This window comes from Diachasma alloeum, unplaced genomic scaffold (assembly GCF_001412515.2).
Source record: "Diachasma alloeum isolate Michigan unplaced genomic scaffold, Dall2.0 Dall_scaffold_00359, whole genome shotgun sequence".
Classification (NCBI taxonomy): domain Eukaryota; kingdom Metazoa; phylum Arthropoda; class Insecta; order Hymenoptera; family Braconidae; genus Diachasma; species Diachasma alloeum.
Window position 1 is genome coordinate 534088 of NW_021680498.1, and position 144179 is coordinate 678266.

Genomic DNA, 144179 nt, shown 5'->3' on the forward strand with positions numbered 1-144179 from the left:
ACACTCGTTGGGAAGTTCATTCTGATCTTGAAGACCCTCTGCGCCGCGGAAGCCGCCGTGCAAGCAGGATACACAATCGGTAAACTGGGATCCATCGTAGGCCTCCAGAACCCTTCAGCCCCACACGTATAGAACTTGGGTACCTCTTGCGAGAACCTCATCCCCGAATTACAGGAAATCTCACAGACCTTGAACTGTCCCCCAGATCCCCAGTCCTTACACAATTGGGACCCGCCAACGGGATCAGCCAGCTCCGGACAGAAGTCTGAGAGCACATAAACCTTGAAGTTACAACTAGCCGAGTTTCCTGCCTGATCATAAGCAACATAGCTGATGTCATAAGTTCCCCAGAGAAGTGTCTGTCCAGATCTGTGACCACTCTTCTCCTGGATCCTCACGACCCCCACGTTATCAGAGAAATGAGGCTCGTCCCAGGTGACAATGGACGATCCATTCTTGGCAATGACCCAAAGATCCCCAGGACAATGCTCAACCTTGGGTGGAATTTTATCTGCCTCAAGCTGCTGGCACTTGTTGCCCCCATACCCAGGTGGGCAGATCCTCTGTCCGCAGTGAGAAGGCACGACCCTTTCAACCCCCCCACCAATTTCGTCGTACCCAGCCCAAGTCAACACCAATCCCTGATACAAAACAGGCTCGGTCCTGCAGTCCCTCACCTGCTTCTGTATCTCATTGGTGACATGCAGCGCCCTGGACCAGACCTGAACCTTCGTCAAGTGCCCTTGGAAGCCAGATTCAGTGTACCCTTTGGGGGATTCACTCCTAGGTTTCCCAAGAACAGCCCAACCGTAGGACGGAAGAGTTCGTCCACTGCCGTAGCCCTCAGTCTTGCTGGCAATCAGCCCTTCAGTGATCAACGTCAACTCTCCGCTGTTCTCGCCATTCCAAACGATGGCCACGTGATGCCACTGTCCGTCGTTGATGGTAGCGTACTCTCGGAAAGGTAGATAAACATCCTGAAGATCGTGGAAGAGAGACACCTGGACTCCATTGCTGTGGGCTTGGATCATCGGTCTACGATTGGTGGGAACGTGAGGGGAGCTGACGCTGTACAGCGTGAAGAATATCCCTGCTTCGTCCTTCTGGGTGAATTGCACCCACATGGCGATGGTGAGGCTCTTCTGGGCTCCCGTGAAGAAGGGAATGATCTGGGCAGCACTGCTGCGTGATGGATCTGTAAAGTACAGATCGTAATCTACTTGAATGGACTTCCTACAGTCGTCTCCGGTGAGATTGAACGGACACTGGCAGAAGAACTTTCCAGTCAAATCGATGCAGGTGGCAGAGGGAGGACAGGAGTTCTCCTTGCAATCGACAATGTCCTCCTCACAGGTCTTGCCGGTGTAGCCAGGTGGGCAAGTACATGTGAATCCAGCTCCGTTATCCATGCAAGTGGCGCCATTCTTGCAGGCACCAGCCTGACATGCGTCGTACTCATACTGGCAGCCGATTCCAGTGTAATCGTCAGGACAAGTGCAGTTCAGACCGGATCCAAAGTCCTGACAGCGTCCGTTGTGCATGCAAGGGTTACCAATGCACCTCTCAGGAGCAGTCTCACACTGTTTGCCATCAGTACCTGATGGACAAACGCAGAAGAAATCTTGGAAGAGGTCGACACATGCAGCGTCGTTCTGGCAAGGATGGTTCATGCACATTCCTACGTCGGTCTCACATCTGGTACCGGTCCAGCCATCTCTGCAGAGACACTTGAACCCACCCACTTCGTCTCTGCACGTTGCTCCGTTGAAACAAGGGTCGGAAGCGCAGTCATCGGTGTTGATCTCACAAGTTGTTCCTGTGTAGCCTTCTCGGCAGTGGCACAGGAAGCTGTTGTGGAGATCTACGCAGCGATCGGTTCCCACAGGGTTGCAGGGATCACTGAGACACTCGTCGAGCTCAGCTTCACACTGAAGTCCGACGAATCCTGGTCGACATTTACAGACGAATCCCTCGAGTTGGTCGATGCAAGTGGCTCCATTCTGGCAAGGCTCAGCCCCGCAATCATCGATCGTGTGCTGACACTGTTGGCCAGTATATCCGGGTTCACAAGTGCAGGTGTACCCTCCTATCTGATCCAGACACTGTCCGTTATTCCTGCAAGGTTTGGAAGCGCATTCGTTGATGTTGGTCTCGCACGCTGGTCCTGTCCATCCCGGGTGGCAGATGCACTCGTGATCGAAGAGATTATCAACACAGATGCCGTTCAAGCAGGGATTCCCCGAGCAAAGATCGATCTTCTCGTGGCAGCGTTTGCCAGTGAAGCCTGGAGGACAATCACAGCTGAAATCAGCGACAAGATCCGTGCAGTTGGCTCCGAGAAGACAGGGCCTCTCTGCGCAGTCATCAGTGTTGATTTCGCAGCTCTGTCCCTCCCATCCGGGCAGGCAATCGCACTTGAATCGACCTTGCTGGAGAGCAATGCAGCTGGCCCCGTTCTGGCAGGGATTCCCCGTGGCAGTGCAGGGATTAATGGTGATGTCACAGTCGACTCCGGTGTAACCAGACCTGCAGAGACACGTGTAGTTACCGAACCCAGGCTCGTCTTTGCACATGGCTCGCTCAGGACAGGTGTCTTTACTACAGTCCGACTTCTCCTCCTGACAGTTGATTCCAGAGTATCCATTGGCGCATTGACACCTGTAGCCCTGAGGTAGATCGATACAAGTGGCACCATTGAAGCAAGGCTGTGAAGCGCATTCATCAATATCCACTTCACAACGACGACCAGAGAAGCCAGCGGGGCAGAAGCACTGGACTCCGTGGCCCATGGCGATGCAGAGACCACCGTGTTGGCAGACATTGTCCGTGCAAGCCACTACCTTACACGCTTCTCGACCCACTGCTCCAGCCGCATCCGTGTACATGTTTGTTGGGCACTCCATGCAGGTCGTTGCGCCGTGTTGAGCTTGGTAGAAGTTTTTGGGGCACTGGGCACACGGGGCTAACCCAGTGTCTGAGTAAGTACCAGGTGCACATTTAGCCCTGCAACGATCCCGTCCTGGTGCTGCCGGTTGATAAGTGAAGGTCCCTGCAGGACAGGTCTGGCAGTCTTTGTAGCCTCCCGTCGGGGGTTCCCCGGTGTAAGAATTTCTGGGACACTCAAGACAAGGGACTAGACCTGTTGGTGAGTAGGTTCCATACCCACAGACTGGAATGCAGTCATCGATGCTCTTGGATCCTTGCTCCTTGGTGTAAGTTCCGAATGGACAGCGGAGGCAGGCGCCCTGACGATCGCTGTTCTGGTAGAATCCTTTTGGACACGCTGTGCACTGCTTCTGCTTCTCCCCAGCGAATGTCCCTGCTGGACAGTGCAGACACCTTGGAACATCGTTTGTATCCATATTGAGGACTTCCCCGATGCTGCAGGTGAATCCTCTACTGATAGATGACCTCAGGGCACGTAGGGGCGGACATTGATTACCGATGGACGAGACATTCAACAGGGGCTCGATAACAGCGCTTGCGTGAGGTACGGACAGATCGAAGATGAGGCTCAAGGTGGAACCGCAGAGGTCGTACAGCTGGGTGGAACGAACTGCCGGAACGATAACGAGGATGAAGTCCATCTTGAGGACATTCTCCTCGACCAGAGTTGGTATCGACCGGATGAAGGAGACGTTCATATTGACGTTGACAGCGGAACATCTCTGAGTGAGAATGTTGTTGAGTCCCATGTAGTACTGGCCCATCAGGTCTTGGTACTGTGGTAGACAGCCCCTGGACACCGCCCCATTGGCCCTGTAAGTGACCGAGGCAATGACATTGTAGTCAGCCTGCTGAGTGTTCTCAGAAACGCAATCAGGGACCACTGACATGGGAGACCAGCGTCTCACTGGATCACAGGTGAATGACTTTGTTGGTGCGCCGTCGGTGAATCTGTAGCCAGATCGACAGGTGGCGATACACTGGAGGGATTTGGCCTTGTCTCCTGGTACACACTTCAGTCCACCATTCGCGGGGGGTTTGAGCTCCCAATCTACGCAAGGAGTCGCTTGGACGGACACCTGGAAGTGGCAGGAGGCTCGGTTTCCACTGGAGTCCGTAGCATACACTGTTACATTTTCAAATCCTCCAATGGGGATGACCGCACGTTCCGGAACGTACGTGATCTTCACTGGACCTGAGGCGTCTGTTGTGTTGATGTCCCTTCTTGTTTGGTTGAAGTTAACCGTATAGCTTTCCTGGCGATCTACCAATTCAATAACATAGCTCTGGGGGCAGCTAAGCTTTGGAGGTGTTACATCAGGAACTGTGATGTTGATCTCACAGATCGCGACGTTTCCATCGTAATCGAAGGCTACATATTTTACGACGGTATCCTCGAAGATTCTTATCGGAGTTTTGAAACTCTGGGGCTTGACTTCCAGACGTGCTATGCTTCCGCTGTTGTCCACAGCCGTTGGTTCTGTGAAGTTGACTGGTAGGAGTCCACCGTCTGGTCCCTTCTGCACCATTATTGGCTGTTGGGGACAATTCTGGAAGAGCGGGGGCTCATTATCGACGCAGGGTGAGTAGCCGTAGTCGTAACCCAGCAGTGGTTCCACAGCGGGTTCCTCACATCCCATCAATTCGAACTTCAGACAAGCGTTGTCCATGTAGCTGACGATTCCAATGATCACAAATCTTGCTTGAACGGATTTTGGCAGAGTGATCATGGCCAGTTCTCCGTAGTTGCCTGGGTCTCTCATAGTCAGGTTGAAATTAGGGAAGTAAACGATGTAGTTTTCGTTCTCGGACTGCTTGTAAAAGAATCTGATCTCCGTAGGACGACCCACAATATCATTCGTTACGACTCCCTTCACGAGGATTCCCTTGATCCTGAAGACCTGACCCAAATCGACACTCACGTAGGTGAATGCTTCTTGCTTACCACACCACCCAGTGACAGAGTTCAGCCTGACATTCTTGGCTTCGTAGTTGGGTCGTTCCGACGTTGCATTGATAGCGGAGTCCGGAATTTTGCCCGACGTGAGACCAAGGGGTTTAACCACCTTGCACTCGGGCTCCCTGCGACAGACGATGGGCTTCGGATTAATGAGGATGTAGCCAGGTCGGCTGCAGCCAAACTGCACCTCCGATCCTTGCTCATAAGATCTTGCTATCTGGAAGCCATCGCTGGGTCTTCCAGGATCCTCACAGACTGGTCCTTCACACCTCAAGTTTCCAAAGTCCCAGACACCGTTAGCCTGACAGCGGACGACGTTGTCGTGATTATTTGTCTGTCCAGCGAGTTTGAATGTGTCCTGACAACCAAAGAAAAACTGTGAGTGGTACTTGGTATCGGCGTATTGTCCGTACTCAGCTCCAGGGGTCGGCAGGGGCAGTCCGCAATCAGCTCTGGGGCAAGCGGGCTGAAATCCCGATAGCCAGTAGTCAGGTAGACCTGGCTTGGGATCGTAGACACACTGTCTGAAGCCCGAGGTGGCTGTATTCCTCAAGAACCTTCCAGTGTTGCCACATTTCAAGGTGACGTTCTGTCCAAAAGGCACTAGAACACTTGTCTCATCGGTTCTGACGACAGCCAGACCTTCGTTCTTATCGTCAGGAAGGGAAACGCACTTGGCAAATTGACATTCAGGTGTGGTTCCATTCCACACTCCACTGGAAGTGCAGATCACAGCCGAGGATCCTGCAAGGACGTAACCAAAGTTGCACTGGAACTTTATGAGATCTCCAAAGTGGAACTGATCCTTCGTGGAGAGGATCTTCCCGTTCTCCGGAGCTGGTAGTGTTGGACACATCACTGGAACACATGTCTTGTTCCTCTGATAAAGATCCCCATCTCGTTCTCCAGTTTCTGATCTTGCAATGCTGAATCCAGCAGTGCCATTTCCCTTGTAGAGTTCATACCCAGTGTTGCACATGCAGGCGTAGCTGCCAGGACTGTTGATGCATTTCTGGTGGCAGCCACCATTGTTGCTCGCACACTCGTTGACGTCAGTGCACTCTAGTCTAGTGCAACCGACGATTTCGAGTTTGGTGCAGGGTGCACTGACGTAATCCTGAATCCTGAATTTTATGTATCTCGCTTCGATCGGAACTGGAAGATTGAGGATAGAGAGAGCGGGCTCGACAGCTCTGAACTCCACAGGAGTTCCATCAGGATTCGTGTAATCCCGGAATACATCTCCCAGATCGTCAGTGTACTGTAGTCTTATTGCGGAGGCGAACGCAATGTTACCGTCGGTCCTGGCAACCACTTGGGTTCTGAATCCTCGAACTATCGTGGGAGCTTTCATGTCAATCATCACCCAGTTGGCTCCCGGTTCGATACTGTTCCCACACCAGCCGTCTCCACTGCTCAACCTCACTCCATTCTTCTTGTACCCAATTTCCGAACTAGAAACAGTGATGGACTCGTCTGGGATTCCCCCATTTATAAGCCCAATATCCCCGACCGGTCGGCAATCCAGTGTCGGCGCAAAGCCAGATTTACACTTGCAGGAGAAAGCTCCAGGCATGTTTATGCACTCAGTGGATGCGAGGTCACACTGACTCGAGGAGCACTCGTTGATATCCTCACAGGAAGGTACGTTCTCGAATCGTTGATCAGCACCACAGGAGATGATATTGTTACCCGTGAGTTTGTATCCCCGATTGCACTGCACTCTTGCCTCATCTCCGAAGAAGTAGTCCCTATTGTTATCAACGACGAAGCCATTCTTGATGATCGGTAGAACGGGACACCGAGCCCTGGAGCAAGTGGGGACGTTATCAGACCAGGTGCCATTGCTCATACAGAGGATGACTGGATGTCCAGTCCTGACGTATCCTGGCTCGCACTCGAACCTGACGATCGTTCCGTAGCTTCTGCCACCGCCATTCAAGATCGTGATGTTGGCATTTGGCGCCTCGGGGAGGGGCGCACACTGGGAAGCTAGGCACGAAGGTTTCTTCTCCCAGCGACCGTCAGCCATGCACGAGATCTTCTCCGTTGGCCTGCCCGATGGGAAAGCGAAACCCGCGTAGCATTGATAAGTGGCTAATCCTCGGTACGTGACGTTGGACGAACCGATGGAGAATCCATTATCGATTTGGGGGACTGGTCCACAGTAAACTTCCTGGCATTTCGGGATATACGTGACTGACCAATTTCCTCCTTGGAGGCATTCACTGGTGATCTTCAGCTTTCCTGTGGCAAACTCCTGGCCCATGGGGCACGAGAAGGTTACCACCGTACCGAATGCTGTGTCCCTATTGCTGGCGAGGGCGCCTTCTCCAGGAAGGAGGACAGGGCAGTCTGCGGAGAAGGTCGCCTGCCATCCGGAGGAGCTTCTCAGGGCGTCTGAGACGAATCTCACCAGCATCTCTCCACTCTCAGCTGTCAGGGTGATCTTTGGAATCGTGTTCGAGGTGAAGCCATCTCCAGAGTGCAGTCTGAGCCCATTGGTATTGCTACCATCGTAGACTTGGACGTAGTCGGTGGTGTGGACGTTAAAATTTGTGAACTTTAGGGAGAGGGCAGAATTCTTAGGGTTCCTTATGGTGTAGAGACACTCCTGGTTGTTCGGGTAGTCATTTAGACCGTACGAGGGGGACTGAACGGTGCCGTTCAGGGCGATTATTGTGGCTCTGCAACCTTGGGTGTACCTGATGCTGAAACCCCTTCGAGAGTCTCCTAGGGAGGTCTTCAGGTACAGGTAGAGGTTATTACTGGTGGACATGAGGACCGTTGGGTTGTCCTCGGATTTTCCAGTCAGTCTGGCCACTGGACGACTCATTGGGCTGTCGCCGTCTCGCACGAGGATGTAGTCTCGGTCTGTCTCCAGGTCCATGTCCTGGATTTCGAGGGAGATTATCTTGCCGGGCTGGGCTTGCAGGATGTACAAGCATTCCAGGCCTCCCGGGTAGTTCTGGGGGTACCCGGGGGAAGTCAGAACTTGTCCCTGGGGTGTGGCTCGTAGGATTCCTCCGCAGGTCTGGGGCTCTGTCTTCCACGAGGCCCGGAAACCCTTTCGCTCGACTGAGCCGTCGGTGCTGAATTTGATTATCATGAAGTTGGAGGCTGATACGAAGAGCTTGTTGGAGAGCTCTTGCTTTCCGGAGAGGGTGGCAAGGTTCACTGATTTCTCTTCGGTTCTACCGCCCACGAGAATCTGAACAATGTCGAAACTCTTTTCGGTTTCGAACTCTTGGAATTGGAGGAGAATGTTGTGCCCTTGGGGACCCTCCAGCGTCCATTTGCAGTTGCTCAGGGGTGTGTATTTGTGAGGGTAGTTCGGGGATTCAACCACGTCACCACTGCTTGCCATGTAGAACTGGCAATTGTTGGGACAGTCGATTTCGTCAGAGAAGTCGCCGCAGTCGTCCTGCTTGTCGCACTTGAAGGCGGAGTTGATGCATTTGCCATTGGAACAATGGAATGATCCTAGGATGGGAGAGCAAATTGAGGTGAGTGATGCAACATGTTTTGTTGGCGGTGTTGGGGGAGGGGGCGGGGGGTTTACCTGCCGGACAGGCGGAGGCTCGACACATGAATGGTAGGAGCGACTCGCAGGTTGTTAACTCCCAGGACTGCTGCTGGTCATCGGTCACGGCTACGTCCACGCACTCACCGGATGCTGGGTTCGGCTGCTTCGATGCCCAGAAACCTTGAGAGGGTATTTGGTAATTAGAGATTTTGCAGATTGTGGGGTAAGTTTTTATATATACTTTTTTAGAATTTTTTTGGCTTTCATACATGGACCTAGAGAGGTAGTGTATTTTGATTGAATAAATGAAAAAATTATTGTTTTTGTTCGAATCCTCTTCAAAAACAGAATTTCCTTTTTTTTGAAGGAAGGTAAAGGATTTCTTATAATGTTTTATATATTTTTTTATTATTTTCTTTTTTTTTTATTATTCATTTCTGTCAATCGATTCTGATTTTTCTATTGAAATTCTCGGGCTTAAGTTCTTGGGCTGCCATTTGCTCTTAGTTGAAATTTCGAGGAATATCTTCGAACCTAAGGGAGTCATCGAAATTTTCGTAGTAACTTTTTTGTCGAGCAAATTAAGGGTTACAAAAAAGGTCGTGACAAAAATTTTGCTATTCACCTTAGATTCTGAAATAAGTTACTCTTTGGACTCAATCGAATTGTAATATAACTCCAACATTTGAAAATCAATTACCTCATCCACCATTTCAAAAAATAATTTTTTCAACATTTTCCCTTTAACGTGAATCGCCGCGCGTAAGAATGCAACCCGTAAATAACCGTCTCTAATATTGAATTATGCAAATGGGAAAAATGGGAATTACCTCAATGCTCGCGTGAATCTCACAAGTGTGGGCATTGTCGTGCGAGGATATGGGAAAAGTGTGTCTTCGTGCCGACGAGTCTCACAGTTCCGCATTTCCGCGACCTCGATACGATCGCCGGAGCCTCTTTCGTGTGTACAATTGTGGTATTTTACGTCTACCTATTCGTATTATATACGTGTTGATGTTTGAATCGAGACCGTAAACGTTAGACGCGAGTCAACGATTTATTAATTGCTCCATTATGTCCCGTCAAGTGGCCATGACGCCTCCGTGAATAGACGAGGTAAATTGAGAATACGAAGAAAAAATCATTCTTTCCAATTAACTCGCGCAAAATTAACAAATAATGGATGGGTATTGCGTTTTAATAACTGCATAACTGTTGTTTCTTTCGCGTGGTATGACGATGGCTAATGTGTTACTCACCGGCATACTGGGACACGAGCATTCCCGCTGCAGACTCCAGGGTGTTTGTGCGAAGATCGTCCAGGGATGCTAGTCCCAACCAGTAACGATCCAAGTGCCTTCCGATCATCCCTGATGTTAAGTTGTTTTCCATGTAGGATTCTACCACCATGAGATCGCTTCCGTACCTAATTACAATGATTCGTTAACTCTAGATTGGTCGTTTTTCTTTAATCACAATTGACTGGCTAAAAATAGATAGAGAAGAAAAATGTAGTTTCAGCGATATTTACCAAAGACTCACTCCGAATACTACTTCACTCATCCCGTTTTACCACTTCACTGAGTTCTGAATTCATTTGCTATTCACTAGAATAACTTATCTCACTTTCCTAGAAATATATCTCATTGAGTATTTACCTCCTGCATAATTCCGCAGCTTTTTCCCACGAATGCCTGATATTGAAGAATTTGTAACAGTAAATTCCTTTCAGTTCCCATCCTGAAATAGATAACCACAATGATTTTTTAATTTAATGACACTCAGCAAGGGCGGAAAATTGAAGATAAATCAAAGCTTGCTAATGTGATTGGAAATACACCCAAAAAATAATATTTTATTTTACGATCTGAAATGTCTTACAATGAATTGGAATCTTTCATAGACTCAAGTTGGTACTTTTGCGTGCTTTAAGTTGAGACTTTCGGAACTTGACGTGAAATTTTTCTTCAAGTGGAGTTCTGAAAGTCTCAATTTGAGACGTTTGAAAGTTTCAACTTGAGACTTTTGAAAATCCCAACTTGAGACTATTGAAAGTGGCAATTTGAACCATTTGAAAATCTCAATTTAAGATCATATGAAACATTGAGACTTTCATAGACTCAAATTCGTATTTTTACAAGCTTCAAGTTAAACTTTCGGAACTCAACTTGAAACTTTCCTTCAACTAGAGTTCTGAAAGTCTCAATTTGAAACCTTTGAAAATATCAACTTGAAACTCTTGAAAGTCTCAACTTGAGACTTTTGAAAGTTTCAACTTGAGACTTTTGAAAGTTTCAACTCGAGGCTTTCATAGACTCAAATTTATACTTTTGCGAGCTTCAAGTTGAGCTTTCGAAACTCAACTTGAAATTTTCCTTCAACTGGAGTTCTGAAGGTCTCAATTTAAGACCTTTGACAGTATCAACTTGAAACTTTTGAAAGTTTCAACTTAAGACTTTCATAGACTCAAATTGACACTTTTGCAAGCTTCAAGTTAAACTTTTGGTACTCAACTTGAAATTTTCCTTCAACTAGAGTTCTGAAAGTCTCAAGACCTTTGAAAGTCTCAACTTGACACTATTAAAACTTTCAATTTGAAACACACGAAAATCTCAATTAGAGACCACATGTCTCAAATTAAAGCTTGTATTTTCGGGTGTAAGCTTGCAAGTTGAGTATTGACTATCAGCTGTGAAGAGCCAAACATCGGCTTGTCGGAAAGGCGGTTAATCGGTGACCTACAGGGGGGTATGACGATGTTCGAGTGCCAACGAGTCGACCTCGATCGTTTTTAGTGCGCCAACGATATACACTGATGCTGGCCAAGAGCCGGCATTGGCTTTTTGATGTGTATATCGAGACAAACCCGGAGAAAAGAGAATACGTGTGTGGCAAAGGAATCGAGGAACGTTGGAGAAACGCTCGATTTCGATTCTGGCTTCCTCTCTGTCCACGCAAACGGGTTATCGGTACAACGACCCAATAAATACCAGACTTGGACAATTCATTCATGTCAATTCTATTCTTTTTCTCTTTTTCTTTTATTCAACGCTGAGGGAAATCGTATGCATGATGCATTCTTTTGGCGCTGCGTTAATTGCGTGTGCACTGGAATTTTTCGATGAAATTGTTGAATTCCGGGCTACATACGATGGGAGGATGTCAACGGATGGGTTATCTGTGTCAATAGGAATCAAGGGGGAAAAGCACATTAGACAGTTCAAAAAATCGTTTTTTTGTTGCAAAATCGTTGAAATTCTTTAAATTTTCGATGAAAAATACTTGGAAAAATTCTGAGATGTAGCTTGAAATATGAATGAAATGACCTCGCAGTTTGAATTGATTCCAATCATTTCTTCCCCTTCAAAAAAATTCGTAAAAAATCCATACTATTTCAATCGAATTTTATTCGATTTCGTAATATTATAAAAGGATAAAAAATTGGGAATAAATTCCTAAAAATTATTCTACTAAAAATTTTTGGCTGAAATTCACGGGATTCTTTTCTGAAATTTTTCTCACATTTGAGTTCCATAGAAATTTCAGGAAATTTCGTAATTGAAAAGTCAGAATTTCATGGAAAAATCAACGAGACCTGTAAAGTTCAGTTCACGTTCTCCGAAAAGTAGCCGTATAATCAGGAAAATTTCAGTAAATATATTATTAAATTGGCTGAAGGCCCTCGGGCGATGGCCATTTGCAAGTCCCTTGGAACTGCAACAAATTCCGTTAAAAATAAAAAATAACATATTATTAAATTTTTTATTAATTAAAATTCATCGTCATTTGGCTCTGAATATTCACGATTTCATTAAAAATTCAAATAAGTTAAGAAATTCTCAACTCAATGCTATTCAAAAAAGTAGAATTTCCTTGAATTTTCTGTGAAATCTGAAATTTTATCATTTTTTCTCCCTTAAATCGCATTCAAGGTCACTCTCCTAAAAACTACTAGTCGACTGTCTATGAAACTTCAATTTCCTTTCAACAGCGTTCTGACAATCAAAACTTTTTTTCTCTATGAAACTTCAAACTTTTTCTCTACACAAAAATTTGTATTCTATTTTTCACGCATTCTTACAACTTAATTGACTTCGTACGACGCAATCCACAAATAACTGGCCATTGATTATTATAATTACAGCAGGTCTGACAATCCCAACGACAGTTAATAATTGCCTCCATAATGACCACCAAAACATCACACAATATTAATAACATGCAATCGTATTTATTTTTCATAAACTCCTGGTACTTCAACTTCAATCTGACGTTTGAAAAATCGGAATGTAACTGGCGATAATGTTCCCATGAATTTCTAACAGTAGAGGCAATCACGGTGAAAAGATAATATTGGGAAATTATGGAAATGTTTGGGTGTAAATTTTTAAAACCCAGTACGATTATGTAATTGAATTTTCTTGCTTTCGAACGATTAAATGGCTTGCTGAACATTCTCTCCTTCATTCCGCGACTCTTGGGGACTTTTACTTCATCTCGAAAGGTCAACGGGCCATGGGACGTGTTCAGAAACACCTTGATGATGCTTTATTCATTGTATGTGTATGTAAACATGCGTTCAAGGATAATGAGTGCATAGGAGGTACTCCTCGGCGAGTCTTATTGAGAGTTGATATAATGAGTGAACGCGGGAGACAAAATATGCTCAATTGGGGGATGGCTCTTTCAATTTGAAGATGATTGTTTTGTATCAGACCGGAGTGTAGCAAGCCCTCTTAAGTGTAATATAAGGGTCAGGCACTAAGTGTCAGAATATAAGGGTCAAAAAGTGGAGGTTAAAAAATGAGGGTCAGAATATTAGGGTCAAAACATCAGGGTCAGAATATAAAAGTAAAAAAAGTGAGTATCAGGCAATGAGGGTCTAAATACAAGTCATATATTATGCTTGATCACCGTTTTTAGCCCTTATATGACCCTCATTGCCTGACACCCACTTTTTTTACTTTTATATTCGGACCCTAATTTTTTTATCGTAATATTCTGACCCTCTTTTTTTAACCCTAACATTCTGACCCTCATTCCTTCACCTTTACATTCAGGCCCTCAGTTTTTGACTCTAATATTCCAACCCTCATTTTTTTAACCTCCACTTTTTGACCCTTATATTCTCACACTCAGTGTCTGACCCTTATATTACACTTGAGAGCGCTTGGTACAACCCGGGCTGATACGAAATAATCATCCGAGAATTGAAACACCCATCCCCCATTCGAGTATAAAATATACTTGAAGAATGCATTTTTTTTTAATTTCAAAAACTCAATTTAACGTGAATGGAAACGCAAATAAAAATCACATTTAGTTTTGAATAAAATCCTGATTATGAACTAATAACTATGATCACTATGCTACTTTTGAATCGAACAAAATTGAATAAGGATCGCATGCAATAGAATAAAAGTAATAAAAAAAACGTAAAGTACAAATACTGTTACTGGAGACTCGGGGTTATCTGAGATTATTTTTAGGCCGCGGATGATGACAGGGGAGTGTAGGAGACTACAGAGCGATATGCAGTACGATGAGGCCAGACTCACGACTGTGGAATGCCGTTCTTCCTCTTTCTCAATTTACCGCAGTGTCCTAAAGCATTATGTTCCTACAATTTTCGGCCTTGATCCCTTCGTTCACTCTTTCTAATGGGATTTGAAATATTTTTATTGGGGCATTATTTCGGGGATATTCCGAGGACAATTGACTTTTAGCGGCATGAACCGACGTGAAGGTGTCACGTGGTCTCGAATACTGCGCTCTGATTGGGCGAGCCGGGGAGGAAGGAAATTCTCGGTATAATTCTCTTCTGATTGGCCCACGAGACGTCCAATACTGCAATTCTATTGGTTGAACGGGAGATTTCGTGATTTTCCTCTCTCTCATAAATCAAATCCAATGTTTTAAAATAATATCGAGTTTATTAATAACATAAAAATTTTTATTCCAAAAAAATCTTCTGCGAAAAAAAAAAATTGCGCGGGGGCATCACGAGTTCGAGTGATACATCATCATTCACATGGCGAGTAATCGCATACATCATGCAGTGATTCGTGACAATGAGCGTGCAATTGCATCTGTTCTCTGGTACACGTGTTCAAACTCCGTTCCACTTTTCTCCTTTTACATTTAAAGTCTACACTGTGCTGGCAATTATGTAGGTCTCTTATCCCCATAATGCCTGGTTGCTTGGCGTCATCGCTGAGGATTAAACTTCTTCCTCAAGTTTTTCTCTCCTTCCTCGAATTTTTTTAGAATCCGTTAGACTCAGAGGAGCTAGTCGAGTGTGTCCATTTGGTTGGTGCACGTTTTGTGCAGTGGTGAGGCCTCGTTTAGCCGAGCCACTAGGTTCCACTCCGTTTCCTACTTTTTCCCAACTTCCATTGTAGGGTACATTCTTCAGTGGTTTCTTTATATTTACGGGACAATTATTTCATTCATAAATTGAGGGTTTGGTTATTCATGGAATTTAACTTTTTTTCTTTTTTCCTTCATTTTCAGGAAGAAATTATCTGTATTCTTTTTTTCTGAATGATTAAGAATGGAGAATTTACTGTGAATGGAAACTCGAGAATTTTTTTATTCAGAAAATTTGTTGGATGATCAATTATTTTTTATTTTAAATTTAGCTTTTTATCTTCTTCTTCATTTTTAGGGAGACATCAGCTGTATTATTCCGTTGTGAATATTTACGCATCAGCAATTTATTTTAAATGAAAAACAGAGAATTTTTCATTCGGAAAATTTCTTGGATTATCAACATTTTTTAATTTTGGATTTAGACTTTTCTCTTTTTCTTAAGAATAAAATCATTTACATTATTCCTTTGTGAATGATTGCGAATGGAAAATTATCCTCGGATGAAAGCAAAGAATTTTTTATTCACACAAAATTACTTGCATGATCAACAATTTTCTGTGTAAACACTCAAACGTCAAATTAGAATCAATTGCTCAATCATCATCAATCAGGAGTATTCGGAACAAAAAAGAAATTATAGATGTGAATCTAACGGGATAGATTATGGTATACATTTTATAACCGTAAATTTTCGACGTGAATCATTGTTAAAAAATGGTTTTATTTTTTCACAGTTGGATTGTTGCATGATAGTTTTCATTGAATACAATCTATACTTTTTGTTCTAAAAAATCATGACGTTGTGAGGATTTAGAGCCGATTGGGAAATTCGCCCACACCTCATTAATATTTCATTATTTAAATAAGGAGTTTTTAAAAAAAAATTTCCACGTCTTTCGAAGTTTGAATTGTTTAAGTTTTTTTCTCCAATTTTTTTTGTCATCAAGTTGTTTTGATGAATTTTTTTTCCGAAGTTTTTCTAATGGAAGGTTTTTAAACATATACCCTAAATTTAAAACGATTGATTTTATGGAAGGTCATGTGGAATACAAAAAAAAAATTGTTGAAAAATATTGAAAATTGAAGAAAAATTAAAATTTTCGACAGAAAAAATGAAAAAAAAATCGGATGCACATGTCTATCACAAAAGTCAATTATAACATGAATGAGAGATTTAAAATCTATCCCCCCTCCTCTTCCTACATCGGTCTATTACATTTTCCAATGCGGGACCAGCTTATGAATTCAGCCAATTCTGAATATGATTTTCCAGATTTATCCTAATTTGATTATTGGTTGAGCTTTTTGTGATAAAAATATCTATCGAATTTACTTTTCAACTTACTTATTGAAAAATTGCTTTTTTCGATTTTTTCGGTTCGTAAAAAACCTACTCTTACAATTTTCAATATTTTTAAACCAATTTTTTCGTTGTGTATTCGATACGATGTTCCGCACAATCAATCGTATGCAATTTGAAATGACTCAATTCCTTCTGTTGAATAAAAAATGAATGTTATTGAAAAATGAAAATTTCATGATTTGTTTCATACCTATACTTATTTCCACAAAGAAGAAATTGGAAAAAATTTACCAAAATTTCCCATCAAGTACTTGTGGTATTTAAAAAACGCAGTGAGACCCCCACCCCCTACATATAATCAATTTTCCATTCGTAATAACCATTAAAATAACAATAAAATATTATTTTATTATTATATTATTATAATATAATAATATAAAACCCAATAAGACATACATATACATTATATTTTTATAATATATGTTTTATTATATTATTATAATAATAAAATTATATTCTATTATATTAATATTAAATAATAAAATATGTTGATGGCAATTATAATCTTCAACATAGAGTTCCCCATCTGAAATGCACCCCTGAACCATTTTAACACATTGTTTTTCCACTTCTTATTATGAGCATGAACACGGAATGAATTAGAGTAGTCGTAGAACGACAAATAAGAACATGAGAGGATTCCGGGAATTTTGCTCAAAAGCCTGTGTTCGTTTTTCTGGTCTCATCTTGGAAAATTTTTCCGACCCCCTGAGAGAAATCTCCGCAGTGCACCTGCCGCTGGGTAAACGAGGGGAACCCAATCTACCTGGGAATGAGGATGCAGGGCTCAGATACCTGCTCACAATGCGGGAGATGAAGGTGGAATGTCAAAGGTGAATTATGACTTACCGTTTGGACATGTGAAGACGTTGTTGGAGACCTGAAAAAAAAAGAATTATTAATTTCTCTTCGGTGACTTCGATCACTAATTTCTTGTGTCAATTATCACGCTGATATAGGCAATAAGCAGCGTAAAATTTTATGAATAATTTTATGAATATTAGTGAATTCATTATGAATTTATTCTTCACGAATTTCATGAAGAAATTGAAATTCTGGACAATTAATTGGTAATTAAATTTAATCACAAAATTATCTAAAAAATGAGTATTTTTTTAAGAAAATAAACACTCACTTTCTAGACAATTCCAATAGCTCAGCTAATATAGCATCGAATGACAGATTTCCTAATTATAAAATTATCTTAGAAACGAGTGGATTTTAGGAGAAAGTGTTGGAAAGGAATTTTTCGTTTGTCGTCGACTGAAAATCTCAATATTTCTGATTATAAATAGATATCAAGATACAAATTGAAGCAAATTCAGTTGAAAAAATTTTGTGGGAAAAATTTTCTGACATTTCGTTAAAAAATCACAAAATAAGAAGAAATAACTCGGTAGCAAGAATCGACTTATGTCGTCATTTACACAAAATTGTTTTTTTATTTCGTTGGTTTTCTTTATTTTTTCCATTTTTACTCATTTTTATGGCATAATTTAACTGAAATTTACAGTATCAAATTTTTTCAATCAAATTATGAATTTTCAATTATGAAATTCCGCGAAATTTCAGTGAAACAGTCACTTCAGAAAAATTTTCAAGAAGTGAAGCGAGAATTTCAACCAAATATTTTTAACAGTGGAGTTAGCGGCAATGCACATGAACAACAATGACTGGTAATGAGAGTAGCCTGAAAATTGAAAAAATTCAATGTACGATGACATAACGGTGAACGAATTCCAACGAGATCGAGTGCATTCGCGTTGGAGAGTATCTCCAACGTCTGGACTGACTCTTGTCCCTGGAAACACGAGTAATCTCCCCTCAACAGTAAGTATTGCGTTCCTTCCTGGATTGAAAGGTGCAAGCGAATAAAAAATAAGATGAAAAAGAAAATGCGAATGGAAGAATGAGAATATAAAAGACGTAACAAATGTCAGACGTAAGAGGCATTTGCATGGAGTTCACTTTCAATCTTGTCAAAGCATAGTGCCGTACAATTTTGTTACAGTAATGCTTTTCAGCGAATTGGGTTGCATAAAAAAATGTGAGAAAAATACTTTGTCGCGGGTTTGAATGAAATGTGAGGGAAATGAAGCTGAACCATTGCGAAAAAATCGGTTACGCTGTTGGAAATTCTTTGAAATTTAAGGAACAGGTGCAGTTAAATTTTCAATAGTCTGAACTTGAATTCAATTTCAGACTAAATTGGAATTCCTGATTCATCTTGGAAATTCAATAAAATTAAGTTTTTGATTATGAATGATCATTGAATTTTCAACGGCAATTGTGATTTTGAAACCTGTCGCGAAAATTAAGGAACGGATTGAAAATTCCGAAGATGAGTTGCCTGAATTTTCAGGAACTTCAGTAACTTTCATTTTTTGGATGAAAAAAAAAAATTAAAAAATATTAAATTGGCTCAATTTATTAAAAAAATGAAATCTGTGTTTTACATGTATTTTTCAAATTTATAAAGAATATATAAAAAATACAACAAGATCAGAATCAAGGGCTGAATTAAGGTGAATGATCCTACCCCCATGAAAAAATTTATAAAAAATATATATAATCTGGGCCACTTCCACATATTTTTTTTTTCTTTATAAATTTGAAAAATATACGGAATTGGCCCACATTACATATTTTCTTAATAAATATTTTGATGGGGGTAGGATCATTCACCTTAATCCTGCACTTTTCATAATCTCCCGATTTTTTATTTCTCATTCCTCTCTCCAATCTATAATAGTGTTGAATTGAATTCTTCGTAAGACGTAAAACCCGTTGGTGGAATGCCCCGGTGTGTCTGTAGGTGCCCCTTTCGGGCCCAGAGAGGCGTGCGTGAATACTGAGTCTCGCTTTCACCGTTCGGGCATTACCGACACAACACACATCCTAGAGCTGTATGAAAATATGTTACTCAGCATCGAGTGAGTGTATGTCTCGATCGAGGAGCTACGTCAATTATTTCGCAGGCTGGGCCCACGGCTCGTCAGGTGTTTCTCAACCAGTAAAATGTGTATGTGGAGTCTGTAGGATTCAATGTGTTTTTTTTTCGATGGATTATCATGGGAATTGCGAGGTGGACACGAGTCCGCAGGGAGTTCGATTAATCTTGAAATTACGTAAGGGGGATTCTGGGGGATTACAGGGTGTCCCAAAATTCATCTGACATATCGTGGGGGTAGCTTGGGGGATTTATTTGGAGGTGAAAACTTTAACGAAATTTTTGTCTCCACCGCTTCGTTCAGAAATTATTCGTCAACAAAGTAGTTTAAAAATTTAAGAAATGGTTTCATCCAAGATGTGTGAACTCTCGGCCTTTTACGTTTTGCACGCCTCCCAAGAAAGTAGTGTTAGAAAAAATAATGAAATGGTGGTAATAACACATCTAGATAAGCCATTTTGGTATCTGAATCTTAACCCTTAAGTGGCCGCATAATGCGGGAATCCCCGACGGTTTTTGATTTTTTTTTTTACACAAAAACTTCGTGAATGAAAAATCCGTAAAAATTTGGAGTCCTACTTTCCAATGTATGGAACACACCAACATTTTTTTTCGGTCCAAACTTACGCCAGTGAATTATTAAAATCTTCTCAAAACTTGACTCGGTGACGATCCCCATGTTTAACCTCAAAATTTCATAATTTCGATTAATCTTGAAATTACGTAAGGGGAATTCTGGGAGATTACAGGGTGTCCCAAAATTCATCTGACATATCGTGGGGGTAGCTTGGGGGATTTATTTGGAGGTGAAAACTTTAACGAAATTTTTGTCTCCACCGCTTCGTTCAGGAATTATTCGTCAATAAAGTAGTTCAAAAATTTAAGAAATGGTTTCATCCAAGATGTGTGAACTCTCGGCCTTTTACGTTTTGCACGCCTCCCAAGAAAGTAGTGTTAGAAAAGATAATGAAATGGTGGTAATAACACATCTAGATAAGCCATTTTGGTATCTGAATCTTAACCCTTAAGTGGCCGCATAATGCGGGAATCCCCGACGGTTTTTGATTTTTTTTTTTACACAAAAACTTCGTGAATGAAAAATCCGTAAAAATTTGGAGTCCTACTTTCCAATGTATGGAACACACCAACATTTTTTTTCGGTCCAAACTTACGCCAGTGAATTATTAAAATCTTCTCAAAACTTGACTCGGTGACGATCCCCATGTTTAACCTCAAAATTTCATAATTTCGATTAATCTTGAAATTACGTAAGGGGAATTCTGGGAGATTACAGGGTGTCCCAAAATTCATCTGACATATCGTGGGGGTAGCTTGGGGGATTTATTTGGAGGTGAAAACTTTAACGAAATTTTTGTCTCCACCGCTTCGTTCAGGAATTATTCGTCAATAAAGTAGTTCAAAAATTTAAGAAATGGTTTCATCCAAGATGTGTGAACTCTCGGCCTTTTACGTTTTGCACGCCTCCCAAGAAAGTAGTGTTAGAAAAGATAATGAAATGGTGGTAATAACACATCTAGATAAGCCATTTTGGTATCTGAATCTTAACCCTTAAGTGGCCGCATAATGCGGGAATCCCCGACGGTTTTTGATTTTTTCTTTTCACACAAAAACTTCGTGAATGAAAAATCCATAAAAATTTGTATTCCTACTTTCCAATGTATGCAACACACCAACATTTTTTTTCCGTCCAAACTTACGCCAGTGAATTATTAAAATCTTCTGAAAACTTGACTCGGTGACGATCCCCATGTTTAACCTTAAAATTTCATAATTTTGCACGTTTTTAGATCGAGTTTTTAAATTATTTGACAACTATTTCGCTTCTATACCCTCATTTCTTATTTATTGAAAGGTCAAAATTACTTGTAAACGTGGAGAACATTTTTTTGTTCAACTTTTTTTTTCTCGAAATCGTAAAATATCGTGTGATCGTCTTCGGTGCACATCTACGGTCACTTAAGGGTTAAAGTTAATGGAAAATCTGAGTAGTACATCGAATAGTTTCAACAATGTAAAAATCCATTTATTGATAACTTGTAAACAAAGCGTCGGAGACGAAAATTTCATTAGAGTTTTCACTGTAAAAGTGGAGGAATAATCAACTCCTACCTGAGTATTCGCTAGATGAAGATGGCACAAGAAAACGGCGACCCAGCCGGCCGCCACAGCTCTTATCAACATTTTTCTGCAACAGAAGGAAAATCATTCATCAGAGATTTACAACTTTGGAACAAGTTTTTTTGCAATGCTCCTATTAAACATTAACTATACAAAAAAACACGCGGAACAGATGCAGAATTTTTCAATAAGTCAGAAAAAAATTAATAGAATTTTTGAAAGAAGCCCAACAAAATTTTCTGGTGAGTTCGCTAGACTTTTCTATAAATTCGTTTCGTGTAGTGCGGGTTGTTGTGCCTGGATTGATTGATGTAGGATTATTTTCCCCAGGATCACTCTTATCAGAACTGAATCACGGGAGGTTGAGAAGAATTTCCCGATAATTTCCCGTGACATGACACCGGAATTGCCTCGAACGAATTGATCTCGGCAATAACAATTTGACGACTCATCCCAATTGATGAGAAAACAAATACTAAATTACATTTCTGTTCGGTGGGATGAATCAAAACCAATCACCCACAAAACGACGGTGGTTTCGGGCGGATGATATATGGAACCTGTTCTATATTTCATTCTTGTTCTATTTTTTATTGTTATCCGAAAAAATTCGGAAAGGTAATCAATTTGAACATAATTATCCTCGGGTGCCTAAGGTTTTTGTCATGACCATTGGATTTAGTATAGTTTTTTTCATCGCCCTTTATTTTTCACTTTTATTTTTTTGCTTTCGAATGGAAGTGTTGTATTCGTCAGACCCGAAATTACCATTTTTTCTGACCGATTGTTTTTTAACACTAAGTAAAATGATTTAAATAATTTTTTATGGAAATGAATAAAAATAATATTTTAAATGAATCCAATTATAATTTAAAATCTGTTTCGAAAAAGCCATCTTGAGATCGATCGTGAGGTTGATTGAATCATCTATTGCTGAAAAATTTTCATTTGAAACCAATTTTCAGGGCAAAGTAAACAATTTTAATGTTGGGGCAGTGTTGGCGAATTCAATTAAAAATCACGTGTGAAAAAATTCAATAGAAACTTTCTAAAAAAATTCTATTGGAATTCTCTAGAAATTGTAGTGGGATTTTATTAAAATTCTAGGGAATTCTCGTTAAAGATATTTGTTTTTTGCATTGATTCTATGAAAAAAAAATTATCATTATATTTTACTGAAAAGAATTATTATTATTTTAAATAATAGATTTTTCAGTTCATAAAACGAAAAATAATTTGATATTTAGTAGAAAAAAGTCAATAGTTTTCGATTTTTTTATATGATAAATCTAAATTTTCTGTATCTGACGTGATACACCATCAAATAATATTTTTATCACCGTCTGACACAAAATATTTTATGTCACTGAGTCCGAAATTAAAATAGTCATAAGTTAATAATGTATATTTTGGCGCCTTGTTCTTGAAAAAATTAGAGGGCCACATTTTACGTTTTTGGGTGGACCGCATTAATTTCGAAGGGACTCGCACGGGATTGTCATGTATTTTTCTCTCGGTGCAGATAAAAATATCCAGTTCAGGGGCGATTTGGTCTGAGCGGATTGCTTCGAAAAAATAAAACAATACTCCGATCGAAATTCTTGAGCGGCCGCATGGTTCTATTCCGGTCATAACACGTAGGAGGTTGGTTTGCAGGGTCGGTCTCACCGCTATCCAGTCATCCCTCTCGTATAATAACCGGTCTTTTTCGATCCGTGGGTTCTTTTGTGTCCCTCCTCGCTCTTCGGATAATTCGTAGAGGACGTGCCTCTTCGCCCCCTACTCCATCCTCGGGGTATTATTGTCCGAGGAATATGAGCCTCGACGTGACTCAACCGTGGAGACTTGTCTCTTTTTTTTATTGTTTGATAGACAGCATCCAAGGGAAAATTTCATGGACAGAAAAAATAGCGTAAAAGTCAATCATGAGAAGGAGGAAATAAAAAGTGCCGTGTCCTTCGCGCGGTTTTATTTATGAAAGCCTGTCACTCGATTAGCAATTTATAATCCGGTTAGCATAAATTCCTAACGGTTTATCTCACTACTGACAGATGAAGGAATCGATTTTTGAACGATTAAACATCATCAACATTGTATTTAACTCGGGTTACGCCCAGTGGAATTTTTTTTAAATGAGTTTCAATCAAGTTCATAGATTTACTGTTGGAAATTTTTAGTCCTTTGGGGTGATATTTTCAATGAAATTTCAAGAAATTTTGTCACTGAAAATTGACAATTCGGAAATTTTGATTTAATTATTGCGTGGAAATTCATGAACCTGAAGAAATTCAGTAAATTAATTTTAAAAATTTGGATTTAAAATGCGAGACGAGAATTAGGGAATTCTCGTCTTCTTGCTGCTTCAAAAGTAGGAATTCCATTGAATTTTCAGGGAAATTTGAAATTCTATAATTATTTCCCCTAAATGAAATTTAATGCTGCACACCCAACAATTACTACTAAACTTTGAATGACTTTGGGAATTCAAATGACAGTTCAATTGCAATTTGAAAGAATTTCATAACTGAAAATTCACGATTTCATGAATGAATTAATGAAAACTGTAAATTTTACTTCAATTATTCCAGAAAACTTGACTTAAACATTCATGTTTCCATTGAAAATTCTAGTAAGTTGGAGGAATTCTCGTCTTCCTGCAGCTCGAAAATTTAGAATTCCATTGACTTTTCAGGGAAATTTAAAATTCTATAATTATTTCCCCTAAATGAAATTTAATGCTACACACCCAACAATTATTACTAAACTTTGAATGACTTTGGGACTTCACGTGACAGTTCAATTGCAATTTGAGGAATTTCATAACTGAAAATTCACGATTTCATGAATGAATTAATGAAAACTGTGAATTTTACTTCAATTATTCCAGAAAACTTGACTTAAACATTCATGTTTTCATTGAAAATTCTAGTAAGTTGGAGGAATTCTCGTCTTCCTGCAGCTCGAAAATTTAGAATTCCATTGAATTTTCAGGGAAATTTGAAATTCTATAATTATTTCCCCTAAATGAAATTTAATGCTGCACACCCAACAATTACTACTAAACTTTGAATGACTTTGGGAATTCAAATGACAATTCAATTGCAATTTGAAAGAATTTCATAATTGAAAATTCACAATTTCATGAATGAATTAATGAAAACTGAATTTCGGCGGAATTTGGCGTAAATGTTCATGTTTTGTTTGAAAATTCAAATAAATCGGACGAATTCTCTTCTTCTTGCAGCTCAAAAATTTAGAATTCCATTGACTTTTGAGTGAAATTCGAAATTTCATAATTTTCTCTCCCTAAGTGAAATTTTAGGTTGCCCAACAATTACTACTCAACTTTGAATGACTTTGGTAATCCAACTGACAATTCTACTGAAATTTGAAGGAATTCCGGCACTAAAAATTCACAAAAAAACTTAAAAATTAAATAAAAAATCAAAAATTAAATTTGATTAAAAAATCAATGAAAGCTAGAAGTTGCAGTTCAATTACTCGATAAGAATTAATCGAAATCAGTATTATATTCAAGAATGTGAACATATTCTAGTCAATATTCCCAAATAAGTTCAAATGAATTTCTGTTTTCCACCCAAAGGTGAACGGTTACATTAGAATTAATAAATTACTCTCCCACGTCGATGTGTAATATTCGAAACGACGTGTAGGAATGACCACTTACGAATGACGAAAAAAAGTATAAAAAATAAATCCAAGACGTATGGGCGTTACTTTATAAAACTCCATATGCGGTAACTAAACAGTACGCAACAATAGTGGCGCAAGTGTGTACAGTCATTGAGTTTAATGTTTTGTTGTTGTGCATACCCATCGCACTAAATTCCCGTGGGAAGCCTCAGCTACCATGTGAATTGTCGTCGATCGCGAAAGTTGCCCATCCGCGGCGATTACTCTGTCGCTCAGAATCTGAAATTACACCTGTTTTCGCAATCTCCTCGTATTGTTTGCTTCCATTTTCTCTTATTTTGCCACCCAGATATATATTTTAGAGGCAAATATTGCAGGTGAATATAACTGGAACGAATTGCGTGAGAGCTGCAATTAGAGGCTTGGAAGACCTAATGAACTAGTGAATAGAAAAATAGAGATGATTCGTGACTTATTTTTAACGCTACAATAATAATCTCAACTCAACAAAATTCTATATTTAGAAATTAATGACATTAATTTCCTCAGAAAAAAAAAATTTCGTTAAGAAATTTCAACATTAATTCTGGAAAAGAGTGAATTCATCTCCAAATGTTGGAAATATTTTGCGAATTAAAAACTTTCTAACAAAAATTTTTTTTCCTATTCATTAAAAAAAAGTTGAAAAAATTTTCTCGTTAATGCGACAGATTCCCACAAAAAAAAATCTCTCGATGATTGACTTTTCTGTTACTCATATGCAAGACACTTCGAAAATTACAATTCTTATTAAAATACAAGAATTTTTGTCGTAAATAAAAATGACGCATTTTCCAGAAGAAAACTGATGATGATCACGTACGTAGGATACGGATCAACCTCCACGGACATTCACTAAGATATAATTGGCTATGTAGAATAACGGTTAATATCTCCTGATGACTCTGCCTGGGCGTCATACAGTTGGTATACACGGCAAACGAGTGTCAGTATTCTTCTCACTCTCGCGTTCCGAGCCCTGCGCGCTCCGACCTCGACCGCTGACAAACCGGTTTGACTTACATCCAGATACGCGGTAGCGTATCGGCCAAGTAAGCGATTCAAATACTCTGTTCGGTTGAGAGTAGCCGGGTGTTTACTAAACATCTACGATCTCCACTGGTGCTCAATGAGAATTGTTTGATTAAGGGGAGACTACTATGCGTTTTAAACGTCGTGGGTTATTGGAGTGAGACTTTTCATACGTTGAAGATCGATTATATAAATCTGAAAACGAATAATTGGTCAAAAAAAAATTTTTTTATTGTTCGTTTGCCCGAAAACGCTCAAAATGCCCAAAATAGTCCAGGGCCTCCAATTTTTGAGCTACGAAAGATTTTTTTTTTTAATTTCCGGAAAAATATGTGGAATAACAATTACGAGCTATTTTTTTTAATTCGCCTTTTACATGGCTAAATTTGCTTTTTTAATTTTTTAATTTTTTAATTTTTACATAAATAGTGAATTTTTTTATAGGGGAGGATGGGGCAAAACGGTCCCCCTTCAATCGTCAATATTTTCCGATTCAATAATCCGATTGGGATGAGTTAGAGCTCGTTTTGAAGAATGAAAAATTATCTTCAAAATGAAGTTGAAACTGGGAATTTTCACAATGTCATTCACAAGTTATTGACAATTGAAGGGGGCCGTTTTGCCCCACCCTCCCCTATGAAAAAAAAAGAAATCAGCTGTGCAGGAGTCGAATTCCAAAAAACTGGCTCGTAATTGTTCCACGCATTTTTTCAAAAATTTTGAAAAAAAAATTTTTTTGTAGCTCAAAAATTGGAGGCCCTGGACTGTTTTTAGGATTTTAAGCGTTTTCGGACAAACAAACAATAAAAAAATTTTGTTTTACACTAATTAGTCATTTTCAGACCTATATAATCGATCTTCAACGTATGAAAAATCTCACTCCAATAACCCATGAGTTTTAAAACTCATAGTAGTCTCCTCTTAAATGAAACTGCGTGGAATTGTTCTGGAGATAATTCTTATGATAGTTACATTATTAGAAAAAACAATGTATCCACATTGTATCCACGTCAAAATGTTATGATTAATGTTAAAAATTGACAACTTCACATTTTAACGGTAATTATGATTGATGAATATGCCAATCACTGGAAATAAATAATTCCGTCATTCGAAACAAATTTATTTTCGGGGAACATCCGTTCATAATGCGTAAACTCCATTACCATCACGGGAGTAAACTCGTCCCAATCCACTATATAGTACTACAGATATCCCCCTGACCCTATAAACTACTCGATAAAATTTCATGACTGCATTTGCAAAAATGCAGGAGCCGGCTGATAACACGAATGCGGGAACACCTGTCCATTGAAACGAAGTGGGCAATTGTACTCCCCGCGGAGTGAACACTGCGCTGCCGACTGAATAAAATGCTGTGCAAAACGTATCGATGACTCTCCAAGCTAGAAAGTGGATTCGAATAAGTCCGTTAACCCGTGCTCGCACACCTCGAACTGCGGTAACGGATCGTATAAAAAAAGAAAAAAATCCAACAATGACTATCTTCCCAACACCATCCTGCGCCCGAAGGAGGAGTACAACCGCTCTCGGTTAATAGTGCCGAGTCTTGTAGACACAGTAAACGAAGCGCGAAAACCCGCAGAATACGATTCGGCGGGAAAGACAGATATACCCTTTTGTATACATGTACTGATATAGAAAACATTGGGACTCTCAGGCAGTAGGCCAACCAACGGTGATTACGCAGTCATGATAAATTCAACTGACTTCCGGATTCGTCACTTCGTGTTTTTGAAATTACGAAATCGACGCGGACACGAGGGGCTAGTACACTGTTAAAAAAAATTAACTGAATTTTCCAGAAAATGACATTGAATTCAATTTAACGGAAAAAAGTCTATGGAATTCCTGATTTTTCAGTGGAAGAACCATGAAGATTCCGAAATCTCCATAAATTTTCAATGTAAACATGATAATTCAATAAGAAATGGCTCTGAAATTTCAAAAATTGAAAATTCAAGGACATTTTGCTTGAATATTCGTAATTTCCATTAATTTTCATGGAATAATTTGACTGAAATTCAAAATTTTCATGAATTTCCCACGAAAACCACGAATTTTCAATGGTAAAGTGTCTTGAAATTTCAATGAAACCGTCACTTGTTTCATATTTCAAGACTAAAGCCTGGAAACTTGAGTGAACATTTTTTAACAGTGTAACTCCTGGAATCATGGTGTCACTTGCGGGTGAAATTAATTTGGAGTCACCCATGAAGTTAAAGAAACGGCTGACATCAGTGAAATCATAGAAATCTCGTGATTCCCATTCACGGAGTCATTTCTTGAAGTCACAATGAAATCATTTGCAGTTAATGAAATCCATGAAGTCACGAGGGAATCCCTCGACCGAAAATACACCACGCTCTACACTCGTTCTACAATTTTGGGTGATGATGAAAAACAATAATAGAAGAACAATTTGGAATGCCCAATCGATTGCCACCATTTCCAATTCTCCAGCTGAAGTGAGAAAGGAGATATGAATTTTCACAAACAGCGTGATTTACGGTGGATCTTTGCTTCGTTGACGAATTTCATTAAAGCGTTCACCTCACGATACGTCAGATTAATTTCGGCCCTCCCTGTAGACACCGCTCGATTAATTTAATCACCCCGAAGAATAAACAAACAATTTTATTCATTTTTGGAAATGCGACGGCTTGCGGGATTCTAATTACCGTATGCCCCCCGTACCCACTTTCAAGTCGTAAAACGACGAAAACGAAAAGGCGGAGGTGAACCGTTAACCGCACGGGATATATATCTACAAACATGCCAGGAAGGGGGCAAGTAATTCTGTGTCGATGGAATGCGTATGCGCGAGTTTACATCCCAGTAACGTCCCGGGTGTGCACTTCTATCTGGGTTAAAAATCCTTCAAATATTTTCTCTCTTTCCATTCGTGTGTAAAGTCCACTGGTTGTAAATCTCAAAGTCACTGTGGAACTGTGTGGCAACTCGACGAGTGTCCTGCGGCTGTAGGTCGACTCCATCCGGACAAAATTACTCCAATACAATCGTTTTTACGTTCGTCCATTTAGAATACTATCATATGTGCACCGGAATGCAACGGAATTTGTCAATTATTCCGTTGACAAATTATTTTTGGAATTTGTCAATTAAATTGGGATCGGTACGATTCGTCGAAAAACCACTGGTCGAATGACAATTTGTCGAACAACAATTGGTCGAATGGTTTTATTCGTCTAAAATCCATTCGTCGAAAAAAAATGAGAAAATAGATAATCTAATTAACAATTTTTTCGAATTCTCAAACATTACATTAACGCCATCATTGATAATTGAACAAATAAACGAATGAATACATAATAATTTAATGATTGATTCACTTCAATTTTCAAATTATTGTTTATAAAATTGCAATTGTCAAATTATTTCATCAATCTTCATCCAAAAGTAAACTCCCTAATTTTTTTTCAGTCTTCAAAAATGAAATAATTCTATGCGGAAGCCAATTAATGATTTATTAGCGAAAATGTATTGACTATGCTGTGATGAAAGTAATTGTCCGCTGGTTTTTCTCTCACTGTCACTGCACTAACGCCTCCTTGGCCCAGTTCACTACTGAACTAACGGATTATGACCATGAGTTGTCGAAATCACCTGTCAAAATCACTTGAACCTCCTCAATTGAAACTGTGTGTTTACCTATCGCAACAAGGAAGCGATAATGAGGCGACGGAAATTGTCCCTTCTCCAAGACTGAGGGCCCCGATGGTATCGAGTTTTCTCCCCTCGACTGTATGAGCGTGAGAGACCGCTCAAGTCACATACCTCGTCCGTCATACACATTAAACTTATCACATATGAGCATTCATCATAAAACTACCGAGTGCAGAGGTCGATGTCACGACGAATACGATGAAACGGTGAATCGATCGTTTGTGAGGAATATCACGGGCGGTGAAGTACCGCTTCAACCGTTGTCTAATTATGGCCAGACTTCCGAGAGGCCCTATTTGGGGTGGGGCACTTCCTGCTGCAGTCGATATCGTCTCAAGTGCGGTCCGAAAGGAGAATATTCTAAGGTTGCGATATCGAATGCGCACGGATGAAAAAATTTAATAGAAAAACCTATCGAATTCGTTAGAAAATTCTACTGAATTTCTATTGAACTGTTCTATTGAGATATTTTCTGTAGAATTTCCTCGGCTCAAATTTTTCAAGTTTTTTCGTTTGATTTTCCTGATGGGGAGGAAAGAAACATAGAATGAAAAAAAATTAGAAGATTCGAGTCGAGCAAATTCTATAGGAAATATGTGAGAAGAATAAGTTATACAGAAAAATCGAATTCTGTTAACTTTTTCTATTGAATGTTTTCTATTGAAAATGTCAATAGAATCAGCCAAAAACTAACAGAAAGTTTAATAGAAATTCAATAGAATTTTCTAACGAATTCGATAGGTTTTTCTATTAAATTTTTTTGTGCGTGCGAACTTGTAAAAAAATGGGAAATTGCTCTTGTGTTGTATACAGTATAGTTATTTTTTATAATAAATCAGCGATATGCTTACGAATTGTTATTTTGCACGTCGTTTCCTTCTGTCATGTATAATTCCTTGTTTATTTCCTTTTATTAAATTGAATAAGATTTCTTTTCAACTAATTTTGTCAGATTTTCAACTTCGTTGAATGTTATCATCATCATTATTCTTATTATCCATTTCTTCTATACAACCGATTGTCTTTTTTACGGTTCTATCTCTCCCCTTAGCCCTTCGATAAAATATTGATAGAAAAATTTTATTTGCACATGTTTGAATAAATTTAAAACATCACATTTGAAGAAAATTCATGAAAAATTTGAAATTTTCAACAATCATTGTAAAAATCAAATCAACCAATATGGCTATCGTAATCATCTTTTAACTTCGACTTGATGGCATTAAAACAAACATTTCAAGCTATGATTGAATTCATTTGAAGCAGGATATTCAAAGATATCCCCGGAATTATGATTTTCAAAAAAAAAATTTTCGCAAATTATCAAATAAATCAAAATAACGATTATTGCTATTGCCGTCATCTTCGAACTCGGTCAAAAGAACATCCAAGCAAGTTTTTTGAGCCATCATTCAATCAATTCAGAGCATTTTTTTAGTTATCGTGGGACAAACAATTTTCGAAAAAATTGGAAAATGAAATTTTTTTTTCAAATTCTCCGAAAAAATCGTGCCCCTTCTAGAATCGACATTAATCGAAAACCGCAACGACTCTCGATCATTCACACTCGGGAAGATATAATGTCACCCGACGAGTTTTCGAGATCGATGACCGCAGCAGGTTCTCTCCCATTCCACAAACCCGAAGGGATTTAAAAACAAATGCGTAGGCAGTTCTCAGACAATTACGTGAAAATAGTTTAAATTATTTTGAATCATTCATGATGAAAACTGGAGCGTTAATTGACTGCTTAACGGGTCTTCGTTCCCCCGAGGAGGAACGAAAATTGTCATTGATTGTATGCGTGAATCACAGGAAGGATGGGAATTTCGTAGACGTTTCGAGTAATTTTCAGGATGAATGACATTGAATTCGATTTAGGGGCAGAAAAAATTATGGAATTTCGATTTTTCCTGATGATGGCTAATGGTCGTAGATCTTCAGATTTTTGAGCAGCGGAATTCCCCAAATTACTTGAATTTACAATCAAAACTTAAATATTCAGTACCAAATTCCGCTGAATCCTCATTAAATTGGAAACTTAAGAAAAAATTTATGAGAATTTCCAATTTATAGTTATTGTTAGGTAATAATTCACCTAAAATTTTCATTTTCATTGACTTTTTTCATCAAATTGGGAATTTTAAATTATAAAATTCATTGAAATTTCAGTGAAACTATCATTTGATGAAAATCTTCAGGGAGTGCAACAGATTTTGCAGTTAACAATGCATTGCATGCAATTCAAATCTTTAAAACCGTAGGAAACCGTTGGAATTCCATAAAAAATAGTCAATTTCTCATGAGTGATACACGCTCAAATGTTAATATTCCCCAGAATGAACATTCAGTAACAAATTACGTCAAATTGTGGATTAATGGAAGATTTGAAGATATATTTACATGAATTTTCCAGTAGATTCCTGAAATTTCAATTTTCCATCGATATTTTCATCAAATTGAGAAATTACAATTATAAAATTCATTGAAATTTCAGTGGAATAATTATTTTATGAAAATTTTCAGTGCGTGTATCTGATATATTGCAGTTAACAGTGCATCGCATGCAATTAAAATTTTTCAAAACCCTAGGAAACCGTTGGAATTCCATAAAAAATAATTAATTTCTCATGATTCACACACGTGCAAATGTTGATATTCCCTGGAATGAACCTGACACTTGTTTTTACCAATTTTTCCCCCATTTGGTAACAGTCTTCCTAGACAAGACTGGACTTGGTTACTCCGCATTTCAACAAAACCGGGCGTTTTGCTGCCACGGAGAAAGCCACCGGAGTGAAATCCCCGGAGACTCAGAGACGGATATGATACCACTTGCCGCGATGGTCTTGAACAGATCGAACTTGAAATTAATTATTATTCACTTTTAACCGGTGAAAATGAGTAAAAAATCATTAGTGAAAGGTGAGTAATCGTAGGGTAATGTTTTTTCATTTCAAACACCACTTGTTTATCAAAATTTCCATTTAATTGAAATCATTCCGTAGTAATATGTAGAAAGTTTCTTGTTATAATTATGCACCACTGTATACGCATTTATAAGGAATTTAATTCACATGCCACGACACTGTGATATTTATATTCTTTGACGTAGGAAGACATTTGCCTGTCTCTCATAGCCGAGGAGTTTTCTCACGCCGTGTGAATATCAAGTGAGATCTTTGGTATGAAGAGGATTTTTTTGGAATGGAATTGAACTTTATCGTTGAGGTATGCACTGAGAGAAAAATGAACAGCTCTTGTTTGGGCCAACAAAATCGTTATTTTGCACATCACTTCCTTCTATCATGTATAATTCATTGTTTATTTTATTTTATTAAATTGAATAAGATTTATTTTCAACTAATTTTGTCAGATATTCAAATTTGTTGAAAGTTACCATCATCATTATTCTTATTATTCCTTTCTTCTATGAAACCGATTGTCTTTTTTACGGTTCTATCTCTCTCCTCAGCCCTTCGATAAAATGTTAATAGAGAAATTTTATTTATACATACTTGAATGAATTTGAAACATCAGGGAAATTCAGGGAAAATTCGAAATTTTCAACAATCATCGTAAAAATCAAATCAACCAATATAGCTATCGTAATCATCTTTTAACTTCGACTTGATGGCATTAAAACAAACATTTCAAGCTATGATTGAATTCATTTGAAGCATGATATTCAAAGATATCCCCGGAATTCTGATTTTCAAATAATACAAAATTTTTGCAAATTTTCAAATAAATCAAAATAACGATTAGTGCTATCGCCTTCATCTTCAAACTCGGTTGAAAGGACATCCAAACAAATTTTTTAAACCATCATTCAATCAACTTAGAACATTTTTTTAGTTATCGTGGAACAACCGATTTTCGAAAAAAATCGAAAATTACAAAAACTAATGGATGAATTAAATTTCAATTAATGGCGACCGACGGAGCTCAACAAGCCATTTATTAGCAAAAAATAATTGACGAAAATATTGTTGACATGAAGAAATATTAAATAGAAAATTTTATTTGACTCAAATGGAATTTCATTGACGGTTTAGCAATAGTTTTCAGGAGATCATATCAAGTTAATTTAAATAGTTTCCAGGGAAGACAGACGTAAATCTCCCAACTTTCTCAAATGTTCAATTAAACAGAAGTGTTTTTTTTAATTAGAAAAAGTTTTTTATTCATTCATGTATTTATTTATTTATTCGAACAGAAGTAATTACCAAATACTTCAGTCAATAGTATTTAGTAGCGAATTGAGCTGAATTTTTATAGTTTTCGTTAATGTTCAGAAAATAATTCACCGAATCGCCAATCTTAAATGACGAAACTCCTCATAAAATCCAGTGAATCAGTCACATGAATAAACTTTCCAAGAAATTCACCGGAAATTTTCAACAAAAATAATTGCAAAATAATGTAGGTCAATTTTTCTGAGTTTTCTGCTCTCAACACTCCGCTCCAGACTCTTGCATTAACGGGGGGGGGGGGGGGNCGCGTTCTGTTCTGTTTCTGTAGTGTGGTCGATCGTGCGTGCTTCGCTTTTACTCCGCTCACTGGAGAGTTCGTCGACCGAGACAGACGATGAAATACTCCAACCACGTGGATGCTGGTGACCAACTGATTAACATACAGCTTACATTTTTTTTCTCTGATTGAGGAAGATTTCTCGTATGATAATGAGAGGAGGAATCGTCTTGTTGCGGACTGACAGGAATTTTAGAACTTTCGGTAATTATTTATTTGCGGACTGAAAAAGTTGTTATTTAGATACACGCGGAATTTAAAAGAATTGCTGTTGTTGATCATTTACCTTCGGAGCTGATAATTCCGGTAGTAAATGTCAGACTATTTTTTTTTATGTCAGAAAATTCACTATCGAAAACGTGGGTTTCGCAAGGACAAATGACTGACTGGGAATTTCGTAATTATGCAGATGTGATATGTCAGTCCAGCCATATGAATTTTTACACCCAGCGAAATGATTTAATTGATTACACGGAGTAAAAATTACGTTTCGAAACGTAATCCGCGAGCGAAGTGAAATTTAATAAACTGTGTGAAAATAACTCACCAGCTTCATAAAAATTGTTGAACGTTCAAGAATTTTTTATTTTGGAGGCACAATAAGTCGGGAAGTTTCTGTAAGATTTTACTTCTTCGGGAAAAATTACGTGACAATTCGTACTTTGTTCGGTGATGAACCTGAAAATTCACTGAACGTTTCAGATTTCTTCTCTTCCATTCGTATAAAAATTGCCGGAAAACGATTCTCCATTGCGGATTACGTGAACTATTTCGTAATTTTTACTGAATATTTTTATAAGTCGCATGAGTATTTTTTGAAGTATAAAAATGTTCTCTTGGTTCAAGCAAAGACTATTAATTAGGGAGGAATCATTATTTAGATAACGAAAAAAATGAATTGATTAACGTATGATGCAATAAAATGAAAGAAAAATATCTGAATGATGTCTTATTTTTTTTCGCCATCAATACATTGATAAAATTCTCCATCACCGCTCCATAATGGAGATGCAAAAAAAAACCCTCTAAAATTGATGCCAGTACGCACTGGTATGCAACGAGTGGATTATGCCCTAGGGTGTGGCGAACTCCCGCCTCAGACAACAGCTCAACAATAAGCCAGACGATAATCCGCAGTTCGCCACCATAAAAAACCAAACTTTCACATTTCTACGACTGATCTATAAAAATAATTTTTTCCATAAAAAGTAAAATTCATCCAGGCGATTTCACTACTTTAATCTTTGCTTTGTTCGTATTTACTCGATTTTACTTTCATCCTTATTCCTAACTTTATTATTCCCCTTTATTCTCGAGGGTGGACGGTGTTTTGGCTTCTACCTCGTGGTCGTGCATCCGTTTTGTTCTCCCACGACAATGGTCCCCATAAAATACCCCATCTAACAGGTTTACACAAAAGAGTCCCCACTGATTTTAATTCTTGTACACAGCATTCACCACATTTCATGATATTTCTCCTCTTGCTCACTCACTTTACCGCTTTTACGGTGAAAAAATTCAACCTTCATGCGGACCTTTCGCTCATTCGATATCTACTTATTCAACCGGAGGCCTTGGATTCATTCGGTATATGTAGTAAGATAAAATTGAGCAGTTGGTGGTGGAGAAAATTCAGTCCTCCTATAAATATAAATTTTCATGCAGTAGTACGCTGATAGAAAAATAATTTTTATTGAGATGTTTCTTTCTTGGAACAAGTATTCGATACTTGAGGCAATTTCAAATAAATAAGATCTTACGGTGAACAGCAATTATTTCTTCTTGAGATACATTTACTTGAATCAAATAAAACAGTCCTTGGTGTCAAGTCACATGTATTCACCACAAAAATGGAAAAGTTCTATTTTTTTTAACCTAATATAATCTCCAGTCGAGAAATTTTCTACTTTCATGAATTGATCGAATATTCGGGCCCAGGAGATGATTACATTGAGGAATGAATTGAATGTTGTTTTCTCGAATGAAGCCGATGTTTAAATTGAGCTTTCCGTACATCACATTGAACGAAATTTGTGATATCCAAGTTTGTGTTGAATTGCCGTAATCTGTGATTCTGTTATTGTAAACTAATGCGATTTTTTTAGTCAAGAAATATAAACTTCTTTCAACTCAACGACGTCTTACTACAATCTCAAAGCTTTTTCCGCGTAACAATATTCATCCTGATTCGACATACGAAATGCTCACTTCAATTATAAATTACTTGGTACAACGTATGATCGTGATGATTGAGATAACAACGTATTTAGTCATGAGAATAATTTTGATTTTTGAGTAAACCAACGAATTTCTGGAGTTGGCAAACTTTTGGCTAGAAAGAAATCAAATACTCTCATTATTGCGTCAAATAAAAGGAACTTCAATTCTAGAGAAGTTTGATTTCTCCCAATCAAATGTATCTCAAGAAGAGATAACTGGTATTCACTATGAAATCATGTTTCTTTGAAAATTAACAACCAAATGATAGTCGGTTCAAAGAAAATTCTCTTGATAAAACTAATTTTTTCTACTATTTCTTCCTTCGTGCGTTCATCGTGACTGCGACAGGGTGAGGCCGACTATTAACGACTGAATCTTCTTTCAGACAAAAGATCGTTTGGAGAAACGAGAAAATTATGGTGCGAAAGCGAGTGAATTTAGGGAATAATATCGCGTATGAAAAAATTTCATAGAAAAAACTAGCAAATGCGCTAGATAACTATTGGATTTCTATTGAATTTTCTATTAGTTTTCGGCCGACTCTATCGGAATGTTTACTCCAAAATTTCGTGTAGAAAAAATCGATAGACTTCGAAGTTTTTTTGTGGAATTTTCTTGATGAAGAGAAAAGAAAAACAGAATTTAAAACAACTTGGACAATCAGCCAAGGAAATTCTATAGAAAATATCTCAATAGAATAAGTTGTATCAAGAAATCGAATTCTATTAACTTTTTCTATAGAATATTTTCCACTTCAATTGAGCAAAAACGTGCGGAATTTTGCAATAGAATCGGCCAAAAAATAATAGAAAGTTCAGTAGAAATCAACAGAATTTTCTCCCGAATTCGCTGAATTTTTCTGTGAAATTTCTTCTCCTCGTCTGCTAACGAATTTGGGTAAATATTACTCACATTTGCTGGTGCGTTCACCTCCTAGTTAAGAATTACTCCTTACGGGGCACATGAACACTGGAAGAGTCAGTCAACACACTAGAGTCGTTTCACTCTTCACCATAAAAAATCGAAAACAAAAGATTTTTTTGTTTCTTCACTCGATGAATATTAATTACTACGGAATCAACTGTACCACCGTCTGGATACGATGTAAAACGTAATTCAGGGTCACGGAGCTCTTTACCTCCGGCCCGACGACACGAAACTGAAGGGGGCCCCAGCAATGGCGGGGCTCGCATCGGTGGTTTTACCTGGGCTCGCGAAGACGATGGGCGGATAAAAGAGGGAAAAGAGGAGAGAGGTGAGAGCTGGGTACCTGCTGGAGGATCGGGGATAATCGGCAAGCTTCGGCATCGCCGGCGCCGTCTTGCAAGAAAAACGGGCGGTAACCTGAGGGTTGGTATGCGTTTAAAGATCAAGAAACAACACGGGATTTACTGGCTCTCAACGCACCTTCCACACGATGTTAAATCATGGGGCACTGGGTTTCAAGTTTTTTGGGGACTTGGGTGATTCCATATTTCGTTCTTCAATTAATTGTTTTTGAACGTTCTCATTGCAAAAAACAATGCGAACGGTGAGAATCGTTTTTACCAATTTATCAGCTTTTAAATTTTCATATATTATCTCTCTATATAATAAAAAAATAAGCCCAAAAATTCAGGCGACGCTTGACCCGACCCTGTGGCGACAAGCGGCCCTGGGGCGACACAGATGTGGTCCGAGTCGACCCGACGTGACCCCAACCGACCTGACGTGACCTGATGTGACTCAAGCCAACCCAATCATGACAGGTCACAGGGTGATTTTATATATATTTATATATAAGCGAAGCGAGCGAAGCGAGCGGGGGGGCGAAGCCCCCCCGGGGTTGGCGAGCGAAGCGAGCAGGGGGCGGAGCCTCCTAGTTATTAATGAATTGTTATTAATTGTTATTAATAAATCAGTCAATTTCCTTGAATATAACGATAGCAAAAAAAAATTTCCTCGAATATTCAATGAAATTTGATTCATTTGATTTAATTGAATGTATTGCTGAAATTTCACGATAGGTTTGAAAATCCAAATTCTTCTTCAAAATTCAATGATCATTCACCATGAAAACTAAATTTTATTGAATTTTTAAGATGCATCAGGAATTCCATGAGCAACTTAGTTTGAAATTGAATTCAAGTTCAGAATATTGAGAATTCAACTGCATCTGTTACTTAAATTTCAAAAAATTTCTAACAGTGTAATTGTTTTTGATCATTCTCATTGCAAAGAACAATACGAACAGTGAGAATCTTGTTTACCAATTTATCGGCTCCTATATTTTAATATTATAATTAATGATTTGCTCATGGTCTAATTCCTGTGCTCAGTGAATAAAATTTCAATCATAATTACAGTTTAATTCCTTCTACACTGGTAGAAAATTAGTCTTTAAATTTCAAGTAAGAAATCTTTAAATTGCTGACAACGAATAATTTACATGGAATTTCCATTGATCTTTTGTTATTAATAAATCAGTCAATTTTCTTGAATATTCAATGAAATTTGATTTCTCAGGTTCATACGACAATGAAAATTACTGAAGATTGTGAAAATTCAGGCAACTTTTCTCCTGAATTTCCAACCTGCTGAAAATTTAATTGAATGTGTTGCTTAATTTTCAGGATATATTTGAAAATCCAAATTGGCCCTTGCTCCCGGGAAATGCTCGTTTTATATGAAACGAGGGATAGCAGTTGGCCGATCCGGCCATTCAATAATCACAGACAAAAAAGTGATGAAAAAACGTTTTAGTGTTGAAATTTCTTTGTACTTTATTCAGTAAAAAGACTTGCTCACGAAACATCTACAGGATCATCGATCACATCAATTCCAACATTAAAAAACTGATTATGTACATGGGGAGTGCCGAGAGTATAAGAGACATCGATGCCGGATAGAAAGCATCGCCTCTCGTCATTCCGAAGATTCTTCGCTTTTCCCATCTATGAAAGATGAAAGTTTCGTGAAGTTATGCTACATCGAAATATGTCGGAACTGCCTGATCGTCCATCCTGAATTCTGACTGGTCAATGAGTTGCCTGAAGTTAGTCGCTCAAAATCACAGCGGAGAAAGGACTGAATCCACTTTTGAAATTACTTGTTATTAAATATTTTTCATCTCAACAACAGACAGATAATTTATTCAAATAAAACTTTGGGTATGCTACCCTTACAGAGTGGAGAAAGCGTCATATAGTTCTGTAAAATAACAAATAAGCAGTCGAGAACAGGTTGGGCCCCCCTAGGGGAGGGTGTGCCTGTACCGCTCAACGGGTAATACCGCTCACCCGATTTTCTCCACAACCATCAACTTGAAAATTTCTTCCTGTTCCTGATCATGAAGAATTTGATGGTAGGATGTGATTGTCGGAAAAATTTCACTTTATTTACCATTTTAAATATGAAAAAACACGTAACGAAGTTTTGAGGTCTTTACAGTGCAAAATTTGTGGACTTTTAATTAAGGTTTCTGATAGTTTCAAACGCTGAATTCTCATATTAAACTACGGTTATTCGATTCGTGGTACTTTCGTGCGTAATTTGAGACCAATTCGAACTCAAAACTCCACTCATGTCAATAATTATCAACAATTTTGTTGACGCCGAGCGCAGCCGGTAATACCGCTCATAGGATCGGCCACGTAGTTGCTCGACAGCACTCGAGTGCAGGTTAAGTTGCGGCGCGAGCGATACACGCAAAACCCTATGAGCGGCATTGGAATCGTGCCGAGCGGTATTACCCGACGGCGGGTAGTACCGCTCAATAGGCTCTCTCTTTTATTTTCAATCAATTTTGTGGATTCTGAGGAGAATTAGGCGTCTACACTTCGAGAATAACGAGTTCAATAGTTAAAGAAGTCTCACAAATACGTTTTCTATACTCAAGTTGAAATATAAAATATAAAACTGGCATTTCACCTTAGGTGGGCGGTACAGGCACACCAACCGTAACATGACCTCGTCCATCTAACACTCATCGCTATTTAAAAATTATCTAGTGTAAGAAAGCCCGAATACATCGAATACATTTGAAATTTAAATGAAGAAAAGGGAGCTCCTCACAACTAAATGAGGTGACAGATCAGCGCGCGTTCGTTCTAGTACTCTAAAAATGCACAAACAACTGGTGAGCGCAATGACCTTTCTTCATTTACTGCCATCGAGTCGAATACAATTTCCACGGGGATTATACTTTTTCATGCTCTCTCACCACAGCGTGATAATGCAATCGTTTGTCAATAGTCATTAGCCAGATCAATTCTCCTCCAGTCAACGGCGAAGTAAATGGGTGTGACTCATTTCCTCCATCTTCGAGGCAATTTTTTAAAATCATTTTTATTCATCCTGGTATTTTCACTATATGAAAATACAGGAGATGCAGCAAGTTGCATTCCGTTAGTGGTTATCGGGTCTGCTGCACTTTGAGGCGTTCAACCCGTCGACTCGTTGGTTCTCTGCATCACGCAAGTTGCGTTTATGAAATGTAATACTGGAGATTCAGAGTGAATGAGTCTACAGAATTGAGTTGAATTAAAAATAGAGAGGCTCTTTTTTCTTAATCAGTCTGTGGACTTCAGAGCCCCTCAGCTCGAGGTTGGAGACTCCACTGTTGGAAATTTTTTGAAATGTGCATTTGAATTTTCAATATTCTGAACTTGAATTCAATTTCAGACTCAATTGCTCGTGGAATTCCCGATTCATCTTGAAAATTCAATGAAATCAAGTTTTTCATTATGAGTGATCATTGAATTTTCAAACCTATCGTGAAAATTAAGCAACCGATTAAAAATTTACAAGATAATTTGCCTGAATTTTCATGATTTTCAGTAACTTTCATTGTTGTATGAACATGAGAAATCAAATGTCATTGAATATTCAATTCCACGTAAATTATTCGTTGTTAAAAATTTCAACATTTTTTAGTTGAAGTTTCAAGAGTAATTTTCTAACAGTGTAAATGAATGGGGCTTGAATGGATGCTGTGATGTTTCCATAGGAAGATGCATTAATTTCGGCGACAAGAGTTAATTTTTTGCGACGATTTCGATGCAAAAAAATTGTTTTTCTAGTAGAATATGATGTAATTTTTTAAAGCGGTTTTTAACTCTGAATCCAGAGTTCAAAACCAGTGGATCCACGATCAAATTTACCGTGGAACGTGCGCATAGACACTGCCATCCACATATGCTATTTATGTATGCATGTAGTGTCAAGTAGGCCGAATGGAGATTCCAAAAAACGTTACACTCGGGGGCTTTCTTACACTAGATAATTTTTAAATAGCGATGAGTGTTAGATGGACGAGGTCATGTTACGGTTGGTGACTAATAATGACTGTGGGCGTCTGGAGCTTGACCTTCACGGTGCCCATGTATGAATTGATTAGAGTCAAACATTTGGGGAGTCATCGACCCGACAACGACAGAAACCGTTGCTTTCGGTTTTGTAGATGATACCCACTTCTCGATGGGTCCCGGGCCCCAGCAGGTGGACACTTGGCAAATACCGACTCCCCACTACTGGAATGACTCTTCACACGTGTTGTTGAAATCTCGTCACTTGGGTAAACCTGTTTGACGTGATGGACACGTCAAGTGATAAGAAATCAAAGCACTGGAGGGTCGAATAATACTTTCGATAACGAGTCTGGAGCAAACGGATGAGCAGATTGTTCGATGAAGCAGAAACTAGCGAAAGATTCGACAGCAGAAGATTTATCTTAGGCGAATGTAGGGGTGCACAAATGTTTTCAAGTAATGTGCAAACCCTTTCGCTCTTGAAAAACATTCGTACATAATTATTTGCTACACTTAAGGATGTTTAGCCAAAACCCACACTATTCCCCATGATTTTGATATTGTCTCATATGCCAGGTTCATATTTGAGGCACACGTTAGTAATAATCTTAATTCTTCCATCGGAGGATCCTAGTGAGAAATTAATTTCTGAAAATCACTTCTTGTAACATTGCGCTTAGGGAAGAAACGTGACCGTGTGAACTTTGATCGAGATGTTGCATGGGTTAGACACTCAAGATATTGAAAAAAAACCACAAGCCATTTACTTTAGACTATGGAGAATCTATCGCCGGCGAGAACAAGTAGGGGACCGGGCCATATAGGCGTGATATCTTCGATTGATTTTCGAATTGCTCTAAAAAAAATTTGAACGCCATTACGAGTCGAGCAACGCGACAACACCGCACAACGGCTGATCGAGGTCGGTAAAGTCGGTGACGATTATTCAGTGCTGGAAGCATATGGACACGTATAACACACACAAACATTCATCTCACTGTTACAACCCCACTACTAGCCGAAGCGTGCGATGTTGCCCGATCAAAATTCGACTATTACCACTACAGTCACAAGTCCTCCATTATCTATGAACATTTTCTTTAATTATTACTTTCGAGATCGGAAAAGTATGCCATAACACTTTTAATTTGATGAGAAAAATAATTTGTAACATGAATGATTAATTTAGTCAATTTTATTTCTATTTTCAACTGAGTTAACCACTTGATAGGTTAAACGTCCTTAAAAATCCCCTAAATTGAATTTGCCGCTGACGAACATTCTGCTAGTTTCAGCTTCATGATTGTTCGACGAGTATCTGGGAAGAGGAGGGGGTTGGAGGAATTCTTCGGGAGACCTTTTTGTGGAGGATTTTATGGACTGGGAGATTATGTTATTATGTTTCCCTGTGGAACTAGTGGTTTTAGAGATATTTTCAGAATTAGCTGTATCATATTTTTATGATTATCTTGGTTTACCGCTTTTCTACAGCATTTTGCACTCATGCACTATAATATCACTTGGGCTTCTTTTGCATTGTTTGATGAACGCCAACTGGTAACAGTAAATTCGAATTTTTGTTTGCTTGATGATGAAGTTAAAAAATTTAATTTGATAAATTGAGGGAATGAACTTGAAAAAAATTGAAAGTAGTATTTTTTTAACGCGGACGACGAAGTGGTTTCTGACTTGTCGGAGAAATAGTTCATTCGAATTGAACGAATCGGTTTATTTAAACACATTGATGAAAATTTTTGACGAAATGTCCGGCAGATTTTCTAGAAATTTTCATCACTTTGCCGTTTCACTGAAATTTTAAGGAATTTCAACATTGAAAATTTCAAATTTTACGGAAAAATTCATTGAAACTGTTAATGTTTCACAGAATGGTATTCAATTATCTTTTGTTTGTTAGGCGGGCTTCATGAAAATTCGGCGCAAGACGATTGTGCTCATGAAAACCGCCTTACTCTTCCATTCTCTCATTTTCGATTCCAGACATTAATTTAAACATCTTCGTTAAATAACATCCGTCTGAAATAAAATAATAAAAGCGTAATATCGATTATTCAAATTCGAATAGTGTGCCTTCCGGAGTGATTCCCCTGCGTTGCTGCTTGAGTAGGTGTGATCATCGAGTCGATCGTCACTCGTTGACTTTAATGGCGCTGGATTCGTGTCATGAATTCTAGTGCCGGTCAAATTCCTTTTGGAATGTGTAGTGTAGAGGCGAAGGAGGGGAGGCAAAAGGTTTAGTATTATAAGTATGCAAGAAGGCTGACCATCGGGGGTGACGGGTGTATCGCCGGCAGGAAGCTGCCAAGCGTAACGGTACAGACTTGATGGTAAAACGTGCGGAATATAGTCGACAACTTTTCGCTTCGTTTGGACAATTTCTCGTCTTATTCACTCGCCTATTCACTCGATTTTCCTCGCAACCTAACGATATTCTGCGCACTCGAGCAAATGCGGTATTTCAATGAGATGCAATATTATTTGATTTTTTTTATTCTCGTTTTGTTAATTTCAATAATTGCTCTTGATGGAAATGAATACATTCGTACATTTGCTTTGATGAACATGTTAGTATATGAAATGAATGATGTATTCATTCCAAATGAATCTTCCATTAAAGCCAAATGAATAATTCAATTTCTAACTGCAGTATTAGAAAAAAAAGGAATTTCGTGGAGATTTTGGTGATGATTTTCAGGAGAACGACAGTAAAATCGATTTAGGGGAAATAATTGTGAAATTTCATATTTTTGAGCAGCAGGAAAAGGAGAATTTTGTCATTCACTTGAATTTTCAATCAGAATTGAAATATTCAGCACCGAACAATAGAATTCTGAATTCTATACACGGAGAATAAACAGATAACCTTCCGGAAAAATTATGTGAAATGTTCTTCCGGGAATTTTTACGTAAAATCACAAAAAACCGGAGCGAAAAATAAATTTTCCCTCTCGTTTTGGCAATTTTATGGATCGAAACGTAATTTTTATGCGTCGAAACGTAATTTTTACTTGACACTGCCATACAAATTTGCGCGGAGAATAATGATTTCTAGGAATCAGGAGCACAATAACGTCAAACAACGTAATTTTTACGTGATTTCAGTGGTACTTTTTCCGCAACTTTTTGCTCCGCGTAGTTCTAGAGATAGAAATAAAAATAGAATTTTAAAAATTCTCCGAATTCCATATGAGTGATAATAATAACAATAAAGAAAAAGAATTAAGACTTGAAATGGGGAAAATTGTCTGAAATTTACTGAAACTTTTTCTGATTTTTATAAAATAATCAAACTAAAATTTACGGTTACCATTGATTTTTTCAATAAATTGTAAATTTTAAATGACAAAATTCTTTGAAATCTAGTTGAAACTGTCACTTGATAAAAATTCCCGCGAAGGACATCAAAAAGAAAAGGGTGGAAATTTCAGTCATAAATCTTAAAGCTGTAATAAAGTGTTTAATTAATCAAGAACTATTTGAAGAAATAAATTTATTCCATTCAAATAAAGTTCATTCAATTGAAATGAGCCATTTATCTGTGTGTATTTCAAATCTATTCTAAAATGTTTTCTCAACGCCATTCACCGATTTTATAGACAGAAAATAGGGCTCTCAGATGAATTTAGCGGGAATTGAGAAGTGAAAAATCTCTATTTCAGGCTGAATCATTGCGCATTCCTGGGCCTATCCCAGGTGTAGTCGCCTTTGAGCGTTTCCTCAGTACATTCTGTGTTAAAAAGATTTCTCTTGGCGATAGGAGTGCGGCGTGCGCCCCACGCCGATAGCCACTGAAGCACGCAGCCAGGATCAACGGTACTTCGTGGAATGAAATTATACCATGAGGCTCATGCACCTCCCTGTCTCTTTACCACTCAACAGTGAGAATTGCATAATCGATGGATGACTGACCGTTAACAAAACTAGTGGTGATGAATTTTTATGTCTTCTGTTTGATGCAGTTTTGATATTGTGTCACTGGAAAAAATAACTCTAATTTTCACATGCTTTTACCACACTCAGGCACTTCAAATTCATTTTTCATTGGTATCGAATATGAATTGATGCGAATGTGCTATAATTTTCATGTACAAGTGCATGCTGTGGAAAAATTACTATCCTGTATCCCAACACGAACGGAAAAATTTAATAGAAAAACCTATCGAATTCGTTAGAAAATTCTACTGAATTTCTATTGAACTGTTCTATTAGTTTTTGGCCGATTATATTGAAATCTTCAGTAGAAAAAGTCAATAGAATTCAATTCTTCTATATAACTTATTCTATTCAGTTTAATATTTCGAATTTAAGTTTATTTTTTATCTTTTGTTGATGAGAGAACATAAAAACGGGCAATTATGACATCACTTCAGGAGGAAAGGATTTTAAGGCGGAATGACACGTGAGATTTTGTTGTAAAATCACTCGTTTAAGGATATCCAAGTACTTTAACCATTTTTTCTCCAGTGAAATGCTTTTCTACTTTTGTAGTCGAACATAAAAGCCATCATTTGACCCCATTTGACCCAGAGTTTCCTGACACTTTACAATGACTTCATTTAAACCCAAAACTCAATGCAATTGCACCACGAATTTGTCACCACAAAATATAACTAAAAATCTCTCACTACATACAAAAATCAGAACAGAAATAAAGTTCAAAATGCGAAGAGAAATGTTCGACGATTCATCAAACGAAATAATACAAGTCACTCCGCTTTCAAAATATCTTTCCCAATTTCAACGTCGAGAGGTTTTGAAGGAATGAAAGAAAATTTTAGGGAAACAACAGCGGAACGAAAGGAGACGGATGGAGAGAATGAGGGACTGGAGGCGTTTGCAAGGATGAGAGGAATGCAGGCGAATGGGGTCGCTACCGTTGAAGGTAAACCTGTACACCTTTTTTTTCACCGAAGTTGTAATGTGTGGGTAATGAAAAATTTTCATCCTCAATACTAATGCAAAACACCGTTCACATGTCTGAGGTGACTAATTCATGCTTACGTTGATGCACTCGACGGTAGATCTGGGGGTCGTTTGCACAGTTGCCGATTCATCCGTGACTATCATCGTGATAGGGATTGAATTTCTGGGATTTAATTGGATGTTAGATTAACCGGAGTTTTAAGGCCTCTAAGGTTCATCAGGAGTAACGTGGCTTAGCGTAATTATTTTATCGGTGTTTTTCATCTATTTTTCATCATCACTCTGTTAATTTTGGTTTTAATGCAGGGGAGAGAGGTTTAATGCTTGAGATATGTAATTACAAAATGCAGTTTCATTTATTTATTCATTTATTGTTCATCTCGAATAAAGATGAAGGGTTTTTAAGCATTTTGCACAGTTTTCAGTTATGATGAGAGTTTTGAGGTGAAGTGGGTAATTATGGTGTGATCATTACGTCGATTGTGAAATCATGTTAAGAGTGAGGAATTTAAAAACAAAATTACATCAGTTCAATGCATGATTTAATTATTTCATTAAAGGAATTTTATTATATTTGTTGTTGTTCATATTTTGTATCTAGTATTTATTATTTGTTTGGAGAATGAAATTATGAATTTAAGCAAAATAAAGATTTTTACAGCATTTGATTTTTCAGTGGTAATTATGTCGTGATATCATAACTAAATTGTATTATCAATTTTATGATTCATTTATAATAATATAATGGGTGCTTGAATAATTTTTTTGTAAGATTTTTTTAGTTTCAATGAGTTGATTCTTGTTATTCAGTGGACGCGCTAATAATTTTTTTTGGGAATAAATTGACTTTATTATTATTTATAATAGCAATAATCATTGATTAGAAGGATTTTTATTAGATTTTCGGTTTCTATCGCCAGGACGGAGTTTCATTCATAGTTGAAGAAATATTCTTAACGGTTCTCAGAGGTTCGAAAAATCATTGGATTGAACTTTCGAAGTGGATATCGCATTCTCTGATTCGTAGATACTGAATTTCTTGGAAAAATTTTTCATTTCGGAGAAAGTTATGGAAATTGTGAACATCGGAGTTCAATTTTCAAGAGATGAATGAATAAATAAACATAGAAATGTGGATAAATGGGCGAGGAAAAAATTAACACGTGAAATTTTTAAGGACACATTACCCCTCACTTAGGAATTTCGGAGGAGCATCTGACGAAGGCGCGATGACAGACGTTTTTCGCAGTTTGAAGGCTGACCAGTGGCCTATTTGCTCTCATGTGCACCGTCTTGTTACTGTTCAGAGTAACCATGAAGAAACCGTCGAAAGACGGGACTAATGCGTCACCGTACTTTGCGATCTCACTCCGTGACAAAATAGCGCCGTCGAGGTAATCCATACTGCGACAGATTTTGACCGCTTCCTCTGTGGATTCAATGGGAGAGGGGAAACACTCCGAGTGCCAGACCCCAGAAGAGCGTTTGAGTACCTGCCCCACGCCCTTCCTGTACAGAGACAATACTCCATTTAAAAAAAAAAAAAAAAAAAAAAAAAAAAAAAAGAAAAAAAAAAAAAAAAAAAAAAAAAAAAAAAAAAAAAAAAAAAAAAAAAAAAAAAAAAAAAAAAAAAAAAAAAAAAAAAAAAAAAAAAAAAAAAAAAAAAAAAAAAAAAAAAAAAAAAAAAAAAAAAAAAAAAAAAAAAAAAAAAAAAAAAAAAAAAAAAAAAAAAAAAAAAAAAAAAAAAAAAAAAAAAAAAAAAAAAAAAAAAAAAAAAAAAAAAAAAAAAAAAAAAAAAAAAAAAAAAAAAAAAAAAAAAAAAAAAAAAAAAAAAAAAAAAAAAAAAAAAAAAAAAAAAAAAAAAAAAAAAAAAAAAAAAAAAAAAAAAAAAAAAAAAAAAAAAAAAAAAAAAAAAAAAAAAAAAAAAAAAAAAAAAAAAAAAAAAAAAAAAAAAAAAAAAAAAAAAAAAAAAAAAAAAAAAAAAAAAAAAAAAAAANGACTAAAATTTATTCCTTCATAGTTGAAAAAGAGCAAAATCTGAACTCAAAATTGAAATTTCAAGAAATATTGAGATTTCTTTTTTTTGTATTTTTGTGATCGTTTATGTATTTCATGATTGCTAATGCTCTAAAGGTGGTGTAAGCGGTCCTTAACACTTTTAGGGCAGTTAAAATTAACTATTATATATTGCAGACAATCAACCCCTGAGCAAAAAAATTCTGTCCTCTTCAATTAAATATTTAGATCATATTTGAATTCTTCTACGGTTAAATAATTTTTTTCATCCCTTTCTGTTAGCCTTTCTCGATTTTTTCTAAAGATTCTCAAAATAACATTATACAACGCGATTGGTGGAGGGGGAGCAATCAATCAGGAATTGGATATCTATGCCGGTTATATTAAAATAGTTTTGGAGGATTACAACTACTCACGGATCGTCTCGATGTCCCTTGATTGTTCTGCAGTTCATCTCGTCTGCAGCATTCTCGCAGTCGTTGTAACCATCACAAACGAAATCGGGTGGTACGCAAGGGCCATTTTGTATTGTGCTACAGAAACGATAATTAATTGAATCAATGAACAGATCGACTGAATCAAAGAACAGATGGGCTACAGATGGGCGCATGTCCCGGGAATGTAACCGACTCGAAGACGCGTCTGAGTAACCAATGAGATCGCAAAATTTTCCCGCCAATTCCACTCGCTCCATTCTGATTGGCTACGCACAGGCGTCTGCATGCCGATAGAATGATACGTTCATTGTTAACAAGATTTGTTGACTACATGATGTTCCGAAAATGATCTGTCATATCGTAAGGGCAGCTCGGAGGGGTTAAGGGCTTTGTTAAGGAGTTATTCGTGAACAGACCAAAAATCCGCAAAATCCTCCTCTTTTTGAAAATTCATAATTCTTCTCTCACTTTGTCTGGATAAATGAAAATGATGGCAATCGATTGGCCATTGAATGCACAATGATCAAATAAGGGATTTTGACTCTATTGACCCTATTGTCCCTTGCAACCTTGCTGTACCCTGTGACCCTTATGGCCCTTATGACCCTAACGGTATTATCAAATAATTGACAACTATTATTGTAATCTTTCTATTGGAAATATGATCTTTCTATTGGAGAATAGCGTTCGATCGGCTTCCCTTTTCTTCTTTGAAGATAAAAAACTCATTAGAGTTTTCGCCTCCCAAGCTACCCTCACGATATTTCGGTATACCCTGTACCAACGAATAATCAACTCGAACATGACCAAATGACTAAGTCACAAATGATTAGTCGACGTCGCCCTAAACCAGTCCTTTCTGTTAAGAATGTGATGATAACCGGCATCTCTCAATTTCCACTTACTTATTATAACATTGGAAACTCGAATCCTTGCACAAGCACTCCTCATCAGTCTCATCCGTCTTATCCCAACAATGTCGAACATTATCGCAGACCTGCCTGGGCATCGTCAACTTGAGATACTCCCCGCAAGAGCAATTCTCTGGCTCATCACTTCCATCCAAGCAGTCACGAGTGCCATCACAGAATTTCTCCTTTCCCACACACTGTCCAGTCCTGCACCTCAACTCCGTCATTCCGCAAGTGCACCCAATGCCCCCCGATCTCTCACAGTTCACCCTCCTCAGCTCACACCTCCCGTGGGCCTCGTCCTCCCCATCCCTGCAGTCCTCAACACCATCGCAAATCTTCCCCCAAGGTACGCAATTGCCGATGTCACACCTCAACCCCTCACACTCTGGCGCCTGCACAGCATCAATCTTCCTATCCATTGCCTGAGTGATATACGAATTGTAGTAATCAATGCTGGTCAGAGTCTGAGGTGTCTTGAACCCGCACATCATGTCTTTATCCTGAAAGACAGCAGTTGGATACCACCCACCCTTCCCCCTGCAAACGACAACTCCGTCCCAACTCTGAGTCTCATTTTTCCTACAAAATTCGCTGGTGCCATTGACAAAGCACCTGTGACAATTAGCACAGCCCTCGGTAACCGGCTTGAAGAAAGTTTTCCTGCTTTCAAACTTGTCATCAGTCCCCAATGCAACGCACTCATCATCATCACTCGAAGGGAAGATCAGCTTATCGTAGAAGACTGGCTTGACGCCCCTTGTCATATTGACAGGAGTCTTCAAATGAAGCAGCGAAGCTTCCGATCGTTTGGGATCAACAGGCCTCACAGAGCTCACCTTCACCACCTGCTGGTGAGGTCCATCCGCGTACCGAAAGGTTGGCGACAGTCCCACAACCACAGTAGTATAATTGCTCCTCAGGTCGAGATTCTGCGTACATCTGGGACTCGTCAGCACCCAGGCGTGCTCCAACAGGACCCCCGGACAGTGATAACGACCGTCTACGAACACAGCTGCCTCCCAGGGAAGCAGATAACTCGTGTTCACAGGATTGTTACGAACATGCTCAACCCTGTGAGACTCCACCGAACTCGTCAAAGCTGTCTGACATTTCACGTATAATCCCTGACAGGTCTTGGAGTCGTTCTTTGGGGGCATCAACACCTCGGGATATTTGTAGGGGATCAAATTATTTGGTGTTGAGTGCACAAACGTCAGAGGTTCGTTCATAACTGTGACGTTCTTCACGGACTCGTAACCCTTCAGACCCAGGTAGAAACAAATGTTTGCGGCTATGTCGCGTGAACCTTCTGCATCGTAGGTGGAGCAAACTGGCCTCCAGACTCCATTAGTGATTCTGGTCACAACACCTTCTTGGTTCAGATACGTACGATTTTCAAGGTCGTAGACGATGCGGTCATTGTTGCTCAGGGTGAAGCAGTCGAATTCGTCTTCCTTCAGGGGGCATTGAGTTTCCGTGTCGCAGACTTGGAACTTCGGGATGCAGGCACCACTTCTACTGCAGACGAACTGATCATCCTGGCATAAGGTGCAGTTCTTCTCGTCGGTTCCGTCGTAGCAATCGAGGTGACCATCGCAGATCGCTGAGGGCATATTGATCAAGAGGATGTCTCGGCAGGTGCAGCTCTCCTCGTCGGTACCGTCCTCGCAGTCGATGGTTTTGTCGCAACGCTTGTGGAGGGGAATGGTTTGAGGCATTTTGGTGCATCTGAAGTGTGATGAACCGTCGAAGATTTCGGGACGGAAAGTAGGCGGGGGGCTAGTGACTCGTGTGGTAGGGAATGATGAAGGTGTTGGGAGTTTTGTTGTATTTTCGTTTGGTTCCATTCTAGGGGTCGTTTGCGGAGGAGTGGGAGTGGGGGATGGGAATGATGGCTGTGGTGGAGGGGCTCTAGGGGATGTGGAGGACGGCTGCGGCGGGGGGGTTGGAGGGGCGATTGACGAGGGTTCGGGGAATACTTCGATGACGGAGATTCTGGGGGAGGGATTATAGCTGTTGGTGTGGGAGTTGACGGGGGTTTGGGGAGAGTTCTGGGAATTTCGTAAGTGAAGGAAAGCGGATGGGTTAGGACAGTTGAGCTCGTCGTCTGCATCGAGGCAGTCGACGATGCCGTTGCATCGACGGTTAGCGGGGAGGCATTTACCGAGGCCTCCGTTGCAGACGAAACCGGGGCATGGGAATGTTTGCACTTCGGATGGGGGGATGAAGGAAGCTGAAAAATAATGAGGGGAACTGAAGAACTGAAGATGTGAAACGCTAGGGTCTTGAGGATGTAGAAGAGGGTCGAAATCTTGAACGTTAGGCTCAGGAAAAATCCTGGGGTAAAAGCGAAGACCGGTTGATTTCACGAATTAGCAATTTTGTGTTGTGGAGGAGAGAAGTTGATTCATCTTAACTCAGACCAATCTTCCGGTCAATTTTAGATTCTTTCACGTAACATAATTTCATAATCTATGTTTGAATGGTAATTGAGAAATTACCAGGAATTTTCAATCGTTTATGTCCAAAAATAATAAGGGATTGTATCACTTTATCAATCTTCTGCTTTTGTTTTCGTAACTCCCTTCAAATTATGCTTCATCGCCGCTATTTTTAACGTCAGCAAAATTATCAGGGACAAAATGATTACCTCTTTTCATGCAATATGGTCGATCATTAAGAGAAAATGATTGAAGTGTTTGGAAGAATAAATGAAGCATCATAAGTTTTAAACAAAAGATCCCCGAATAAGACACGACTTATATTTGGGGACACAAATACCTTAAGAAAGAGGACAAAAGTGTCTAAATTTCCAACTCTGGTGGATTAATTTCAAGCATGAGTTACTTTCAAAAAAGAAATTGGGAAAACTCTGAGTCGTAATTGAAGGAACTCGTACTGACAAAGATCTCAGTGACTGTATAATTCCTTAATTCCAGGAAAATGCAATTGTTGAATAAATAAGTTGTAATTTTGGGACTTACTCCTGACGTCATCGATCCACTTCTTGTGTTTGCTGACTCTGGTGTACACTCCGGGTTCATTTTCACGTCCACAACCTTCACCATGGCTTACAACACCAGCGGCGTACCATTGATTGTCGGATCTGGGATATTTGCACATGAGAGGACCGCCGCTATCACCTTGGCATGCATCCTTGCCTCCCTGGGATACTCCAGCGCAAATTTCGCCATCGGTTCTGTCCACGTCGTGTTTGCATTCAGGAAGAATTGGGACTTCAACTTCTCTCAAATCGTCAGCTGTGAACAATTAGCGATCTATGAATCAATCTATTATATGAATTAATCAAAGATTGATTAGTTCATTAATTTATGATGTGTCAATGCAGCAGTGGAATTGAATTAAATTCTTCGAAAATTTCACATTCGATATCAATGAATATAAAATATTCATGATTACGAATAAAATTGAACAAATTGTTTCGTGAATTCATTAATACCCCAACTATCCCGAAAATAATTAATCAGTTTTGGAATGATGACGACCACGAATGATGAATCATTAATTATTCTGAATAAATCAATTCACTGGTAAATTGATCATCTACATTTTCATCAATGGATTGCTGTTCATTTCGCTAGGAAATTAAATCTCGAAATTAGCAAAAAAATCACATTTGATATCAATGAATACAGAATATTCATGATTACATACAAGATTTGACTAATTGATTCGTGAATTAATTAATTTCCCAAGTATCCCTAAAACAATTAAACAGTTTTGGACTGTTGGATTCTGTTTTTTGTCTATTCACTCACGATCAGGTCCATGCTCCACCGTAGCACCCCATCCAATCGTAATGCAAGTAGTCTGAGGTGTTGGATCGAAATTCCACATATCTTGAGGCAGACAAGTCGGTCGGATCCAGCGATTGAAGCGTAAAGGTTCGTTCAATTTAATAAGTGCGATATCATTGGCCATAGTTGCTCTATTATAAGCCGGATGAGGGACGATGTAACGAGCCCGACGCGATTGAGCCATTGGAGAGTAGGAATATCGACGCAGTAAACCGGCCTGGATCTCATAATAATGTGTCTTGTATCTGGAATTCGTGGAGAGAAGCAGTGAGAGAAATAACTCGGGAGAATTGAACGTTGAAGCAATAATCAAGTCATTTTATCGAACATTAATTGTGGATGGGAGACGATTATCTTCTTCAAAATGGTTTGTATTGCCGTCTAAACGAAATTGATTGGAGCAGAAGAATAATTGTCAAGCCATTCTATCATAATATGAATATTGATTTCATATTATGATTAACTGAACTGTATTCGAATGAAATAGTTTACAAAAAAATGAATAAATGTTTTCTTAATTTCATTGTTTAGACGACCGGAAGAATAAATCCATTAAAATGTAAGAGAGCTTCATCAGCGCTATTAAACATTTTTAGATGAAATTTGTGGTACACTTATTGGAAATTTTTATCGCATTTTAGCTACACTGAAATTTCAAGAAATTTCGTCATTAAAAGTTCTAAATTTCATAGAAACATCAATTGGGTCTGTAAATTTTAATTGCATCATTAGAAATTGCTGTAAATCAGACTGAATTTTCAATAAATTGAGAGGTTAGCATAATTCGGTAGTGAATATTCATATTTTGGTTGAAAATTCAGAGAAGTTGTGCAATTCTCGCCTTCCTAATCCTCAAAAATTTGCAATTTTAATGAATTTCGATTAAAATCTGAAATGTCATAATTCTTCATCCCCTAAATCAAATCTATATCACTCCCAAAAATTACTAGTTTACTGTATACGAAACTCCCATATTTTTCCAACAGTCTGGTTCAAATAAATCATTCATTTAATTCCAAATGCCGATTTTTTCTAGTGAATGACTCAGTTATTGCGCGGAACCGAGACATTTTCACTGCAACAAACGTGTCAGTTTATTAACATCCAACAACAATATCACTGAAATGAAATCATGCAAAGCTTCCTCCCCCAAAAAGACTGTCCCCCAATACGAACCCATCAACACAATGTGCAGCAGTCATGATCCAATGTTCATCCAGGATAACGGCCCCACAGTGGAAGTATCCATCCTTGTACACAGCCACGAGGAACGGCCAGGCCTGAGGCTGACTGGTTCTTCCTCCAACGATCCTAAAGTCTGAAGGCAATCTATCAGTCATCGCATTACCCCTTTCGGTGGTCGGGTTCTCCTTGTTCAAAGTGCGAACACCCGCCTGGTATTCCTTCCCCAATCTGTCCAAAGGGCCCTGAGTAGTCACCAAATACTTCATCTTCTGTTCCTCGACCAAAGCATGGAGAGTCTCATTCAACTCCTGGATCACTTTGGCCCTGTACTCAGCCATATCCGTCGCATCAGGCAACGACTGTCTTAAATTGGAAACAGCTCTGAGATCTTCAAGTACTCCACGAGTAGTTCTACACTTTTCGGATTTCGAGTCCTCCTTGCCCAGAGCGTTCATAGCTTCCCTCAATTTCTGAATCATTGCGGTCGTGTAATCATCAGAAGTCGGCGCACTCCCGTTGATTCCAGATGCGACGAGTGAATCCTCGTACATTCCAAAAGGCCGGTAACGATCTTCAGACATAACTCGAGTACCACAGGGAATTGGTGGACACTCGACGAAGAGTGCTTGATTGTTACAGCTTGGTATAAGCTCCGCTTCGTTTGTCGGCGTCACTGCGAGGTAGGGGCCGTGGTTCATGCCCTGGGGAATTATCTTGGCCTCGATCTTCGGGAGTTCTCTGGAATTGATGGAAGTTGTCGATTGTTATCGGCTCGTTTTTGCTTCCGAATGGAACCTTTGTGTCTATCGGATTTTTGTATTTTAGGATTTTGATCGGGAGTGATGTGGAGTGTTAAGACGTGGAGAAATTACGTCTGGAATAATTTCACACATTTTTTTGGTTTTTGTGGTGGGATTGACTCTTACCTGATTAAGGTGCCTGTTTCAGCAGCACAAGCGTCAATGGCCCATTGCTGGGATGCCACGCAGACCGGGTACCATTTTCCTTTGTGATTTTTGTGGAGGAACCCGGTTAAGTAACCAGTGAGAAAGACCTACAAACAATTTTGATAGTGTCACACATAATTTGATGAAACAAATAGATGGAAACTGTAAATTTGAGTTCAATTATTCCGCATAATTTCATTAAAATGAGGGAAATTTAGGTAAATTCAATCATGAGTTGATAATTCATTGAAAGTTCAGCGTTATATCGTACCGAATATTCATTTTTTTTCATTACAAATTCGAGATAGTTGGAGAATTCGCATTTTTCTGCTCAAAAATATGGAATTCCATGGAATGTCCAGTAAAATTAGAAATTTTTCCAACAATATCTTGTATTGTTTGTATTTTAATAATACTTGATAAGTAATAATTACATCTTGATCATTGGCCATTGATTGAGTCAGCATGGTGCACTCAACTTCGTCCCTACTGTTCGGACATTGGGGAATCCCGTCGCATCTCTGTGTCATGGGAACACAGTTTTCCCGTCTGAAGCGTCTGCTCCAGTCCTGGCAACTGAACGAGTCCGGTGGACATCCTGGAATCACAGTTTATCGGCTCAAAAGGCTGATGATTTCGGTGGTAAAGCGGTCAAACGAGCGAGGTCGAACGTGAAATGTCTGTTAATTACGTAATTACTCAGGACGTCGGCGATTGGAGAGCGAAATATCCGGAAACTTTTTTGTGGCCAAACATTTGCAGAGGGCAGATGATTAAAGGTGACGATAGAGATTTTTCATTCGTTCATAATTTTTTTTCATTCCCGGGAATTTCTGCACATTTCCGCATCCGGTTGAGGATATGTTGACGGAAGAGTCGATACCATGCATTGACCACGACCCCTTACGTGAGGGGCTAGATAACAAAATAATTGTAAAATGTCAGAAAACTCAGAGTTCAATGAGACTCAAATGAAAGTCCGGAGCTACCCTCACGCTATGTCCGAACCATTTTGGGACACCCTGCATCGGTTGAAATGCTGAGAGAAAAAAAATTCAGTCAATTCAATGACCCACAAGATAATTCGTAATAACTCAAGTTCCGATGACTTGAGTATATTCGCGCGCTACATCTCGAACCAACAGTCGATAAGTAAATTCATGCGCAGCGACGTGAGTTTCAAAACCAGCGGTCGTGCAATTCAACTTCTGTTATTCCCCGGTTTTACTGGAGCCTCGCGCCACCTGGCGAGATGCGCACGAGCACTTTCAAAAACAAATCCTGAGATATTATTTCACTGCGCTTCACCAGCTCCCTCGGAGATGATCAATTTTAATTCGCGAGTTAATAAAGAAGGATAATTGGATAATTTCCTACGCGGGAGGTTCTTTGAATCGACGTAAATTGCAAGTTATTGCAATAGAGTGCTCACCGAAACAGCCGAGTTCATCTTCACCGCGGGGGCAGTCAAAGTACCCATCGCAGAGTTTATCTTTATTGATCCTATCCTGACAGGAACATCTCATCTCGTCACTGGCATCCGGACAGTTGATACGCCCGTCGCACCACTCCAGCTTTGAGATGCATATGCTACCGTCCATGCACAAATGCTGATCTTGTCTACATTGTTTAGGGTATCCTGGAATATGATAAATCTTTATGATTGCGGTTGAAATACATCTACGAAAAAATGAAGTTGAAGAACTCAACGCATTCTCTGCAAAATTCCATTGAATTTCTACTGAAAATTGTTCAGCATCAGCTTCGCCACGAGTTTTTTCCTCTCTAAAAAAATTGATGTCATCTTTTTTGTCAGCAATCTATTGCGCCAGGGATATCCTTAAGCTTAGGAACAAGGATAATCTTTGCAGAGGATCCTAGATTTTACACATCATTTCTTATTTCCTTTGGAGATGAATATTTAAAATCGTAGCGAAGTGGTAAAGCAGTTTAAGTCGACCTATCTCCCCGTTGAGATTTTGAAGAATATTTTGGAATCTAAGGGAGATTGCGAAATTTTCGTAATTACATTTATTGTAGCTCTCAGTCGGCTCTACAAAAAAGGTTCTAACAAAATTTTGCTACCTCCCTTAGATTCCGAGATATTCATTGAAAACTGGTCAATAGTCAAAATTGACTTATACCATTTTACAACTTCGCTACTGAAAAAAAATATTCAAAACCTGCTAACCAACAATCACCAACAGTTATTAATGAATGGATTTTGTTCTAGATACCTTATGGCAATTTGAATATCTCATGAGATGAAGCAATTATTTATTGTCCGAAATAATATGATTCTAGCTGCGATAGATCGTGATTAAAACTTTACCTTAATTTCCTTATTTAGTATTCATTTTATTATTATTCATTTATGAATTCAATGAAACACTAACTTGAGCATGCGCGCGCGATCCTTTTCTAGTTTATAGAAATGTTCAATGGAAAATATTGTTAAACAAATCAATTCCATTTGATTGTTTATTGATTAGATTCCTAATTTTTTTTTCTGTAAAATATTTACAATTCAAATGAATGGAATTGGCGAAAAACGAAAAGAAGTTGTAATTTAGAAGTCTGAGAGAATTTTCCAACGACTGCACTAGTTTTTTCTGTTGAATGATTCAGCAAGTATATCATTCGTAATTATCTGATAATGCAATGGGAGGAGAATCTCCACTTTTCTCTAATGTGATAACTTTTCTTTCATCAAACGTGATAAATTGATGCTGTTTTTATGGGCAGAAATTATACGTTTGCACTTTAGAAATCTCCATAATTCTCTCGAGGACTCTCAATACAGAAGTTTCTTCTCAGCAGTTTTCCGTTGTAAAAACATCTGAGACTGGAAAAGATTTGAAAACAACTTGAACTTTCGGGAAAGAAATACGTCGATAAATTATCTGGTAATTCCAAGATGCCCGTGTTCTTTTGCCTCCAAAGATTTTATGGAGTTTGAAGGAATTGTCAACTTCTAAAATAGTTATTTGATATGCAGATTCCTCAAGACGGTGCAATTTATCGACTTTCCAATGCTCTTAATTTCCTCAGAGGTGTGAAGTCATTCTTGGAATAGTTGAGTATTCCTTCTTCCGATTCCTCATTTACGAGAGATTTTGGAAGATCAATTTGATGGATAGTTTCTCATCGGAGGAAGGCATTTTCAATTTTTGATATCAATGTTTCATTTCTATTTGTAAATTGAGCTGACCATTTTTTATTTCCAAAAAAAATTATTCACCCATTTTTTTAAATTTCTATTTTCATTATTGATAGATAACGTGATGTTTAAAGATATAGTAAATAAGAAACAACTATGGAAAGCTGTCATTCAAAGCTGCCAATCAAAAGAGCCTCGCAAAAGGTATCGGGTCAAAACTTGAAGTTTCATTCAAAATTTTAAAAGTAATTTTCTAACAGTCTACGCACACTAAATCCTTTCGAAAAGTGCACTTATCAGGAAGCTATCACAAAAAAGTATTTTTCATTGAATTGACGTTTTGTCGTACCATTACCTGTCCGCACACTAAACTTGCGCGATTTTACAGATAATTTTCATCCAACTTATCCCTCCGTGCACTCTCGATATTCTAATGAATTTGTAACAGTTCCGAGAGCCGACTTCGAATTACCATCTGAATGTCATGAATATATTTCAGCAGTCTTGAGAAATTAACAAAGTTATGCATTCTATTACGGCATTCAATAATCTCACCTGAGTATACACTATTATCATACCACTCCTTCCCACCACGTCCCGCGTCGCCCACCAGATTCTCAGAATTGGCTCTACCAGCATCTGAATTTCTCTGAATGTTGGGGGCTCCAGGGAATTGAGCACCGGTTGGTGGCGTAAAGATGCAGTAATATGACTGCGCTTGGGGACCAGCCCGCGGAAACCCCTGCCCAGGGCCCGTGGGTGGCATCCAGATGCCGGGATGCCCTCCAGGATTAATTTGGGCGGCACCATACGGTCCATTTTGTACGGCTGCTGATTGAAAACTGGGGAATCCTTGTCCCGGTGAGGTGAAACCCCTCGGGGGATACTGAACAGGCCCTTGGTATTGACCGGCGCCAGACGGATATGGAACGGCTGAGGGCTGGAGAAAACCCAGGGGAACCTGCACTCCCGTAGGTACTTGGACCGGGGGATAACCGTAATAGCAGACGGTACCTTTGGTGAAGGGCATCTGAGGATTTATCTGAACTTGCTGACCCGTTTTGACAGTTTCCGCTGTTGGAATTACCGGGGGATTGGTCTCGTAATGTTCATTTGGCCGGAACTGTACCTGCATCGTCTTGGGAAAATTACCCATCAGTGCGGGTCCCTGGACTGACAGCACTTCGGGACGCTCTGCGGTGCGAACTTCGCTCGGGAAAGCGGACGGATAATCGCGGGATCTAGCGGTCGGCAGCAGCGGAAAATGGTACTTCACTGGGCCATCTGATTTCGCTGTTGGAGAGGAGAAAAGTAGTGGTGAATGCAGAGAACTGTTGGACATTTTTGGATGGATTTTCCGTGGCAAGTGCCGGGTATTTTCATCATGTTTAACCCCTCACGTACGGCGGCGATACCATCCATTGACCCTGGCCGATAGGACAATAAGTTTATGGGTCGATGCATGGTATCGACCCGTTTCGTCTGCAGTAAAAAATCATTTTCTCGAACTCTAAGAGACATATTGACAGTTGGAAAAGATATTTGGAAAGTCAATAGAATTCTCTCTACAGTGAACTATTTTATTTTATTTTTTTTTAATGCATTTATAATATTTTTTTCTATGAACAAAAGTTGTAGATGGAAATTTTACATCCAACCGATTCAATCATATTAAATCATCTCGTTTATCGACAAAATTTCCCCCAAAAATCTTGAAATTTTTACTGAAAATACTTCAATGATCCTTCTATCGAATGGCAGAAGTTAAATTTCGATTTGTTGAATAATTTGTTTGTTATAAATAAATTTAGCATGTTCGAAGATCTCGGCAACCAATTGTCGGCAAACGAAATTGGTGTCAAAAATTAGGAAATTCTCTAGGAGTCGAACAAAATTCGACTTTTCTATATAATTATTCTTCTTATATATTTTCTATAGAATTTGCTCGACTCAAATTTTCCAAGTTTTTTTCATTCTATTTTTCTTTTCTTCTCATCAAGAACAAATCAAACGAAAAAACTTGACAAATTTGAGCCGAGGAAATTCTATAGAAAATATCTCAATAGAATAAGTTATACAGAAAAATTGAATTCTATTGACTTTTTCTACTGAATATTTTCTATTGAACATTTCAATGGAATCGGCCGAAGACTAATAGAACAGTTCAATAGAAATTCAATAGAATTTTCTAACGAATTCGACAGATTTACATTTTTTCGTCCGTGCCCTCAGTGTATTTCATAAAAAAAATTCACCAATCATTTGAGATCGAACGCGAAATATTCCATCACCGCATTACCTTCTCGAACCACTTCCTCCGACGATTCCTGAACGATCGGTACCCCGTGAATTGTCGTGTCCTTCGCAGTCCCGGGGACCTCATCCGGGAGTTCCGTTAAATTAGTGGCGATCGTTCTGTTGACTCCCCCACTGAGATTCCCTCCAGCAGAATTTTGAACGATTTTAATATCGAGAGGTGGCTGGAACGGCCGACCGTCCGCCCTCTGGATCACCGAGCTCGAAGAATTCTGGGACGTCTCCAGCAAAGCAAGTGAATTATTATTAGAGACTCTCGATTTCTTCAGATTTTGGCACTCGATACATTGAAGAAACTCGGAGAGGGCACCGTTGGGCTTATTTATAGAGGACAAAAGACCCTTCAAGGTATCTATACTCTCACTTGCGGTCGATGTCAATGCCTGCATGTTATTGAGGATGGATTGACAGGCGTCGAAGCGTGCTTTACAGGTTGACTTCTGAGTGATGTATTCTGTCGGGCGATTCTCCGTGTCCCGCTCCCCGGATTCAATTTCATTCTCTTTTGCGTCCTCGGCGGATCGGCGACGCCGATTTTTTGGGTCATTTACGATCATGTTGTAGATGAGGTTCGGGTCGATTTTTCGGTAGACGACGCTGGTGAACACCTCGGGCAACTCAGAGAGGTCGTAATCGGAGTCGATGGTCGGCGGCGGGGGGTCTGGTGACGTGGGAATCACTTCTGGAAATTATTTTATATTTTTTCAATTATTGGGCTTTTATATTGGAATTTAATCATTTTGATATTGCAACAAATCGATTGAAAGTTAATTTAATTTATTATTGAGAATTATTAGTTGAGTTCAAGTTAATTATTAGTGAAATGATTATTGCGAATTATTAATATAATCAATAGAATTCGTGTTGTCATTCGCGAAATACAACATGAATGTTGGTATTCGATTTCGATTTTTATATTTTGGATTCAAATGAAAATTAAAAATTAATTTTTTTCATTTGATGAAAAAAATCGACGGTTTTTTGAGGAAATTCAATTATTCATCTCTGAAAAAAAAAAATTTTTAATGCTGTATTGTTTCTAAATCTGGATTTACTGATTGGTTATCAATTTTTGATGTTTCATCACATAATTTAGTTGGGGAAGTCGTAAACTGAGATGTTCAAATACATAGTCGTCTGGACGAAGGTGTTCTCGTACGAACAAAATTCCTAAGAAAACTCGCACAATCGCCAGCGAATTCTATAGAATTCCTACCAAACTTCTACGGAAAATTTGATTATTTTTTCGCCAATTCTATTAAAAAAATTTCCAGCTTTTCAATTCGCTTTTTTCTAACTGAAATATTTAATAAAAAAATTGTATTCGAGAAAATAAATTAAATTAGATCTTTCAATCCAATTCATTCCGTTAAATTTATTTCTGTAGTGATTCGCGAGTTCAAATTTCGCAAGTTTTTTTGCTTGCGTTTTTTAAATAGAAAATAAAAAATGCAGTGGAACAAACTTGGACAATTCATGTCGAGGAGTTTTTATGGAAAATTATTTTTTTTCCGTAAAATAAATTCTCTTTAGCATTTTCTATTCCAAAAATTTGTAAAAAAATAACAGAATTTTCAGAAGAAATCCGATAGAATTTCCTGCCGAATGCAAAACCGATTTCTATCAATTTCTTTCAACCGTTTTGACAGGAATTTTTATAGAATTCAGCAGCGAAGTGATAAAACGGTTTAAGTCTTGACTTTTTGTGGAATATTTCCGAATCTAAGAGAGATAGCGAAATTTTCCTACTTACATTTGTTGTAGCCCTCAATCAGCCCTCCAAAAAAGGTTACAACAAAAATTTTGCCATTGCCTTTAGATTCCGAGACATTCATTGAAAACTGGTCAATAGTCAAAATTGACTTGTACCTTTCACCATTTCGCTACTGAATTATATAAATACCCTGATTGAATCCAACGATGAAATTACCTGTTTGAAATGACGTGTAGATGACTGAGCCGACGAAAATCGAAGCCAGAATTACCGCAGTGAATCCGATTATTAACATGAATCTGTATCTCGCTACGGCCTGAGGATGTCCACTCATCATCTCGTATTTGATCTCCTGCAATTTCCGCCTGGTGCGACTATTCAAATGTCCCACATCATTGGCTTTGCCGGTTACTCCACAATTTTGCACAGCAGTATCCCCTGGCCCCGGTAAATTCGATTTCTCGGGATCCCCCATTTGAACCAACGAGATACTCAATATTCCGAAAAAGAATTTGGGGAACGACAAGAATCCTCTTCCTCTGGCCAACGCGAAAATCGAGAAATAAATATCACTGTCAACAAGGCACTACGCAGAATGCCGTTTCACAGAGGAATGAAACAATTTTTTCGAGGCAGGAGGGAATACGAGCGCTATCGTGGTATTATTTTTCATCGTCAGCTTTTTTGAAACGAATGAAGTAGCCCGTCCTCTTTACCATGCGGTATGTCGAAATTTTGTGGCCGTCGGTTGAATGACTTCTGCATACGCACAATTCAACTATTCTTTTTTACCTGCGAAATTTTGATTTTGCGTTTCAATCAAATTCCGGGGGTTTGTTCGCATTGCAATATCTCACATTTCTCCGAATGAGAATACTTCCTGAATGAACTGAGGAATTCCTTTGAAAATGGGATTCCAGTTGTGTGACGGAAAGAAAATGAAATCAATGTTATGATAAAATCATACATTTTATTATCAGAATGATTTTATTATTAATTTTTTTTTCATATGTTGTTCTTCAGATCTTGAATTTTCTTGGAAAGAAAGTCGACTTTCGGCAGAATCGAATTTTTTCATCAACTGAATGTTGATTCTGTATTTATTGGCCCCTCTGATACCAATGAAACCTCCAGAGGCGCGAGAAATGTCGAAATGAAATTTTTTTTTTCACCCGAGGTCAAAGTGTCAAATCTTTGATTTTTCCCCGGGGAAAGTCGACTTTCGGCAAAATCGAGTTTTTTCGTCAACTGAATGTTGATTCTGTATTTATTGGCCCCTCTGATACCAATGAAACCTCCGGAGGCGCGAGAAATGTCGAAATAAATTTTTTTTTTCTCACCCGAGGTCAAAGTGTCAAATCTTTGATTTTTCCCTGGGGAAAGTCGACTTTCGGCAAAATCGAATTTTTCCGTCAACTGAATGTTGATTCTATATTTATTGGCCCCTCTGATACCAATGAAACCTCCAGAGGCGCGAGAAATGTCGAAATGAATTTTTTTTTTTTCACCCGAGGCCAAAGTGTCAGAATCTTGGATTTTTCCCTGGGAAAAGTCGACTTTCGGCAAAATCGAATTTTTCCGTCAACTGCATGTTGATTCTGTATTTATTGGCCCCTCTGATACCAATGAAACCTCCAGAGGCGCGAGAAATGTCGAAATGAAAATTTTTTTTTTCACCCGAGGTCAAAGTGTCAAATCTTTGATTTTTCCCCGGGAAAAGTCGACTTTCGGCAAAATCGAATTTTTCCGTCAACTGCATGTTGATTCTGTATTTATTGGCCCCTCTGATACCAATGAAACCTCCAGAGACGCGAGAAATGTCGAAATAAATTTTTTTTTTCTCACCCGAGGCCAAAGTGTCAGAATCTTGGATTTTTCCCTGGGAAAAGTCGACTTTCGGCAAAATCGAATTTTTTCCAGCTGATTTTTCCCAGTCGGATTTCGACCAATCAGAGCGCAGTATTTGAGGCTACCCAACAGTTTTACTTCGGATATTTTCCCCTAGCTTTTGAATATTTCGCAGTAGTTCTTCATTTTTTTTACCTGAATATTTCGCAGTAACTCTTCATTTTTTCGGCTCATTCCAGATAGAATCTTATATTTGACAGCCTATGGAAATCGGGTTATTTTATTAACATAATTTGTTCAAATCTTTCCCAATTCACCTCCTGATGTTGTCCACTGCACTCTACTTGGTCAAAATCTGATTGGGAAAAATAATCCGACAAATCCCCCTCGAGATTCAAAATTAATCGAGTATTTCCCTCAAGCCCCCCTGCAAACAAACCATCGTGCCAAGTTTTGCAGAAAAATCCCTCACGCAAGCGCTCGGGATTTTTCAACCTGCAAAACTTGACACCCTCATTTGTTTGCAACGAAGCTATCGGGAAATGCCCAATAATTTTGAAGCTCTTGGGGTATCACTACTGAATATTCAAGTGGAAACGAATATTCAGTGCGAAATGCTCTTGAATTGTCATGGAATTCCTCTAAAATTCTCGGAATTGCAGGAATGGAGTCTGGAATTCAAGTAAAGATTTCTGAGAATTTCCCTGATTTTTCCGGAATAATTGAACGGTAATTTACAGTTCCCCCCAATTTTTCCATGAAATTATGAATTTATAATGACAAAATTCCTTAAGATTTCTGTAAATATAAATATGAATGGTACTCGTTAGAAATTTCCAAGCCTCATACCGAACATTTCAGTAGAAATTTTCTATCAGTGTATCACCTAATCAGCAATTTTGATAGTGCAATCACGCTAATCAAGTTTCATTCAAAATTCAGGGTTACTCATTACCCAACAAAAAATAGCGCAAAAAAACACTTTCATCCATGTGTATGACGTATTCACGTGACTATACGATTCTATAATCAGTGGACTCCAAGCGACCTCGTCGAATCGATTGGGAGGCAATTGTGCAAGATATTTCTTCCTCTTACTTTCTCCAACTGGTGGCACACGGAGCCCACTGGGACGGGTTTGCCGGCTGATCGAAAGTGACAGTGGTCGCAGGTGTGTTCAGTAACGCCGTGTATTTTCTAGTCGAGCTAGAACCGCAGTTTACAATGAATATCTCCCGGACATTACGCACGGTGAAGACATCTAAATTAATATAAGTGAAGTAGACAGCCATCTGCAATGACGATTGATTCGGAGTTACGATGAATATCACCAGAAGTGAATCAATCAACTCTGAGGAAGAGGAAGAGGAAAATGAGGGGAAGAAATAGCACTGAGATTAGGAGTAAAAGTGTTGTTTCTTCCTCAAACAGTTGGGATCCTTTGAAATTTGGTAACGACACCACTGGAGTCAAGCCAACGGTATTCACTTTTAGTTTTCTACGTCAATGTTTTTGCTTCCGAACGGACGCTTTGTAATCGATCAAATTTAAGTTTACAATGTTTTTTGTTTGGATAATTAAATATGGTGAACGGAAAAAAATATACTCAATTGGGGGATGGGTATTTCAATTTGAAGATGATTGTTTTGCGTCAGGCCGGGTCGTAGCAAGCCCTCTTAAGTGTAACATAAGGGTCAGGCACTAAGTGTCAGAATATAAGGGTCAAAAAGTGGAGGTTAAAAAATGAGGGTCAGAATATTAGGGTCCAAACATTAGGGTCAGAATATAAAAGTAAAAATAGTGGGTGTCAGGCAATGAGGGTCTAAATATAAGTCATATATTATGCTTGATCACCGTTTTTAGCCCTTATATGACCCTCATTGCCTGACACCCACTATTTTTACTTTTATATTCTGACCCTAATGTTTGGACCCTAATATTCTGACCCTCTTTTTTTAACCCTAACATTCTGACCCTCATTCCTTCACCTTTACATTCAGGCCCTCAGTTTTTGACTCTAATATTCCGACCCTCATTTTTTAACCTCCACTTTTTGACCCTTAATTCTCACACTCAGTGTCTGACCCTTATATTACACTTGAGAGCCCTTGGTACAACCCGGGCTGATACGAAGTATTCATCCGAGAATTGAAACACCCACTCCCCATTCGAGTATAAAATATACTTGAATGAAGTATATTTTATGCTCAATTCGAGTGAAAAGTCCGAATATGCGATTTTTTGATGGTTTAGATGGTATTTTCTTCATTATTTTTTTGACTAGATAAATTGAATGGATAAATTGAATTTCTTCATTATTTTGATGAATATACACTTTAATAAGCTCTATCCATTGACACCAATTAAAATTCAATTTTTTATAGAGATTCGAAACAAATTATATTTTTCTAAAAATCGAGTTGTCAACGATCACTTAAAAAATTATCATTAAAATGGAATTTGTTATGACTCAAAAAATTGATAACAATTCCCTCTTGATTCGAGGAAACATTTGTTTATTTATTTTTTGTTTGGGAAATGGGAAATATTATCAATGACAAATATTTTTTTTACTTCTTGAATTTATTTCTCCTGGGTACACTCAACGACTCAACTGGAGTGTATTCATACTACTCTAACACTCTAAATCGGCCGACTTCATACTTTTTGCTTGTCAATCTCATACAACACATGAGAAATTGACATTCCGTGAGGAACGCCTTCGAGATTTTTTCACGTCAAACTCTCGGAAAATGAATTAACTCACAAATTGATAATGTCAGCTCCACAAAAGAACAGTTTGGCTAACTAAAATGCCTTTTCGATCATGTTTTTTCGCTCTGAGCGGGCGCTCTCTCAACCAGTGTAGAAGAAAATGGCACAACATGCACTGAGAAAAAAAATGGTTCTGCTGCAAAATTATATGTTCCCCTGAAGCGATCTTTTCTCGTGTTGAACTAATTTACTTAGGGACAAACATGAAAGTTTCCAGCAGAACATCATAATTTCCGCAGTAAAAATTGTGGTCGTGAGACATTTGTATATCTTTCGTAAATACATTCGTTTTACGGTGAATTATATGAGGCTGCGGTTTTACCCAGGGAACGTCGTTGAGTAGTGTATGTCTCTGTCCAAGAAACACTTATAATTTCCATGGAACAAATGATAATTATATGATGAAATTACAATTTTATCGTCGGAAATGTTATTGACTAAACTAAATAATTTCGAGGGAACAATTTTTCTTGGGAAAAAAATATCTCTTTCTCGACATTATATTCTTTTTATGTAGTGATGCCGCAAGAGTTGAAGAGATAAAACGAGATATGGAATGAGAGAAAAACAATTATTAAAGAAATTCGTAAACTCTCAAGTCATCAATAATATAAAACCATTTTGTTAAATAACCCTTTATCTACCAATGGATATTGTGAAGAATTATGTATTTCTCGATTATGGTAATCTTTCTTCTCGAATGGCGCATCTTCCATTATTGGAGCTATTTCCGTTCCGTAAAATTTCTCAATCATTGGGGAAAAATTACGGAACGAATTGTTGTTCCCACAGCGGTGAGTCATCAGACGGGTGGTTAATTTTTACGGAACAAATCGTAGAATTTACGTGGCGATTCGAACAATTTCAGTCCCGACTCACGCTTTTTATTGAATTTTACTTCGCTCGCTTACGTTTCGAAACGTAATTTTTACGTTTTTTTCTGGTAATTTTTATTGAATGTTTCTCTCCGTATAATATTGAGCAATCATTCACGTTCACTGGGCTAATTTTCGATGGAATGCAGGGTAAATTTTCCAATTTCGCCTCAGCTAAAACTTTTCTCCTGATTCTCACAGAAAATTGTCTTACAATAAGTGAAAATTTTGCTAAAATCCAGAACGTTTTGCTCTCTGGCTGTGACCACAGCTCACCGAAATCTAGAAATTGTTACTGAAGACCAGAAACATTTTTTCTCTGTAACTGCATTCTTCCATTGATTTTTTTCAAATTATTATGATAATACCATTCAATGCAACCATCACGCCTTGAATGCATAAATCAGTCTTCATCACGATCATTACCAAACAGCCGCACCATCTGCTCGACTCTCCAAAAACTCCAACGCATTCAACCCCGAGGTAAACTCAATTGCGAAATTAAGGCGTTTGTGCATTTGAGCTCAAGGAAAACTTGAATCTTTCACTTTTTATTATTCTCTGAAAGAATAACCGACTCCCCGAGATAAGAAGATTTTTCTTAAACAGATTTACCACGACCAGGTGATATTCGCAGGTCTATTGTCCATCGGAAGCAGACGGAAGAGCTATGGATATACTACTAATCAGACATTTGAAAACGATAATGACCCCGAGTGGCGATATCCAAGTAAAGCATAAACGTGAAAATTTGGCGGTCGTTGTGTGAAGGGCGTACGTGAGCACGAGACGCGAATGGTTCCGGGGCTTGTCGACTATTGTGTCCCGTAAGAAATACAACCTGCACTGACAAAAACAAAGGTTTTTGAGAAATACGTCTTTACTTATGTCAAGAAACTTCTGACTTGAAAATTTTCAAGAGTAAAATATCTTGTAATAAGAAAATAAAAAATTTCGTCAAGTAATTTTGTACTTGTCCTGTAGACGAGGACAATTTCTTGATGACAAGAAAGCGATTTCTCAAACCAAGTAAAATTGAATGAATTCATTTTATAGTTTTTTAGCCTCAATTCTAAAATATTTTAATGCAAAAACCACTTTAATCGATTTGAGCACTCGTTTTCTTGATATGAAAAAATTGTCCTTATCATTCGGAGAAATACGTCTTTACTTATGTCAAGAAACTTCTGACTTGAAAATTTTCAAGAGTAAAATATCTTGTAATAAGAAAATAAAAAATTTCGTCAAGTAATTTTGTACTTGTCCTGTAGACGAGGACAATTTCTTGATGACAAGAAAGCGATTTCTCAAACCAAGTAAAATTGAATGAATTCATTTTATAGTTTTTTAGCCTCAATTCTAAAATATTTTAATGCAAAAACCACTTTAATCGATTTGAGCACTCGTTTTCTTGATATGAAAAAATTGTCCTTATCATTCGGACTAGTATAAAATTTCTTGGCATAAGAAAAATTGAATTCTATTGACATTTTCTACTGAATATTCTCTATTGAACATTTTAATAGAATCGACCAAAAACTAACAGAACAGTTCAATAGAAATTCAACAGAATTTTCTAACGAATTCGATAGGTTTTTCTATTAAATTTATCGTCCGTATTCACTGATAGAAAGGATTAGTTATTGTTAACAAGTGAGAAATACGTCTTTACTTATGTCAAGAAACTTCTGACTTGAAAATTTTCAAGAGTAAAATATCTTGTAATAAGAAAATAAAAAATTTCGTCAAGTAATTTTGTACTTGTCCTGTCGACGAGGACAATTTTTTGATGACAAGAAAGCGATTTCTCAAATCAAGTAAAATTGAATGAATTCATTTTATAGTTTTTTAGCCTCAATTCTAAAATATTTTAATGCAAAAACCACTTTAATCGATTTGAGCACTCGTTTTCTTGATATGAAAAAATTGTCCTTATCATTCGGACTAGTATAAAATTTCTTGGCATAAGAAAAATTGAATTCTATTGACATTTTCTACTGAATATTCTCTATTGAGCATTTTAATAGAATCGACCAAAAACTAACAGAACAGTTCAATAGAAATTCAACAGAATTTTCTAACGAATTCGATAGGTTTTTCTATTAAATTTATCGTCCGTATTCACTGATAGAAAGGATTAGTTATTGTTAACAAGTGAGAAATACGTCTTTACTTATGTCAAGAAACTTCTGACTTGAAAATTTTCAAGAGTAAAATATCTTGTAATAAGAAAATAAAAAATTTCGTCAAGTAATTTTGTACTTGTCCTGTAGACGAGGACAATTTCTTGATGACAAGAAAGCGATTTCTCAAACCAATTAAAATTGAATGAATTCATTTTATAGTTCTTTAGTCTCGATTCTAAAATATTTTAATTCAAAAACCACTTTAATTGATTTGAGCAATCGTTTTCTTGATATGAAAAAATTGTCCTTATCATTCGGACTAGTATAAAATTTCTTGGCATAAGAAAAATTGAATTCTATTGACATTTTCTACTGAATATTCTCTATTGAACATTTTAATAGAATCGGCCAAAAACTAACAGAACAGTTTAATAGAAATTCAATAGAATTTTCCAACGAATTCGATAGGTTTTTCTATTAAATTTATCGTCCATATTCACTGATAGAAAGGATTAGTTATTGTTAACAAGTGAGAAATACGTCTTTACTTATGTCAAGAAACTTCTGACTTGAAAATTTTCAAGAGTAAAATATCTTGTAATAAGAAAATAAAAACTTTCGTCAAGTAATTTTGTACTTGTCCTGTAGACGAGGACAATTTCTTGATGACAAGAAAGCGATTTCTCAAACCAAGTAAAATTGAATGAATTCATTTTATAGTTTTTTAGCCTCAATTCTAAAATATTTTAATGCAAAAACCACTTTAATCGATTTGAGCACTCGTTTTCTTGATATGAAAAAATTGTCCTTATCATTCGGACTAGTATAAAATTTCTTGGCATAAGAAAAATTGAATTCTATTGACATTTTCTACTGAATATTCTCTATTGAGCATTTTAATAGAATCGACCAAAAACTAACAGAACAGTTCAATAGAAATTCAACAGAATTTTCTAACGAATTCGATAGGTTTTTCTATTAAATTTATCGTCCGTATTCACTGATAGAAAGGATTAGTTATTGTTAACAAATGGATTTGGTTGGAGTCTAGGGTCCCTTCGGTTTCATCAAATGTTCACTCGTTAACAGTTAACAAATGCATATTTCAGGAGCTTTGTTTGACTCAACTTTCACCTTTCAAGTGAACCATTCGTTAACTATTATTTTATCGTTAACTATCGTCTGGAATAAATGAGTCATTCTATCAGTGTTGAAGAAGAAGGAACTGACTCGTAACGCAAATGCAAGCGAGTGAGGACGAGGAACAAACGAGACGAGAGGAGTCGCTTGGAAAAAAATCCAGAGGTGGGGGAGAACGAAAAAAGGAATTGAGATACGTCGATGAGACGGATCATCCAGTTCCCCCATTAGTCTCACGTCTCGCATCACCCATTCCCCATTTTCTGAGCGGCATCAAGTCATTTCTTTGGGACCAAAGAAACTGGAAGAAGAAAAGCGCGAGTGACTGAGGCGACTAAATGAGAGACGAGCTTCAGTGCTTTCGCGTTATATTTTTCTTCCATCCGCGGAAATCGCGCTGTCCTTTGTGTCGCCAAGTGATTTCATCAGTCACACACAATGGACTAGCGGATATGCTCTATTTTAGTTCCGTTTGTGGTTGTTGCTGTTGTTGTTGCGGTTGACTGGAGTGAGGAGGGAAATAGGTGAAATTATTCCGGTTGGTTATGAGAAACTCATGTCCGGCGGAGTGAGATCAAGGAATTGGGTAATATTATTATCGTCTCGGTGACTAATCGACGGCTCAAGTGGCCACGATGCTGCGATAAGCCGGACACTGTCGTTAGCTGACGGGTTGAGTGAAAAGCCGGGATATGGTGAGACTCGAGCCAGTGTGGTGAGGTAGCCGCTAAGAAGAACGCTTCATTGTGCAGTTGAGATACCATTTGTGGGAGTGGGATTTAGGATTTTCAAAAGCCGGTGAGTTTTTGGGTTTCGCGGAGAAACAAAATTAATGCATAATAAAAAATGAATGAGTTCTCGAAGAAGTCTTGTTCGGGACAGCAAAATTGTTTGTGGAAAATTACCGAAAAATTATTGTTTTGTTCGAATTTCAAAGTCTCAAATATGAATAATTATTCTGCTTTCAACAACAATGAAATTTTTGACTCAAGAGGCGAATCATTCATACAAGACCATTTCTTTATCAAGGAATATTTTGCCCGAGTTATGAAATTGCTGTCATATCGGTATTATTATTTCATTTAAGAATTCATTTTTTGTCTCGGATTATTGCATATAAAACGAGCATTTGCCGGGAGCAAAATACGTATGAGAGCATTGAATAATGGAGAAGTAGTGAGAATTAATTGTTTTTTGAAAAAACTAAATCTATTTTTGTAATAAAAATTTTCTATCTCGGCGCACAACAAACGATTTTTTTTGCACAAGCAACTTGTTTGAAATCAGTGCTGTTTTTCTCTGAGTGTAGCACATTCGCTGGAAAATTTTGCGCGTTTTTAAAAGAAAATATTTTATTTTTGTTTTGCTTGGTTTTTTTAATGAGAGGAGAAAGAAGTGGAGTGAAAAAACTTGAAAATCCATGTCAAGGAATTCCTACAGAAAATGTTTCGAGAGAGAAAGTTGTATAGAAAGACCAAATTCCACTTTTTTTTTCAACGAAACAGTTTCTACTGCACATTGTCTATCAAAAACGCTGAGAAAAGTTGCGGGATTTTTAAATAGAATCGCCGAATGACTAATGGAATTTTTAGGGGCCTTGAGACTCACTAAACAATTTGGGATATATTACGGAATACAGGAACAACTCGAGAAATCGCAGACCCGATCGATTTTGCCCCGTATAATCACGAAAAACTTCATTTTTTCCTGTTTTTCCCTTCAAAATGGTTTCAACTTTTTTTTTTAATATTCGCTACACTCTAAAAAATAAAGTTAAGCATCAGTTCTACTTCATTCGCAAAAGATCATGAATAAACGAATTTTGAATTTCATAAATATTCATTTACGTCATAAAATTTATTTTCATCATAAAATTCATTTTTCGGCAAAACCAATTTTTTTCTCTCAGTGTAGGCTCAAAACTTCTGACTTGACCTTCCACAACTTCAAGGCTAGACGGCCATTGATTTAATCAACTATCGGGTTAGTCGCATTCTGGGCTGTTCTCTGGGGATATTTGTTTGAGGATTAACTCTCGATTCGTAATTGCATTACGATGGAGTTCATCAGGAGATCGGAAAGTGAGAGGATTGCAGAATCTCGTTAGATTTGTGCCAAAGTCCAGGTTTAAGTTATCGCTATTTCATAGGACTTTCGAAATTGGTCGTGACCTTTGCTAACTTGACAGGTTTTTGCAAGGATTCGAGAGGTAGCGGGAGATTGTCAAGGTCGTGGTGTAGTTCTTGGGTGCTTATGGAGAATAAGTAGGTTGAATAAAATCCATGATTTATTTTTTTATTATTATCATTTTGTTATTATCAGTAATGGTCATGAAAAAAAATTGAATTGTGATTAATTTTATTGCATTCTGATGGAATTTATTTTTCATTATCATCGTAATAGTTGATGAAAACAATAATGAATTCATTCAGCTTATGTGAACAAATTATTCATTTGGATATTGTTAAATATTAACATCATTAATATTGTTAATCATATTAAATGATTTCATTCAAATTCTTGCATCTTCTGTAATTAGCAACAATTGTAAAAAATAAATAATTCAATAACAATTTTATGCCATCTAAAAAAAATAATTTCGTGTTAATAATTTAATTTGAATTTTGTAGTTTAACTTTCAATTAATTCATTTTTTTAAATAATATTTCAATCATTTTTTTAAAGCACAATTCAATAAATAAGTCAGAACAACAAAAATAGTTATTGCTCCAATTAAAAATTTAATACACAGATAAATGAAAATCACTTAATAGTTGATGAAATGTTGTAGAATTATGAGATTATCTCACATTTTTTACGTTAAGAATAGGAGAATCTGAAGGCAAGAGAGTGAAAATGATGATCGATTTTTTCTATTGAACAAATACTATTAATATCCAAATACAAAATTTCTGAAATGAATAAAAAAAGCTGTGACTCAATATTCCAAATGAAGTTTTAATGAAATCTTTGGCTTCCGGATGGAAGTCACCAATAATAAATAAATAAATAAATAAATAAACAAACAAACAAATAAATAAATAAATAAATAAACAAATAAACAAATAAATTAATAAATCAATCAATTAATAGATCTCAATAGCTTATACCCGATAAGAACCAGAAGCACTTGGGTAAATACAAGAGTTTCATAAACATTACACAACTTCCATCAACAACACCTGTCTCCCATAATTGCTTCTCGGTTATCACCGATAACGCATCATTAAATTTAATCAATGAATAACTGTAACGTGAATGCAATTAATGCAATGCAATGAACAGAGATTCAATTCGCCATTAAAAATCAAGCTTCTTATTTCAAAGAAATAAAACCAGCAAGATGTATCTCTAGAGTGCAAGGAAAACTCGAAGTAATTGGTTGAGTCGCATTAAATTGCCTTGGTCTATTGATCAAGCACAGGACTGATGACCTTGCCCAACAGTTAAGACTGTTGACGAGCCCCAGACCCAGTGGCGATGTATGTTATTATAACGTCATTCCTCTAATGATGTAATAGAAAAGGATTTTGTGCTTGCAGTTGCATTGCGACATCGAAGGTCAGACGATAACGAATGGATTCCGGATGGATCGCTAGGCCCCTGGGCCTTCTACTTTTCCTCACAATGGCATTTCCCGGGGTCACTGCCTCCTACAGCATTGGTATAGGCACTGCTGATTCAACGGGACCTGTTGCTGAAATTGTTTTTGTGAGCATTTTTTTTTTCATTCGTTGGATTAAAGTAGTATAAATATAACTTAAATTTTGAAGACTAGTGCCCCTTGAGGCCGGGGTGTTGGTACCCTTTTTCCTATCACATTCAATTTTTGTTTCAATTAACTATAACAGGGGACGTATTGTTTTCTTACCGGTTCATTAATTTTTATCTCCATAATTAGGGGGCTACGCCCCCTGCTCGCTCCGCTCGCCAACCCCCATATTAAAAATTACTGTAAACAAAAAATTACAGTACATAAAAAAAATATACATAGACATCATATTACATTAATCGATAGGTGGAATATAGACCTTAAAAATCGTTACACTGGATTTTTTTTAAGTGGATTTTTTATAATCATCCTCATTGCAAAAAGCAATGTAACCGATGAGAGTCAATCAATCAATAATTTTGATTGATTCAAAGTCAAAAATAAAATAAATAATTTATTGTATTTTCCGAATGCAATTATTCATAATAAAACGGGGTTTTTGTCTTACATAATGAAATGCTTAGTTATAGATATCAAATGAAAATTCTGAACACCAGTTAATATGAAGAGAAACATTCCGGTCAAGTTTGTGCTCAATCGTCCATTTACCTCGCTGTCCTCTAGAAAAAAATTCAAAATCAACTCCACTGAAATCCTTTTAATTAGTGTCTTGATTTCTCCAATTTTCCAGATGGGATACGCGAAAATGGATCAAAAGGGTACAGGTCTACACCTCCGCACCTTCGCCCGTAGTTTCATAATCGACGATGGAAACCAGAGATTCGTATTCGTCAGTGTCGAAAGTGCGATGATTGGTCATGACGTGCGCTCTGCTGTAAGAATTCAATGTTTTCCATAGATTTTAATTCAATGAAACCACAATTTTCATTGCGTTGGTTATTTTGAAGCTTCCTTGTTGCTATTAATTCCAATTCAATCATGTACGGATCTCTATTCATTTTTATTTCATTCAATAAATGTAGAAAATCATACAGAATATTGAATATCAAGCAATAGTCGAACTAAAAAAGAAATATGCGGGTATGCTGTGCCGTTCAATTTTCCTCGGCTGTGGGATTTCAAAAATGACATCAAACGGTTCAATTTCAATGTACCCGTGAACTTTTTGACATTTCATTATTTTTTTTTTTCAAAGAATGCAGCGGAGTGTCGGATTTAATTTACTACGGTAGATCCTTAAGATAAAATAGACTCTGTTGGATGGCTTTTACTGATTGTGAGGCCTTAATGTTTTCATTTATTCCAATGCAGTCATATTTGTATTCATTTTCATTTCATTCAATAAATGCAGCCAATCATGCAGAATATTGAATATCTTGAAGTAACAAATTTCCCGTTGGATTGCTTTGTCTTCAGGTGATAGCTAAACTAAAGAAAAAATATGGAGATCTGTATACAGATGAAAATGTTATGATAAGTGCAACACACACACACTCGAGTCCAGGAGGGTCCAATTTGTACACGCTGTTCGATCTCACGACATTTGGATTCATAAAACAAAGCTTTTCGGCGATAGTCAACGGAATTACGAAGGTAAGGGGATGAAAGAATCATTTTTACGTTTCCTGGAGCTCAGGTTGATCCGAAAAAAAACGACCTCGCTATATATTTCTCTTTATGCCGCTGGTTTCTCTTTGCTGGGAACATCCTCTGCCTGACCCGTTTCATTTATTCATGTTGATATCCGAAATTGCAGAGTATTGAGCGGGCGCATGACGCCGTTCTCCCTGGAAGGATCTTTGTGGACCGGGGAGAGGTTCTCGATGCAAACATCAACAGAAGCCCTCAGGCGTATTTGAATAATCCCAAGACTGAGAGAGACAAGTGAGTGAAATACCTCTGTTTGAACAGCTTCGAGGCGAAACGCAGAACTTTTTTTTTCCGTTTTAATGTTTAGGGTGCGCAAATCTACAAGATTTATCTATTCTACACTGAGATAAATGTTGACATAATGTAACAAAACTCAGTCCCATCAAAAAATATATTTAAAAAATATATAATATGGGCCAATTCTACATATTTGTTAAATTTATAAAGATTATACAAAAAAAAATATATAAAATATATGTCCCATATATTTTTTTATATATTCTAATAATTAAATAGAATTTTATTTTTAAATATATGAATCATATATTTTATCTATTTTTTTTTGTATAGATTGGGCCAATTTAAAATATTTTGTTACATATTTTTCAAAATATAAATTTTTCCCCGTGGGCATTTGCCCCAGTGAACCTCGTAAATTCGATCCGAGTAGTTACAGTCCGACTCGCACGGACGAACCATTACCATTATTCGGATATTTATTCTACTATCGACGAAGCATTTGTACAGTATTTCGGTCAAGGGTTCCCCTTCAGCAATGTTTAAATCACACCGTGGAATGCTTTTTTCGGGGCAGTATGCGCTTTATTTTGCCCTCATTGTTCAGATTCCACTCTGGATTCAATCGCTCTTTCACTGAATTTTGCGAAGCATTTTGTAATCAGTTATTCAACCGAAATTCTTTTACCAACAAGCAAAAATGCCGTTTTGCGGAGAAATTTTTAGTGAAATGAAATTCGCGTGTCTGATTACAATGCTGTTATTTTGCTAATTCCATCACATTTGGTGTTTACGGAGTTCACAGAAAATTTTATTAAACAAGAATTAACATTAAAAAAAAAGATAAGAAGATAAAAATATTCAGACATTTTTGATTTTCAAAAATTACTGAAAATCATGAAAATTCAGGCAACTTTTCTTCTGAATTTTTAATCTGTTCCTTAATTTTCGCGATAGGTGTGAAAATCCAAATTCTTATTGAAAATTCAATGATCATTCATAATAAAAAACTCAATTTTATTGAATTTCGAAGTTGAAAATTCAAATGCATCTGTTACTTAAATTTCAAAAAATTTCTGACAGTGTGGGTTGATTAAAAATTTTTCTCAGTGTTTCCGATTTTCGATGAATTCCGCCAATAGTCAACAGAATGCTCATTCACATCATTTCAAAATTCGGATGGAATCGAAGCCAGATTGAGCGACAAATTTCGACTAGCATTGCACAGAAAAAAGTGAAACGTCCTTGAACGTCCTTGAATATCCTTGACGCTTCGTAAACCCCATATGAATGAAACAGTACAACTATTTGCTTCCTTCAGGTACAACCACAACGTAGATAAGACGATGACTCAGCTGCAATTTGTAGCAGCAGACGGCAGTCCTCTGGGGGTCATTAACTGGTTCGCGGTGCATCCAACCAGCATGAACAACACTAATCGCCTCGTCTCCAGTGACAACGTTGGCTACGCAGCTCTTTTATTCGAAGAGAAAATGAATAAAAATTCCATGCCTGGGAAGGTAAACACCAGAACTGTCGTATTCCCCCCAAAAACTCCGACATTACTGATCTGGTTACAGTAGCTCTACCCTTCGGCCGGGCTACGCTGTACTTTTGGATATTTTCAGTTTTTAAATTTTTCAACTAAATTGCATGGAAAAAATTTGAAAAAATTCATATCCAGTCAGTACTATCTGAATTAAATTTCGCAAAACATTGATATTTTTTCAAATATTCCCCTCTTATGAATAAATAATAAAACTTGTTTGCAAAACGGTGGATTATTTTTTATGCGGTGTCAAAAAATTCAGATTTTAATCTTTGATTACAATGGAAATGTTGATTTTCACATAAGACACTGGGTTCAATTTCTCATAACCTTTTTAGTAGCACTCAATTCGCTCTACAAAAAAGGTTATTATGAAAATTTGCTATCTCCCTTCAATTCGGAAATATTTTTGGAAAACTCACCTAAAGGCTAAATTGACTTAAACCGTTTGACCACTTCGCTACTGAATTATTTTAAAGTTTTTGGACACTACCCTACTGTGCCCCAACTGTAATACGTGTAATACATTGGAGACACGAGTTGATAATTTTAGAATGTGAATAGTGCTTGCTAAAAAGCAATATAAGCATGATTGAAGCTCTGACACCCGCCTCTTTGTCTTAGCTACACCGAACTCAACCTAGTTCGGACTTGGTTTCGCATTACCCCACGTAGGTTCTGGCATTTTCCCAAATCCAATGTATAAAAAATGTCCACATAGGGCAGTTTCATCCCCCACGTTTATTGAGTTCAGCCTCATCGAGTGCCGTTAAGTGTCGTCTATCATGACAAAATACTTCAGAACTAATGAAAGTAGTGATGGAGTATCCAATACGTCTTTAAGGGGAGACTACTATGATAAGATCGATTATATAGATCTGAAAACGAATAATTAGTGCCAACAAATTTTTTTTTATTGTTCGTTTGCCTAAAAACAGTCCAGGGCCTCCAATTTTTGAGCTACAAAAGATTTTTTTCTTTCAAAATTTTTAGAAAAATGTGTGGAACAACAATTACGTTCCAGTTTTTTGGAATTCGACTCTTACACAGCAGACTTCGGTATTTTTCATTTAAAAAAAATTCACCATTTGTGTAAAGAAATACAAGAAAAGCAAATTTAGCCATATAAAAGGCGAATTAAAAAAAAATAGCTCGTAATTGTTATTCCACATATTTTTCTGAAAATTTTGAAAAAAAAATCCTTCGTAGCTCAAAAATTGGAGACTGTGTTTGGCATTTTAAGCGTTTTCGGATTTGAAACGAACAATAGAAAAAATTTTTTTGCACTAATTATTCGTTTTCAGATCTATATAATCGATCTTCAACGTATGAAAAGTCTCACTCCAATAACCCACGACTTTTAAAACTCATAGTAGTCTCCCCTTAAGGGATGTTGGGGGAAATGGAAGCAACTTTTGCCACTGACCTAGTTTCTGCCAGCTTCCAGGGTCTCAAATGATTTTTAGAGGCTATCAATTGGAAAATTGACCGAAATATCAGAAATTAGTTGTGCGAATGCAAAGAGAATTCATTACTCTACATCTGAGAGTAAAGTTGTTGGGGAAAATCAACTTGTGCCGCTGACCGAGTTTGTGCCATCCTCAAGGGTCTCAAATGATTTTTAGAGGCTATCAATTGGGAAATTGACCGAAATAGTGGAAATTAGTTGTTCGATTGCAAAGAGAATTCATTACACCCCATCTGAGCGCAAAATTAATGCAATCGGATAGTTATAATTACATTCAATTCGATTATGGACACTCCCTTTACGTTTCCCAGTCGCAGGGTTATCGATTATTCTCTGGTTTTCAGGGGAAATTTGTAGCAGCTTTTGCGTCAAGCAACTTGGGTGACGTCTCCCCCAACACCCAAGGACCAAAGTGCGAATTTTCGGGTGAAGAATGTTCAGCGCAGTACACGTGCCCTGGGAAAAAGGAAAGGTGTTTTGCGTCAGGACCCGGAAAGGACATGTTCGAAAGCACCAGCATAATCGCTAGAAAACTCTTCACAGAGGCAGTCGTAAGTCCTCAAAAATTTCCATATTCAATAACTGATTTTATTCCCATAAAGGCAGTATCACACAGTTCGTCATTCATGTACAAATCGTAAAAAAGGTAAAGTTACGGGAAATAACTTTTAGTATCCGTAATCGTGGCTGAGATGTTGATGGGCTGGGTAATGGGGCACAATGTGCTTCACAATGGGGGCTGGATGAACAGCATGACCGATTTTCTTAACAACAGCGTTGAATCCATTGTGCGGATCAGCTGTGTAATCAACAACGCGAATTGTGCCGTCAGGCTCGTTTAGGCTGTATGATCCTTTCACAACGTCTCCATCACGCTCCTCGTGTTGGCTCTTGACATCACCGGTATGAGGATCGTTTACTCCGTAATTGAATGCGTACTTGGCGGGTGCCTGTAATCGGTGATGAGAATATTAACGGGCGATACCATTGATTGATTGATTGATTGATTGAGAATTTTATTACTGTATTAGGGGGCTACAACCCCTGCTCGCTTCGCTCGCCAACCTCCATGTGACCCCCACCATCCTTATTCTGACGCTCGTGATCCTTATTGAGACTCTTGCGACCCTTATCTGACCCTCATAATTCTTATTCTGACTCTCGGGGCCCTTGCGAGCTTTGCTCTGACCCTTGCGACCCTTATTCTGACCCTCATGACCCTGATTTTGAACCTCGCGATCCTTATTCTGACTCTTATGAGCATTATTTTGACCCTGATTACCATTATTCGAGCTCCGCGACCCTCGTTCTGACCCTTGCGACCCTTCTTGTGGGCCTTGCGACCCTTATTCTGACCCTCATAACCCTTATTATCGACCCTTACCCTCGTGACCCTTATTCAGACCCTTGCGACCCTTATTCTAAACCTCGTGACGTTTATTCTGACCCTTGCGACCCTTATTGTGACCCTCATGACCTTGATTTTGAACCTCGTGACCCTTATTCTGACCCTTGCGAACTTTCTAACCCTCATGGCTCTGATTTCGAACCTCGTGAACCTTATTTTGACCTTTATGAACCTTATTTTGACCTTTGTGACCCTTAATTGTTGCCTTAATTTCGACTACCAAATTTTTATCACCAATTAATTTTCAACATCAAGAAATATTATTTTAATTCGAAATGTAAATTTGAAAACTAGTTTCATCCAGTTGAGAAATTTCGAAAACCTCAAAATGTCGCGCAATTGCAAACAAGATTCCCGTAATGTACTCAATGTCCCCACTTAATCCCCTGTTTTCACCAACTAAAATTGCTCAAGACTTACGTGGTGATCATGGTGATCATGTCCGTGATGGTAGGATCCATAAGCTGGGTAAGCTCCGTAAGCTCCATAAACGTGAGGATTCACTCCGTAAGCCACTTGACTGACTGCGGGCTCCACAATTGTCGCATCGGTGAGAGCGTGCCCGTCATACCCGTATCCATAATCGTTATAACCGTTGTGAGCAATGTAAACTGCCTGGCTGGTGACAGCCATTGTTACAAGAACGACAAACTGGAAATTTGAATATTAGCTTTTAAGGGAAGTAAGCTTTCGGGCACTGCTTGAAAACCAGCCACTTCGTGGAGCGAATTATTCCGCTAATGAGTGCCTTTTAAGTAATTGCAGAATGAACGCTTTCGTGGGAAATTTTTTCCTCTGAAGGAACAACGGTCTTGACATTCGCCCGTGAAATCTTTTGTTTCTGCGCACAAACGACAGACTTAAAACTCGATTCATTAAAGGGTGAATTATTTTGGTAATTAATAATACAGCAGTTTTGAGATTTTTTTAATAAAATATATGACAGACTTCTTCGAAAGTTTTGTGAATATTTTAGAGATGTTTATAATTGAAAATCCATAATCTGACGAAACAATCAATGGAGACTGTAAATTTCAGGTGAATTATTTGATGAGAATAGAACCCGGGAAATTTCATGTCAATATATTTTTAATTTATTGAAAATTATGAGTAATTTGATACTAAATACTTTGATACTAAGATATTCGCATTTTTCTGCTGCGCTAAAATTGGAAATTCCATTGAATTTCTACAGAAATCCCTACAAATTGTACTAGCTCTATAAATTTATGTAAATTTTACTATAAATTTTGAATTATCTCAATAACAATTAATTGGGCAGCAATTTTTCAGGGACCTTTTTGGTAGAGAGCAAATGAAATTTGCGTCGACCACTGGTCGAGGAAAATAATCTCAAGTGAACTATTCAGTGTTTGATCAGACAGTATTCGGATGTCGCGCAAGGCGCCACGTGATCTCGACTACTGTACCCTGATTGGTCGAGCCCAGTGGTGTCAAAAAAATTCTTGATTTTTTCACATCTAATGAAAAAAAATTCAGATTCTAATCTTTGATTACAATGGAAATGTTGATTTTTACATAAGACACTGGGTTAAATTCTGATTTTCAAACATTTCTTTTTTGAAAAACCAAAACGATAATTAAATTGAGAAAAAAATTAGAATTCCGAATCTAACCGAGTTTTCTGCAACTTTTTTGCACTTTTCAATAATCATTGAATTTACCGTAATGGTAGAGCTACTTTAAGTCGACTTATCTCCCAGTTGAGTGTTTCTTGAATATCTCGGAATTTAATGAAGATAGCGGAATTTTTGTAAAAACTTTTTCGAGTCTTCACCTTTCTTTACAAAAAATATTTTCAGGAAAATTTCGCCAACTCCTTTAGAATTTGCGGCATTCACCGAGAACTGGCGCTATAGAATAGAATTGACTTGAACCGTTTGATCACTTAATTACTGAATTCACTCTACTTCTGTCAAAAACGCGTGAATACCTTGAGCATGGTTTCCTTTGGGCGTATAATCCGCTGATGGACAATGTAAATCGACTGATACTCCTCAAGTTGCGTTGAGAACTTTTATACTAAAACAACTGTAGTGCGTGCCAGCAGTCCCTCCCCCATTTAGTTCAGTTCTTCTGGTGCTCTAGGAGTTGTGCAATTCAAGGTTACGTACGTAATTTCGTTTTTTTCTAGTGCCACGATTAAACCCAGTAGTTTTTTTTGTATTCACGAATGTATATTCATCCGGGAGTGTCCTGCTCTTGGACATTAACACGGCTGAAGGTCGGCGGGGGAGCGGCGGGTGGGAGTTTTCTCCCGGGTGTGTGAGGTGGTAAAAAGTGGCTGCTTGAAGTGGAAAAAAAAGGATTGCGTCTATGAGTGTGAGGAAAGAAACCAGTGGGATTTTACTGGCCGGCGCGATTTGGCGCACAGGATCTCGTTACGGCTGATGGGTGCCACCCAAGGTAAACACTGGAATGCCGGTGGGACGCACGTTGGCCACTGACGATTTGGGTAAGGGTGGGAGTCGGTGTGCAGGAAGGGAAAAGTTTTAGTTTCCAGGCGCACACTGACAAAAACAAAGGGTTTTCAGAAATACGTCTTCACTTATATCAAGAAACTCTTGATTTGACAATTTTTAAGAGTAAAATATCTTGCACTAAGAAAATAACAACTTTCTTCAAGTCATTTTGTACTTTTCCTAAAGACGAGGACAATTCAGCAGCGAAGTGGTCAAACGGTTTAAAGTAGCTCTACCCTTACGGTAAATTCAGAGATTAAAACTGCAAAAAATTGCAGAAAACTCGATTAGATTCGGAATTCTAATTTTTTTTCTCAATTTAATTATCAATTTGGTTTTTCAAAGAGGAAATGTTTAAAAATCAGGGTTTAACCCAGGGTTTTATGTGAAAATCAACATTTCCATTGTAATCAAAGATTAAAATCTGAATTCTTTTTCATTAGATGTGAAAAAATCAAGAATTTTTTTGATACCTCGTAAAAAATAATCCACCGTTTTGCAAACAAGTTTTATTATTTATTTATAAGAGGGACATGTTTGAAAAAATATCAATATTTTGGGAAATTTAATTTAGATAATACTGACCGGGTATGAATTATTTCAAATTTTTTCCATGCAATTTAGTTGAAAAATTTAAAAATTGAAAATATCCAAAAGTACAGCGTAGCCTGGCCGAAGGGTAGAGCTACTTTAAGTCGATTTAGTACTTATTTGAGTTTTCCAGAAATATTTCCGAATTTAAGGGAGATAGCGAAATTTTCATAATGACCTTTTCGGTAGAGCGAATTGAGTGCTACTAAAAAGGTTATGAGAAAAATTCTGCTATCTCCCCTAGATTTCGCGATATTCATTGAAAAGTGGCCAATAGCCAAAATCGACTTGAACTTCGCTACTGAATTTATTGATGACAAGAAAACAATTTCTCAAAAAAAGTAAAATTGAATTCATTCATTTATTAATTTTTTAGTCTCAATTCTAAAATATCTTAATGTAAAATCCACTTTAATTGATTTGACAATTCGTTTTCTTGCCATGAAGAAATTGTCCTCATCTTTCGGACAAGTATAAAATTTCTTGGCGTAAGATTTTTTTCTTAGTGCGAGATATCGAGCGCTTGATAACTTTTAAGCCACGAATTTTTTTATACATTAGAAAATCTAGCGTTTGATATTGAGATGCTGTATATCATTTATGCGATTTTTTCTATTAAAATTATTGGACACGGATCTTCCAAGTTGTTTCCGCTATATTTTGTTTTGTTTTGTGTTATTCTTATAGAAAAAATTTCAAAAGAATACTCGAGAATACAACAGAATATAGAAAAATGGAATTTACTTTTTCCTATCAAATATCTCATAGAATCAACGCAAAAAAATCGAATTTTAACGAGAATTCCCTACAATTTTTATAGAATCCAATAGAATTTTCTAGTGAATTCGCCAAGTCTTTCTTGACGTGTGGCGAGTATGGCCCTGCATTCTATTTCTCACATCAACAATTACTACGTTGCCCCACTAAAAAATCATTTTACATTCTTTACTTGAATAATCAAGAAATCCTCCATTCAAGAAATCCTCCGTTCATTAAGAGCCCACAGAGCGAGTCAACATCATTACAGTCTCCATTATTAGAACGTGACAATAAGCGTCATAACCACTGGTTCCAATACTCGGCCCTCGCTCCCAATAGAATCGAGTGTTTACAACTCAGTCATCAGTCACCTTCTAGCATTGCTTCCCCTCAATAAACAAATCTCTGTCGCAACGAGTGTCGAAATGGATCAGAAGTGATCCCAACTGATTCGTGAAAAAAGGGAAAACACGTAGTCGATTGAAGAAAACGATAACTGTTACGTCCGATCCAGCGGCCTCGTGGGAGTACATGCTCCGGATGTTTTTTTTCTCCCCCTCTCTTCAACTCCTCCCTCTCGCTGCGCAAATTTCACATAATAATGCCAGGTAATATGTAACGGAGTGAAGCAATGAGTTGCATGTGTATCGAAACGGACGTATCATGGTCCATGACTGTTGGATGGACGTGGTTGTCAGTCTGGGTCTCACGTCCTTACGCAAAGGACTGTGACTGTTTCAATAACGTCATCATCCATTCAACATACGTAATGAGGCGAATTTAATTTAATGCACATTTTTATGGGCGCAATTCATGGGATAATGGATAAATGCTCCTGCAGGGAGCGAAATGTGCTGTGAGAATTGCCCTGACGACGATCGTAAATGTGTACATTGTTGCTAATTTTTGTCTGAATGTCAAATGCATTAGGAAAACTAGTGTCTGAGATTGAGATCTTTTATGTCATTTTTAGTGGCTCACACTTCGCTATTTAAAAATAAAATTCAACTACTTTCAATTATCAAATTTGGCGATTGAACTGCGGGAGACAAATTTGAAGAAGCAAATTATATTTTGCACGGAATTATTGTTTAAGCTTTCGGAAAACTGATTTTTTTAGGCATGAAATCGATTTCGGGTAAAATTCTGATTATGAATAAATTTGTTGCGATTCCAAACCAATGAGTTTATAGTGGAAAATTGATTGTTTATAAATTATTTATAGAAAATGTCCGTGATTTTCAAAAATTGCAATTTTTTAATTATTTCATGAATCTTCCTCGGAAAGTCAATTTTTTGGTTTTTGGTTCAAATTTTATTGCAAATTGTTGCAAATGTTTGAATACATTAGAAAAACCTGTGTCTGAGATTGAGATCCCTTATGTCATTTTTAGTGTCGCAAATGTAGATATTAAGCATATTCAAGTATGTTTTACAGTTTGGTATAAACCAAACAATAGATTCAACCATTTTCAATCACCAAATTTGTCAATTTAAAAAAAAATTGTCAATTAAATTGCGTGAGAAAAATTTGAAAAAAATTGTGAATATTCAGTATCACTCAAATTACATTCGTTGTTTAGAAATAAATAATTGAAATTATTTAAACTTTCGAAAAGCTCATTTTTTAAGGCATGAAATCGATTTCTGGTAAAATTGTAAATATGAATAAATTTGGTGATTCCAAAGAAATGATTTTTACAGTGGAAACTTAATTGTTCATAAATTACTTATAGAAAATTCCCGTAATTTTAAAAAATTGCAATTTTTAAAGTATTTCATCAATCTTCCTGTAAAGGTAAACTTGTCAGACCTGCCAAGTTTAAATAATAAAATCATTATAAAATATCCGGAACGTTAGGATCAAATGGGCTCAAATAAAAGCTCTGATGTTCGACTGCTATAATATAATAAGAATAATTTTTATCACATATTTTCATTTTCTCATTCACTCCACTAAGAATTGATGCTTCTCTCATATCTGCCGGTAAAATTCTCTAGGACACGCTCGTCGGATTAGGTGGAATTCAGTGCAGGAATTATGGGAATGTCCATGTTGGTCTCATTACTCTTTATTAACGGTTGAATAGCGTCAGTAAAGAATGATATGAGGGGAATTTCGATATTGATGATTCTCTTCTTGCAGAAGAAGTTTTGCCGCACCTTTCATCATAAATCATTTTATTTAATCAACAATCACCATAAATCAACTGAAAGTGCACAATCACATCAGTAATTCTAGAATTAATTTTTTCAATTGCTGAATGATTTGAAAAATCCGAGATTTGAGGGGACTTTTTTCACGAAGAAAATCCTATCCCACTTTTCTTTCATAGCATTCATTATATGAAGAATCGCCTAATTAGTAACACTCTCATATCATTTCGGAATTGAGATATAAATCTCTTCAGAAGATACAAAAAATTGTTGTCATACATTATTTCGTTTGCTCATTCGTCGATGAATTCAATAGTCACAAATTTTCCCCATTCTTTCACCTGTTCTTCGACATCAATCACAGAATTCTCGGTACCTCACAGAACTATTTTTTCTCTCAATAATCCCCGATATAACTTGTTAAAGAAAAAAGTCTCCCGACACCTTTCATCATAAGTCTCTTTATTTAATCAACAATCACCATAAATCAACTGAAAGTGCACAATAACATCAATAATTCTAGAATTAATTTTTTCAATTGCTGAATGATTTGAAAAATCCGAGATTTGAGGGGACTTTTTTCACGAAGAAAATCCTATCCCACTTTTTTTTATAGCATTCATTATATGAAGAATCGCCTAATTAGTAACACTCTCATATCATTTCGGAATTGAGACATAAATCTCTTCAGAAGATACAAAAAATTGTTGTCATACATTATTTCATTCACTCATTCGTCAATGAACTCAATAGTTACAAACGTCATTCACAGAATTCTCGGAACCTCGTAGAATTGTCTATTTTTTCCTCTCAATAATCCCCGACATAACTGGGATCATAATTAAGAATGTGCTGCGGGACTACGTGGTTGTTAACAGCCAGGGGATGGACGGCGTGTCCAATTTTCTTGACGACTGCATTGAAACCGTTGTGATCATCAGCTGTATACTCCACTACGCGAACAGTTCCATCTGGTTCAACGAGACTGTACGAACCTCTGACCACATCGCCCTCCCTAATCTCCTCCTGTTGCTTGACATCACCGGTGTGAGGATCGCTGACACCGTAGTTGAATGCGTATTGTGGATATGCCTGACAATAATAGGATCATCATCAATAAAAAGCGAATAATTCATGACATTACCAACGACATTTCAATTGACGATACTACTTTCACGTGAAAAAATAGGACAGAATCTCTATATTATGAAAATCCCAGTCGATTTCTGACGATGAAAATGTGGTACTCAAAATTATGATTCTAAAATTAAGGGCCGAAATAAGGGTCACAAGGGTCGATGTAAGGGTCTCAAGGGTCTGAGTAAGGATCATAAGGGTCAGAATAAGGGCACGAGGTTCAGACTTAGGGTCATGAAGGTCAGAATGAGGGTCACGAGGGTGAGAATGAGGATCACGAGGTTCAGAATAAGGGCCCAAATAAGCGCGATGAGTGTTAAAATGAAATACAAATTTCAAAACTTTCATAAGAATGTTAGATAAGGGCATTTTCATCCTCTTGACCCTTGTGATCCTCTCTTTATCAAGAAGAAAGGTGTCAAGTATTATAAAAATTCAGATCGACTTCTGGTGATGAAAATTTGGTACTCGAAATTATGATTCTAAAATTAAGAGCCGAAATAAGGGTCTCAAGGATCCGAGCAAGGGTCATAAGGGTCAGAATAAGGGGCCCGAGGTTCAGAATTAGGATCATGAAGGTCAGAATAAGGGTCGCGAGGGCCAAAATAAGGATTACAAGGTTCAGAATAAGGGCCCAAATAAGGGTCATGAGGATTAAAATGAAAAAAAAAATTTTAACTTTCATAACAATGTTAAATAAGGAATTTTGACCCTTGTGACCCTCTCTTTATATTATAAAAATCCCGATCGACTTCTGGCGATGAATTAAGGGTAGAAATAAGGGTCACAAGGGTCGAAATAAGGGTCTCAAGGGTTCGAGTAACGCTCATAAGGGTGAGAATGAGGGGCACGAGGTTCAGAATTAGGGTCATGCAGGTGATGAGGGTCTCAAAGGTCCAAGTAAGGGTGATAAGGGTCAAAATAAGGGGCACGAGGCTCAAAATTAGGGTCGTGAAGGTCAAAATAAGGGTCCTGAAGGTCATAATTAGAATCACAAGGTTCAGAATAAGGGCCATGAGGGTTAAAATGAAAACAAATTTCTGGGGATCAGGGATTTTAACCCTTTTGATGCTTGTGACCCATAAGGGTCATATGGAGCTACATGGGGATCATATGGGGGTTGGCGAGCGGAGCCAGCAGGGAGCGCAGCCCCCTAATAGTGAAATAAGAATTTAAAAAAGAGAATACGTTCAGACGAAAATTGCTAATTTATCAAAATTAACAAAAAAATGCAATTATCCACTTGCTCGTTTTTCCAACGATGCAGCGAACTGTCGGCATTTGATGTTTCCCCCCGCTCTCCACCCCAATATTAGACCGAGAAAATTCCTAAACGAATGGTGTTGATAGACAAAAAGCCTCGGTAACAGCCTCTAAATCCTTCTATCAGTGTAGACCTGCGTGTTAATCCTCCATCAATTAAATTATTGAAATATCTTAATGAAAAGATCTGAAAAAGTACGTGTTTACGCTCCCTACACCCCGCTAATCTCATGTAAATTCGACTCGTCCTTCAATTAAATTATTAAAATGTCTCAATGAAAAGGTTCGAGAAAGCTTAAAAACTCACATAATCCTCGTGGGAATCGTGCTCATCATAATTGGTCTGAACAACTGGATATCCTACTTTGATAATCGCTGGTTGGTAAACCCCTGGCGGTTGTGAGTAATTATCATCGTAGATATATTCGTGGTCGAGTGGGACTGCATGACTTCCGACCGCGAGGGCAATAAAAATGGTCAAAAACTAGAAATGAAATACGAGTTTAACTCATTAAAGTAGACTGTAGAAGAAATTCTTGCGTAAACTTTTCGAAAAATTTATTAACTCCACTTTTTCGGGAATTGCGTATTGTTACCTGGTACATTTCTGCTTCGTTATCACTGTGACGATCGTACTGATTGCAGATTCGCCGGTTTCACGATAATTTATACCTATGGAAACCCGTAAAATTGGTTACAGTACAGTGATTATTGGTGTTCGGGCGACATTGAGGCTTGGGTGTTTCTACCTAGCAAGGTCGCGGCATATTTCAATGCAAAGGAGGCTTTTGTTTAGTTTGTAGAAAGTTTACGCAATAACGCGATTGCGTTTCGCTGAATTGAACCGGTTAGGCTTCTATGGTGGCGAATGGTAGCTTCGTAATCGCTGAATTTTAATTTTTCAATTATCTCATGTTCTGGAATCCGGAATGATATTCCGGGATCTGGTATATATAATTTTCAAATGAATTCTCAGTCGGTATTGGGATAAGTTCATTCTCTGGGTGATAGAGTACGCCAATTGGTTAGGAATGGAAAAAATTAGAAAAAATTCATACCCAATCAGGATGATCTGAATTAAATTTCGCGAAATATTGATATTTTTTCAAACATTTCCCTCTTATAAATAAATAATAACACTTGTTTGCAAAATGCTGGATTATTTTTTATGAGGTGTCAAAAAAATTATTAATTTTTTCACATCTAATGAAAGAAAATTTATATTTTAACCTTTGATTACAATAGAAATGTTGATTTTCACATAAGACACTGGGTTAAATCCTGATTTTTAAACATTTCTTCTTTGAAAAACCAAAAGGATAATTAAATTGAGAAAAAAATTAGAATTCCGAGTCTGATCGAGTTTTCTGCAATTTTTTGCAGTTTTCAATAATGTTTGAATTTACCGTAAGGGTAGAGCTACTTGAATTCAACTGAATCATTTATCTAAGTGCATCAAAGTCATACAATAAACAATAAATTTCTCCACTTTTTCTCCATTCCGTGGATTCTCTAATCCGCGATAAACGAGTCTAAAGATTCCAGCGCCTTAATTGCGCAGAGAACGAAAATCCTGAACGTCAGAGCGTTGGACAATGAGAAATCATGAATATGGAGTGACTTTTTCCCGTAACTAATTCCATGTTTTTTCCCCTCCCCCGCTCTATTTTTTGTTGTCCTCTCTCTGTGGATACAGTTCATTATTCAAACGGCGTTCAGAAGACAATGGATCCACAGACGCTTCCTCTTTCCTCAAGTAAAAGTTTGCTGTTTAAGGAGTTTAACACTCACTCAGTTTAATGAAAAGGCCATTTGTAGTTGCTATGGATAATATCATTTTTTCCCCGCTTTTCCCGTTTCTCTTGTCAAGATCATGAGGGTGACAATGGATGGAAGTGTTACAATTATTTCTTCATGCAAAAAAAATTTCACAAGGTACGTGTGAAGGAGTTATGTAAATTAGGCAACTGGTCATTCATCTTGGTACAAGAGGATTCTACCATGGTTTCCTGGATTGAAAATGTTTCGCAAGAGATTGTCAGTCACGACTTCTTGATGGATGGCGAGGGGGACTTGTTATTTGTATTTCAGAGAGAGTATTTGTTGAGAATGGGAAATAAATGTAAAGAAGAATTTTCTAAGGAACGCTTTTTCTTTCTTTTATTTTATGTTGTAAAACTTTTAATTCGATGGTTTTCTAGAAAAAATAATTTGTAGTTTTTTGTTATTTATTATTAATAGTTTGTAGTTATGATTTACAAAAAGATTTTGTTGGATTAGAGCACAGTCAGGGGAATTAAAAGTCGAGGTTTTTTTTTCAATTCGTTTCCTAGCGGAAGTGTTCTGAGATCTTCTCAATTATAAGTGAATTTCGTTGGCACAACTTTTACGTTTGTTTACTTTTCTAAAGACGGATTTACTAAGAATTTTTTTTTCGTTTATTTTAAATTATAAAAATGAAAATGTCATAGTTTTTTCAACAAATAATCAGTCATTATGATTTTTTAACAAATTTAGTTTATTAGAAGACATTTGGTGAATTGAGAATTCGAGGATTTTTTTCATTTCGTTTCTCAACGAAAAAGGTCCGAGATCTTCGTTTAATCCGACAATTTCCGAAATTTTCGTTAATTATCTCGGCGAGTTGCAGATATCCGAGGGCAGTGAATTCAATTAGCTCACTATCTTTGATGGATTGCGAGGGATGAAAGGTCACTTGCCATTTATTTTTCAGAGAGAGTATTTTCCGAGAATTGGCAAAATAAATCAAAAGAATAATTTTCTAAAAATCATTTTCCATTCCTTTTATTTTAAATTATAAAAATACAAAGTTCACAATTTTTACAACAAATAATTCGTCGCCATAATTTATAAACAAATTCAGTTAGATTAGAACACATTCAGTGGACTGAAACGTCGAGGATTTTTTTATTTCGTTTCCCAACAGAAAAGCTCTGAGATCTTCGTTTCAATTATCTCGGGTCAATTGCAGACGTCTGAGGGGGCAGTAAATTCAATTAGCGTATCTGAAGTGACCCCACATCAGTGATTTTTCCAGCCGAGTGAATACTTCAGACTTTCTTATAATTAATTTTTCCTCGATTCCATCGATCTCCATTCAATCCTAAAAATGATGTTTATCGAACTCGTAGCCGTAGTATTCGGGCGCCGCCTCCACGTATTTGGCAACGTGAACCGGAGGGGGGTGGGAGGCAGGTCCGACCTTTTTGACAACAGCGTTGAAACCGTTGTGATCGTCCGCCGTGTACTCCACAATCCGCACACTTCCGTCTGGCTCGTTTACGCTGTAGGAGCCGTGAACGACGTCTCCGTCGCGTACCTCGTGCTGGGTTTTCACGTCACCGGTGTGGGGATCGTGGACACCGTAGTTGAAAGTGTATTTTGGATGAGACTGAAACGGAAAATTTACGGGAATCACGGAGTTGTTCAGATGGAGTTGCTGTTCTTTGTTGATTTATCTCGGCACGTATTAAAAAATTTAATTTAACCTAGCGAATTCGCTAGAAAATTCTTTTGGAATTCTGTAGGAATTCTACGGGGTTTCTATAGGATTTCTAATGAAATTCTATTGAAAAACTCGTTTCGTTTTTTGCGCGGATTCTAGTGGGCATTCGATAAGAAAAAGCCAACAGATTTCGAATTTCTCTTTCAATTTTTCTCTTGAGATTTTTTCAATTTTCCAATAGACAAAATCTAAGACAAAAAGTCAAACAGAAATTTGAAATGTAATGACTTTTTTTTATTGAATGTCCAATAGAATCGGCGCAAAAACAAAAAAGAATTCCAATAGAAATCCTATAGATATCCCATAGAATTCCTATCGAATTCCAATAGAATTTTCTAGCGAACTCGCTAGGTTTTCCATTGAATTTGTTCGTGCCTGGTGAACTGAGGAGATTACGAAGAATTTTCTATGTAATTAATAGGGAATTTGCACGAAGTTCAATTCTTGAGATTCTCTTGAGATTTTTTCTATAAGAATGCTTGGCCATCAATTTTCCAGGTTTTTCCACTCGGAGTCTGCAATGCAAAACTGAATAACAACATAATGCCTGAAAAAAAAGTTGAGCCAATCTCTTTCGTGCCCCAACAACTCCCAACCAAAAACGTAATTCCCTCACAAACCCCAAATAATCAAACTTCGTATGAACAGATTCCGACTCTTGGTTTCTCCAAAAAACTTGCTACCCGAAAAAATTAATTGCTCCAGTGCGAACGTGCCAAACAGACTCGACCAACAGTCTCCACCTCATGAAAACACAGCGAGTTTCATTATGTGATTCGAACTAGCAAGAAAAGTCGTTGCATGAAAGTTTAACTTACGAAATCATTGGGAATAAAACATTACTTGTGTAGTAACCGTGATCCTCACTGTGAGGGTCACGATCCATGTTGAAGAATAATAAAATAATAATATGTAGAATAAAATAATTTGCATTTTTTGCATTTTTGGCATTTTTTGTATTTTTTAGATATTTCGGGAATTATGCGGTTATTGAAATGCAATAATTTATTAGGCTATTCAAATGAAACAGTCAAATTTTGTTATTAAATGAGGTGACGAATCTAGAGTTACGAAAAAAATTGCGCCGACCACGTATAAAATGAAACGCCGGCAAATCATGAAGAAATTTTCTTCTGAATAATTGACGATACTCGATAAACTAGAGAGTCTCTCCAGGCCGAAGTTTACACATTTCATAGAATTATATTCATGAAAAACTTTATTAGTTTTTAAGGCTTGTAAATATTGTAAATATTAACTGTTTTTTTAACCAAATTTTTGTTGAAAAAAAACAAATAATTTGATTTTTTTTAAATAAAAACAGTTAAAAAAAAACAGTATCCCCCCATGAAAACAGCGAGTTTCATTATGTGATTCGAACTCCCAAGAAAAGTCACTACCTGAAAGTTAAAATTACGAAATCATTGGAAATAAAACATTGCTTACATAGTAATCGTGATCCTCACTGTGAGGATCGTGATGGGCGACAGCGTGATGGGGATGATGCTCGTGAGCGAGAAAAGGCGCGGCTGAGACAGAGTGTACAGGTACCGACACCGTTGGCACGACGTGATGAGTCTCGTAGTCGTTCGTCAATGCTTCATACCCGGAATAATCGGGATAATAGTGCCCGTGGGCGCCATTGTGACCGATAAGGACAGCTCCGGTGGACCAAATTCCCGACGCGAGTAGCAGACTCAGTAGCTAGAAATTCATATAAATTTATTACCTCATTAGGAAGATTTTTGCGACCTCGTCGTTGGGACGAACTCTGGATTTTTTTTAATTTTTTTATTTTCTCAACGCGGAAACAAAAAGATGGGAAAGTTAACGTATCGGGAGGGACTTCCTCGATGGCTTGTTTATATTCGCACATGAAGGTTCCGTCTGACGAGCAATGAGACTCTTTGTCACTTTCCCATCCGACTCCAACTGTCGAGTCAGCAGGGACAGTCTGATGCTTTACTGTTGCCACTTTCGCGCGTTCAACAGATGTTTTTTTTATGGGCATTTTAATCAAGTATTTACCATAAGTCTTGCCGTTAAGTATGGAGAGAACGAAATGACACAACACTTTTTTTTATTTTCAAACAGAATTTCATTTAGAAAATTTGGAAAAGTGGGCGGGTTTGAAAACGAGAAATTGAATGGCTATTTTGATAATGATTGGAGGAGAAAAGACTTGAAAACATTTATCAAAGGGCTTTTGCGATTATATTTGCGAGTTTTCTGAAAACTCTTTTGCTATCTTCTCCGCTTCTTAGAAATTTAAGAAGAAAAAACATTTTTTTATTTAATGTCTTTGAAGTTTTTAAAATCATTAGCCATTTTTTTCTTTTTCTTTCAAATAAAATGTATAAATTTTTTTGATTAAAATACGATTTCTTCTGTGGTTTTTATTATTCATTCATTTTCTATTTATTAACGGGTGTTATCGACGCGTTTTTTGAAACGATTGCACGACAATAATCGCGATCCTATTTAATTCTATTTCATATCTCTGAAGTTTAAAAAAAAATAATTTCTAATTTTTTTCATTTCCTCACAAATAATTTTGTGAGTATTTTTGGAGGCAGGGGTTTTACAGAAATTCATGAAAATATTTATTTTTGTAGGAAATTCTAGGATAATCGCACAACAATTTTTCTAGAATTCATCGGGTAATTTTTTTCCTGATTTTTCTGCGGCTTTATTCTGGAAATGTCTTCGTAAACATTTAGATTTAGAGATATTAGTGAAAAGACGGGTTTATGTTTCATGAAGTTTTCGACAAAAAAGTCTTTTGACATTTTCATTCGCACGTAAAAAAAATTGAATAGAAAACCTAGCGAATCCGCTAAAAAATTCTATTGGAATTCTCTAGGAATTCTACGGGATTTCTATAGGATCTCTATTGGAATCCTATTGAAAAATTCTATTTGTTTTTTTTACGCTGATTCTATAGAATATTCTATAAAAAAGTCAATAGATTTCGAATTTCTATTTCAATAAAAAATAAAAAAAGATAAAAATGCTTGGGCATCAATTTTCTCTAATTCTGTAATGGGAAAAAAAAAATTCCAGGGGAAAATTTGTGCTCAATAATTCTAATAAAATCTCAAGAGAAAAAATCGGACAAAAATTCAAAATCCCTTGACTTTTCCCTATCAAATATGCAATAGAATCAGCACAAAAAACAAGTAGAATTTTTCAATAGCATTCCAATAGAAATCCTATAGAAACCCGATAGAATTTTTTCATGTCTGTAAATCTACTCGTTGGAGAGATATTCGCAAAATAAAATGCATAAAATTTAATAAATAATAATCACAATGATAAAAATTATTATAAAAATTATAATAATGATTATCATTATTCTTATTGTTCATGATGTAATAATTCAATAAAAAAATTTGACTCGTCTACTTCCAACACTCGTTACAGAAATACGAAATTTTCATTAGTCTTCATGGTCTATTTTCCTCTCTCTCTCTCTCTCGAGTAGTTAATTAAATCTCTTCGGATGAGTTAATTAACAGTGACTGAGACAACACGATAAATACCACAACTACATGGGAATCACTCGCGTACCTTAATCATGACTTCCGTTTTCACTTTCAGTCGGTCTCAAACTAATTTTCCTCGTTTCTTCTCGTTTTCGTCGTTAGAGTGAACGACGCTGAGGTTGAGAGCGCGAAGACACTGATAGGCATCATCCCCGTTGAATGTACTTATATCCATCTCCCACCCGCCACCAAAACAAGAGGGGCTCCGTTCCGGATAGAGGAGCCCACAATGCCTTCTTCTCACTAACCCTCCCACGTATGTGTACATTTGTATTTTCTCAAGGTTCTGGGGGCTATTCCCTCGGATCTCACTGTTCCATCGAATGGGGATAAGAAAAATCAAAGGATCAATGAATTCCCTGCAGGGCGGTGCGGGTTGACTACAGGGAAAAACAAAAGCATGAAAATAATGTGAAAATTACATAATAACACGTGTGAGAAAATTTAATAAAAAACCGTAGTGAATTCGTTAAAAGTTCTATTGAAATTCTCTAGAGATTGTAGGGGGATTTTATTAAAATTCTGGGGTGCAGTGCAGTCATTTTTAATTTCATATTCTCTCCGCGTAAAATTTGAGTTTTTAATAGAAACTCCAACGTTCAACGACAAATGTCGAAAAGTATTTGAGCGAGAAAAGAAATTGCCAAAGAACTTGAATAGACTTCATTCGAAAGTGAATGTTTTCGCACACCTCAGAGCGGACGGAATGAATGAGGCGCAGACGTGTGGGTGCCTCACGCGTTATGGCAGAAAGATAACATTTTTCTGGTGGTTACGTAAGTCAAGAAAGCTCGGTCAAGTACCTGAGGATCCACTTGGCATAATTTCTGGATCACTTTTTATTTCCTTCGTATTTCACAGTTCTCAAGTACTTGAAAATATTGCGGAATTGCGACTGATGAGAGATAAATTGAAAGGAGAGTTCAGGGACTGCTGCGAGACGTTATCGCACTGAGAGAAAAACAAACACGTTGTCAAACAAGTCTTGTTTGGGCCAACAAAATCGCTAGTTGAAAATTGCCAAAAAAGAATTTGTTTGGTTCGAATTTGAAAGTCTCAAACATGAATAATTGTTCTGCTTTCGACAGCAAGGAAATATTTTGCTCAAGAGACGGATAATTCATACCAGACGGTGCCTTTTCAGGATGAAAATGTCTCATGTAGAGGAAAATTTATCAACTAATATTTTATCCCTAAGTTACAAGATTGCTATCATATCATTATTATTGTTTCATTGAAGGGTTCATTTCTTGTCTGTGATTATTAGACAGCCGAAACGATAAACTACTATCCCTTGTTTCGCATAAAACAGAGATTTTTCGGGAGCAAAATACGTATGGGAGTGTCGAATAACGAAGGAGTAGTGCTAGAAATGACATTTCTTGCGTGTACAGAGAATGCAATTTTTTTTGAACTACTAAATCTATTTTTGCGACAAAAATTTTTCATTCCGGCGCACTCTCTGCATGTTTGGCACAAAAAAATCCTTTTTTGATCATTTTCAAAAAACTATTTTCTTGGCACATGTAAGACTTGTTTGGGAACTTTGTCTTTTTTCTATCAGTGCGGGATTTCATATGGAGTCCAGGGGGGCGCGTCGAGTGGACATGTCATCAGTGAAATTATTAATTCAATTGGTACTGATTAATTCAGGATGAACGTAACTTCAAGATGAGTTTCGGTTAATAGCGTATCTGAGGGAATTGAGTTCTTATGGAGACCTTTTATATAGAATGAGGAGAAAGCCACAAAAAGGCCTTCACGAAAATTTTGCTATCTCTTTTGAATTACGATATATTTCCTAAAAAGGGATCTGTAGGGAAATTAAATTTTTCGGGTTTATCGCTTGGTTATGAATTCGTTGGATAATTGATGGAACAATTTGCATTTTAAGTGGATTTCATTCTACAAATGAGTAGACTCGAGTGAAATTTTTCTTATGTGGGGCAGTGTGATAAATTCTAACATTTCTGTTGGCTACAATTCCTTCTCTATTTTCATCATCGACGGGGAATCCCTCTTTCCCACGTCCGTAAAATATCAGTAACTTCAAAGGAATTTTTTTTTCCAAGAAATGAAAAATTACACACGTGAAATTTCTCAAATGTTTTAGACGTGTCTTTGAGTCACGTTGAACCCTTTGAAACTTTAAAGAAGTCCGCAATTGACATCTCAATATTTGTTGAATTGATGTTAAAAAATAACGCATTTTCAACACTTTTGAAAATTATTTTTTCGTCCGTGCATTTTATTCTGTTTCGTCCGTTGAAAAGGACTATGTTAAGGATGTCTATCCAAAATCGCAAGTACTTCAAAAAAATTGATTTTTCTAAACTGACAGATGAAGATATTCTCTTCACTTTGATACAAATTTCAATCCACCAACCCACGTTCATTATTTAGAAATGAAATAGACAAAATGCACCAAATGCATGCGCTAACATGCGCTTATCTGGGATAGAATCACTCAAATATTTCCTCTTTTTGCCCGGCTACCCCAGATTTTTCTCTGGCCATTGGATTCAGTATGATTTTACACCGTACCTTCTATTTTTATTTCTATTTTTAGAGTCTTCTAGTAGGTGAATTATCAATTTGAACATAAATTTCATAAGAGCCCGTGTGTAAGGAAAAATTACTTTATTCATTTCTGCCGAGACTATTGCGATTAATTTTTTTAACGTTAGAAAAGTTAGTTTTATATGTTTTACTGTCAGCCGAAAAAATTACAGAATTTTCCTTGACTATGAAAAAAAAAACACATTTGCCAACAATTTACCGGCACTGACTAAACACCCTTAAATCTTAAAAAATGAATTTCTCAACGCAAATGTTCGGTTTAAATAAATCAAATTTTCAAGTTTTTCCGGTATGATTTTTAATTTGACATTCTCTCCGTGTACTTTTCACATTCTGCATTATTCAGTTGGAAATTCTACAATATCGAGAGCATCCAGAAGATTCCCCCACGATTTTCATTTCCGTGAAACCAACTTCAACTTAGAGCGACCAATAGAAACTAACGGCGTTGAAAATTGCGATGTGATTATCAATGAAACTCGAGAAAATTTCCAGTGTGATTTCCGGAATGAGTTTCCTCTTTGACAATAAAGAATGCATCTTGCGTACATCCATTTATTACATGCTCCTACACGTGTGGTAATGGGGTTTCGTAAACTCGTGTTTGTGGTGACTGAGCTCGTTTGAGGTGAGCTACGGGTGTGAGACGATGTACAACAGTATGGATTGCACAGAGTATCCAGTCACTATTACTACGAGCCATTGCAATTCACGGGTACAAGAGCACGAGAAAAAGAATGAATATTCTGGGAGTGAGAATTAGCATATGTTGAAAACATGACGGAATAAAGTGAAAATATTCTCATAAAACGAGAGCACACATCCAGAGAAATGATTTATTATTACTAATTCATTATTGTTATCGTCGTTATGGGAATTGAACAAGTGGCTTTATTTAAATAATTAGTTATGAACCTCTTTCGGTTTTTATTCACATGAAATTCATATTTTTTGCAATATAAATAAATGTGTTCGCGATTCATATAAATTCATATCAATTTTCATATTACAATAAATGATTTGCTCATGTTCTGATTCCTATTCTCATTCAATAATATTTTGATCATAATTACAATTAAATTCTTTTTATATCAGACTTTGAGACATGAAATCAGCATTTAGGGGGGAAGAAAACGAACTCATCAATAAATACTAATCCATTATTTAAGGATGTTTAGCCACATATTCACCATAATTTTAATATTGTCTCATATGCCAGGTTCATATTTGAGCCACACGTTAGTAATAATCTTAATCCTTCCATCGGGGGATCCCAGCGAGAAATTAATGTCTGAAAATCACTTCTTGTAACATTACGCTTAGGGAAGAAACGTGACCGTGTGAACTTTGATCGAGATGTTGCATTGGTTAGACACTCAAGATATTGAAAAAAAACCACAAGCCATTTACTTTAGACTATGGAGAATCTATCGCTGGCGAGAACAAGTAGGGGACCGGGCCATATAGGCGTGATATCTTCGATTGATTTTCGAATTGCTCTAAAAAAAATTTGACCGCCATTACGAGTCGAGCAACGCGACAACACCGCACAACAGCTGATCGAGGTCGGTAAAGTCGGTGACGATAATTCAGTGCTGGAAGCATATGGACACGTATGACACACACAAACATTCATCTCACTGTTACAACCCCACTACTAGCCGAAGCGTGCGATGTTGCCCGATCAAAATTCGACTGTTACCACTGCAGTCACAAGTCCTCCATTATCTATGAACATTTTCTTTAATTATTGCATTTGAGACCGGAAAAGTACGCCATATCACTTCTAATTTGATGAGAAAAATAATTTGTAACATGAATGATTCATTTAGTCAATTTTATTTTTTTTTTCAACTGAGTTGTCCACTTGATAGGTTAAATATCCTTAAATGTAATGACGAGTTATATTGGAGTCGAATGAATGGAGTTGTTCTACTTGAAGTTATTTATTCCGCATAGTTGAAACATTTTCATTGGAATAAATGGAGAAATATTGAATAAATTTTTCAGTTGATCCAAATGCGTCATTTCTGTGAGTGCAGATGGATCCCTTTCTACGTAACTCCTCTACTTACAATTAGTCGACTAAATCTCCCGTTTCCAATATGTCATCCTCATCATTAAAATCAATCTTCATAATAGATATTTGTAATGGACGTGATTTCAGTATTGGGTGAAATCTAGATTGAGATTGATTTTAATTTCGCAAGTGGCTCTCGGTGGGATCAGTCCCCCGGCGCTTGCCATTTGGTGCAGATAAATAGAGTGCACTGTTTTATATCTGGAGCGGTTCGCGGTGGTAAACAGTGGCTGCTCCTCGTTGCACCGCTATTGGCTAAAGGTTTCGACGGTCTCGCGGGTAACTGCGATGTACTGAAGAATTGAAGCCATATCTCCTCGGTAAATATAATAAATCACGGAGGTTCAATATTTAAACTTGAGAGAGAAATGGTGGAAATCTATGAGTCAACGTCACCGTTTTTGGATTTTTTTTTAATTTGCGGAGAAAGCTTTTTGCATTGTTATTGTTGAAATCTAGAGGAAATTTCACATTGAAAATTTTCAAAAACTGTTCATTCCCAAAGTATTTTCCAAGTATTTTTTATTTGTCTCCGAAAGAAATGTCCCCAGAATAATGTCAATTTCTCTAAAAGTACAACTGAGTATCAGAAAAATGAAGGAAAAACAGTGAAAATATTTTTTTCACTGTTTTCCCTTTTCCAAGTATTGTTATTATTGTTTATCTTCAATATTCATTAATATTTGAACATAAGTATTCATAGGATCCCTTGGTTTCAATCTTTCCTTAAAAAACAGCGATCACTCGGCCACTGTTTTGCAAACAGCCCCATGATCTGTTTTTTAGAGGGCGTCACACTGTTGACGATGTAAAACAAAGTCCCAGCTCTCACACAGGATGTGTGTGCCAAGTCAAAAAAAATTCACATCGAAAATATCAGGCTCTCGAGGAAAATACGTCATCACTCACTCCCAGGGACTTCTCAGAAATGCACGTATTACGTGTAACTCCTATGTGCCCCCTCGTGTCGCGGCCGTGTCAATTGACGTGTTACTAATCCACTGCCCGACTTATGCAATGCATTGTTTACGAGTTGCCATTTCAATACAATCATGTGAACCATCGTCGGGAAATAAGGGAGTGGGAGGGGCCGTTGTTTGGGGTACTACGATTCCCTGGGTTCCCGCGCGTGAGCCTGAGAGATCACTGTTTATTCGTGTGTGATTTCTTGGGCATGTGAATGCCACACGCGAGATGGAGTGGTGAAATGTCTCTTTCTGATCCTTGGCACGTTTCGAGGACTCTGAAGCACTGAGTTTTTCATGATTGAATAAATTGAATAAAGGATACAGCATTTCACCTTGAATTTTATGGGTGAATTGAGGTTTTTCACTGAGAGAAAAACCTGAACTTCGATTTACAATAAGAAAATAGTTGAGGCTATTTTGGTGAATGATACGATTTTTTTTTGTATGCAGCACATAACATTATAGTAAATTCACAAGCGTAATTTTTGCAAATCAAAATGCAGTTAAACTAACCAAAGTTCAAAAGTAACCACGACAAATCTATCGTGAGGAGAACTATAAAATAGTTGCAATGACTACATTCCATTGTAGTTATTACTTCTCGGCCATAGTTACCGTAACCCATGAAAAATTGTTGAGGACTTTTTGACTATAATTCGATGGTGATGGAATATAATCAGAAGAATCATATTTTTCTCTCAGTGTTCATGTGTGGAGAGAGCAGTTAAGGTTAAGTACAAAAGTTAAGTACACTGTTAGAAAAAAAATGAAATTTCAAATTTTAGACAGCTGACTATTAATTTTTAGGAGACTGACACTGAATGCGGTTTCGGGGGAAAAAAAATAATGAAATTTCAGGTTTCACTGAAGATTCAATGAAATCAGGTAGAGAAAAATTCAAACAAATTTGAAATCTATTGACTTTTTCTTATTGAATATCCAATAGAATCAGCGCAAAAAACAAGTAGAATTTTTTAACAGAATTCCAATAGAATTTTCTAGCGAATTCGCTGGGTTTTCTATTGAATTTTTTCATATGTGATTCCAGACTTTTAAGCAGCATAAAAACGAGGATTTCTTCATTAATTTGAATTTCCAATCGAATATGAATAGTCAGGGCCAAATTACATTCAATTTTCAGGGAAATCTGAAATTTCATGATTTTATGATGTGTAGCAACATTTCGTATGGAGTTGCGACATTTCTCTACGTTTTTCTCTGGAGCGTGTAGACATCTTTCGTATAAAAACAAAAATTTATTAAAAATTTATGTATAGAAATAATTCGTATGGAAAATTTCTATAGGATTTTTTCATACGTGACGGTCCGGCGTTTCGGAATAAAAATTAAAAAATCCAACTACTTATAATATTTTTAAGGGATATTTTCATTGATGAGGCTTCTAGTCACTTTACAATGAGATGTCAAATTTGTTCAAATTATTTTGAGGCTTTACTACCGTAATTTAAAAAATCGAAAAGAAGTGCGACGAGTCTCATTTCCAGTGGAAATTGAACATGAGATAAATTTCCGGGATTTTCCACGAAAAATTCGGACAGAATGTTTTAACACTATAGCGTTAATGAAAGTATCAATCCAGATAATTGCATGTGGCTACAATTGCGCAGTATTTAATCGAAACGATTAGTTTACGCGCGCAACACATAATTAATCAGTCAACTAAATCAATAATTAATCAACACAATGCCGAACGCATTCGTCTGAACAGAGATTTCTGCACAGAACACTTCTCAATGAGAAATAGTTACCGGGGTTATTACAACTCATATGGGCGATCGAAAAAATAATAACACGGTGGAACGTCTCGGGTGATTCACTGATGACGAGGAACGGAGGAAGTCGTAAGGAGGTGAACCACGCAAAATACACTTTCCCACCGATTACGAGGGGGACGTGTTTATTTGCAAGCCATGCTCAGGTAACATATGTGTACATCATGTATGTCTAAATCGTGCAACGCTGAATTGCATCTGCGGAATATATACTGACTGAGTTGAATGCCAATTCTCATTCATGTAATTTGGCTCTCGAAAAAACTCGACATTTTATCCACTGCGTAGCAATAATTCATGAAGACGCTTATTTCAAAATTTCCATTCTGTTGGGGGAGGGGGGGGGGCAATAGGAGAATAAAAATTACAATGGTATGTATTTTTTTTCTGTTTGAGCAATAAAAAATTTTTTATTTTTAAAATTATTGATTTTATAACGAAAAACACAAATGATTCATTTTAGAACGAGGACCACAAGTTTTTAATGTGAAGCTGAGTGAAAATTGTAGAGCAAAAGATAAATTTGCTCTACAAATTTGCATTTTTTCCATACCCAGTGCAATAATGGATTAGGATTGAGCTCTCTGGTTGAGCTTATTCCACTGATTTGAACGGTATGGACTAATAAAATAATAGTATATTACGTGCTAAGGCGGAGAAGTGCTGAATTCAACGCTGGTGGAGTACAGGCGCACGAGGCACGTGAGTCGGAGACGAGGCCGCCGAAGGCCTTCGGCGGCCTCGTCTCCGACTCACGNTTTTGGGCTTGAGCAATGAAAAATAAAATATAATATAATGGGATAAGCAGAAGAAATCGGTCGTGTGCAGTCAAATGAGAGACACTAGTTTAAAAAAATAATTGGAGGAATTAATTATTTTTACTTGCTGGATCAAATTTTTATACTCATCAAACTCAGAATTCACGAAAAAAATGATCAATTAATTAGAAATTAATTAATTAATTAATTAGAAAATATTTTGGTGTTCTCCGTTTGAATTATCCTTGATTTTTCACATCACTTGTTGAATGAGAAAAAGTAATGAATCTTGTGAAAAATACTTGGAAAATTAGAATAACTTGTTCAGAAATTCCAAAATTCATCGATTGTTCTCAGAAAATATTTTCAATTCATCATTTTTCAAACGCGTCAGCATCCCTTCGAGGAACTATTGAACAGAGGAATACAAAGACACATCTAATTACCCACGACGTTCAATCATTAATAGCCCCAAGGGTTTACCGTGGGAAACTGTAGTATAAAGACAGAAAGCAGTATCGCGGCTTGAATAGTACAGAAGGTATTTGAAACAGAGGAGAGATTCCATTTCAGTGCGATGGCGCAGTTTAGTGAGGTAATATCGAGGGAGTTCGTATTCCCTCCCGCTCCCTTTGGTGCAGAATATCATCGCGGCAATCGGATTATACTATTGATGAAGTTCAGAGAACATTACTACAGACACTTGGTGTTTGAAAGCTGTTTGAACTTAAAGTAGCTCTACACTTTTGGATATTTTTAGTTTTTTGAAGTTTTCAACTAAATTAATTAACTAATTAATTGCATGCGAAAAATTTGAAAAAACTCGTACCCAGTCAGCATTATTTAAATTAGTTTTCGCAAAATATTGATATTTTTTCAAACATTTCCTTGTTATAAATGAATAATAAATCTTGTTTACAAAACGGTGGATCGTTTTTTTGAGGTGTTGAAAAATTTCGTTTTTTCACATCTAATGAAAAAAATTCAGATTTTAATCTTTGATTGCAATGGAAATGTTGATTTTCGGATAAGGCACTGGGTTAAATACTGATTTTTAAACATTTCTACTTTGAAAAACCAAAACGATAGTTCAACTGAGAAAAAAATTGGGATTGCGAATCTAATTAAATTTTCTGGAAGTTTGTTGCAGTTTTCAATAATCTTTGAATTTACCGTAAGGGTAGAGCTAACACAGACATTTTCTAAAAACCGCATATCTCGACGTGTCATGAAATTTCAAGTTTTGATGAACTAAAATTCAGTGGCGAAGTGGTAAAACGGTTTCAGTCGACTTAGATCTCATCTGAGTTTTTGAGGAATATCTCTGAATCTAAGGGAGATGGTAAAATTTTTGTCATAACCTTTTTTGTAGAGTGAATTGAGTGTTATAAAAAAGGTCATGTTCAAAATTTTGTCATCTCCCTCAGATTCAGAGATATTCCTCAAAAACTCAGATGAGATCTAAGTCGACTGAAACCGTTTTACCACTTCGCCACTGAATTTTAGTTCATCAAAACTTGAAATTTCATGACACGTCGAGATATGCGGTTTTTAGAAAATGTCTGTGTTAGCTCTACCCTTACGGTAAATTCAAAGATTATTGAAAACTGCAACAAACTTCCAGAAAATTTAATTAGATTCGCAATCCCAATTTTTTTCTCAGTTGAACTATCGTTTTGGTTTTTCAAAGTAGAAATGTNGCGGTTTTTAGATTTTCCGATTCAATAATCCGATTGGGATGAGTTAGAGCTCGTTTTGAAGAATGAAAAATTATCTTCAAAATGAAGTTGAAACTGGGAATTTTCACAATGTCATTCACAAGTTATTGACAATTGAAGGGGGGCCGTTTTGCCCTACCCTCCCCTACTATTCTACCACTTCGCTACTGAATTCAAGTGCAGAATATTGAAAATTCAAATGCATCTGTTACTTGAATTTCAAAACATTTTCAATTCCCCTACCCTTGCGTTCAAATTGAGAGACACCATTATCTCCTCAAAATTGCCCATTCCGTACGAAATCATCCAATTAACGCAGCTCCCACTTCCAAATTGTTCCGCTACTTCCCCCTCACACCGCATTCTCACTCCGACGCAGTAACTAAACGAGGAGTTTGAATTTACGGGGATGAGGCAAGACAACATAAGACTCGGATGAGTAAGCTCATCAAAAGTTTGCCAACAATGTCTTGTCAGAAGGTTCGACGGTTAAGGAATGTCGCCTCATACACTTGTGGAACAATGAATGGGATCATCCGTTGGGAACTGGGCCCAGCGGTGAATAAATCTAGCGTAAAGAGGAGAGTTACCTTTCAAGATTTTCTGAGAAGCAATTGCCACACCCGAGGCGTGTTCAGATGAGAGGTGACAGAAAAAGTGACGCGCGTGCCAAGTACTTCAAGGACTTATTTCCCGACGGTGTACCTCTACGCGAGGAAGAGGAAACTTTCCGAGCCCGAATTACCGATGTTGGTGAGGCCTAAATTGGGCGGCCAAGTCTTGGTGACCCGCTCACGGCCGAACACACGGAGAAAAAAAATACTTAATTAAAAATATACTTGATGAAATACAAATAATTCAAGCATATTTTGTACTCGAATGGGAGATGGGTATTTCAATTCGCAGATGATTATTTCGTATCAGCCCGGGTTGCACCAAGCGCTCTCAAGTGCAATATAAGGGTCAGACACTAAGTGTGAGAATATAAGGGTCAAAAAGTGGAGATTAAAAAATGAGGGTCGGAATATTAGAGTCAAAAAATTAGGGTCAGAATATAAAAGTAAAAAAAGTGGGTGTCAGGCAATGAGGGTCATATAAGGGCTAAAAACGGTGATCAAGCATAATATATGACTTATATTTAGACCCTCATTGCCTGACACTCACTTTTTTTACTTTTATATTCTGACCCTAATGTTTTGACCCTAATATTCTGACCCTCATTTTTTAATCTCCACTTTTTATTGATGTTTCACTCTTCATTCTCTCAAATTTCTTCAAGTCATTATCAATATTTATAAAACATCTATGAGCACAAGTCTAGTTTTATACTCAATTCAAGTATATTTGTTTTCCGCTAGCGAATTCTCGGTCCATTTAACGTTTCGCCCCCAGTGGTCGAGATTTTTACTGCAGTCACTGCTTCATTACTTTTTTTTCGTATCAATGATCGAACATGAATTCTCTCCGGACATAAATCTCACGTTATCGCAGAATCCTCAGGAAATCCGAGCATCGTTCGAATGCCACGGGAATTGATCTGCAAAACTGAGTAACTCATCGCCCTCTGGGACATTCTGACTAGTTCCATTTCACCTCAAAGCTCTGGAAACTCGATACAAAACCGTCTCTACCTGTATTCTGCACAAGCACAAGAAACTATTTACAGCATTGAGAACACTTCCCTTTGAGCTAAGGCTGCCTCTTACGCTATTGAGTCTCCCAGGTTGCCTCGAATTTCTTGGTGACGCGAACGACCATGTGTGCATTATACAACCGAAATTGGGAGAGAGATTAGTAATTGCCGTGCGAATCCACTCAGCAGATTCAACGTCCTATTCAACTGTATGTTTTGTGAACAACGAAAATTCACGACGTCATTTCACCGAAAAAAATACTCCCACTCCCTACACGGAGAGAAATATTCAATAAAAATTACCAGAAAAAAGACGTAAAAATTACTCATCCGTCCGACGCCTCACGGCTAGCCATGAGTCACCGTAAGGGGGAGATTTTAACAACACGTTCCGTAATTTTTCCGGAACTTTACGTAAAAATTCTTAAATATCCAAGAATTTTCATGTTCTGAGGCATAATAAGTCTTGAAGTTTCTGTTAGATTTTACAACTTCCAGAAAAATTACGTGACTTTTTCGTATTTTTTCGGTAACGGACCCGAAAATTTACTGAACGTTTCAGATTTATTCTCTTATATTCCTATAGAAATTCACTGAAAACGACTCTCGCTTGCGGATTACGTGAAAGGTTCCGTAATTTTTCTTGAACATTACTCTCCGTGTAAAAATAGGCTGAAAAAAGCCTCAAAATGGGCATCAGTGAGGAAATAGTATATTATGTCATCAGGCGAGAAAGGTATTATCTGGCGAATGTGGCTTTATAATCATTCGCCAATAATCACATTCGCCACATTCACATTTTCAGCTGAAAGACTTCATAAAAATCCTCACAACCAAGACATCCCCCAATAACCACATGGCTTACGCTGACTTATTTTCCCACTTCACCATTCAATTTCTCCTCAACTAGAGCACAGTGTTACCATTGCGATGTCAACAAGTAAATCAGTGGATCCCTTGCGCAACTCAACACCCAACCGTCTGAATACCGCTCAATCTTGTTTGTATCGCCTTGTTTTTGTAATCCCGGATACAAAATGCACTCGATTATGGGAGTACCCCCATTCTCCCGTTCACACGCGTCACATATTTATTATCATCCCATCGTCGTCGAGATGACATTGAAAATTCCCAAGATGCATTCATGAAAGCAGGAAAGTGTAGCAAAACAGCTCGGCACTTGGGTTGAGGCAGCCGCTGTGTCTCAAGGACTCGGAAAGGCGAAGAATAGAAAAATGAATGAAACGAGTCCATAAAAAGGCAGTTAACTCCTTCGATATCCTTCGGAAAACCGATGTGACTTATTTCTGTCGCATTATTCTGACCCGGCGGGNGGGGGGGGGGGAGAGAGAGAGAGAGTCGAAGAAGTAAAATTATGAAAACCCAGGGAGGAAATGAGGGAAATTCGACGTAAAAGAATCGGACTCTTCCCTCGGAACAGTGGGACGAAGGTTAACTTCATTGCATATGCATTCTTTGAGGGAAATATTTCCTCAGAATGAGTTGAGGAGGGAAAAAATGACTCGGAAGAAGAGGAAATGAAACTCTCAAAGTTGGAAAATGCAGTCAATGGAATTACGTGTCGGCACGGCATTTCCCCAGACAATTTCTTCTTTCATTTATTAAAATACGTTCTTGGAATTTCCTGAGCTTTTTACACTGTTGGGAATTTCCAGTTGAAATGTCGAGAATATTTTTGTTAGAGATGAATAAACTTGCTTACTTGTTTCATGAAAGGGATTTTAAAAGGGATTATTTCGAATTAAATTTGTATTAAAGTTGAAAAAACAATTTATTCATTTCAACTAGAATAATTCCCACGGTATTTTTTCCGAGTCCGTCCAAACGACCCCATTTTACCGTGCTGGCACAGTAATTTTTCTGGAATTTTATTCTCCGTGTGGAATATTCAAGAAATTAACTGATTGGTCAATGAAGAATTCTAAATAAATTTCGTGGAAGTTCATCGTTGTTAAAAATTTGAAGCTTTTTCACTTGAACGTTCAAGTGTAATTTTCTAACAGTGCACCCCACCAATTGAAGTGCCCACCCTTCTGCTTTCAGAACATCTGGCAAAGAGGTTCAAAGGCAGAGCTGAAGGGTCCAGTGAGAGTAGTTCATCGTTACGTGAACATGCCAGGGCAGAGAGGAGAGTACTACAACGAGACGACAGGTCGAGTGGAGGAGGTGGAGGCTTGTCTGCCGGCGATGGGCTACAGTTTTGCGGCCGGGACAACCGACGGACCCGGCTCGTTCGCCTTCGAACAAGGCACAACGACTTCGAATCCTGTGTGGAACGCCGTTAGGAACTTCGTTGCTGCACCCACCGAGGAGGACATCAAGTGTCACGGGGCTAAGCCCATACTATTGGCAACTGGAAGAGTAAGAAACATCTAAATGTCGGATATGTACTTATGGGGATTTAAATGTCACTGTCATTAGTGTAATTCATAGTTCGAGAACATTGGAGATGATGGCATTGGATGATGATGGTACATTAAAATAACCATCCCCCAATTTTTTTTCCGTGCTGGACTCGTTCGATAAATTTTCTCTACCTTTTCTCTCCACGTCCAAATATGAGAATTTTAATGTTAAAACATCCGTGTGAATTTAGACGTCACTGTCATTAGAGCAATTCATAGTTCAAGAACGTTGGAGATTACTCTCCATACAGGGACTGCGCAACTCACCGAGGAATGCCCTCCCCCGACATTTTCTTCCCCCCCATCATTAAATTTTCCCTTACATTCTCGTTTACCAAGATGCGACTGCCTTATCAGTGGCAACCAAAGGTAGTGTCCACCCAACTCGTCGCAATCGGTGACTTTGTAATAGCAGGTGTGCCCGGTGAATTCACGACCATGTCGGGCAGAAGAATGCGCGAGACGATTGCATCTGCTGTGATGGAAAGTACCGAGGTAGAACCCATCGTTGTTATTGCTGGGCTTTGCAACACGTACAGCGATTATATTGCTACTCCCGAGGAGTATGAGGTAATTTATATAATTATAAGGAGCTCGCTGAAGGGAAGGATGCATTGAAGAATTATGAAAGCGTTCATTTCCGTTATTCTTCATTTTCATTCTCTATTCGCTCTTCTATTTGTTTTTCAAAGATTCAAAGGTATGAAGGCGCCTCGACTATCTTCGGACCCCATACGCTGACGATTTACCTCAAACAATATCGGGAATTGGCCCTGGCAGCAGTTCATGTGAGTGGAAATTAAATTTTAAGTTCTTGTGCAATTAAAAAACGATTTTTTATCTGAATAAAATAAATTAATGAGTTTATTAGAACTTGAACTTCATTTTCATTTGATTTTTTATTTACGTCGGGTTAATAGTTTCTTAAAGGTAAACTAATGTTTCCTTGATCCAAATGAAGACGTTATCAGGTCAAAATTAAATAATTGTAGAAATAAAACTTTTTTTGATGTTTTTCGAGAATTTATTAAGAATGAATGAATTATTAATTCCATTTAATTGATACGTCCTCGCTGGAGTCAATAACTGATCAATATTTAATTGAGAAATTGTCAATAAAAAAAAGGATTGTTGAAATGAATAGAAAATTTTTAAATGAAGATTTTTTTCATCAAATCCATCATTTGAAATTTTAGATTCATCACAAGCTTTGAATTTGCCAAAAGTTTATACTGAAATGAGAACGAAGAGAAGATGAATTGTCCATCTTAATTTTTCTTATTGTATTTTCATTATTGATCTCTCTCCAAGGGTAGGAAAGTGGAGCCCGGCCCCTCACCGCCGGACCTGACTACTGAAAATTTGATAAGTCTCCAAACACCAGTGATTTATGACACGTCAAAGTGGGGACGAGACTTTGGCGACTGCCTGCGGCAGCCCGAAAAAACAGTTCGTCCTGGGCACACAGTTTCAGCTATTTTCGTAAATATATACTTCCTACACTTCCTATAATCTTTCAGTGTACTTATCGATTTAGTATTTGAAGTATTTCTTGTCTGACTTTCCAGCTATGTATTTGACAAATTTTCACGAATCGCGCGAGATGAATGAGCTCAACTTGAAAACGTCAAGAAGGGAGAATTAAAATAATTACACAAAAGGGAGATAAATTTAATAACTATTGCATTAAATCTATTGCAAATAAAGTAAAACGAATACTTAACTTTATTCTTTAGGATGTACCGAACATTTAATAAAAAATCTAAAATCGTATGAAAAAGACGTAAAAACAGCAAAAAATGAATTTTTTCGTGGTCACACGGGCCAAAATCAAGTGAATACTTTTAAATTTCACCGACGTATCCCCTTAAATTATAATAATCATTTATTAGCGTCGCTTGAAGGGTTTATTTACTTCAAATGCGTCATTCCTTCGGACGCAAATTTTCACGAATCGCGCGAGATGAATGAGCTCAACTTGAAAACGTTGAGAAGCTTACTTTCTACTTCAATCGGAGATTATATTCAATTAAAATAGCTGGTACCTCAAGGAGAATTAAAATAATTACACAAAAGGGGGATAAATTTAATAACTATTGCATTAAATCTATTGCAAATAAAGTAAAACGAATGTTTCACTTTATTCTTTAGGATGTACCGAACATTTAATAAAAAATCTAAAATCGTATGAAAATGACGTAAAAACAGCAAAAAATGAATTTTTTCGTGGTCACACGGGCCAAAATCAAGTGAATACTTTTAAATTTCACCGACGTATCCCCTTAAATTGTAATAATCATTTATTAGAATCGCTTGAATCGTTTATTTACTTCAAATGCGTCATTCCTCCGGACGTGCAGTGCCAATATTCCTCATTGAAACCTTCAGCAACTGAACCTCTACTACTCCATATTCCTTACCACACCTTCAGCTACACGTTTCTCATCAACCTTATTCAGCTTCCCCAATTAGTACATGACTTTATCAACAATTTGCTCCAACAAATTACTCCATTCCACCTAGTTTGCAATAGTTCAGAGAAAGGATCGCTCCCATAATTGAACGGATCAACATATTGTAGTATAATTAACGGAATATAATCAATAAAGTTACGCGAACTTTGTGCCAGTAACGATCAGATTAGCCGGAAGCAGTATTTGAAAGAAGGGAAAATTGATTGATGAGATAATAGTGAAAAAAAAAGATAGAAGGGAAGCGAAAGAGTGAAAGAAGGAAAACCAATGATAATCTTCAAAAATATATTTCACTATTGCATAACCAATGGAAATGCAACTGCACGGGTAATCGTGTGTTGCACAATCCGAGGGGTAATCTCATCTCGCGCGCGATAATGTTGCGCCTTGAAAAATGCTCTGAACACTTCCTAAGATTGGCGATTTCCTCGTGATTACGTACACATTTTAGTATTAAAATGTGACAAACAAGGGCTTCGGTGTTTACTCTTCAAAAATTTGGCTGAAAGAACAACAAACGAACAATTAAATTTTTTATAAATGGGTGTACTTATTGTTGCTAATAAATTCGCAATTGGCTTCCAAATGGGTTCCCTTTTTTTTATTATAAAATTTCACTATTCTCTTCTTCTATTTGTTATGTCATAGGACTATCATTAATTGAAATGCCATAAACATTTTATGTTTTATTAATAGAGCTTATTAAAGTCCTCATTCATGAAATGCGATTGATCCCTGATAAAAAAATATGAAGAAAAGAGACCAGCCCAAAAAAAATATCGTGAATCAAATCGAAATATCGGTTTGAATCAAGTCGGAATGAATTATGCCGGGAAACGACTCATTTCATGCCGAATCGTTGGCATGAATCAAGTCTGACTCGGAGAGATGGAAACCGGTACATAGGTCTAATTTAAGTCGTATTTCGGCTTCATTCAAGTTAATTTTTCGGTTTGATTCAAGTCGATTTTTCATCTTGATTCAAGTCGCATTTCGGCTTGATTCAAGTCAATTTTTCGACCTCTCCATGTATGACTCTCTAGAATCACCTCGAATCAAGCCGAAAAATCTACCTGGATCAAGTCAAAAATCGACTTGAATCAAATCGAAAATTTGACTTGAATCAAATGGAAAATTCGACTTGAAACAAGCAGAAAATAGACTTCACTCAAACCGAAAATTCCACTTGAATCAAGCCGACAGTCGACTTCAATCAAGCCGAGAATTCAACTTGAGTCAAACGGAAAAATCAACTTGAATCAAATCGAAAATTCGACTTGAAAATAGCCGAAAAATCGAGGTCGATTTCTGACCTGTTTCTTCTTGAAATAATTCACTTTTCTGCTTATATCAGATCCAAAATTCGGATCAATTAAGTCCGAGTCACTCGACTTGACTCATGTCGAAAACCGACTAGAATCAAACCGACGGCGAATTGAATCAGTACGTTTTTCGGGTGTATTCAGTTACCCTACCACAAAAAATTGCAAACTTGAACTTGAGTGATTACAAAGCGTCCATGCGGAAGCAAAAATCCGGAAACTATGAGTAGATACAACTGTAGTGGTACCATTTTTTCAGTTCATGGAATTTCCAGATTCATTTTTACAAGGGGAAAAGTAAATCTAATGGATTATTGTATTTACCTTGGTCCTTAAGGCGCAGCTCTCAACCCACATATGAGACAGCACTGTCACTCTGAGTCTGTTATCTTTCTGTGACCCTCTATCTAATGTACAATGAGAATATGTGGGATAATACAAATCCCACGAGGGATGCAGTCCATTAGCCCAGAACGATAAACCCAACAGCTTGGCTGTCTATAAAACGAGATTATCGCCCTGTTATCCTTGAGAATCCATATAAAAATTTCCCATTAAGATGTGTAAGGTTTATCTTCGCATTTTTTGATGCTCCATTGGAGTCATAGCTAGGAGAAATTTATGTCAAGAGTTGTACTGAAATTTCCGACGTCATTTAGATGCAACAATTTGGGTTGTGGGAAATTTTTATGGAAATGTATTAAAGAGTAACATATTGTTCGAAAAAAAATGAAATTTCATGGAGTGTTGAATACTAATTTTCAGAACAGTGACACTGAGTGCGATTAGAGGAAAAAATAATAAAATTTCAGGTTTCACTGAAAATTCAGTAAAATTCCGAAATTTTAAGCAGCATAAAGACGAGAATTCCTTAATTTATTTAAATGTCCAATCTAATATGAATATTCAATGCCAAATTACAGAGAATTGTCAGTGCAATCTGAAATTTCGTGGTAATAAATCGGCATTTAAATTTCAGTCGGAAGCAAATTGCCAATTTATTAGCAAAAATATTTTGACAATATTGTCACTACACCAATTTCCCACTAATTACTTATTTACTTTAGTTCATATTCACTAAAGTGACGTTTATTCTAGCTCTTTGGATGGACTTGTATGACACATTACAAATTACATTTTTCTGTCAATTTCATATTATCGGAATAACTCGTTGGTACATGTACGAGAAATGATTCACTTGAAAATTCATCTACAATTTTAGGGCTGGAGATTTTCCATTAAAAAATAATTACATTAATAGCTTTGTTAATGATAATCCAGTTATCAAATTGTCATCACGTACAGCCACTTTCATTTATTCACAGGTATCGGGACATCCCCGTAATAATCTCATGATGGACTCAAGTTTTCTCACTGTCGAGAGAATTGACGATAACGGAAATTGGATTGAAGTTGCCACTGATGCAAATTGGGAAACTCGGTAGAGCAAACACAAATTTTTTACTGGAGAAATCAGAAAAAAAATATTTAAAAAAGTTATTGGAAAAATAATGTAATAAAAACATTTGATTTGTATGCAGATTCTACTGGGCCCGCACGTCAGTGATCCTCGGTACTAGTCAAGTGGAAATCACATGGGATATCCCGTTAGATGTATTACCTGGAAAATATCGAATACGGCATAACGGATATTATCGGTATATATTGGGTGGAGTATTCCCCTATCAAGGCTTCAGTGATCTGTTTGAAGTAAGTATTTGCTAATTACTCTGTAATGAAATCGCGTGGAATATCCCGTTGAATATATGACCCGGAAAATTATGATTGGGGATAACTGGTATTATCGCTATTGATTGGTGGTAGCATTCCCTTATCAAGACTTCAGTGATCCGTTTGAAGGGGATTCGATCTATTACGTGTTCAAATGTTTTAGCGAGGATTATTACAATAGCCTCCAATTAATTTTAATGATCACGAAAATTTCCAATTAAGAAGCCGAATTTTGAAAATTACTTCATTAGGGAAGTAAATAATAGATTGACACGCACGAAAAAATCGGTCGGAGTCAATGCATGGTGTCGACCCTTTCCATCAACAGTAAAAAATCATTTTCTCGAATTCCAAGAGATATATTGACATTGTGAACTATTTTATTTAATTTTTTTTCAATGCCTTTATAATTTTTTTTTCTATGAACAAAAGCTGTAGATGAAAATTTTACATCCAACCGATTCAATCATATTAAATCATCTCGTTTATCGCCGAAATTTCCCCCAAAAATTTTCGAAATTTTTACTGAAAATACTTCAATGATCTTTCTATCGACTGGCAGAAGTTGAATTTCGATTTGTTGAATAATTTGTTTGTTATAAATAAATTTAGCATGTTCGAAGATCTCGACAACCAATTGTCGGCAAACACTGAAATTGGTGTCAAAAATTAGGAAATTCTTTAGGAGTTTATTTCAAAGTTCAATACAGCCAATGCATTTTATTTCAATTTTTTTCGTTCGACTGTTTTCAAGTTATCGTTCACTGAATAACGGAGTTGACGCGCCGTAAGTCTCCCGGCCGTTGGGACAAGCCGCGTTGTATGGGCGCCGTACGTGAGGGGTTAATTCTGTGATATTAATTTGATAGGAAGTCCTGATAAGATGTTGTGATATCAATCTTTCACAATAATTAAATTTAATTGAACGTAATTTCCAAGCCAATAGAGTACCTGATGGATCCTCAATTTTATCTGCTGCAGATCCAAACAACTTCGGAGTCCTGAGAATAATTCGCATGCAATTGAGTTACATCAGCCTGAAATCACACGACGTAGAACAAATGTTCCCCAGTTTTTTCAATAATTAAAATTAGTCTCACTGTATCCATTACGTATTCCGATCGATATTCGAGCGAACCTGTGCCATAGATTTAACAATACTGTAAAAATGATGAATAATTATAGTATCTTGAACGTTTGAAGCTACATAACGAGTTATTTATTCACCGAAGGGACAACACGTGAAGCCTAAGGGATGTACTTAAATAGAAGCTGGTGGACCTTTTGTTTTCACATTCACGTGTTTGGGCATTCAAATCCACGTATATTGGCTCCCATATTTATAGACTCCCTCTCTCAATGTCTGTGCGAACTCAAACTCATCACAATTGTGTCTGGATTCTCTGGTTTATTGTTCTCTGGAATTACCATCTGCGACTTCATTCTCTGTCTCACGACTATTGGGCTTGAGGGGATCGACCTTATTATCACTCGGATTTTGTCAATCAATTAGCTGTGCGTCATGGAATTGATAATAAAAAAAAACTCATGGTGTATTACACACGTACAGTGTTAAAAAAATTTAATTGAATTTTCCAGAAAATGACACTGAATTCAATTTAACGGAAAAAAGTCAATGAAACTTGAGGTTTCCCCGAAAATTGAAGGAAATTCTTGATTTTTCAGTGGAAGAACCATGAAGATTCCGAAATCTCCATGAATTTTTAATGTAAACATAATAATTCAATAAGAAATTGCTCTGAAATTTCAAAAAATTGAAAATTCAAGGACAATTTTGTTTGAATTTTCCTAATTTCTATTAATTTTCATAGGATAATTTAACTGAAATTTAAAATTTCCATGAATTTTCCACGAAAACCACGAATTTTCAATGGTAAAATTTCCTGAAATTTCAATGAAACCGTCACTTGTTTCATATTTCAAGACTAAAGCCTGGAAACTTCAGTGAAAATTTTTCAACAGTGTACTGGCGAGGTCTAAAAATAGCATATTTGAACTCCTGAGACCAAAGTTAGCTATCCTGATAAATTCTGAACAACCCTCAAGGCGTGCGCAGTCGCGCCAAGGGCGATCGGGAGAAGGAAAAGCGTTCGGATGTTCGGATGTCATAGCCATCCGCGGAGGAGTTCGCTTGCGCTCGTGGGATGAGGAAAGTAGAGAAGATTATGTCACTCCGAGGGTTCATATAAAGCCCACAGTTCCCAGGGGGAAAAAACGTTACTTATCTCACGTCATCTAGGAACCAAGGTCGACATTTCCCCGTGGGAGTGGCGGAAGAACTTGATTTAAATTTCTTCCGCCATTCTTACAAGATTGAAGTAAATTCCCCAAATATTGTTTGAGCCTTCGGTCACCCTTGTTTCTTATCATGGAGTTGACACAATTAAAGTTATTCCGAAAATAGAGGGAATCTCGGTCATTTCCTCCATAAGTTGAACTTTTCTCATAAATTCTTTATAAGAGAGGTCTGTACACGAATGTTCATCTCCAGAGCGTTGATTTTTTTGGAATTCAATATCACAGAAACTCGGAAATTTTACCAAAAATTCACCGCGTTCGGAATTTCTCAATCTACGAAAAACACGGGGACTATCGTGACAAAAACCTGTTTTCTACACTGAGAGAAAAACTACAAAGTTCTCAAACAAGTCGTACTTGTGCCAGGAAAATAGTTTTTTAAAAATTATCAAAAAAGAATTTTTTTGTGCCAAACATGCAGAGAGTGCGCCGGAATGAAAAATTTTTGTCGCAAAAATAGATTTAGTAGCTGAAAAAAAATTGCATTCTCTGTNGAGCCAAATATTTCGTTGCTGTCAAAAGCAGAACAATTATTCATGTTTGAGACTTTCAAATTCGAACCAAACAAATTCTTTTTTGGCAATTTTCAACTAGCGATTTTGTTGGCACAAACAAGACTTGTTTGACAACGTGTTTGTTTTTCTCTCAGTGTAGGGATATGCCTCAATGAGTTTGTTTCCGTCGTGAGGGAAATCTAAACGAAAATAGAATAATCAAAAAGTCTCTCGAACTTAAATTGAAATACTTCGTTTCGTTACGTTCAATTAAAAATTCATAACTCGAATGCGGATTCGAATAGAAATTACAGAACAATCCACCGCGGTGAAGGGATGAAGACGGAATGAAGAAAGTTTCTGAAGGATTTTCAATATCAGAAAGACTGGTCATTTCGTATAAAAACCACTGGCGACCCTAATTGCGTTTTCCGGAGAGTGATTTCGAATTCTTCCAAGTTTACTCATCTACTCCGGGAGAAAGTTCGATCCTGTCTGGTAGTATCAACTCCGCACCAGTTGGAAATGCTGGGGAGTATAAGTGAAATTGTTATTTCTGTCGAACATCAGTGAAACTGCTCAACGTGCCGACGGCCACTCCAAAGCTTTGTTCCCCGCGTCTGTTTAGTTTTTCCTCACTCTACTGAATACGGCGTCGCCATTCCCAATGGACTCCGCAAGCATTCACGTGCACTCACCGTCAGAAAATTACTCTTGAAATTTCAAATAAAAAATCTTGAAATTTTTAACAACGAATAATTTACATGGAATTTCCACTGATGTTGTTATTGATAAATCAGTCAATGTTCTTGGATATTCTATGAAATTTCCTTTCTCAGGTTCATACGACAATGAAAATTACTAATATTCCCTTTGACATCTCGAGATATACAACAAAAACTGGACTACGAGCAGAATTGATTCATCTGGTTCTGCCGCATCATTACTGGAATGTAATGAAAGAAGAGTAACAAATGGGAAGTGGGATGAGGCTGTGTGAAAATACTCGAAATACCGCACAAGACCATTTGTATACACCCCTTCTGTCAGAGAGAAGGGAAACTGAATGAATCAAAGATAAGCCCTATCGGCTGAGGTAACGATGTACAATGGGGAGGGGGAAATCCCGGGCAATCAATCAAAGTCTCACCCGCAGCCAGCTCATCATATTACTCCGAATATGCATACCCCTCAACCTTCATTCGCCGCAGATACATGATCAAACCATACTTGACGTTGAAACCAGCCGAAACCAGTCCGAAAATATACGCTAAGCAGCGTAGCTCAGGAAGGGCACGCGGAGAAAATTATTTAGTGAACTTCAACAACTAGTTGTTGAAAAAATGAATTACCAATTATTTGTTGAATTTTAACAACTAATTAATTGAAATTCAGAAAAGATTTTTCAATTTCTTCTAATCAATTTTGATTACCAAACTAGATGGTGAGGGTGCATATACATTTGAAAGCAATCCCGCAATCATTTATATATTTGTATTTATTTTGCCAATCGATCAATGTTTCCCCTAGAGGAAATTTTCGATTCTAGTGAAACCTGAAATTTCATGATTTTATTCGATAAAAATTTCCAAAAAGTTTACCGGAAATTTCAGACAAAAATTTTTAACATCCAAATAGCCCACACGAATTACCCTCACGACACATCAGATCCATTTTGGGACACCCTGTATACACAACTAAATTTCCATTCCCGATGTATTCAATAAATCTCATTGTTTGATTCAACAATACATAAATCCTTTTATATTAATCAAACTGAGAGCCAGCGTTGTGAATGCGTGCAACTGCATTGATGGCACGTTTTTTAGTGTCTGTGGTACTGGAACTGGCCAGTAAAAAACTTTTCACATGCTTCCGTTCATAGTCTGGACGCGCAATCATTCACGTTGGAAAATGTTACATATTCAGCGTAACTGTTCCACAACAACAGAAACATTAAAGGCGAACGTTGCAAGTACTTGATTTTTTTGTTTCGCCAGATTTATGTTGTGACGTAGCCGACCATGGGTTGAGGGCGTGCAATGAAACTTGAAAAAAAGTGTGTGAAGAGGACGTGAATTCGGCTGGCGTTGGACATCCTCTCGTGAAATATAGAGTACGTCGCGTATTTTTTATTCTACCTTTTTCCAGTGGAGAGTATGTAGCCGCAGAGGTCGTCAAGGGGATGCAGAAGACTTCCAGGACGCTGAATGGTTTTTATGACCATCGATGTGTTTACATAAAAATGTAGAACATCGTGAATGGTAACAGCCGCACAGAGAAAAAACTTCAGGAAAAATTATGTTGCAGTTCACATGATTGCGTGCACAGATGGAAAGGATTAGGTATTGTTAATGAATGGATTTGGTTGCACGGAGAGAAATGTTCAGTAAAAATTACGGAACTCACAATTCGCTCACCGATTACGGAATCGACTCCGAAAATTCAAGTGACGGTGTTGTAATTTTTCACGGGAGATTCGGATAAAAATGACGGAACGCTCTGGAAAAATTCCGTGATAGTTCCGTAAAATTTCCTACAACCACATAAATTACGGAAAGGATACGTAATTTTTATTGATTGTTTTTCCCACATTCGTTAACCAGAAAATGACACTGAATTAAATTTAACGGAAAAAAGTCTATATGAAACTTCAAGTTTCCCTGAAAATTCAAGGAAATTTCTGATTTTTCAGTTGAAGAACCATGAAGATTCCGAAATTTCCATGACTTTTCAATGTAAACATGATAATTCAATAAGAAAGTGCTCTGAAATTTCAAAAAATTGAAAATTCAAGGACATTTTTGCTTGAGTTTTCCCAATTTCCATTAATTTTCATGGAATAATTCAACTAAAATTTAAGAATGTTCTACACCCTTTCTGCCAAAATTCACGTTTTTTTAATTTTTCTGGCAAACTTATGATGGAATTGACGTGAAAAAATATAACGTTTTTGCGTTTTGTCATTATTTAATGACTGACGAAATTTTAAGGTGGTGCGAACATTTTCCTGCGTTTTCTCTAAACTTTTAAAAAGAATCACAAAACTGTAGAAAAAACGCATGAAAATTATCGCACCACTACGCAACTTCGTGAGCCATTAAAGAATGACAAACCACAAAATCGTTATATTTTTTCACGTCACTCCCATCGATAATTTGCCAGAAAAATGAAAACAACGTCAATTTTGGCTAAAAGGGTGTCGAACATCCTTAAAATTTCCATAACTTTTCCACGAAAACCACGAATTGTCAATGGTAAAATTCCCAGAAATTTCAATGAAACCGTCACTTGTTTCATATTTCAAGACTAAAGCCTGGAAACTTCAGTGAAATTTTTTTAACAGTGCATTAACAAACATTCATTTGGTCATATTCAACTCTACTATTCGTTAATAGCTAACGAATCTCGTTTGCAATAAATGAATCAGACTATCAGTGCAAGTAAGGCGCCATTTTCGTTGATATGTGGGGCAAAATCGACGGGACAGGCCTATTCGGCGCCAGAGAAGCCGCGCTAGAACGATGGCGCCAGCAAGTCACGCACCCCAAAATCGATTGGGGTCATCATTTTCACTGTTTAGCATATCCCATCATATATCAAAAGTCGCTGAATGGGTCCTAAACTTTACGGAGCACCTTCGTCTTATGGGGAGACTGCGGGGAGTTTGAAAGTCTTTTTTAGAGATAGAAACCTATTGCGGCTTTTGATATATGATGGGACGCGTTAAGAACTGAGAAAAATTATGATTACAATCGATTTTATCCCTTACCAAGTGTTTCAATGTTCATCCGACTGAAACATATAATGAAGGGTAGGGCAAAACGGACCACTGACAGAAAATTGATAATTTTTTATAATTGATAATTAATATTTTTTCCATTAGGAAACAAAAAAGTGTTGAAAATTTGCAATTTAGAATACCGAAATTCAATTTTTTTTTCTGTTTAGTTTAGTATGTATAATATAATATAATATTACATGATATATAATATAATATTTATACTATATATTGTAGTCTGTATATGTTATTTACTTTAATTTAATGTCATGACTAATCTATTTTTTGTTGTTTATTATAACAATATTCTTAAAAAGAAAGGTTTTTTTTAAAAATTTTTATAATTATATTATAGCATACTATATATGCTATACTATTTTTTTAATTTATTTCCGTATGTATACCCAGAGATTAGATAGATCAATTCCCATAGATTTAAATTTCATAGAATACAATAGAAAAATACAAAAATACAAAAGGTTCATTTAAACGATGGTAAAAGAGATATACACTATACTATATTATTTATAATATATTATAATATATTATATGATAGTATAATGCTAAAGAAAGAACACGTTGGGCGGAATAGATTGGCTTCAAAAAACGTTACATTGGATTTTTTATTAGAGTGATACCGGAACATTAAACACAGCTTTTGCACAATTAGTAAATTTTTTTTTTATTTTTATTTAAGCTTACGGAAACCTACAAGTTTATAAAGCTGTAAAAGTAAATGTATATTTATATATACATATATACATGTATGAACATCAGGTGTGTTTTACGTTATACAAATATTTTTGGTTCTTGGTCTTGATGTTGAGATTCGGAATTTGTTTACTATATGTTAAGATCACATTTTACTAAGAATTTGTCTATTATTACGATTAGTAAATAATAATCTGAATTGTCCTGCACGTTACATTTGTAAATAAATCGGAGAATAAACTTGTAAAATGAAACTTGTCGAGCTAAAAGTCACATCTCGCACCGATACTCGACGAAATAACTCGTATAAATGTCACACGAGTGAGCCAAAAGTGCTTTCAGACTCTTCAATATTCGTTGACTGAATCGACTCGGAAATGAATGGAGTTACCCACGTAATCTAACACATGTGCAGAACTTTATGTGCATGTACACAACACAGAGGAGCCAACGTCGAAAACAGGGTTGGCATCTAATTGACCCAAACGCTCACGGAATTTCCCGGCGAGTGGAGCTAAGCACCACGTGACCTTGCACGTAGACGACAGTCGTATAATCGAGTTAATGGGATGAAATTAATTTTTTTTCAGCAATGTTCCTCGGCCACGCTATTTTACGGTCCGTTTACGTCGGAATTCGGAATCCCAGATTTTTGCAATCAATGGAGAGGGATGTTCTCATTATCTCGGTGATTATCTTGATTATGAGGGCTTCCGGGAGAAATTATCCGCATTGTTGAATATTTTTGAGTGGAATTTCTGGTACATGGTTAGAAATTTTGCGAAATTTAAGCAACAGATGCATTTGGATTTTCAGTATTGGGAACTTGAATTCAGTTTCAGACTAAATTGCTCATGGAATTCCTGATTCATCTCGGAAATTCAATAAAATTAAATTTTTCATGATGAATGATCATTGAACTTTCAATGACAATTTGTATTTTCACACCTATCGCGGAAATTAAGCATTATGTTCCATTGAATTTTCAAAGGATCGAAAATTCAAGAGATATGTTGTCTGAATGTTCACGATTTTCAGTAATTTTCATTGTCGTATGAACCTGAGAAATCTAATTTCATTGAATATTCAAGAAAACTGACTGATTTACCAATTACAAGATCAATGGAAATTCCATGTAAATTATTCGTTGTTAAAAATTTCAAGATTTTTTACTTGAAATTTCAAGAGTAAATTTCTAACAGTGTAATTTAAAATTCAGAGTTTGACGGAAAATTTGATAGACACTTGAGAATTTTCCACTGAAATTTCCGGGAAAGTCTTGGAAATTTGTAATAAGTGACAATTTTGTCATTGAAAATTCATAACTTCATGGAGAAATCCGTGGGAACTGTAAATTTCAGGTAATTTTTCCGGAAGAATTAGTGACAAATCAGGAAAATTCCAAGAAATCTTTCCTTTAATTCCCGATTCCCTAAAATTCATGTCATTCAGAGAATTTTAAATGAATTCCCTGAAAATGGAAGGAAATTGTGCAGTGAATATTGATTTTTACTTGAAAATTCATGTAAATTGTGGGCTTTCACTTGAATTTTCGGAAAAAATTATAATTCCACTGACTTCTTCCCCTTAAATCGAACTCAAAATCTTTTTCCGAAAACGGAAAAATCTCCGTAAGAGCCCATGTACCAGAAGCAACTTCAATCGTTAATCACTTGAAAAGGAAATCTGAAAAAATTCTAGAAAAATTCATAGACAATTCAATTGTGATTATAAAAATCTATATAAATTCCAGATGAATGTCATTATTTACTTTTTCGCAGGAAGCACCTAAAGTCGCGTTCACATCGCTCTCCAGAAAATTCCTACAGAGAAAAAAAAATTCTAATATCTGAAACATATTTTCTTGAGACAAGATGACCAGTTTTCAATGAATATCTCGGAATCTAAGGAAGATAGCAAAATTTTGATAATAACCTTTTTTGAAGAGCCGATTGAGAGCTCCAACAAATGTAATTACAAAAACTTCGCTATCTCCCTTAGATTCGGAAATATTCCTCAAAAACTCAACTGGGAGATGAGTCGACTTAATAACCGTTTTACCACTTCGCTACTGACTTGTAAAAACGGTCTCCTGCTGAGTTTCATTAATGCTTTCCAATCAAATGATACTTACGGAATAATGAGGAAGTGCCCTACGTGAATTCCGTGGAATTGATGGCGCAAAGATCCGAAGAATAAGAATGAATGATTCAATTAAACTATTTCGTCTAAATTGGACAGAATGACGCAATCGATGAGAATTCAGCGCATTACGCGCTCTTGATCGCTCTAGTGTCAAGTTCAAATGACACTTAGAATCCCCTTGACAATCATACTTACAATTAACCAATTGACCGATCGATTATCCGCTAGGAGTGATATAGGAATGATATTCGTGAATGGAGGCTTCGCCGCGGGGAGTGAAATGATTGCCTACTGCGGGGTAAAAAGAGAATGTTCAAATTGATATGGCAGAGAAGTGATACGTGGGACGTTTATGCGGAAATAAATGTGCCAATAATACCGCCATCAAGGCCGGATTGCCACATTACCCGCAATTTCACCGAAAATTTCGCTCGCTCATTTGCGTAATCAATATTAATTTGGCGCCACGCTGTAATGGAAATGTCGGGAATTGTTGTGCTCCATTCATGGCTAAATGTGTCTTTATGACTAACCGGAATTTTATCATTTTTTATTAAAATTCAGCGGTTAAGACGAGCGAAAAAATGGGCGAGTGTTGAATGGCGTTATCCGTTCGAGCCGAATTATTCATGACACGAAGAGCGGATTTTTTGTAGATCATATGTACTATGGTGTTATCTCAAGAAGACTAACAAAGAGTTAAGTTGGTACAAACGAAAGAAATTATTTCGACCGTATGAATTGAATATCCTATATTATGCCCGGGCTTATGCCGTGTGGCTCGAATTTTTTCATTTGTGCATTGATAATTATTCAATTGTTTCCCTCCTATAGAGACTGCATGCTGCTTTCCACACTGAGAAAAAAAATTCTAATGTCTGAAATATATTTTCTTGAGACAATTTATTTTTCTTCAATTGTTTAATTCTCCCAGGCATTTCACTTGAGCATGATTTTGTCGCAGATGAAGTCACTCAAATCGCGTAGAAGAATCGTCAATCGTCAAGTATTTATTGTTTATTGAGGGAAGAATATATAAAAAAAATATATGGAACATATATTGTATAAATTTTTTTATATATAAAAAAATTGAACCCATAATAATTAATTTAATAATTAATTAATTATTGAACAATAATTAATAATAATAATAACAATAAATTTAATTAAAATCTACTATTTAATTTTAATTAAATTAATATTTCATTAAAATTAAATATAATTTAGTTAAAAAATTAATCATCATTTTTTTATACAAATTGGACCAATTGAATATATTTTTTTACATATTTTTCAAAAGGTAATTTTTCAGAAACATCCATTTTTCATTTCACAATACGAACTGAATAATTTCAACTAATCCAAATCAGATATTAATTTTCGACCAGTATTCTTCCCTAATACATTGTCATTCTTAACATAAACAAAAACACAATAATATTTTCATGTGAGAGGTAGAATGTTAATGGATTGACTCAAAACTTCATACTAATTCGCTAATTCATCGTACTTCTATAAATCGATGAGTAAAAAATCCGGTGTGGACTTTCTGGGACACCGATTGGTCTTGAATTAACACCAGATTTTACATGCGATGTCCTATGGTGCGGTGTAATTTTAACACCGCAACTCCACCCCAAAAACAGCGTGGACTGATGGTGACACCGATCTGTGTCAATTTAACATCAAATTTTTTACAGTGTAGCCTCAAACTAGTTTAAAATATTTTCACCACACTATCTGTCAAACACCATCTACAGTGTGAAGAAATCACGTTCATCATTCGGCCGAAAACAACTTTTATTAGCCTAATGACGTAATCTACCATCTCATCGCGACTAATTCTAAAATCCCGTCTAAAATTACATTTTTGACGTTCCAGACATTAGAATGAGCGCTCATTGGGGGCAGTTGACTGATTGTATGCTTTTCCGACACCTATTTTTGGAGTAGAACGGTAGTTTCTACCCAGCATTTTTTTAAAATCCAGACTCTTTAAAATTACGTGAATACAGTAGCTTCAATTAAATATTCTATTCATAATTTTTCATTCATCCAAAAATATTGAATGCGCGGGGTATCGAGCGCGTGGCAGGCAGTGATCAGTCGACAATCATCACGGACGAAAAAATTTAATAGAAAAACCTATCGAATTTGTTAGAAAATTCTACTGAATTTCTATTGAACTGTTCTATTAATTTTTGGCCGATTCTATTGAAACGTTCAATAGAAAATATTCTGTAGAAAAAGTCAACAGAATTCAATTTTTCTATACAACTTATTCTATTGAGATATTTTCTATAAAATTTTCTCGGCTCAAATTTTCTAAGTTTCTTCGTTTGATTTTCTTGATGAGAAGAAAAGAAAAATAGAATGAAAAAGCTTGGAAAATTTGGGTCGAGAAAATTCTACAGAAAATATATGAAAACAATAAGTTGTATAGAAAAATCGAATTCTGTCAACTTTTTCTATTGAATTTTTCCTATTGAACATGTCAATAGAATCACCCAAAAACTAATAGAAATTTCAATAGAAATTCAATAGAATTTTCTAACGAATTCGATAGGTTCTTCTATTAAATTTTTTCGTGCGTGATTAAATTTGTAATATTATAAGAATTTGCATCTTTCTATTACTATGATTTTATTATCTAAATTTTAATAAAATTATCATCACAAACTGTTCAATGGGACCCAAGGCCTAAACTACAGACATCCAACTCTCCCTCGAATCCCTGCAAACTCGAATTTTTCAATTTCTCCCCTACATTTTGGACGTAAAAAACCACCAGTTCTCTCAACATTTTTCCCGGCCGGAGACTTCGTTAATATCCAACCGTCTCATCATACGACTGCCGCAAGAAAGGGAAAAATTACAAGACGGAAATAAGTACATTCTGTCATGCGCAATCATGCCCGCAATCATCTCTAATCGTCCTCAACCATTTCAGGACGCTCCGCACTTCAGTCTAGGACGAATACCCGCTCGATTCGCATTCACCTGCGTTATTCGTAATTCCGTAAACATCTCATTCGACCACGCGCACGCTACGTCCCGGAGTGCCAGTGGTTTGGATCTACCGCCGGCGCAGACCGCGTCTTCCCCACTCAACTCACAACAGACTCGACCGGTGGACTTGACCGTTCGCCTTGGATTTTCATTCAGTACCGATACACTCGTCGTGAATCATAGATCCCACGTAAACATCGTCAACTGGATAATCACCTCACCCCAACCAAACGCAAAGAAAATTACCCATTATAATCCCAAAAACCGAAAAATTAAAACTTCTACAAAAAACTTCCCCAAAAATGTTGCCCTTCAAAGTGAACATCAGACTAGTGTCAGAGGATTTCAACCCGCCCTCTTGAGCCATCAAACTTGGAACACCCCCCAAAGTGGAAAGTTATAAATGTGACAAGAGTGACACGCTTGAGTGAATTTGCCTGAAACAATGGAGTCCACCCCCTTTCCCACAGACTACCTCCCCGCCCTAGGGAATAGAACGGAGTATCCGGCAACTGAGGAATCCCTCCTTGGATTCACAGAGTCGTCATTTGGCCACACAACCCGTCGCGACCCCCTGTACCTAGTGATTCCCGTGACGATAATCTACCTCTCAATATTCTTGACCGGAACAATAGGCAATGTAAGCACGTGCATCGTCATAGCACGCAACAAGTCAATGCACACGGCAACGAATTACTATCTGTTTAGCCTTGCCGTGTCAGACCTGTTGCTCCTCATATCGGGCTTACCTGCCGAGGTGTATCTCGTCTGGTCCAAGTACCCCTACATATTTGGCGAGGGCTTCTGTGTGCTGAGGGGTCTTGCTGCCGAATGCTCAACAAATGCCAGTGTATTAACGATAACAGCATTCACTGTTGAACGTTATGTAGCGATATGCCATCCCTTTTTGTCCCACACAATGTCCAAACTGTCGAGAGCGATAAGGCTGATTCTGGTGATATGGCTCATTGCTCTGTGCTTCGCTATACCGCAAGCCCTCCAGTTTGGAATTCTCCAGATGCCTAATGAGGATCCGGACTTTATCATCTGCACGCTGAAGAATGCTTTCATTCAGCATTCCTTCGAATTGTCCACTCTGCTGTTCTTTATTGTGCCTATGATACTCATCACTGTGCTCTACGCTCTCATTGGACTCAAGCTGAGGAAAACTAATATCATGAAGAAGACCAACATGCGCTCGCAGAGGGGTGGCCCGGCCAACAAGAGATTAAGAGACTGCAGACATCACACGGGAAAATCGTCGAGGAGGGTTCTCAAGATGCTTGGTGAGTGATTTATGGGGGTAGTTTATTATTTAGGGTCTGGAAATCTTCATTGGCGGTAGCATGAGAAATGGCTTGAACTAGAAGTGCAAGGACTACATGGAAAAAATATCCTCGGTATATGTAATTTCCAAATGGATTCTCAGTCGGTATTGGGATGGATCCATTGATCCAGTCTCTGGATGATAGTGTACGTCAAGTTGGTGACTCGAAGAGAAGAGGAGAAGGGAGAGGAAAGGAAAAGAAAAACGTGACACAATTGTACTGCGACGAAGTGCAAGTTTGGGGCCTCTCAAACCTCCACCTCGTGTGGTGACTCGGAGCAGTCCTCAGAGTGAGGAGCTCAATGGCCTCCCAGCATCTTCAAACTGCTGAGGAGGTTGCTGGTGGCAATAATAATTCAAAAATCCCGAAAGAATGTCCCAAAATACGACTGATTGCCCCTTGAAACCCACTAATAATTCGCAAAACCCACAATTACCAGCCGAATGGACGAATCCGCGGAGAAAGAACGTATGAAAATACTTCCCTGAGTGCTCCTCGTGATTATTACTCGATCTCAATTAAATTCGGACGGCGCGTCGTCAGTACATGCCGTCTCTTATAGACGCAACGTACGACATTTCAATGCGAGGAAGTCTCCGGAATATTATTCAGGAACTGAGGATAAAAATTTTGAAATTTTATCTCCATTACTCAACAGAAATGGTAATTTTTTTCTGACCCAGTGGGCTGAGCAACGCTGCGCCCATTATGATTATTTCCATTCAAATAATCGAAAATAAAGGGAAAAATCGATTCAGCCATGTGAAGGACTTGAATTAATAGCTTTGATCCCTCACTTCCATGATTTATGCCGAAAGTTTCTCATGATTCAGCTCTTCTCCTAGCCTTGTCCTTAATCGTGCGATAACTGGTGCCCTCATCGTAATTGACAAAGTGAGATGAGTCGACTATTGCGTTTTATGATGCCAACGCAAAAGCCAAATTGGCCTAGGAAAGCGGGGGGTGGTACACTTTTTTTTCGTGTAGGCGCGAGACATGACGTCTTGTCGACCTTTGACGGTAGATCTGAAGTTCTGTCACGATCTGGGGGTTCAATGGCACTATAGAAAATATTGGAGTGGGAAAACGTAATAAGTAGGATGAGACGTATCTGGTAAATATGGTGTTTTGGAATCAAGGGATTTCGAGAAAAATGACTACTTGTTTGTTCTACAGCTTGAGAATTTTCTGTAAGACTGATCCTGCACCTTTCTCACAATCATCCATTTTGCTGAGTTAATTCCGAAGTTAACGCGATGAGATGAATCATTCTCTGAGCCCATTCTTAGCTTGCCTGGTCACGCGGCTACTATTTTTCATAGCTAAAGTCGTGTGGTGGATTCAGTTGAACCATATCTCGGGGAAATCCGCTCAATCAGCACGCCAGAAGTTAATTTTAGTGTAGTCGATTAGGGCTCACAAGTTCGATAGACGGAGAGATAAGTTTGGGGGAAATTATTCGACAGTTTTTGCAGGTGTTACATGATGGATTTTTTCTTCACTTCTGTCACGGAGTTCATTTTGTTTATTTATTTATCCATTCATACATATCAAACTTTTTTTCACATTATTCACCATAATTTTAATATTGGCTCATATTCCAGGGTCATATTTGAGCCGCGCGTTAGTAATAATCTTAATCCTTCCATCGGGGGATCCTAGTGAGGAATTAATGTCTGAAAATCACTTCTTGTAACATTACGCTTAGGGAAGAAACGTGACCGTGTGAAGTTTGATCGAGATGGTGCATGGGTTAGACACTCAAGATATTGAAAAAAAAACCACGAGCCATTTACTTTAGACTATGGAGAATGTATCGCCGGCGAGAACAATTAGGGGACCGGGCCATATAGGCGTGATATCTTCGATTGATTTTCGAATTGCTCTAAAAAAAATTTGACCGCCATTACGAGTCGAGCAACGCGACAACACCGCACAACAGCTGATCGAGGTCGGTAAGGTCGGTGACGATAATTCAGTGCTGGAAGCATATGGACACGTATAACACACACAAACATTCATCTCACTGTTACAACCCCACTACTAGCCGAAGCGTGCGACGTTGCCCGATCAAAATTCGACTGTTACCACTGCAGTCACAAGTCCTCCATTATCTATGAACAGTTTCTTTAATTATTGTTTTGAGACCGGAAAAGTACGCCATAACACTTCTAATTTGATGAGAAAAATAATTTGTAACATGAATGATTGATTTAGTCAATTTTATTTTTATTTTCTACTGAGTTGTTCACTTGATAGGTCAAACATCCTCAAGGAATTCAACTCAATATTCAATTCGTGAGAACATCCGCAAATTGCGTTCAATGCGACGGACGGAAAGCTCAATTTAAACATCGGCTTTATTCGAGAAAATGACATTCCATTCATTTATATGGATTTCACGAACAGAAATAACTACTTCAAAAAATCTGATGCAATTATCCGCCTTTTGTTCGTGTTTTTTGCTTGACAGATTCTATGTCATCGTAAATCATCCACGGAATAACGAGGATCTCGACGGGTTTTAAAGTTGATTTTGCAGCTTCGAGTTGATAATAGGATGAATCGATAATTACTACCAGAGAGTTTATGTTGTGAGAGACTCCCGATTTGATTAAATTCACCCGCATCGGGAAGGCACGTGTAGGAACTTCCAAGTTGTGGCTTCATTACAGGTGAAAAACCAAAGGCATGTTGGAGGATAACCCACGATCGATCATTGAACGCGTGAACATGGAAGAGAAATTGGATAAATTGTAGTCGGCCTTCATCCGCACACAATCGATCATCAGTAATTTTATTGTTCTGACGTTCAATGGTCGATACGTAAGGATTAAAGAATCAATGGCAAGTGATGGAGCATGATTTTCTAGGCAACAATTGATTTTTGGAGAAACTGTACACCCAAAAAAAACGTACTTCTGATCAGTAGCAAAAGTACTTGTACCCAGTACCAAGGGGTTTCTGGGGAAAAGGCACATTTTTGTACTTCCTCGAAGTTACAAAACAACGTGATGCAAGTATCATGCGTCAAGTACCTGTGGATTGGTGAGAAGTACCTCAGTACTTGTTACAAGTATTTTGTTACTTGGGACAATTAAGAAAATTACTTGTACTGAGTACCTGGCTGGTTCTTTTCAAAAGTACCAAATAAACTCAATATAGGTTGAGTGTAAGAACTCAAAAATGTTTTTCTCCCTCTTCTAAAAACCGAATTTCGTCAAAAATTCAAAAATCCAAATAATTCCCGTTTTGTGAGTAATAAAATTGAAAAGAAATTGAAAATAATTTTTCGAAGCCTTTTAAATGTTGATACCAACATAAAACAAAAATCTCAACAAAATTGAAATTTTGTAGGTTGGAAAGCATGCCAATAATTCTCGAAAGCATCCATAAAAATCGCAATCTATTGATTTTTTCCTACAAAATATCTTCTGCTGAACATTTCTATTTACGAAAATGCGTAAGAAAGCCCATTCTATCCGGTAATAATATTCACTTTTTTCAATAAAGTAATCAATTGGAAGTACTGAAATTAAGTCCTAAAAGTACTTAAGAGAAGTTGAACAATTACTTTTCACTAGTACCTTTGGTACTTGTGAAAAGTACTAAAAGTACTGGCAGTAAGTGGTGATACTACTTCCTCCCAGTGCCATTTCTAATCGATCGACAGATGTGGTACTTCACCCAAGGACACAAAATGTACTTGGGACGAGTATTTTTAGAACTTTTCAGAAGTGAACTTTCCCCAAGTACCGGTTTGTACTGGTGTACTGATGAGAAGTAATTTTTTTTTGGGTGTATAGGGACCCAGACAACTCTGAGGGTATTGGGAAATTTCCGAGAAAAAAACTCGCCTCTATTTTGGGGATTTGACTGAGAAACACAGGAATACACTCCGCTCGGCCTCATTTCCTCACCCTTATCAATGGGCACTCATTTTCCCCCGAGATTTTCCGGGAAAAGTTATTTGTCTCCACTTCCCGAAACCTAACAACCCTCGCCATGGTCATTTACTGCGAAATGGAGCCTTGTTGATGGGATTAAGGAAGCGTATTCATGCAGTTATCTCCCTCACTTCTGGATTATTCCACTTAGCGAGAGAATGTGCTTCGTGGAAAATCTAATTCTCTCGAACAAATGAGGTTACATTATTCTTTCCCTGATTCGCCTCGTCAACGACCCTATTTTCAATTCAGATGGCGAAACGAGTCAAGTCAAACACGAAATTTTTCTCAATGAGGTGATCATCCGACAAATTAATGACTCCAAGATTTTTCTCTGGCCATTGGATTCAGTATGATTTTACACATTACCTTCCATTTTTATTTCTATTTTTAGAGTCTTCTAGTAGGTGAATTATCAATTTGAACATAAATTTCATAAGAGCCCGTGTATAAGGAAAAGTTAGTTTATTCATTTCTGCCGAGACTATTGCGATTCATTTTTTTTTCACGTTAGAAAAGTTAGTTTTCCATGTTCTGCTGTCAGCCGAAAAATGACAGAATTTTCCTTGGCCATGAAAAAAAACACATTTACCGACAATTTACCGACACTGGCTAAAGATCATTAATGATTGACGCACAGTAAAAAATCCAGAGTGAATTTCGCCTCTGAGCTTACACCAAACGGAGTAAAAAATAAAAATTGACTCCTTACCAAAGTTTGACTCCCGGCAAGAGAGTTAATTTTAACACCAAAATATTTAACCCCTCACACCAGAGACCGAATTTTTTTTTACTGTACGGTCATAATGTTAAAAATCAGTTTACAATATAAATTAATTGTCCAATCAATACTGTGATTAATTGAATTAGTCATTAATTTAGAACGTGGAAGTGAACAACAAAATTTTTAACAATCGACTTCATTCAATTTCAGAGAGACTTTCATAATCAGCAGAGATTTTATTTAACTGTAATTATTCTACCACTCGTTTAACAGATTGAGGATAACAGCACGATTGGAGTAATCTTTCAAACTCAGTACGGTTAATTAGGTGGGATGTCGATGGAGCAAAAAACCCAGCAAAGCTCGAATGCTTGGCCGCTTTCCCGAGTTTTCCACCACTTCGCATTTCCCACCTCTCCTGAAGTTCTGTATCTGCAGGATTTGCTGGCTTGTTTATTGGATAAAACTCGGGCAACAGTTGTGTCCCTTTTTTCCACCCTATTAAACACTCACTGGAGTCGTCAGATTGTTTCTCCCGGGTAAAATTGTTTCCAGCAAACCCCGTGCGACGGAATCAATTGTGAAAGGTTGAAGAAAAACATTAATTTAACAAGGAAGAATGGCGCGACTCGTAATTCGCGTTTTTTCTTTTATTTAATTCTAGTGTTTTGTGAAAACACCAACTGCATTGAGCGTGAAGACAGTCTTAGTATAACGAATTAATTATTAAGGTTTTTTCTCTCGAAATGAAGCTGTGTAATCGTACAAATTGACGGATATTCAAGAATCTTTTACTGTTTGGTACAGAATAAACTATAGATTTTACCATTTTCAATCATCAAATTTGTCAAAAAATGAGAAAAAAAAATTAAGCAACATTTGAAAAAATCGTGAATTATTCAGTGTCATTCAAATTGCATTTTACCCAGAATAACAATTTTTTTAAGCATTCGTTGTTTTCAAAATAAATAATTGAGATTGTTTAAACTTTTTTTTAGGCACAACATTTTGAATATTAATAAATTTGTTACGATTCCGAACAAACGATTCGATTATTTTAAGGTGAAAAATTCATTGTTTATAAATTATTCATAGAAAATACCCATAACTTTCAAAAATTGCGATTTTTTAATTATTACATCAATCTTCCACTAAAAGTAAACATTCTAATTTTTTTCAGATTTTTAAATGTTTTCTAACGGTTCAATATCGAGATTCAAATTCAGCCCTGTAAAGTGTCAATAATACAATCATTGTAAATTGTCCGGACACTTGGGGTCGAATGCGACTCAAAATTAGAAAAACATTTCACTGGAGAAAAAATAGCCAAAGTATTTGGATATCCTTAATAGTAGTACAACTTATACCTCAATTCTTAGAATATAACCCTAATTCTGTGAAAGGTGGCGATCTGGTTCTAGGGGTCCCCCCCCCTCCCCATGGAAAAATATCTCCCTATATTATAAAAATCCAAATCCACTTCGGGTGATGAAAATTTGATTCCCCTAACGACACAGAGAGAAATTTTTGATAAAAATTATCCTACCGTTCTATAAAAGTGTATCATGACTCATCGTTTCCTTATTTCTATCCCGAAATTTAGTAAAAATTAATATATGATGATGAAATTTTATTCTACGTTAGAAAAATTTTATCCTGATAAAAATAAAAATTACGGTGCCGGTAGAGTAAAAATTACTGTACCGATAGGGTAAAATTTACCAACCATTCTAGAATTTTCGTTGTTATCTACATAAAAATTATTGAACTGGAAGGGTAAAATGTATTATGCGTCAGGATAAAATTTCTCTACCGTAGAATAAAATTTGATCATCATATATTAGAATTCAGAGTCACCTAAATCACCATATATTAATGTTTACTAAATTTCGGGATAGAATAATTTTTACCAAAAAGTTCTCTCGGTGTATGCTTGCGCGACTCTTGAATAGCCCCACCTGTCCTTATGTAGAGTTAAAAGGGCCATTACTCCCCGAATTTCCCCCTCAAAACACATATCTCCCATTTGTTGAATTATCCCACATATTTTAGTACCCCCTATTATTTACTCCCATTTGTCTTCCTGCCGCAAGGAATTCGGCCGGCGGTCACTCATGTATGTTATCCCCGGATGAACACAATTCTCAGGGTATTGTTGACACAAGGGGTCGAAAGTGTTCCAACAATATTCACAACTAAGTGGTTATTCTCACTTTACCGAAAAAACATACATTTCCGGGGTGTGAGATGCTATTAGCGAACAGAAATAGTTTTTATTTATAACGTTGTTATACTTATCGATTGAAACAACCCTCGCTCGGAGATTACGCTTAGAAAACAAATGATCAATTTTTTTTTTTTTTTTTTTTTTTTTTTTTTTTTTTTTTTTTTTTTTTTTTTTTTTTTTTTTTTTTTTTTTTTTTTTTTTTTTTTTTTTTTTTTTTTTTTTTTTTTTTTTTTTTTTTTTTTTTTTTTTTTTTTTTTTTTTTTTTTTTTTTTTTTTTTTTTTTTTTTTTTTTTTTTTTTTTTTTTTTTTTTTTTTTTTTTTTTTTTTTTTTTTTTTTTTTTTTTTTTTTTTTTTTTTTTTTTTTTTTTTTTTTTNTATTTTTTTTCTTTGGTGAAAAAAAAAATACATAGGTAATCGCATCACAGTGGAGGCTTTGTATAAGATATCTTAGGGACAGTAGGAGAGTGGAAGTCGCGCGCCCATAGAGAGGAGAAAAATAGGGATCAGCGGGCTTCAAATAAGATACCTCGTTCGTTGCGCCCGGATTCAATGAAATTTTCATTTTTACTGAATGAATATCGATAACTAATCGATTTATGTGTTTAATGTTTTGAATTTGTATCTCCCGCATTCTCTTTTCTCTCTAAACATAACTCCGCGTGATAGAATGGCAACTGACTTTGGGGGATTGTTGGTGGACTCGAGAATAATCACAGGCGAAAAATTACGATTTTTCGATGGGAAAAGGGAAAAAAAATCGATGTATATTCCCATTTCACAATTGCGAAGCTCTAAAAATAGGCGGTAGATTCCTCAAAATGAAGAGTATATCACTCAAAAAGAACTGACATGTCCCTGAAAATCAGAACTTATTTTTTCTCCGTGAGTGTAAATAGAAGTCAACTGGCCATAAAATTTTAATTTCTCTCTATCAGTGTTTGTTGGCAATACACGGGGAAAAAAATATTGTAAAATACGAGATACTTGATAAGAATAAATGTTTATTAAAAGAATTTTGGGGCGAAATAAATAATAAAAAGAAATATAAAAAGACTGACGCGTCCGCGGACTAGAAAACAAGATAAAAGAATACCGGGAAAGAAGGAGACGATCGTACATGAAGTTGGTTGAGAGGGAGGAAAAGGGCAAATACGTAGCAATATACTTGAAGTGAGTATACAGTATCCTTGAATCGAGTATATAATATACTCAATTCAAGAATAATATACTTGAATCAAGTGTATTTTTTTTCCGTGTAGAACTACATCAAATCATCTACTTCAATCGGAATGCAATAGAGTTATCTGTTGATAAATTCAACACCATTCATGAAATTCCTTTTATACAAAAAAAACACTCTAACAACTTACTACAACTGTATTTATTGTGAACGCGAAGGTGACCCCAGCCAGAAGTTGTACGAATGAAAAAAAGCTCCACGTGGTCGCGTATCACGAGAGATTCGGCGAATTCACGAATTTGCATTCAATCCTCATTAGACTAATCGTTTTCTCTTATGAATGAAAAAACCTAAAATTTGCAAGTTACTACGAAGCCTCGTAATGAATCGATAAGGCGTGAATATCATTTCATCACGATCTGGGAAAAGGCCACTCGATTTTTTGTCGAAACGAAGGTGGCGGAAAAAAATAATGGCCGTAATTTGTAAGCTCTTGGCTATCCTGATGATTTATTAGGAACGTTTATTCAGAATAAATTGGCAGAGAAGTCTAGACATTAATACACTTTGATTATTCAAAGATAAAATGATTGAAGTAGTATGAATAAAGTGCAGTTGAGTCGTTGAGTGCAACAAAGAAAAATAATTTTAAAAAGCCGAAAAAAAATTATTCATGATTGATAATTTTCCAATTTTTCTCAATTTCTTCCGTCGATTATTTTTTCAAACAATAATCTCTCGTTTGACTTGGATGCTTCGACAAAATCCGTTATTTCGGGCACGCAGGAACATTAATTATTTATTACAATTAGCGCAAACAGTCGGGGTGTTTTTTTTTATTCTAGCATTCAAACCTGTTGGTTTATTCTGCTTAACAAAAATTTACATCGTATTCAGGTTAATACAGTATCATATAGTACATTCTTCATTCTTACGTAACTTACTTGGGTCTTTATTAAAAGGAAAAAAAAAAAAAAAAAAAAAAAAAAAAAAAAAAAAAAAAAAAAAAAAAAAAAAAAAAAAAAAAAAAAAAAAAAAAAAAAAAAAAAAAAAAAAAAAAAAAAAAAAAAAAAAAAAAAAAAAAAAAAAAAAAAAAAAAAAAAAAAAAAAAAAAAAAAAAAAAAAAAAAAAAAAAAAAAAAAAAAAAAAAAAAAAAAAAAAAAAAAAAAAAAAAAAAAAAAAAAAAAAAAAAAAAAAAAAAAAAAAAAAAAAAAAAAAAAAAAAAAAAAAAAAAAAAAAAAAAAAAAAAAAAAAAAAAAAAAAAAAAAAAAAAAAAAAAAAAAAAAAAAAAAAAAAAAAAAAAAAAAAAAAAAAAAAAAAAAAAAAAAAAAAAAAAAAAAAAAAAAAAAAAAAAAAAAAAAAAAAAAAAAAAAAAAAAAAAAAAAAAAAAAAAAAAAAAAAAAAAAAAAAAAAAAAAAAAAAAAAAAAAAAAAAAAAAAAAAAAAAAAAAAAAAAAAAAAAAAAAAAAAAAAAAAAAAAAAAAAAAAAAAAAAAAAAAAAAAAAAAAAAAAAGGTTGTTATACACTATCGAAATGTATCGAGCCGTGCAGAGATTGATTTTTGAATGCTATTTCGTGCCATAAAATCCAACAGCCAATCAATGGAATTCTGAAATGTAAATCGGCACCGAAATTAATTTTCAGTTGCCCTTTGAAATTGGAAAAGCCATTAAACAATCCAAAAGTGGAATACGAGTTTGGAGGAAACTCTACGTTTCATCGAACTCCTTCAACATTATTCACACCCATTGGAGCTTGTCTACCATCAAATTGAAATGAAATTGCAGAACTACTGTATTGATGTAAAACACTCACAGTCCTGCAGTGGATTAACAACGACGGTAATTCAAACGCATGCTGTTACGTAAAGACCGGAGTTGGGTCACGTTGTACCGAGTGCCTCGGGATTCCGCACATTTGAATTAAATTATTTTTAATAAATCGCTGTGGGAAATAACTCCTGATGACAATTTCAGGTGATTCGGGGCGGGGGGAGTTGTTCTTTAGAGTGAACTCTTTGTCAATTATGGAACTAGAACGGAAATGATCGGTTCTAGAACGAAAGGTTGAGAGGTCTCTTAGGAGTTGATGAAATCGAAAATGAAAAAATTCTTTCATTTTCGCCTGAAAATAATGAAATTCAGGCCCGGGTGTACTATCTTTTGAATGTTATCTGGATTTTTCTTATCTTTCGTAATCCAAAATTGACAATTGAGTGGTACATCATGTAGAAATTCCCAAAAATTATGATAGAATGATAAAAAAATAGAAAAATCTGTGCAGTGTGGGAAAGGATTTACGAAATCAGTCTTTCCCCTGCATGATTTTGGGTGACAGGCCGCCATTTGTCACTGTAAATCAGATACATTTCACAATTTCTTGTTATTCAACTTATTCTGAACATAAATTAAGAATGCTTTTTCAAAAAAATTTGATTATTTATTCATAATTTTTCAAAACTTCTGCATGATGCAGGACTTAATTGACAATTGCAGATGACGAAAGATGAAAAAAAAAACATCGAGATAACGTTCGAAAGATGATATACCCGACCCTTCAAAGGAATTCTCCCGCTGTTGAAAAACTATTCCAGAAATTTGGCGTGAAAAATTTTGAAGATTTTGGATAAGGCTGCAGGAAGAAAAAAATTGGGGAAAAATTACTAAACAAATCTTGGAGTGAATTTCAATTCTAGGTCTTTTGCTTCCGAATGAAAGCGTTGTATTCGTCAAATTCGAAATTTCCAATTTTTTGTGACAGTAATTTTTATTTTTATCAGGATAAAATTTCTCTAACGTAGAATAAAATTTGATAATCGTATATTAATTTTTACTAAATTTCAAAAATCAAAAATTTCTCTCCGTGTAGAATTTCATTAGACCTGTCACTTGATAAATAATCATAAGAAGCACATCGATAATTTTAGCCAACAATGTTCTGCAATGAAATCATGAACTAGGACTCGATCGTCGGCTCAAATTCTTGTAACATTTCACATCTAATTTTTTTTGCTGAATCAGGAAGTTGTAAGAAAATCAGAAAAAAAGAATATGAAATTATATTCCAGACGGACAGATTGATTGCCGGATGGTAACCAATTGCTCACCAGAAAAACATGACATTCTTCTAATTTGCATATTCTTCCTCTCTTTTTTTTCTCTTTTTTTCACTGAAACGTAACGCGAGCGGAATCGCAAGTGCACATTGTCAATTGTTCGTTCCACACATTGGATTTTGAATTATGAATCAGCACTGAATAGTATTGTAATATATAGTCTCAGTTATACGGCTGCGTTTCGACGATAAAAGTCAAATGATGGAAAAAAAAACTCCTCGCTCCAACGGACCCGACACAAACCACAATGCGTGTCTCATCATTTCTGGCCTATCAATTTGCCACGAAATACGGTTTGTCAGATCGGTTCATTATCCTTGGCCGTTTCATGCGGTTTCATTTCAATGTGACGCGAATGGGTATCATTACAGCGTTGGATCAGCCGTAAGTCAACTTTAATGAGCCCGTCTACTGAATTTGGCAGTAACTCCGAGCTCTCCGCCGACGTTCTGTCGAGGTCAGTGTGGAGATTATTGTCGAATTGCACTGAGAGAAAAACAAACACGTTGTCAAACGAGTCTTGTTTGGGCCAACAAAATCGCTAGTTGAAAATTGCCAACAAATAATTTGTTTGGTTCGAATTTGAAAGTCTCAAACATGAATAATTGTTCTGCTTTCGACAGCAACGAAATATTGGGCTCCAGAGGCGGATAATTCACACCAGACGGTGCCTTTTCAGGATGAAAATATCTCATATAGAGGAAAATTTATCGACTAATATTTTATCCCCAAGTTACAAGATTGCTATCATATCATTATTATTGTTTCATTTAAGGGTTCATTTCTTGTCTGTGATTATTAGACAGCCGAAACGAAAAACTACTATCCCTTGTTTCGCATAAAACAAAGATTTCTCGGGAGCAAAATACGTATGGGAGTATCGAATAACGAAGGAGTAGTGCTAGAAATGACATTTCTTGCGTGTACAGAGAATGCAATTTTTTTTGAACTACTGAATCTATTTTTGCGACAAAAATTTTTCATTCCGACGCACTCTCTGCATGTTTGGCAACAAAAAATCCTTTTTTGATCATTTTCAAAAAACTATTTTCTTGGCACAAGTAAGACTTGTTTGAGAACTTTGTCGTTTTTGTCTCTGTGTGGTACCATTTTTCTGGTGCAGTGAGCGAGAAAAATTCGCTCAAGCAAGTAACTGCGTTGCGTAATGATCATAATGTTCAAATCAACTGTTGTCACTGCCCCTTAGCTTTGGGATATACCTTAGTAATATATTTTTCGTGCCAAAAAAACAGCCATTTTTAAATTACTGCAGACAAGATAAATTTACTGAATAATGTTAATTAATTAAAGCGAAAAAATAACAAGAATTAGCTTGGTAACTAAAAAATTATATTTCAGTATTATCAAATATTTTATTCACCATCAATCGAAAAATTTAGCTAATAAATTCTGTATTTTAAATTTGTTAAATATAGTTGAACTTTGAACAATATAACGAGATAATCCTTTTTAATATTGCCAAAATCCAATATTATTGCATATCCCTGTTTACAACTGTCCCCACAACTGACTCATTCGTGTCCACCTGTCCACGATAGGAATTCATATGAATCAAAATAATTCGCAGTCATGAATTTCAAGAAAGTTCTTTCCGATCCGGTTTCTAAGAGAATTGGAAAGAGAGCTGTTTTGTTTGCGACGAACTCGTCTAGAATTCAGTTCTATTATTACGTTGCATAAATTTATTATAAAACATGTTTAACGAGTTTGAGCCCAGGCAAATTAACTGAGACCTTTGTTTGAGTCTCGATCATTCCAAGGTCGGAGTGATGTAAATAACTTGATCGCAAAAACTGAATCGAATCACATATTCGAGCGAGGAAAAAAATTCTCTAAATTGAAAAACGAATGTATTTTCTTCAGGAGTACTGCGCTTCGGCATTTGTATTCACAAGCAACAATGGAATAACTCCATCCTGACATGTGTACATATTTGCGATTTTTTTATTAATTAATTCGCATTCGGCATTCAATTCGCAGGATAACCGAGAGTGATTTATATTTCTGAAATTTTAGTGATGCCGAAATGTAAATATGATCGATTGACGGGATATTTTTCCGCGCTTCGGTGGAAGGGAAGAGTACGACAGTTGAGCGACGTGGAAGCAGTGTAAATATAGATTGAATTTTGATGATTTAAGGCCCGACTGTACTATCTTTCGAACGTTATCTCTATGTTTTTTTCATCTTTCGTCATCTGAAATTGTCAATTAAGTCCTGCATCATGCAGAAGTTTTGAAAAATTATGAATGAATAATAAAAAAAAAGTAGAAAAAATTCTTCATTTTTTCAATGAGCATTTTTAATT

At 36.9% G+C, this 144179-nt stretch overlaps 5 protein-coding genes across 5 annotated transcripts in view; 2 read left to right on the plus strand and 3 right to left on the minus strand.

The window, feature by feature from the left end:
* The window catches only part of LOC107041252 (sushi, von Willebrand factor type A, EGF and pentraxin domain-containing protein 1), a 25509-nt gene extending 4190 nt beyond the window's left edge, over positions 1 to 21319 (minus strand). Inside the window, exons 1-6 of the mRNA XM_015261714.1 lie at positions 21248 to 21319; positions 17017 to 17047; positions 10091 to 10172; positions 9692 to 9858; positions 8469 to 8612; positions 1 to 8389 (exon numbers count right to left, since the gene is read on the minus strand). The exon at positions 1 to 8389 is cut by the window's left edge and continues 101 nt beyond it. Coding sequence (XP_015117200.1) covers positions 1 to 8389; positions 8469 to 8612; positions 9692 to 9858; positions 10091 to 10172; positions 17017 to 17047; positions 21248 to 21319 — 8885 coding nt within the window. The remainder of the gene's footprint in view (positions 8390 to 8468; positions 8613 to 9691; positions 9859 to 10090; positions 10173 to 17016; positions 17048 to 21247) is intronic.
* A 25702-nt stretch (positions 21320 to 47021) lies between these two features.
* Positions 47022 to 63773, minus strand: LOC107041244 (serine protease nudel). Its single transcript, XM_015261700.2, has 12 exons — positions 63395 to 63773; positions 61448 to 62146; positions 59704 to 60441; positions 57421 to 57627; positions 56423 to 56586; positions 55968 to 56095; positions 55033 to 55779; positions 53818 to 54101; positions 53023 to 53298; positions 50030 to 52271; positions 49104 to 49220; positions 47022 to 48180 (listed from the first exon to the last, which is right to left on the minus strand). Exons 1-12 carry the CDS (start codon positions 63651 to 63653, stop codon positions 47862 to 47864), a joined length of 6180 nt encoding a protein of 2059 aa, XP_015117186.1. The 5' UTR covers positions 63654 to 63773; the 3' UTR covers positions 47022 to 47861.
* An 8414-nt stretch (positions 63774 to 72187) lies between these two features.
* LOC107041223 (neutral ceramidase) lies at positions 72188 to 118077 on the plus strand. The gene is made up of 14 exons (XM_015261666.1): positions 72188 to 72740; positions 75485 to 75653; positions 76346 to 76489; positions 77032 to 77208; positions 77372 to 77499; positions 78824 to 79022; positions 80864 to 81070; positions 110983 to 111300; positions 111684 to 111914; positions 112037 to 112132; positions 112656 to 112826; positions 116466 to 116581; positions 116682 to 116850; positions 117853 to 118077. Exons 2-14 carry the CDS (start codon positions 75519 to 75521, stop codon positions 117874 to 117876), a joined length of 2115 nt encoding a protein of 704 aa, XP_015117152.1. The 5' UTR covers positions 72188 to 72740; positions 75485 to 75518; the 3' UTR covers positions 117877 to 118077.
* LOC107041225 (cuticle protein 7) lies at positions 81086 to 83920 on the minus strand. Its single transcript, XM_015261668.1, has 3 exons — positions 83882 to 83920; positions 82348 to 82578; positions 81086 to 81469 (listed from the first exon to the last, which is right to left on the minus strand). The coding sequence occupies exons 1-3, from the start codon at positions 83888 to 83890 to the stop codon at positions 81188 to 81190; spliced, it is 522 nt and encodes a 173-aa protein (XP_015117154.1). The 5' UTR covers positions 83891 to 83920; the 3' UTR covers positions 81086 to 81187.
* Positions 118078 to 129775: 11698 nt separating the features above from the next.
* The window catches only part of LOC107041188 (pyrokinin-1 receptor-like), a 30068-nt gene continuing 15664 nt past the window's right edge, over positions 129776 to 144179 (plus strand). The window contains exon 1 of the mRNA XM_015261627.1: positions 129776 to 130616. Coding sequence (XP_015117113.1) covers positions 129776 to 130616 — 841 coding nt within the window. The remainder of the gene's footprint in view (positions 130617 to 144179) is intronic.

What these genes read in the sequence shown, in the direction of transcription:
- LOC107041244 (XM_015261700.2), bottom strand. Translation starts at nt 63,653, where the DNA reads ATGGGGGATCCCGAGAAATCGAATTTACCGGGGCCAGGGGATACTGCT. An exon ending in TGATAATAGTGTATACTCAG is followed by an intron (nt 57,628 to 59,703) that starts GTGAGATTATTG and finishes ATCATATTCCAG; the next exon opens with GATACCCTAAACAATGTAGA. An exon ending in GCTGCACATTGTGTTGATGG is followed by an intron (nt 54,102 to 55,032) that starts GTTCGTATTGGG and finishes CACGAATTCCAG; the next exon opens with ATACAAGACACATTATTATG.
- LOC107041223 (XM_015261666.1), top strand. Translation starts at nt 75,519, where the DNA reads ATGGATTCCGGATGGATCGCTAGGCCCCTGGGCCTTCTACTTTTCCTC. An exon ending in CTGTTGCTGAAATTGTTTTT is followed by an intron (nt 75,654 to 76,345) that starts GTGAGCATTTTT and finishes CCAATTTTCCAG; the next exon opens with ATGGGATACGCGAAAATGGA. An exon ending in GATGCAAATTGGGAAACTCG is followed by an intron (nt 116,582 to 116,681) that starts GTAGAGCAAACA and finishes ATTTGTATGCAG; the next exon opens with ATTCTACTGGGCCCGCACGT.
- LOC107041225 (XM_015261668.1), bottom strand. An exon ending in ATGATCACCATGATCACCAC is followed by an intron (nt 81,470 to 82,347) that starts GTAAGTCTTGAG and finishes CACCGATTACAG; the next exon opens with GCACCCGCCAAGTACGCATT.